Source organism: Podarcis bocagei (assembly GCF_964188305.1).
Source record: "Podarcis bocagei genome assembly, chromosome: 3".
Lineage (NCBI taxonomy): Eukaryota > Metazoa > Chordata > Lepidosauria > Squamata > Lacertidae > Podarcis > Podarcis bocagei.
The window spans coordinates 3,592,141-3,732,767 of NC_138127.1; the positions used below are offsets into that span (position 1 = coordinate 3,592,141).

A 140,627-nucleotide genomic window follows, 5' to 3' on the forward strand; every position below is an offset into this window, starting at 1 on the left:
TTTCAGGGCCGGCTTCAGGAGCAATTGAATTAGAATATAAATAATAATAATAATAATAATGAGGAGGAGGAGGAGGAGGAGTCCAAAGCGGTCTTCACCACCGACATACTGCTCTATCTGTGCCTTGCCAGGCCACGGTTCTTATTTAGTGCGCTACTCCCGTGCAACTCCGATCCTATGATGCATGCTGACTCCTAAGCTGGGTTCAGCCATAGCATTGCAGCCTTACCGTCCTATCAAGAGGTGTTCAAAATCAGGCCGGAGGTTTGCATCTTAAAGGCTGCCCATCCTAACTCCACTTACCTGGGAGTAAGCCCCGCTGAATTCAAAAGGAGTTACTTCTTTGCTAGGATCTCAATGCGCCAGTAAGATCCTTTATGAGTTAAGATAAGATAGACTGCAATAAGCAATGGAGTGTTACTCGCTGGAGGCAATAAGCTCGCTGACTTTCAAAGCAAACTGTCTCTTGAAACCAAGAGGTCTCCTCAAAGAAGGAAAGCGTAGCAGAAAGAGGGTTTCAAAGTGGCTGGGAGTTCAAGTGGAGGTAAGTTCCGCCGACATCCATGGAAAGCCTTTCCAAACTCACTCTATCCATATAGAATTGTAAAGCTGGAAGGGGTTGGGGAGTCATCTAGTCCAACCCCCTGCAGTGCAGGAATCTCAACACGCGGGGTCCTTCGCTCCAACTGTACTCGGCTCAACTGATTTACGCACTGAGATCAGTTCAGGCCTCGAAAAAGACTTCAGCCTTTGGGAACTGCCAATCCATATAAGCCTAAGGCACTATGTTTTGGAAATAGTAGTGGAAATCGCATTTTTCTAAGCTTCCTCTCTGGGGCGAGGAAGTCTCTCCCCAAGGGCGAAAACCTCGCGCTGCCATTCTTGTCTCAGGACTGCAGTGAAACTCTCCCCTTAATTTTATGGTCATCTTGTGGTTAGTTAGTTTTTTAAAGTTTAAGCCTGAATTATCCACGTGCCTGGCGTATCTATTTTTTTCCCCAGCGGCGGGGGGGGGGGCGGGGGGAGAGGATATTTGCAGATGAAATGCTCGACTCATAAATAACGTGTTGGGCTCTTTTCGCCCCCCCCCCCCCAATTAGTTCCACATGCAGAAATGGCCGAGGTAAATTAAGTTGCTGGCTGTTCGAATGATAAAATAAAAGCAGTCAAAACTCGCGCTCGCCTCTCCATTCGCAATGCCACAGGCGTCGCGAGCAAAGCCCACGGTCTGCTCAGCTATAGTATCTCAACGCGTTGGGAGTGGACAGAACTCCATGGAGGTGCTGCGTCTGGGTGCGCGCGGGGGGGGGGGGTTGATCTATTTATGCTCAGTCTTTTGTTTTGACCGTTTTACAAAAAGCAAAAAATAAAAAGCTCCTCCTGCTCCAGATCCTCTAGGCCCCTGAAGCCAAGCCAAAGCTTCGATCCTATAACCACTTGCAATTCATCTTTATATCTCTGGGTAGCTATGTCTAGGATAGCAATGCCTTAAATAACGATTGCAGCCTTATTAAAAACAAGCACAAACACTTGGGAGCACCCGCCATTCATCCAAAACACAAGACAATCTCTATTAAATAAGATTTTTGTTTTTCATTTTATAAAGGATTGGGGTCGTTTTATTACCTAACACGGTTGTTATGAGAAACCTTCGCATTTCCCCCTACCCGCTTGCGTTCGGTTTGTAAGATCCTCGGGGCAGGGGGTGCGTCGTGCGCCTTTCGATTATGTCACCTACGAAAAACGCTCACTGCGCTAATTTTTTTTTAAAAAAAAACACAAAGTCGTTTCAGACGAACACGTGAAGGAGATCCCACGGATTTCCTTCCCCAAGCCAGGGTGCCTGGAACAGCAACCCGGCCAGAACTAGAAAATAAACCGTCTCCCCTTAAATCCTTGAAGCTGGAGGGACACCGCTCGTTCGTTCGTTCTCTCCCCCGCCTCCCCTTCCATTGCTGTGAGCAGCGCAGGAGGAAATCGAGCGTGGCCTCTACCTGTGTTGAGGAAACAAAACAGGAAAGGGGAATTGGCGTGGCCGGCGGGCGGGCGACTCTCCTGGCTCCAGCCGCGCGGAGCATTCCGCTTTCTGCAAAGGGTGCGACGGGATCTCCTCAAACGGAGTTATGTACGGCTCTAATTGAGCGTGAACGAGTTAATTGCGTCCCTTAATGAGCGCTGGAAGGACTCCAGCGGCCTCTGCGCCTTTGCCTGGCGGAGCCGAGCTAAACAGGCTTCGTTAATTTCTTGCTTTCCTTTTTTGTAAAAAAATAATAATAATCACGTTTTATCGTGCAATCGGTGCTGACAAGCCCCGCGGACGCCCTCGCAGTTGTTTGCTCACACACCAGAAATCAACCCCTTCCCCTCTCCTTCCCCCCTCCTTGCACACCCCCCACACCTAAGCTTTGAATACTACAGATCGCCAGGATCAAGTGTTCACAACAGCCGTTTGAAATTGCTCCTACTGTCAAGCGGCGGCAGTTATGAGCTGCAAAACAATTCTGATACAGTGGTCTCTCTCTCTCTCTCTCTCTCTCTCTCTCTCTCTCTCTCTCACACACACACACACACACACACACACACACACACACACACACGCCCTCCTACACAGAGGAAATAATGGGGCGCTAAAATCTTAAAAGGTATCCTTGTGGTTAATGGAGAGAGAAAAGCAAAAGAGCCAACAAACTGCGTTTTATCTGATGTCCCCAAATTCTGGAAATCCAAACTAAATAAACATCTCGAGCCTAAGGCTTTGCAATCAAGGCGAAACTAGATTTATGGGACGTAGTTCTATACAGATGTCCTTAGAAATTGGAGGTGCCAGAGTCACTTGGTGAAAATGTCAGCCTGCGCGTTTAGGAGGCTTTCAAGATATTACTGACCGAAGCAGCATAACCAGACTGATGCCAAGGGACTTTTGAATCCACAAATTAAGCGGCGGTGTCCTTGGAGGCAAGAGGGGTCTTCTCACCTGACGCTAAAAAGTGCCTCTCTCCCTCTGTTTCGCCCGCTTGTGTGAATGGTGATGCAGGACAGAAAACGAGAGGCCATTTTTTGAGGGGACAGTTCTTGGTTTGGTGGCTTATTTTGCTTGGTTACTCTGTTCAGGGGATGGAGCTATATAGATAATAATTATGACCGTCACTTTTACTCTGCGGGATCATTATCTATTTGAGCCACCTCTGTCCCTCTCTTCGACATCCCATTATAGTGTTTGCGCGCAGTGCATAGCTTACAAGACAAATAAAAAAAGCGCGAGTCAGTCCTAAATTACTGTGCCAGTAACAATACCACACTGGGGAATCTGGTTTGGGGAATGAAAAGGAAGACCAGGGATTAGAGGCTGCCATCCTAAACACAGCTGGATTTACTTCTGAGTAAACGTGGTTGGGATCGGGCTGCTGATGTCATGCATGGGAATTCTCTCTCTCTCCCCCCCCCACCACCACCGCAACCCCTGACCTAAACCACATGACTTTGCAGCAACTTCCACTGGAGGAATATAACACACTGTGGATTGCTCATGTTTACTCAGAGAGAAGCCCCATCTATATTAAACGGGATTCACCCCGGAGTAAACGCTCATCGCAACCCCGATGGTCCGCTAAACTGTAATCCAAAATCCTACGAAATAAAAAGTATCCTGTTCTGGACGGCGCTTTTGCTAATTGCAATAAGGAACCGCATTCTAGGACAGCTAATGGAGACTAATAATAATAATAATAATAATAATAATAATAATAATAGCTGATTGAGGAAAGAAATAATGGCTGGGGGCAGGGAAGCAGAAGGAATGCCAAAGTATTTCAACAGTCTTCGCTTTCCTCGATCCAAAATATACATTGTTCCTGGATAATGCCTGAGGCTGAAGATGCTGACTTTCCCTCCCTCGATCACATTACTTGGAAGCTGAGCGCCACTGGAAGTGGATCCCGCTGACTCAAAATAATCATTTCAGGTCATCGAGATGGAAACTAATCTATAACAGTTTTCGGACATCTACTACTACTGCCTCTCTCCCCCAGCCCCAAACACATTATTTACACACTAATTCTGAAAAGAGACTGAATTATTCCCACAAAGGAAGCTACTTCCCCCTCCAAAACAAAACCAAAACCCCTGCACCTCTTTGAACATGCAGACAGACATAGACGGGCGCTTTCGGTGCCAACGTTGCGCAAAGAGAGATCTGTCTGTGGGTCGATTTAAATCAGCCCGTTCGCTCGAAGTACTTCTGTTTATTTAACCAGCGGATATTCACAACACAGAGTATTTCGGATTAGATCGGCTCTCCTAAATCTGGCAGTGAAAACGGATATAAAAAACACGTAAACCCGAAGAGCTGCTGAAAAACTCCTGCAGGCCTGGCGACCCCGGGTGAATAACACGGACAGCCAGCTCTTGCGTGGCAACGAGAGCAACACTCGAAGTTTCTATCCGTTTACGATTCGCTACTGGTTAAATAAACTGGAAAGGAAGAGAGCTGCATTCGAAATGAATGGAAGTCTCTTTCCCTTCAAGAGGGTTAGGATGAAAAGCCTTTAAAACGGAAAGGTTACGAAGTTTTCAAGGCAGGTAAGGTGTAAGAGACAGGCCCACAGAGCAATACTAATACAGAGATAGACCTGATCTGAGATGGATCAGAAGAGAACTCAGTGAAACCGAAACTTCTTGCCTCGCTATACCCCGAACATTTACACACGCATTAGTCCAGTCGATTGCGAGATCCGCCATTGCATTTAAAAGTTAGCCTTGCAAGCCCTTTCAAGGGAGCCTCGCTGGGAAGGAAACTCCGCTGAAATTGGCGGGGAGAGAGCGCGATTCTGAAATCGCAACTCCACGCGAACCTACTTTAAGGTGATCTCGTGGAGAATTTTCAAGTAAGGGTGCAACCCTGTGCACATTCTCCGAAAGACTCAACACTTCCCAGTTAAATATGCCCAGACTACATACCTGCTGCAGAGACATAGCCCTAAATTCCAGCAATGCCAACGAGTTGTGGCTGTGGTTTATATAGCAAGCAAAGCGAAGGATATATAAATTCTCCCTTTGTACTATCCTACGGCTCAGAAATATCTGTGTACTCTCACACATATACACCAGTCCTAAATTCCTTTTGGAAGCATGCCCCCTTGACTTCGGCTGAACTCGTTTCCAAATTGCTATCTGCTTAGGTCCCAACCGTTTCCCCCTCCACCTATGCGCAGGCAAGTAGGTACATTCCATATCACGCCCAAAGACGATGGTTTGTTGTTGTTGTTTTGCTATAGTCCTCAGTGGGCTATGAATAGCAGGCGCCAGCGAGTGAGCGCGCAAACACACACACAAAATCGCACCCACCCACGCACAATTACGCTTGGTAGCAAAAACATACCGGTCTCTGGTGCGCGTGGAACTGCCAGGGTTTAGTAAAATCAGCAGCCCGACCCTTAAGCGCATTGGCACTGCGATTCTAGAAACAGATCTGAAAGGACGAATTCCCGACCTGCCTTCTGAGGAAACACGTTAAGGATCGGGGTCTTAAAAAAAACAAAAAGTATGCCAGGCTCAGCAGACATAAGTTCCTCCTGGAACCAACGGGAGGAACTCCTGATAATATAGCGCGTTTAGGATGAGGACGAGGGCTCGGATCGCCTCGTGGCCCTTGTCTGAGCTCCTAACTCGGATAACAAGCCTAGGCGGGACTCGCTTGCCCTTAATCCACATGTTTAGGATCGCATCCTGGTGACATCCGTCTCCCCGTGGGACTTTTATTGCCCAGTTCGCCCTAGAAGCGTGGATAGTTCAGGAACAAACTCCTGTCTCTGAACGCAACGAGGCTAACTTCCCGCCAGGTTTAGGATTGCAGCCTTGTGGGGTTAGAGAGGACCAATTCTGCCAAGGGGAAGAAGGGGCATAGGAACTGCAGGGTGGGCTGCTAACTGCTGGGACGCCTGCCTTAGTCGGACCGCTTAACAGCTGGCGCCGAAGTAGGCAGACCGTGCTCTGCGTCTGCAAGAAGATCCGAGCATCTTGGTAGCTAAGAGTTTATCTGGGGGGCGGAACCAGACGGCCTAACTGAACTCCGCGAGCTTCACAACAGGACCTGAATCTCGTGAAGCGACCGGAGAATGAGGGCACGGGACACCCAGCCAGAGAAGAGGGGTTTTTTTTGGGGGGTGGAAGTGCCAGGCAAATCTAAATATTTACCTAATCCCGATCTCCGCTCCACCGCCGGCAGATGGTTCAAGATCCTCCGTGGGCGAAACTGCACAGCTTCAAAGTTGGGCAAAGTGCTGCTGCCCGCGCCGGGCCGGGCCCTCGGCTCGCCTGCTCTCCCGCTGGCCCGCGGCAGATCCGGTGGAAGGGGCGGAGAGGCGGGCGAGCGAGCGGAGGAGCGCACCAGGTAGCGGAGAGCCTCTCCGCGCCGCGCTCTTTCTTTTGGCTTGGAGGGTCTGCAGGCAAAAGCGCCTTGGAGCAAGGCGAGCGCCGACTGAGCGGATCCCTTCCCTCGGCCGCCTCCTTATTTCAACCCCCTCTCTCCCGCCCCCCCTCGCCTTCCCCACCCCTGGGCATGCGCACTGGAATGGGGGGAAAGTTTCTAACTGGGAAACTCTTACTTCGGCCGCTCGGCTCCCGGATACCGAGCAACCAACGCGCTCCGCCTTCGCTCCAGTGGCATCCCTCGCTGCCCCCACACCACGCTCGCACCTCGAACAAGCCTTGGCACAGAGTCAAGAGGAGCCCCGGGGCAGCCGAGTCTGGGAGACAGCTAGGGCGCTAAGCTCTTAAGTGATCTCCCGGGAATGGAGAAAGTGGTCGCTCCCATCTCCCATCTTAGGCTCAGAGCTTTGGCGGAGCTTTCTCCAACGGATCGCGGCTGCGCTCAAGCTTAGCAGGATCTACTGCTTGGTTGGTTGGTTGGATGTGTGTGTGTGTGGGAAAACACCAGAGATTCCGTGTTTCTGTATTCTCGATATGAACCGGGCTACTTTGGAGTAAACTGGATATGTGCGGTAGCTATCCAGTCTCCGCTTCAGAAATCGAATGATGCTTGTGGAGTAAGCTTTTTTTTTAAAAAAAACCCTCCCACTTACAGATCTCCCGTGGATCCACATCTCCTAGAGGGTCATCCATAGTAGCCCCGGATCCTAGCTGGCATTCAGGACCCACCCTTTCCTTTTCCCCGCAGATCCCATTCCAGGGGGCATTTTCACTTCCCATTCCACCCCATAATAATGACCCCCACCGTCATTCTGATCAGGAGTTGATCCTGGATCGCCGACCTGCATCTTCTGGTCTGCGTGGGCATGACAGATTCCTGCCTCTCTGGGTAGAATCAATAGATTTCAAGCCCGCTTCAGGAAACTGAGGATCCTGTGAATCAAACTACTCACCTCATATTCCTAAAACGGTGCTTTGGGCTTCAATCCACGCTCTCCAAGGCTTCAGGCGATCCAGGCGAAGCCCGGCAGCCGGACGTGGGGGGTGGGGAACGGTGAACCTCCTCCCAGCGCTCCCGGTTTTCGCCTCGATTTAGCTCGGCGTCTGCAGAGGGCAAAACGGCCTTTGCGAACAAGGTAGCGTCTCTCAACTAATAGGGAGGTGAAGACAGATTCGTCCCGATAAGACCAGCTGGGGTTTCAGCCCCGGCAGATCCTGCTTAGTGTCATCTAGTGCCTGCCACCGTTTGAGAACCGCTTCAAATTGCCCATTTTACAAGCGGGGGCGCTGGGCTGATTCCAAAGGCACCGACGGGGTCAGAGGAACAGAAGCGAGGCGCGAGGACTGGAAGAATTGCGCGGCTGCTCCTCCTTGCGCAGTGACAGGAGCGCACCTTAATCGGAGCGCTCAGAGAGCCAGCTGATGTCCCGGTCCACTTGCCCTGTTAACTTGGCAGTCAGTTCCGAAGGAGCAAATTGAGGCTTTCTTTTTTCCGAGCTGGGGCTCCCGGCTGCTCCTTCGAGGCAAGCGCCGCTTAATTCCGCGGCGCTTACCTCCAGAAAAAGAGGCACAGAATCGGGCTCATCGCTTCTGTTAAGCAAGAAGGCTAGCGGATCACTTTCGTAGGAAGTGGGTAAGAAAATCAAACAAGCGAACCTCGACGGGAACCAACAGCGACGGGAGGAGACACCAAAGAGAACAGCTAGTGATCGTCGGAACGCATCTGCGGTTCCCGTGACTTCGGCAAAACTAAAATCAAAGCAGCAGCACAAACGCTTCTTCTTCGCAACAAGCAACGCGGCCCGCTGTTAGTGGGTCTTTAAGAGTTCGACACGTTTGCGCAGATTTGGGTCACTATCCGGTTCGAAGCATCGCTATGATTTCGGCGAGGGAGCGCGAAAGCGCGCGCTTCAAAGTTCCCATATGCTGAATTGGATCGCGCGCTGCGCTCCCAGTGCAAAGCTTTTCCCCTCCCTATTTTCCCTCCCACTTAAAAATAAACATGGAATTTGAAAAACCTTTGAACTCTGCACCTGGTCAAAAAAAGTGAAATGGAATTGAACAATTATTTATTTAATTTTTTTAAAGGAAGCTTAACCACAAAGCAATGTGGTGTTCCTCTCACCTGCTGACCTCTGGGTGTCCCCCGCTTTCTTCCTTTGCTCTTCCAAACACACTAAATAATGAACGCGTTTTATTTCAACCAAATAAACCTGTACAACAAAAGACATCTTAGATCCATGGGTGCTGTCTAATTCCTTCCTGCGTTTGATTTATAGCGTGGTCCCACAATCTAGTGAAAATAAAAGAACGCTGACATTATGTGTCATTAAGCTAATTTCTGGAGTGATTTACTCCCCGGGAAGTCTGAAATCCCGAGCAGTCACCCTGACCTTCTAAACAGTTTTACTTGGAAAGAAGGTGTTATCTTCTTAGTAAGCGCGTTTAAAACTACTTGCAAGTCAATGCCACCGAAAGGTCTACTCAGAAGGAAGTCCTATTGCATTCAATGGGGTTTACCCCTAGATAAGCGGGGTTAGTATCCATGGAACCAATGGGATTTACTTCCGAGTCGAAAAGTATATACTTGCAGCGTGTACGGGGAGAGAGAGGGAGGGGACTTATCGAAGAGAAGGGGACTTATTTATGCGTAAACGTGCCTAGGTTAGCGCTGTTACCTGAATGCGTTTAGGGCTAGAGGTGTGTTTGAACTTAAGTTGATAGATAACGCATCCCGATCCTAATCGCACCTACCTGGAGCCAATGTGCATCTGAAGGTGATTTTACTTCCCAACTGAATGGAAGAAAAGAAGGGAGTTGTTCAGAGAAGCAACAAGAGGGAAACCGGTTTGAATCCAGAAAGCGGTTTTGGTTCCGTTTCAGATGGCCGACTTCCTTACCCCAGTTTATAACTGAAGTGGTGGAAGAGAATTAACCCGGCATGCTGTAAAACGGATTGCGGCGGGGAATTGAGTCTTTAAAAACTGAGCTGAGTTCCCCTCTGGCTCAAAGCTCCCTCGGAGCGCAGCGATGTTTGTTTAAAACAGAAATATTTGGAATAGTCTCGCGGCGGAGAGGCTTGAAAGCGAAGCGAAGCGGGGAGGTTTAGACACGCCGCCTGCTTACTATCTCCTGATTGAATAATCGCTCCAGAAACCTCCAATTCTCCCGCGTGTTCAGTTTTGGTTTTTATTACCTCCCTTGTTCTGTTCACGTCTATTAATAAATCCGCGCTCGCTCGAGGCAGAAAGGTGACAGCCTCTCTTTCCCTCTCTCCCTTGAACACCGCGAACAGATTTTTTTTTTTAATCCCACTAAAACATGGAGAGAGTATCCTTGCCTTTCCCCCAGCGAGGATCTGTACCCGATTAGGAAAGAAGAGTCGGATTTAAAGAGTCTCATAAAACTTTTAAAGAAAAGGCATCCGCTTCCTAAAATGTCAGGAAACGTGCAGAGCGATCTCTGTAAATCTACTCAGAAATAAGTGCCACGGAGTTAAGTGAGATTTATTCCCATGTAAGTGTGCATTAGATTGCATCCTTGGAGAGCGAGATGATGATGATGAAATCAATAATGCTATTAATTAAGAATTCCGGAGTAGAAAATTGCCCCCTTAAAAATCTAACTATTTCAAGCGACAGGCGGGGATAATCCGGGGCCACATTAACTCGAGCGCAGGAAGCGATCCAAATGAGCTTTCATCCTCTGCGGGCAAAATCAGAAACACGGAAGTCAACGGGATATATATATATATGTTTTGCCACGGTTTTCAATGGGGACGCGTGTGTATGGATGACATCCGCGCGCGCCCCTGTCCTGAAAACTGGGCACGCGCGATCCTAAGTGCGCAAAGCAATCCTAACCACGTTTTCTTATTCAGCTGTCAGGGCAAGGGCTAAGCACTGCCCCATCGACACCAGCGGGACTTCAAAGCGCGTCGTTTAGGTTTAATAGTGACCTCTGTGTGTTGCTGTTTAACCCCCTCCGGTCCGGGCTCCTCAGTTCCCAAATGTTCTAAATGATAGTAAGCGCTACAAATTTGGAAGTCAGTAAGAATCGCCCCAAAAGAGTATGTGCGAGTGGAAGTGTGAAGCCTCTCCTGTGGAAAAGCAGCGATATCTGTTTCTGTACACACGGGCAGGCGAGGGGAGCGCTTCTAAGGTCTAAAATGGTTCACACGTTCCTCGGGCTGACACGGGTTTCAGCCGATTTACGGATTGCTAGCACAACCTTACTCTAAAGTTAGTCCCCCTTGAGTTCGATGGTGCAGCTACCCGGTTGCGCAGGTAACCCCACTTACTTGGGAGTAAGCTCCATTGACTTCAATAGGACCTCCTTCTAAGTAGACATAGTTAGGATTGCGCTGCAAAATAGTAACCAACAGAGACGTATCAGGGCCCCAGCTAAGACTGTCCCGTTGTGTCCCATTTATCTAGTATTTATCTAACTAAACATGAGTCTCTGTTTTTAGGGGAAACACCCGATTCCTTTGTGTTTCAATTGACCCTATTTATTAGGAAGTTGCTTGACCTCAGTCCTGGATCAATTTATTTCGGCCATAAATCTGCTCAGATCACGGACTTAACAGAATTGTGGAGCAGAGGTCTGCATGTTGAAAACTGAATTATTTCTGTTTAAGCAGTCTGTGGGTTTGTTTGTGAGGTGCTCGTAGCCTGATCCTAAAATACTCTAGAACGAGACCTGTTTAGTGATGCCTACAACATCCTTGTGTGCGCAGGACAGCAGCCGATTCGCTTCAAATCCTAGCGCCACTTACGCAGGGCTATCCAAAGCATGTTTGCTGATATAGGAAATGGCACTGAACTACACAGCGTCCACAGATAGTCCCTTCCCCAAAAGATTTATGCAGTCGCAGCTTAACAATGTAGAATTTCCTCTCCCGGTAACCCATACATCCGGAGTCAAACGGAAAACCTGAGCTGTGTAACCCCTTTTTAGAACGGCGGGAGAAGATCAGGGTCAATACGGGATTAAGGCAGGTCTGAAAATCGTAGTTTACGGTGCCAGGAATCCGGAGGGAGTGAAGTAGAAAGATCGATTTACTCCCACTTCAGTAACTAACTGTGTAGTCCTCATATGAACCCCGTTATAACTTATCTATCTATCTAAGTGTTGGAAGCATCATCTGGGAATATGCAATTGTCGCATTTGGGGATCAAACCTGCAACCTTGGTGTTATCAGTACCATGCTGATTTATCTCTCTGCAATTAGCAATAATCATTGCCTCGGGTTAACCTCACCGGCTATACATATTGGCTATATTGTTGTTGGCACCCGTGTGTTTCAGGAGTCCATGGAGGAGTGCGCCTTTGTGGGTGAAGTCAAACGGTTGGAAGGTTACAGCGCCTGCTGTGGCTGTAGAAACCGATATAGAGGAGACATGTTTTGTTGCAGCTGGGGCAGATGAAGGCGTCAAGTTTCTTCTCTCTGCGCTGCTCCCAGTGGTCATTCCTCCTCTGGTCACTGCTATGAATACAAGACCTGACTTTCTTACACACACACCCTATAATAACTGTCACACTGATACACCTGGAGGACCAGCCCAGACCTGGGTCAATTTGCTTTCGCTACTTGCTCGTGGGAAAGGGAGACCCGGGCAAGGGCGTCAGACAAGAGCAAGAGATCGGGTTCATAAACTGACCAGGCATTAAACGTGGGCACTGAAAGCCAGATTTGAGCCTCCGCCGGCCGCATTCCGGGCGCTGCTGCAGGAAGCGCGCTTCGCTGTGCGTGCGAGTATTTTTAACGAGGTTCTCTGCCTCGCGATGAAAGCTCGCTTCCTGCCCTGTTTCGCTCTCCCTGGAGGGCTATTCTTCCTTGCTCATCCTGGATCCGAGCACACATTGCCTTCGGCGTTCAGAGAGCGCCACCGATTTTAGCTGCTGTGTCACCACTTATACCTGGGAGTAAGCCTCATTAAACGCAGCGGGGCTTGCTTCTGAGTAGACGTGCGTAAAGTGTTAAGCGACTCCCTGAATAAATCCCCAATTTTTTTGGGGGGGGGCAGGGAATCTGTTGCAATCCCCATCGGATATTGATAAGCAAACAAAGGGCAGGATCGGAGTGCAGTTTTATTTATTTTATTTAAAGGGGAATTAAAAGACCTCTGCAACCAGCTCCATAGATGTTGCTGGTTTGGCTTTCTTAAAAAGGGGAGCGGGGAGGGAGCCCACTGCAGGGCTGCCAACGATATTGAGGGGGGGGGGAGGGAGCAGGCAAGCTCCGTCCGGCATAATCGATCACATGATGTGGCACATGCACACTATTTGAATAGTGCCCATCAACTTGAGGAGAGGCTCAAATATTTTATTGGGGGGCCGAGGAGTCTCTAGGAGTTGGCCCCCTTGTCCCACAATGTTTAACACTCTGTCTTTATTAAGATCGCAGAGGCTCTACGTGAGGAGCAAGATGACGCAATGAGGACTAGTTACTCCTTTTTGCACATCAGTCCTTTAAAAATAATAAAAATAAATAAATCGCGCAATAAGCATAAGGTCCAGGAAGCGCTGGAAGGGAGAATCTTCCATTCTGCTTCCGTACAATAAGGAAATGATACGGCTTTTCGTCGTCCGCTTTATTGGAGGTCACCTAATGACCACTAGAAGTCCCGCTCCTCCGCCACTTCTCTAGAGGTCGACTATTTGCTCTGGTCCTGATCGGAGGTCATACGCAGTGGGAGAGAGCGGACGACGACAAATCGTATCATTTCCTTACTGTACGGAAGCAGAATGAAAGATTCACCCTTCCAGCGCTTCCTGCACCTTATGCTTAATGCACGATTAAAGAAATAAGATTGATGTGCAAAAAGGAGTAACTAGTCCTCAGTGCGTCATCTTGCTCCTTATGTAGAGCCTCTGCGCTCTTATTAAAGGCAGAGTGTTAAACATTGTGGAACACAGGAGCCTTTGAAGAAGGACCGTAGGTCATGGGTAGAGCATCTACTTTCCATGGTCCCAGGTTCAACACCGGAATCTCCAGGTCGGACTAGAAAGCATCCCTTCGCTGCGGAGAGATCGGAGCTGGAGGGAAGGTTGTTCTCAAAACACACACACACACACACACACACACACACACACACACACACACACACGAGTTTTGCAGGGCGTGTGTATCTGGCGAATGCTTCAATACCACTGGATGGGACTTCCATGAAAACCAAATACTAGTGAAGGTTCATACGATCGTATTGGTCACAGATCACTGCAGATGGTGACAGCAGCCACGAAATTAAAAGACGCCTGCTTCTTGGGAGAAAAGCAATGACAAACCTAGACAGCATCTTAAAAAGCAGAGACATCACCTTGCCGACAAAGGTCCGTATGGTTTTCCCAGGAGTGATGTATGGAAGTGAGAGCTGGACCATAAAGAAGGCTGATCGCCGAAGAATGGATGCTTTTGAATTATGGTGCTGGAGGAGACTCTTGAGAGTCCCATGGACTGCAAGAAGATCAAACCTCTCCATTCTGAAGGAAATCAGCCCTGAGTGCTCACTGGAAGGACTGATCTTGAAGCTGAGGCTCCAATACTTTGGCCACCTCATGAGAAGAGAAGACTCCCTACAAAAGACTCTGATGTTGGGAAAGATGGAGGGCACAAGGAGAAGGGGACGACAGAGGATGAGATGGTTGGACAGTGTTCTAGAAGCTACCAGCATGAGTTTGACCAAACTGCGGGAGGCAGTGGAAGACAGGAGTGCCTGCCATGCTCTGGTCCATGGGGTCACGAAGAGTCGGACACGACTAAACAACTAAACAACAACAACATTGGTCACAGAAGAGGACATTCCGTGTGGCCAAGGGCATATCTTGACCTCAAGTCCATTGGTTGCCTACATAATGGTCTTTAGATACGTTAATGGGGAGGGGGGCCCTCCAGATAACGTTGGGCTACTACGACCCCCATCTCCTTGACCCCTGGCTGGGGCTGATGGGAGTCCAACAGCATCAGTAATGCGCCAGATCCTCCATGCCCCTACTTAGGGGATAGCCTTCTAGCCTCTGCACCCGAGGTGAATATTGAATATTGGTGGGGGTTAAGCCCCACCCCACATAATTGATCACACGACACGGCACACATTTGAATGGCAATGCCCATCAACCGGGGGTGGGGACGGCGGGGCTGGATCCCTCAAATATTTTACTGGGGGAGGGCAAAGTGATCTCGACCCATAGGAGCTGGTTCTTATGCTCTGGGCACCAGAGCGCACTTTCCGCGCAAACTGCACTGGTCACGGCAGTTGGGGCTGGGGCACGGTGGGTCTGATAATGAGTTGTGGAGGGTTACGCCTGAGGAAGTGGGTACTAGGATTGGAGCCAGGGGGAAATGACTCCTCCCAGTAAGGAAACGAAGGAACGCGAGAGTCGCAAATGCGCGCGTTGTTCATCTCCCTCCGCGGGTTCAGTGAGCGCCGCCGGCGGTCGACACTTTTAAGGTGCCCAGAGGGTACCAGGCTTGCTGTAAACCCGTCCACCCCAGATCTCTGGATCTGGCCCGTTTCCATCTGGACAAGCGTTTCACCATCCTCCTCCCGGACGCCTCTCTTCCTTTCCCAGCTGGCAGTCCTCGCAGCGCGCTCAGAAAACGCTCCTGATCTATCTGAAATGATGCCTACCCAGTCTCGTCCTCACCGTCCCGGGTTTCAACTGACACTTTCCCGGGGAAAGCTGGTGGGGGGACGACGACAAACAACTCCCAACATATTTGCGAAAACGATACTTTTTCCTAAGGGGGGCGGGGCTTGTTTATTTCGCTCCAAAAGAACAACAACTAAACAAAAACGAAATGGCCAGACAGGAACTGATGTTCACAGCAGCAGCATCTTTAAAGTTAGGGTTCTTAGAGAAATGTTTCATCATTGAAACCTAGGGTACCATTTTTAAATTTTAATTTTCTTCCTCAAAACCCAGGGTACCATTTTTTATTTGAGAGAGAGAGAGAGAGAGAGAGAGAGAGAGAGAGAGAGAGAGAGAAGGACACAGAGTCTTGGGACACCTTAAAGACCAACACATTTATTGTGACATATAAGACATTAAAGCTTATGTCATACCAAATGTGTCTTTAAGATGCCACAGTACTTCTTTTCTGCTGCAACAGACTAACAATGCTGGTCAGAAATCACTGGTAGAAGGCAGTCTTCACTGGGTGCTTTTATACAGAAGTCAGCTGTGCAAAAGTATTGCTTTTCTCTCCCGATTTCTCTCTCTCTAGGTGAGGGTTAGTGGCTGCTGTTAGATCCCAGGACTCTTCCTTCCAGCTTTCTTTCCTTCTTTCATTTGAAAAAGGAAGCCATCTATCGAATTTTATTTTAGAAGAAGAGTGAAACAAAAGGAATTCAGTGCAGGGTTTGGAGAAAGGCTGCGGCTTTTATTTTACAGCACTCTGCTTTATAGATTCGTCCTGAGATATGAAAAAGAGGAGACACAGAGAAGAAAAAAAAATACTAATGGACAAAATCTGAACAGCCTGTTTGGAATCTAGAGCTCCCCTCCCTGAATCAACGTGAGTCTGCAAAAGATAACTTTTTAATGCTTCTATAAAAATCTGAAACCCATCACTTGCCAGTAACTCATCCATAATGTGAATAGGGTACCTCAGGGGTATTTGAGATCAAAATGACCAAGTTATCGGACTGCTGTGCATAAGCGTGAATATGCATGAGCTGTTTTATATGGCTGCAGCTGTTTCGCCTGCAGATTTGGGTCTCTTTCCTCCAGCCCCCTTTAGTGCATCCTGTACAGCAGTCAAATAATCTGAGGATTTAGATGTCCCTGAACAGTCATTCACATGATGGATTGTAACGACTCAGTGGCTCCTCTGGTCAAATACCAGCTTTTCCAAACAGAAAGGGCTGTAATCAAATGCACAATTAAACTTTTTTTAAAAAAATATTAAAAAATCCCATTGACTTCAATGCATGGATCGTTCAAGCACCATCTCTCTGATTTTCAGTGGGGTTTAAAAATGGGCCCAACAGAGCTCAGAAACACGTCCCACTGAGTTCAGTGGGCCTTACTCCCAGGTAAGCAGCTCTAGGATAGTAGCCTAAATATCTTAAACTAAATCCACATACCCTGATCCAGGAAAAGAGAGCCATGTGCAGAAGCCGATATCCACACGTACAGTTGTTGCAAGTATGAATACTATGAGTAATAGTAATGTTGTTGTTGTTGTTGTTTAGTCATTTAGTCGTGTCCGACTCTTCGTGACCCCATGGACCAGAGCATGCCAGGCACTCCTGTCTTCCACTGCCTCCCGCAGTTTGGTCAAACTCATGCTGGTAGCTTCGAAGACACTATCCAACCATCTCGTCCTCTGTCGTTCCCTTCTCCTTATGCCCTCCATCTTTCCCAACATCAGGGTCTTTTCCAGGGAGTCTTCTCTTCTCATGAGGTGGCCAAAGTATTGGAGCCTCAGCTTCACGATCTGCCCTCCCAGTGAGCACTCAGGGCTGGTTTCCTTAAAAATGGATAGGTTTGATCTTCTTGCAGTCCATGGGACTCTCAAGAGTCTCCTCCAGCACCATAATTCAAAAGCATCAATTCTTTGGCGATCAGCCTTCTTGATGGTCCAGCTTTGAATAAATCATTCATCTGTAGGAATCCTGTATTCAAGGCAATTTGGATGCACCAAATGGACTCTCCACTCTGTGTGTGTGCATGCGCGACTAGAGCCACACTTCCCTGTCCATGCCCACTAGTTGCGTATGACAAGAATTGTACTAGGACTTGGTGGTAGTTGGAACTCACTGAGATTGGTAGGGCGGAAGGCAGGGTGATCAACATTAAATGGAAGCATTCAGTGGTAGGCAGAACCAACGCAATGAAGTTTAGCCCCTACCTTCCACCCTGCTGAGTTCTACAAGAGGAACATTAAGACTGAGGAGGAAGCTGCCAGGCAGTGTCACCCTCTTGGGCAGGTTGTATGTAGCCAGACAGGCAGGTGGGGGCTGTCTGAAGGCAGATTGAGGTTGATGGAGCAGTGCCTCCTTTGCCCTGATGGACCATAATATGTCCAACAGTGGACTAGTCTCCCTCAGGAGGTTGTGGACTCTCCTTCATTAGAAGTTTTTAAGCAGAGGTTGGATGGCCATCTGTCATGGATGCTTCAGTTGAGATTCCTTTCATTGCAGGGTTCCCTTCCAATTCTGTGATTCTATGAGACATCAGCTATAGCAGTATCTACTGAAACTCTTAGGGTTTATTGCTGAGAAAAGAGGCTAAGTACTTAATTGTCGTGCATTCCTTTCTAATGCCAAGACTAGCTTTTTTTTGTAATGTGAGGAAGAGCCAGTGTGGTGTAGTGGTTAGATGCAGCACTAGGACCTGGGAGACCAGGGTTCGAATCCCCACTAGGCCATGAAGCTCCCTGGGTGAGCTTGGCTCAGCCACTCTATCTCAGCCTAAGCTACCTCACCGGTTTGTTGTGGGAATTAAATGAGGGGGAAGAAATCATGGAAGCCGCCTTGAGCTCCATGGAGAAAATGTGAGATATAAATGCAATGAAATAAATAGAATGTGTCTGGACAGCCTGTGCGTATGTGGTGGGGCTGCCCTTGATGACTGTCCACCTAGAAGCTTTCGGATAGCAACTACTGCTTCGTTTAGTAATATACATGAGAATGAAAAATACTCTGGAAGAGTGCTCATGTGATTATGTAGTTGGACATCAGAATTGGACATTTGCCGATTATACAAAGCTTTACAAGCTTGATCTCTGCTGGGCAAAGTCTGGCACTGTGACTTATTCCAGGACTTTCAGAGACTTCAGTTTGATACTTTTGATGTTTTGCATTATTCCATAAAGTTTTCTATTCTGTAATTGTTTCTGGCCATCCTGTTGCTTTCGATATTGCTGAGTCATATTTTGCAACACAGGGGTAAACAAACAAGCTTGATATACGCCTAGCTGGTGCAAAACATCTCCAACGGGGGGGCTAGATTACCGGGAGCATGTTTATACCAGTGTTCCAGTTTTTGCACTTGAGACATCCCCATAGTATGTTATGCATAATGCAAGCTGTTTAGTTAAAAAAAAAAGAAGCTATGCTACTGGTAATGACAAGACCCACCCCAAGGAACTGTTGGGGAACTTCTCCAATGGGAGAAATTCAGTGAAATGTTTTCCCCAATTTCCCAGAAGTATTGGCTATACTTGCCATAGGTTGTGGACTCTGATGGTATATACAGTGGTAACCTCGGGTTACATACGCTTCAGGTTATATGTTGCATTATATGCTGCATTATATGTTGAAAACTTTTAAGAAAATTAATGTGGGAAAAAATGTTCTGAACTGTGAATTACTATTAAGCCTGGCTACCTGCTCAAGTGAGGGTACAGGTGGTTTGCAAAATATTTGCAGAGAGAATTGGAGTCTTTGCACCCCCCCCAAAAAAAAATCTGATTAGTCTGGCATTTGACACCTGCATATTATGTTTTCAGGACCTGTTCCTGTGGTTGTAATTTGTTTTAATAATTCTTAATATTTAATATTAAATTGTTGCAACCTGCCCTGGGATCTGATGGTGAAGGGCATGTAATAAATTGAATGAAATTACGTTCAATTTAATTTAATTTATTATTATTAAATTAAGGATGGAGAAGTGGGGCTGACATGCCACGTTGCAAATGCACACCTCACCATGATTGAGGACTCATAGCAAAACTGTCCAGCATAACTATCTAGAGTTTGAAGCACTACTTTTTAGATCATCACAATATTCTCACCTTGAGATCTTGCCCTTCCTAGCAAAACAACAACAACAACAACAACAAATCAGCAGCCCAGGTTCAGGTGTTCACATACAACACTCATTGCCTTTGATTGCCCTCATTTGCCCAGGCAAATGATTTTTTGGAATTACCATTTGGGTTTTAAATTTTTGTCTTATTGCATTTTTAATGACTATTGTCGGTCTTGAACTGTATTTATATATTGTGTGAGTTAATTTTATTCATGCTTTTATACACTGTCCTGGGACCTTTTGATGAAAGGTAGTTAAGAACTAAATAAGGAAAATTTGATGTTGTAAGCAACGACAACAACAACAAATTGTTATTTGCTGCTCATCAAGCTGGGTTGCTCCAGGTACTCTGGATGGCTCACAGCAAAAATGGTAAAAGCACAATACGACATTATTATTATTAATATTAGTTTATACACTGCCCTACACCCGGAGGTCTCAGGGAGGTTCACAGAAAATATCACAATATATATAACTAGAATAAAAACAACTTAATAACATCCCCCCCAAAAAGAGTCACATTTTAAAAGGGTATAGGATGTCAAACAGATCAACTAAAGGCCTGGTTGAAAAGGAACGTTTTTGCCTGGCACCTAAAGGTTTGTAATGAAGGTGCCAGGCAAATTTCTCTGGGGAGAGCATCCCACGGACAGGGAGCCACTGTAGAGAAGGCCTGTTCTCGTGTTGCCACCCTCTGGACCTCTCGTGGAGGAGGCACACTAAAAACTTCCTTGAACAGGGCTGCCTTCAGATGTCTTTTAAAAATCACATAGCTGTTTATTTGTTTGACATCTGCTGGGAGGATGTTCCATGGGGTGGACCCAGCTACCAAAAAAGGCCCTTGTCTAGTTCCCTGTAAGAGGTGAGGCTCTCTCACAATGAGGGAACCACTAGAAGGCCCCCAGAGCTGGATCTTGGGCTGGACAATGGGGGTGGAGACGCTCCTTCAGGTATACAATATCATTATCATCAACAACAAAACATTTAAACCTGGGTTATGGTTGGCCCAGTTTGGGACTCCTTTGCCACTCAGAGTTGCCAGGCGGGAAGAAATCTGACCAGCACAATGTCTCTCATCACTGCTAAGCTGTGATGGAACAGACTGGCCTTACCAAATAGCTTTAAAAGGCATAGGAACCATTAGTGGATAAGACGTTCAAAACTGTAGCCTGGTTCTGTAATCCTCTGATCTAGTACCTGTCCCCCACTCCCAATTTAGTGTAGATGTGGTAAACCACTTGTTCACAGTTTCCCCGTATAAACACAAGCCAGTGAATCCTTAGCACCTTCATACTGTAGCTTAAGGGATTAGTAAGAGTTCAAAATCGTATTAGAAGTGTGATCTGGCATCAAAACCTGGAGTGCAATTCTACACAGCTGCTTAGGACTAAGTCTCACAGGGCTTACTTCTGTGTAGACATGTCCAGAATTGCACTACAACCCTACTGATTGTTGCAAGGATAAATTCAAGCTCTAAAAACACTCAGCCAGGTTAGTCTGATAGCTGTGAAAAACCTAAAAAAGGTAAAAAGGTAAAGGACCCCTGGACTGTTAAGTCCAGTCAAGGGCGACGATGGGGTGCTCATCTCGCCTTCAGACTGAGGGAGCTAGCGTTTGTCCACAGACAGCTTTCCAGGTCATGTGGCCAGCATGACTAAACCGCTTCTGGTGCAATGGGACACCGTGACAGAAGCCAGAGTGCAATGAAACACTGTTTACCTTCCTGCCGAAGCGGTACCTATTTTTCTACTTGCACTGGCGTGCTTTCAAATTGCTAGGTTGGCAGGAGCTGGGACAGAGCAACAGGAGCTCACTCCATCACGGGGATTTGAACTGCCAACCTTCCAATCGGCAAGCCCAAGACCACAGTGCCACCTGCATCCCTGCAGTGAAAAACATACTGCAGCTGGGATGGAGGTACCAGTGGCTCCCTGGGTGTTGCTGTAGTCCAGCCTCCACAGGTACCAGCCAACCTTACCAATGGTCAGGGATGCTGGCAGCTGTAGTCCAGCAACATCTGCAGGGTCAAAGGCTTCCCATCTCATCTTAGATGAGGGGTGGGATACACGCATCAACTATGTATTTTGGAAAGTGGTTTGCCTGTTTGTTTGTTCGCCCGGTGTCCAGAAACCTTGTGAGATATCATTGCCAAACTCATCAGAAAGGTTTCTGCCATGGGGCTGGCGATTTTTGTTGATGTTGGGCCACCAACTGCCTCTGTCAACCAAGATGGTGGACCAAAATATCACTTTGGTGTGACTTTTCCTATTTTGGGGCATAGGTTCAGCCACCTCTCAAAATACCGTTCCAAACTCAGCATGACGGTTCCTAAGATGGGAGTGGCAGCCTTCTTCAATGTTTGGACACCGGTCCCTATTATGAGTCAAAATGGTGGACCTAAATGTGACTTTGACCATTTTTTGGGGGGAATAATTTTGCCACCTCACATGATATTGCCAAACTCAGCACAAGGGTTCCAAAGGTTTTGTGGTGGTGGTCAACATCAATGTTTGGGTGCCGGGTGCCATTCTGAATCAAGATGGTGGACTCAAACATGACTTTGGTATGACTGTGCCCATTTTTTGGCACATGTTCAGCCATTTCTTGCGATATTGTCCCCAAACTCAGCATGAGGCTTCCAGAGGGGGAGATGGCAGTGTCTGCTGGTGTTTTGACACCAGACACCATTTTGATTCAAGATGGTGGAACAAAACATGACTTTGGCATGATTTTGCCCTTTTTTGGCATAAGTTTGGCCACCTTTTGATATATCGTTGCCAAACACTGCGCAAGGTTTCCTGGGGTGTGTGGGGCAGTCTTTGTTGATATTTGAATGCAAGGCACCTTTTTGGATCAAGATGGTGGACTAAAATGAGACTTTGGTCACATGATGTGTCCAAACACACAAATTATACTATCTATTTAAAAATAACAATATATATTTGATTTCTAAGCATTACAGGGCAGTGTCAAAAACTCCCTACTAGTAATAAATAAATGAACAATCTTTCTAAGCATTCTGCTTAGGCAATGACTGGCAGCTGGGCATGATGTATCCATATATCCTGTCCATACTTCATGGATATGAATAAAACAAGGTAATAATGTGGGAAAATATGAACAAAGTGTTCCTCCTAGAAGATTTTGTAAAAGCGAGCTAGGGTGGGACTTGCAATTGGGTTCTAGATAAGGGACATGAGCCCAGTCACTCATCTGGAAGTGACAATTGTGAACATATTTTTTCCAGTCTCAACAGAATGATTATTCACATTTTAACCTTCCGGTTCTTATACTTTGATCCTAAACTGGATGTTGTGACTCACCTTCCTTCTCTCACACACGTAGAAGTGTACCCAACTGTCATTTCCTCCTCAACGACTCTGGGGAAAGTTGAAATCAGAAAGAAAATGTAGCAATGATTGGATGATTCAGTAGAGGTGAGTGCCCTTGAGGAAATGGCTGGAACAACCCAGATCCCCAGATTGGTGCCATTATGTGGAAGTCAAATCCATTTGATTTGATTGTATGCATCTCTAGGTGGAAAGCTTCACTCATTTTTCTCTCATGTCCTGTTTATCAGCTAAAGAAGAGATGGAGAACCAGTAACCCCCCAGATGTTGCTGGATTCTAATTCCCATCAGCCCCAGTCAGCACAGCCAGTGGTTAGGGATGATGAGAGGACCACAGAAATATGTAGAGGACCACGGATTCCCCGTCTGAGTATTAAAGGCATAAGAGCAGTTTGCAGGCTGTCTTCCACTCAGGCCACTTACAAGGCAGCAGGAGAACAATGTCTTGTGCTTTAAATCAAAATTCCAAGGGTGACATCCAACTTTAGTCTTTGAAATCATATTTGGATATCACCCTATGTAGATGCATCTTGTCTGATGCAGCAGAATTGTCAGATATTTGTTATGGTGAATGATTGCACAGACCCAATACCCACTCACCCCCCCACTTGCTTCATTTAGCAAAGGCTATGTTGCAATACATATATGAAATCTTATGAAATCTTTACATAATGATACACATTATATTCGTAAATTCACATTTTCACATTTCATTATGTACCAACATTTATCCATTTCTTATTTCTTACCCCGTGTCTTCCCTCCACCCCTGCGTGACTTCCTTGTTATTATTTTGTAACTTTATTATTGAGATTGTATTTTTGTATCTTAATAATGAAACATTCAATCTTATATATCTGCTTAGCTTAGCTTAACTTTGTGAAATCAGTCTATACATATCAATAAATTCTTGTTGGAGCATCTTTTCGTCATGTATTCTTCTACACATTTCCATTCCTGTTTGAGATTTTGATTAGATTACATTCTAATTGTTGCCGTCATTTTTGCTAATTCAATCATTTCAAAAAATTTATGTTGCCAATCTTTCAATGTTGGTACTTCTTCTGATTTCCAATTTTTTGCAATCAATAACCTTGCGGTGGCTGTTGAATCTAAAAAGATTCTCTTCATGTCTTTGGGGATGTCATTTGTTATAATTCTTAAAAGGAATGTTTCCGGCTTCTGCAAAGGCTAGCATTTCAGTACAACCTGTGACTGCATATTTTGCAAAGTACTTGAACTCCAAAAGATATCTATAGCTTCTTTTCCTTCCCATTTGTCATATAAGCCTTGAGTCAATGTCCTAACCCTCAGACTGACAGGTCCCAAGGATGCCAGCAATGGAAGCCAGCCACAATGCAGTATGTCAGGTTAAGGAGGTTTCACTTCCGGGTCAAGAGCTCAAAGCGATACACGTCAAACGAACGACAATTATTGGGTTCACTTACTAAACACACCTTAGACTTCCTGTTTTTGTAAGACACTAAAGATAGACTGCTTTTGAAGTTGTAAAAATAAATGCACATTGACACAATCACAGATATAATGCTAAGACTCCAGCTGAAACCTGGAAAAGCATAGAGGAAGTCATCTCTTAATGTAGTCCCTTATACTTGGAGTAGTGCATATAAAGGTCATCCAACAGAGGTTGCCTCTGCCTCCTGACCTTCGGCGATCAGAAATACCAAATGTGATGCAATGCCCAAGTCTTATGGGGGAAGTTAAGCAACTGGCAGAACATTTAATCTCCAGGCAAGAATTACCCGCTCTTCGCAGTTCAAGGTCAGACTCTCGAGGTTACTTTAAGATACACGTCGTGTACAGACTTGTACTTGAATAAGAGTTTTCTTCTAGGATGGAGAATGTTAAAAAAAAAAAGTGCCACAACAGCAAGAATCTTGAAGAAAATGCGCCACCTGCTGGTTACAAAACCAGACTTGTTTCAATTACGCTACACTCGAAGTAGAGGAATTTCATTTTAATGACTCGAACCATTCAGTTAGCAGTTCAAACTGAGAACAGATATATATATATATCAGATCATTATCCCATTAATTCCAGCCCATGGAGGAAAGACTTGTCTTGCTAACTAGCTTTGCCCGGGTCTTCCCTTGCCTATTTGTTTTGCAACAAGGGAAGACACAGCGCAAAGCTAGTTAGGCTCAAGTAACATTCTTTGTGTCCAGTTATAATTGATATATATTTCAACCACAGCCTGTATTTTCCCCTTAGTTTTTAAGGGCGATCAAATCAAATCAAATAACATTTCTGGTTAATTTTTGCTTGTGCTGTAGGTTTATTTCTGAAAAAGTATGCAAAGCACATATACCCTTTCTAACTCTTGGGCCTGCCAATCAGGAGGTCGGCGGTTTGAATCTGTGTGACGGGGTGAGTTCCCATTGCTCTGTCGCAGCTTCTGCCAATCTGGAAGTTCGAAAACATGCCAGTGCAAGTAGATAAACAGGTACGACTGTGGCGGGAAGGTAAACGGTGTTTCTGTGCACTCTGGTTTCCATCATGGTGTTCCATTGTGCCAGATGTAGTTTAGTCATGCTGGCCCCATGACCTGGAAAACTGACTGTGGACAAACACTGGCTCCCTCATCCTGAAAGCGAGATGAGCACCACAACCCCATAGTCACCTTTGACTGGACTTAGCCATCTAGGGGTCCTTTACCTTTACCTTTTACCTTTGTAATTCAATTGAGATGCGTACATTAGTGAAAAACATATAATGCATTCTTATTGAGAGGAAATTGCTTATAAAAATGTGTACATCAGCCAAAGTGGCACATAAAATATGTATCTTAGGATAAATTGACATTAAAAAGTTGGCAAATTTTCATGAGGACTTAAACGAAAATTGCAAAGTGATGCAGAAAAGTGGAGAACTAAAGAGTGGAAAAGCAAGAAACCAAGAGAAATGGATATTGACAGATTTGTCCATCTCTAGTGCACAACTTGGATAGACATGATTTGATCTGACTCCAGACCTTATGTCGAAAGACTGAAATTTATAGACTGAAGCTTATGGTACACACTGGTGTCCCTATATCTTCCAACCAGTGTTGCAGTTTTGACTCTTTCTGAAGGCCAATTTCTAACAACTATTTTGCCAGGGCTGTATCGATCACACCACAATTCATGTAGGTTGCATCCAGAGACAACCTGTTCATTGACCATGCAACCTGATTTGTTAGCACAAAGTTTTCAGGGTGATTAGAGGACGTTGGTTGTTTATTGAACATTCATTCTTCTTTGTTGCATGCAGGCTATATACAACATCACACAAAGCAATTATCAATCACCTCACACTTTCCAGTTAATTTTCCAGCTGCTTTTCTTATTGTAATACTTTTTTTGGGGTGGGGTGGGGAAGCTGGTTTGTTTTTACCAAATCCACTTAAGTTGCACAAGCTGGGTTTGCTGGTCAGCAACTCAATCCCACCTGCAAAATAGTGGGATTCTGGAAGCAACCTTGCCACTGAATTATCAAATCTGCCAAAGACTGCAGCAGAAAATAATAATTATTAATAGAACTACAGGCTGCATTAATAATTGTCAAACTGTCCATGAATCACAATGGTCTCATAAAGCCATGGTATGTGTCTTGGAGCAATTCCATGTGACCAGATTATTTGGCCCTGCTCATCTAGTGACAACAGTATGCTCATGAGACAAAGGAAAGACTGACAGTTCAGAATGTTTCTGAACTTCCTGAATGTCATGTGTTTGCAAGAGATACCTATCAGGAGCTAGAAATAGTTATCTAGCTCACTGTGAATATGAACACACAGGCCATCATTTATTTTTAGATGTTTTGTAGGGTGCAATGTTTCTATGCTGAAAATTGTATTGCACTGAGAAGAAAGGTGTCAATTCATCTTTTTAACTTGGCACACACACACAAAGGCTCTGGTTGGATAATTTGAAATGTCACTGAAAATTTCCATTGGGCAAGTTCCTATCCCTGAGTCTAAACTGCCTTACAATGTTGTAGTGAGGATGAAACCCATGTCTGTTGTATTGGAGATACCTAGGCGAAAGACATCTTGAGGCAGGCATTGGATACGCATCACTTGGGAAGACAGGAGAACTAATATCAGTGTACTGGAAGAAGCAAAGATCACCAGTGTTGAAGCAATGATTCTTCAACATCAACTTCTTGGACTTGTCATGTTGTGCGGGTGCCTGATGATCGTCTACCAAAGCAACTACTCTATTCCGAACTTAAAAATGGAAAGCGTAATGCTGGTGGTCAACAAAAGAGGTTTAAAGACTCTCTCAATGTAAATCTAAAAAAAAGTAGTACAGTGGTACCTCGGGTTAAGAACTTAATTCGTTCTGGAGGTCCGTTCTTAACCTGAAACTGTTCTTAACCTGAAGCACCACTTTAGCTAATGGGGCCTCCTGCTGCTGCCGCGCCGCCGGAGCATGATTTCTGTTCTCATCCTGAAGCAAAGTTCTTAACCCGAGGTACTATTTCTGGGTTAGCAGAGTCTGTAACCTGAAACGTATGTAACCTGAAGCGTATGTAACCCGAGGTACCACTGTATAAGCACCGACAACTGAGAAACACTGGCCTGCGAACGCTCCAATTGGAGAACAGCCTTTACCAAAGGTGACATGGAGTTTGATGAAGCTCGAACTCAGGAACATGTGAAGAGGAAGACACGTTTGGCAAACCCTCATCATGATCAACTCCTGCCCCGAAACCTATGTCCCCAATGTGGAAGGACGTGTGGATCCAGAATTGGCCTCCACAGTCACTTACGGACACTGTTAAAACTGTGTTTATGGAAGACAATCTTACTCGGCTACGAGTGATCAGCAAAGAAGAAGAAAGAAAAAGGTGTATGTGAAGTAGTGGGAGCCTGCAACAAAATGCTGCAGTTATATACTTATATACTTAGCTTTACAAGGGCATCCTGCTACTTCACACACCCACACCTTCTTCTTTCTTCTTCTTTGGTGATCAGGTCTTACACTGGTGTAAGATTCTTTTGCTCTTGGTTCAGCCATCTGAGCCCTGACTAAGCTGGGGATGAGGTGCTAAACTGGCACATTTCATTTATGAATTTATTTATTAAACTTGTATAACACCCTATACCTGCAGATCTCAGGGCAGTTCACAACATAAAATCACAACATATATAGCTCCAGCTTTGCCTGGCTGTAGGGCATAGGTCAGCATAGCCCGGCTGTGCCTACCTCCCAGGGTTGTGGTGGGGATTAAATGATGATTGAGTCCCTATAAATGCCATAACAAATAAACGAGGAAATGAGCAACCTGAGTCAGAGATCCGCTGGCTCCTGACTTGCTCATCCCAGCAGTTATTGGGTTTGCAATGTTCCCTTTGATTGACTTTATTGAGCTGCCCACACTCAAAAATGCCTGTTATGTACTGAGTTGAATAGGATCCAAAAGGCAGCAGTCTGATTGGTCCTAGAACAATGGGATCCAAAATGCAGCAGTCTGATTGGTCCTAGAACAATAGGATTCAGAATGCAGCAGTCCGATTGGTCCTAGAACAATGCAGCAGTATGATTGGTCTGCAGGAGCCACCCAATCCATCTCCAGGTGTAAGTGAATCCACAACCTGATTGGCCTACAGGAGAATTCCGGAATTAGCCAATCACATGCAGCCCATTGTGTAAATAATGTATATAAAGCAGATACTTTGGGGGGGGGACTTTCATTCCTCCTCACCACTATGAGCTGAATAAAGAACATGAAATCCACTCTCGACTCCGAGTATATTTCAATGCCCTTGAGGGACAAAGGAGGAGCAGCTTCCTATCGCTGCCCCTAATTCACCTTCCCAGCCAGCAGAGATTCAGCTGGAAGGATGGCCCCGTATCACAAATTCCAGTCCAGCCGATGGGGAAAACTGGATTCAAACGCTGCTGGCAGCCTCAGCTTGGAGCTTTTCGGAAGTGCTGCGTCCAAAGGCTCGAGTTCTGAAAAGTTCCGAGCATTCCAGAACACGGCCTCTCTCTCTCCCCCCCTGCAACATTTGGAACTGCGACGACGGGTTCATTGCGGTTGGACGCCACTGGTGACGCGTGGAAGCGCATAGAATTCTGTTCATGAGCTGGCAACCGCAGAGTTCGCACACGGCCTCGCGCCTCTGGCACTCATTTAGTCATGCAGGTAAACAGGCAAAGGGGAGGAATTAAATTCCACCCGGGGAACACAATCCTTAGAACAGCACCGTGCGGCTCGCGAAACAATGCAGTCACTGGAGACCTCTCCAGCGTGCGCAGCTTTATTTATTCAAGCAATTTTTAGTACCGACCGAGCCTTCCCAAAACAGCTTGTCACTGCACATCACGGAGGGGGCCTGCTTGGTGGGATGCGAGCCCCAGCTGCTGCGAGTCCTTAATTCTACCCCCCCATCCACTCCACCTTGCCCTTGCGTTCCTTTGCCAGGCCGTGCCTGGCTTATGTTTGCCTTGGAAAGGCAATCAAACAGAGGGACCGGCGAAGACGGCGCTGATAATTCCTCAGCCTCGCTTTTGCTGAAATGGAGACGGAGACCACAAGAATCTCTTCGCCGGGGCTTCTGGACAGGTCACATTTCCATCTGGGATCGCGAAGCATCTTTCAGAGCTTTTCTAATGTCCGTGCCGGGTAGGAGAGCCAAAGCGCTAACCACAAAGCCACTTGCACCTGGGTCCTGCTGGGAAGCACAAGAAGGTCCAGCTATTTTGAACAGAGGCTTTATTTTGAATAGGTTTTCCTCCCCCGTTTCCAAAGGCCGGCGATTAGAAAATATTTGCTAGCTGTTCCATACGGCTGACTCCCTTTTCCATCTGAGGCCCAATCTTCATCCCGTGAGTGCGATCCCATCGATACAGAACATTTGAAAGTCCCAGGTCACATATTTTAAAGCACATGGCTTCTTCTAAAGCAGGCATCCCCAAACTCGGCCCTCCAGATGTGAGAGCCAGTGTGGTGTAGTGGTTAAGAGCGGTAGAGTCGTAATCTGGGGAACCGGGTTCGCGTCTCCGCTCCTCCACATGCAGCTGCTGGGTGACCTTGGGCTAGTCACACTTCTCTGAAGTCTCTCAGCCCCACTCACCTCACAGAGTGTTTGTTGTGGGGGAGGAAGGGAAAGGAGAATGTTAGCCGCTTTGAGACTCCTTCGGGTAGTGATAAAGTGGGGTATCAAATCCAAACTCTTCTTCATATCTTGGGACTACAACTCCCATCATCCCTAGCTAACAGGACCAGCAGTCAGGGATGATGGGAACTGTAGTCCCCAAACATCTGGAGGGCCAAGTTTGGGGGTGCCCGGTCTAAAGGATGCTGGGAGCTGTAGTTTGCCCATCCCAGAGCTGCAATTTCCTGCACTCTTAAGAAACTACACTTTCCAGGATTCTTTCCTTTGTGCCAAGGGGACCTACATATTTGAAATGTATTGGATCGTTGTGACCACTGTGATTTGGCAGCATTGTTGGTGGGGGAAATAGGGACATTCCAGGATCAAAAACTGGGATGGTTTTCGTAATTCTGGGACCGTCCATGAAAAATCGGGACACTTGGGGGGGGGTGGCCACTGGTTGGTCCCTGTGCTGGACTAGATGGGCCACGGGCCTGATCCAGTCAACACTTCTTATGTTCTTATTTCAATGGGAGCAGGTAAATCATATAGTTAACCACGTACTTTACATTGCAAGGCCACTCCTAACGAAGTGTGTATCGTAGGGGTGGGGAATATCTTTTGGCCTGTGGGTCCCATTGCTCCTGGCAAACCTTCTGGGTGGTGTGTGTGTCACATGCCAAAAGTAGGCAGTGCAGGAAATGTTTGATTTGATTTGATTGATTCTATTTCTATGCCAGCAATGACAAACCTAGACAGCATCTTAAAAAGCAGAGACATCACCTTGCCAACAAAGGTCCGTATAGTTAAAGCTATGGTTTCCCCAGTAGTGATGTATGGACGTGAGAGCTGGACCATAAAGAAGGCATATCGCCGAAGAATTGATGCTTTTGAATTATGGTGCTGGAGGAGACTCTTGAGAGTCCCATGGACTGCAAGAAGATCAAACCTCTCCATTCTGAAGGAAATCAGCCCTGAGTGCTCACTGGAAGGACAGATCGTGAAGCTGAGGCTCCAATACTTTGGCCACCTCATGAGAAGAGAAGACTCCCTGGAAAAGACCCTGATGTTGGGAAAGATGGAGGGCGCAAGGAGAAGGGGACGACATGGTTGGACAGTGTTCTCAAAGCTACCAGCATGAGTTTGACCAAAGTGCGGGAGGCAGTGGAAGAGTGCCTGGCGTGCTCTGGTCCATGGAGTCACGAAGAGTCGGACACGACTAAACGACTAAACAACAACAGCAGCAACATTTCTATGCCGCTTTTTATTCAAATAAATCCCAAAGCAACTATATATATATATATATATATATATATATATATATATATATATATATATATATATATATATATTAACGTAATGGAACACCACAAATACAGCATAAATCGTATAGAATACTTAACAAATCATCAGTAGAACAATCCCAAATCCCAAATAATACGATTACCATATATGTAACACTGTTAACAAAACAACTAAAAAATAAGATAAACATCACAGTTACACCAAAAATCAAAGGAGTCACAAAGTATGACAGCATTCATATCTATAAAACAATATTAGCGTTAACATGTTACTATTAGTGCGGTGCAGGAATCCCAATGAAAGCATCCAAGACAGATGACCATCCAACCTGTGCCCCAAAACCTCCAAGGAAGGGGAGTCCACCACCTTCTGAAGGAGTCCGTTCCACTGTCAGAAAGTTCTTCCTGATGCTTAGTTGGAATCTCTTTTCTTGTAACTTGAATCCATTAGCTTGGGTCCTATCTTCTGGAGTAGGAGAAAACAAGCCTGCTTCATCTTCCGTGTGACAGCCCTTGGGATATATTCTCTTAGTCTCCTCTTCACCAGCTTAAGCGTACCCAGCTCTCTCAACAGTTCCAGGCTTGGTTTCTGGACCCTTCAGTGGCGTAGCGTGGGGGGTGCAGGGGGGGCCGGCTGCACCGGGCGCAACATCTGGGGGTCAGGGTTAGGGGGCGCAAATCCATGGGTTAGGGGGCGCAAATTACTTGCCTTGCCCCGGGTGCTGACAACCCACGCTACGCCACTGGGACCCTTTATCACCTTGGTTGCCCTCCTCTGCACACGTTCCGGATTCCATACCTTCCCTACGTGTAAAACAGAATTGCACTTGCTTGCAGCCACCATTACAGATGCATGTATGTATGCCTTGGGCTTAGACCCCCTTAGGTCTGCTGCATATAATCATAGGAGGAGCATCACAAAGGAGGAGCTTCACAAAAGAGCCTCACAAAGTCTTAGTGATTTCAAAGGGAGTGAATGCATTGCTGTTAACAATGCAATGCTCATGCAACATATACTTGAGGTACCAGCATCACATTCAACAAACCTAATTTATTTAAGGGTAAAAATACTCAACTGTTCTGAATCACAGCCGAGCTCATTGTTCTTAAGCATACTGATATATTTTTCTTGCCATATATATATATGCATAATTTTGGGGGGGCCAGTTGCAGTCCTTACCCGGGAGTAAGTGCTGCCAATCACATTGAGAAACACCTCTGAGTAAATTGTTCTATCCCATTATTTATATTACTTTAGTACAGTGGTACCTCAGGTTACAGACGCTTCAGATTACAGACTCCACTAACCCAGAAATAGTACCTCAGGTTAACAACTTTGCTTCAGGATGAGAACAGAAATCATGTGGCGGCAGCGGGAGGCCCCATTACCTAAAGTGGTACCTCAGGTTAAGAACAGTTTCAGGTTAAGAATGGACCTCCAGAACGAATTACTGTATTTTTTGCTCTATTAGACGCACCGGATGATTAGATGCACCTAGTTTTTAGGGGAGGAAAACAAGAAATAAGAAAGGAACGCAAAGCACCCTGAGCTAAGAGGGAGTGCTCCTCCATCTTCGCTCAGGAGGCTTTGCGGGGCTACCCCTGAAGCCATGAGAGGAAGCGGGATTGGTGCGCACCGATCCCTCTTGCCCTCTGGCTTCAGCGAAAGCAAGCTTACTGGCTTTCCTCCCGCAAGAGCTGCACGCTCTTTAAAGGCAGCGCGGCTCTTGGGGGCAGCCCTTCTCCCTCCTCGGGGAAAAGCTCCCAAGACCCGCAAACATGTTCCATGCGACTCTTTAAAGGGAGCTCTGACAGAGCCTCCTGCCTGCATTCGCTCCATAAGACGCACACACATTTTCCCCTACTTTTTAGGAGGGGAAAAGTGTGTCTTATAGAGCGAAAAATACGGTAAGTTCTTAACCCGAGGTTCCACTGTATTGGCTTGTCAGTCCATTAAAATAGTTTTAATCTGGTCTCAGTCTAATTTAGTCTCTTCTTCCCCTTTCCTTCAGAAGTCTTTGCAGCTTGAAAATCCTCTCAACAGCTGTTCCTGATCAAAAATAGTGAGCAACCACTCTCGATAGATGGATACTAAGGCTTGAGGCTGCGAACGTTTGAAGCACACCTTGCAAATAATCCTGGGAACTGTAGTTTGTTAAGGCATCTGGGAATTTTTGCTCTGTAGACTATAATTTCCATGATTCTTGGGGGAGAAGTCATGAGCTTTGAATGCATGATGTGCCTAAGTCCCAGTCCCAGTCAGGGAATACAAACTCTTGCACGTCCAACGTGCCCTCACCCAGTTGAGGTCATCCCCAGTCAAATCCTCCCAGCCTTTTCCTACAGGCCTGGTGGAGAAACTGATCACCTTCTTCACCAGACTGTCTTGCGTTGTTTTCGAACAACGAATACATACTACCAGAAACTCACTCAGACAGGTCTGAGTTGGTCCAAAGCAAACAAATGAAGCAAAGGGCTATGTCATAGGAGGGATTTTGTTTTATTTTTGAAATCATTTCATCTGCTCGCCTTTCATGTTCGCTAGGAAGAGGGTAATTGCTGGCCACTTAGCATGGTTTCCTCATGAAGGAAAGCAAAAAGCGGTACAGTTGTCCGCCTTCTACTCTCAGTGCACCCTTAGTAGCCAATGTGGTGCTTTTCAGATGTTCTCGTTGGATCATAGAGTTGGAAGGAACCCTGAAGATCATCTATTCATGCAATGCAAGAATAGCAAGCTGTCCCTTATGGGGATCAAACCTGCAACCTTGGTGTTATCAGCACCACACTCTAACCTACTGAGCTACCCAGCAGTGTTGTGATACAACAAGGCCCATCAGCTCATGATCCATTGCCATGGATGGTGGGAGCTCCGGTCTACAACATCTGGATGGCTTCCATGTTGGATACCACTGCTTTATATTATTGGATTGTAAGAGGTGGCCTGACTTTATTAAAGTGTCATGTACAGTGGTACCTTGGGTTACAGATGCTTCAGGTTACAGACGCTTCAGGTTACATACGCTTCAGGTTACATAAGCTTCCGGTTACATACGCTTCATGTTACAGACTCCGCTAACCCAGAAATAATACATCGTGTTAAGAACTTTGCTTCAGGATGAGAACAGAAATCGTGCTTCGGCGGCGCGGCAGCAGCAGGAGGCCCCATTAGCTAAAGTGGTGCTTCAGGTTAAGAACAGTTTCAGGTTAAGAACGGACCTCTGGAACGAATTAAGTTCTTAACCTCAGGTACCACTGTACAAGGACTCTGTGCTGAATTATAAAAGAGCCGTGTTTTTACTCAGGGGTGCTGCCTTGAAGAAAATATTGAATGACCCATCCAGGGATGGTGACCTGGGAAGGAAGGGTGGGAGAAGGGGTGGCAGAAAAGAAACTTGAAAGTAAATAGTGACGGTCTGGACAATGTCCCTCCCCCTCCCCCCCTGGCTCTCACAGTGCGTGGTTGAAATTGTGAGTCTGGGAGGGATTTAATGGAAAGGATCCTGCAACTAGGACTGTCAATGGAAGTTTCCTTTGCTGTTGGAAATATGTGTGGCAGACAGACTGTGCAACACCCACCCACCCCACACACTTTGCAGAGGTAGCCAGCGAATGCAAATACAGTGAATGCAAATACAGTGGTACCTCGGGTTACATACGCTTCAGGTTACAGACTCCGCTAACCCAAAAATAGTGCTTCAGGTTAAGAACTTTGCTTCAGGGTGAGAACAGAAATCCTGCTCCAGCAGCATGGCGGCAGCAGGAGGCCCCATTAGCTAAAGTGGTGCTTCAGGTTAAGAACCGTTTCGGGTTAAGGACGGACCTCCGGAACGAATTAAGTTCTTAACCCGAGGTACCACTGTATCACTCTCCTCTTCTAGTTTGGAAGTCGAGGTGCCGGGATTTCCTCTGCTCCCTCCCTCCCACCCTGCCCACATACATACTCCTTGTAGCTCCAATCGCAAGGGGCATAAGAAATGATGGCAGAGTTTTTGCCCAATCCCACCTCCGTTGTCATCCAACAACCCTTTTACAACTTCATTTACAGGGCTTGTTGGGAAGCCAAGTCCAATCATGGAAAAGAAAGGCACTAATAGTACCTCAGGTTAAGAACTTTGCTTCAGGATGAGAACAGAAATCGCATGGTGGTGGCACAGCAGCAGCGGGAGGCCCCATTAGCTAAAGTGGTACCTCAGGTTAAGAACAGTTTCAGGTTAAGAACAGACCTCTAGAACGAATTAAGTTCTTAACCCGAGGTACCACTGTACTAGTATTTTCTTTTAGAGTTGTCAAGCATTATTCAATGTTGTAGAGAAAGATCAGGCACACGTGAACAAATGTCACAGTTACCTGGGCAGAAGGCGCTTCCAACTTCAAGTTCCTAGGCGGCATTCACTGTGAGGGAATCCTCTTCACAGTAGATCCCCAGCTCCTCTGAGGTCCATGAATTTGTGAGTGATGCCATGCCCTGGGTTCGCTATTGAGGAAGGATGGGCTACAATATTCACACCACATGCACAAGATTAATTGAAAGTTTAGAGCAGGAATGTAGTGGTGAATTCTCTCCAGTCTCTCTGTATTAGGTGTGTGGAACCTTCTACAGACGGTGCTGAACTCCAGTTCACATCAGCCCTAACCAGTTTGGCCAATGGTTGGTAATGATGGGCGCTCGAGTCCTCAACATCTGGAGGGCCAGAGGTTCTCTACCCCTGATCTATGTGGTCCCTGGGCATATACAAACTGCATGCTCACAGAATCATACAAGCAGCCGGGGATCATGCTTTCTATTCTGTTCCCATCAGCATGTACAGGCACACACTCTGCACATGCCTAGGGGCTATACAGATGGTCAAGCAAATGTGAGCAGGTCAAGGTGGGGTTTCTCACTCCCCTCTAACATGTGCGCATCACACAAGTAAAGCTTCTGTTAATTCCGTTAGCCACAATTCCACCACTAAACCTCCCCCTCTGAAAAAAAAAAAATCACCGATAAACATCCCAGCAGCCTTTAATGACTCATCACCAAAGTTTTTCTCTTGGCAGGAATGCATACAATCATTAATTCAGCATAAAAACAAGGCTAATCAGTGCAATGACAGTATTTATGTGCTGGATTCATTCTTTGAACAGAGGAAAAAAAGAATAACTTTATCCTGTTTCCCTCACCATTAGAGAGGAGTACCTAATCAAGTTGCTTTTCCTCATCAGATTGTTCCGTGAAGAAAAAATCCACCTTGCCAGTGCAAAATTAATCTTTCTGCCCCTGCGGGACCTCCTCTAGGGGAGAAAGGACCTCCTACCTCACTAACTCTATGATTCTGGAGTTGTAAGATGCCCAGAATACTCCTATATTAACTATCAACATTAGATTCGTACCCTTCACTTCCACCAACAAGCTTAGAACCACATTCTAGCTTACCTAGGTCTCCATAGCCTCATCATAATTTCCATTTTTATAGTACTCTTTTATCTTAGAACTATGGACATTGTCGTTCCCTGGTGCCTGGATCCCTTGAATTTATCTTTTGAGGTATGTCAGTGGATCTTGCATTTCTTGGTCCATTAAAACATAAATGGATTGACCCCAATCAAAAGATCCTCATGCACAATGCTAGGTGTATAAATGCTACTATATATGATGTTCAGCACCTTACTATGTACCCACTTTGTAAGGGCTTCACAGACCACCTGTTTGGAAAAGTGGCAGGAATCAGGGCTTGGGTCTTGTGCCTCCAACATGTGCCTCAACATAGGTAAATGGACTTAAATTCCTATAATCCCTTGTGGCCACTGACCATGATAGCTGGAGGTGATGGGAATTAAGAACCCCTTGGCCTGAAAGTGGAGATGAGCACCACACCCCATAGCTGAATTCGACTGGACTTAACTGTCCAGGGGTCCTTTACCTTTTACCTTAGGCATAGGCAAACTTGGCTCTCCAGATGTTTTGGGACTACAGCTCCCATCATCCCTAGCTAACAGGACCAGTGGTCAGGGATGATGGGAGCTGTAGTCCCAAAACATCTGGAGGGCCGAGTTTGGCCATGCCTGTTTTACCTTTTACACAATGATTGAGCTATACGAATCAACAAGTGTACACACAAACACTTGCAGATGTGTAGAGACATCATGTGCCTGTGCTCAGTGTAATGTGTAAAGAAGCTTATAGTTCATTCTACCACTGAAGGTCTCTGTCAGATCAGCACCTACCGCATTCTGAGACATATGTAAACCAGGACTTTGCTGTGAGACATTGAAGGTTAAGTAACAATGTACATGTATGTGAGAACTGTCCTCCTTGGATACCTCCTCACACACATGATCTTACAAAATGTTGCACTGGGCCTATTGTGGGAGAACCAACCCGCCCTGTGGATCAGTTTCAGCAGCATCTGCAATCCCTTCTTTTGTGTATACGATTGTGGGCTCTGGATACACTGGAGCGGCGAATACGATTCCCTCAATTACAGCCATTTGGACACATCTTAAATCTGACAGCACAAACCACTTTTGTGGCCCTGTCAGCTCATGGCAAAGTTTTCAACAGTGTCTTGAGCCTCAAGCAACAGGTGAGAGATGGCAGCATTGCTTTTGACAGGGAAGTTGCCGAGTTGCCATCCCACGAAACAGTTAAACCCAGGAAGAAGTCAAAAATGGGAGAAAAATGTACCGTAATCCCAGCTTGATGCAATTACTTTGACATGAATTTAAAATAAAATTAAAGTTAACAGTTTAAACTGATGTTTGAGGGTTTTAAAAAGATTTAGTTTCCCTTGGAAGCCCGGCGTTATTTGATCCAGTATAATCTCAGTGTGCGCTGCTCATAACTTCTCTTCCCCAGTGCCGTAAGCACTAGATTACGCCCATTGGGCTAAGTTACAAACGTCTAAAAAATCATAAAATTATTCAACCTAGATTAAAGCATTCAGAGAATATGGTGTTATTTTAGTCTCCTGCCATATCCTACATTCACTATAAAATGGCTCTGTTGGCATTTGGAGAAAATGTCATAAAGCAAGTATGTAAGGAGGTGTTTTTGGTTTGTTTCAGGGCAAAGCGAGCCAAGTTAACATGGCAACCAAAGTGTGTAACAGAAACACTTAAATGTTTTTTTCATAAACTGGAAGCCTTGTAAGTCCATGAGTACATGTTGGCTTCTGGGCAGAGAGTTAAGTGGAGATTATGTGTGCGTGCTCTGCTACTTCATCCCACGTTATATGTATAAAAAATTAACTCTCTGGAGTGGGAAGGAACGTATTTTGGAGGCTGCATTCAAGGAGGCTTACTCACGTTGCATAGCAACCCATTCCCTCTTGTGTCATGTGTTGATTTCGGCATTTGTCATGAACTACACTCAGGGAGAAGCCAACTAGATAAAGGAACTCCTCTGATCTCATTGGTGACACTGTAGAGCAGGGATGGCCAAACCTCAGGTTGGGAGGAGGGCTGATCTGACCCTTGCAATGAATTGAGCAGCCCAGCCCCATCTCATGGGCACTCAGTCATAGGTCGGTTCTATTCTGCTTTGTTCAATTTTTTAAAAAATGCACAGAGAAGCCCACTTTTAAATTGCACATACCCCTTTTGTGTGAAATGTACTTATTTATTTCCCTGTAAAATGTGCATTTTGTATGCACTTTAAAAATGAAATATGTGTTTTGGCACGCAATTTTTGGGCACTGAAAAGGCATTGCAAAATCCAGGTAAATGCAAAATCCGACTTTGGTTCCAATCTCGACACGTTCAGCAGAATTGGAATTGGTTGGTTTGCAAATGTATGTGATGTGCAAACAACGCTAGTGGGGTTTCAAGAAGCACTGTAAAAGTTTAAGATGTATTGTTAAAAAGAAATAGAAAAGGGAGGGAAGTTAAATGGCAATACAATGAAGGGAATGTGTATTGAAGAGTAATTACGGATGATTACCAGAGAAACTGAAGGAAGTCCAGAAAGAGTAATTTGTTAAGATTTGGATAAAATTGTACAATTGTGCTGGAAAATTAATAAAAATTTATATGAAAAAAAAAGGAATTGGTTGGTTTGCTGCAAAAGGGGAACTGAACAAATTTCTTCCACATCCCTATACAACCCCTTCCCCCAATTTTGTTCCCCACAAGACCCCCAGCCCTGTTTTAGTGGTAGTGACAAAACCAAACCTGAGGACTGGGGTGGATAAGGATGCAAACTGCCCCTTTCCTAGTAACCAGATTGACCAAATCAACTCAAATATTTAATAAACAAGAAATTGGAATAGTGAGGTAGGAGAGCTGGGGGAAAAAATCACCGCTGGTAACCATTGCACCCCTTTGGGTTCAGATAATACATGGCTAAAAGGTAAAGGTAAAGGACCCCTGACCATTAGCTCCAGTCGTGACTGACTCGGGTTGCAGCGCTCATCTCGCTTTATTGGCCAAGGGAGCCGGCGTACAGCTTCCGGCAATGGTGTAGCGTGGGTTGTCAGCACCCGGGGCAAGGCAAGTAATTTGCGCCCCCTAACCCGTGGATTTGCGCCCCCTAACCCTAACCCCCAGATGTTGCACCCGGTGCGGCCGGCCCCCCCTGCACCTCCCACGCTATGCCACTGGCTTCCGGATCATGTGACCAGCATTACTAAGCCACTTCTGGCGAACCAGAGCAGCGCACAGAAACACAGTTTACCTTCCCACCGGAGTGGTACCTATTTATCTACTTGCACTTGACATGCTTTCGAACTACTAGGTTGGCAGTAGGAACCGAGCAACGGAAGCTCACCCCATCACGGGGATTCGAACCGCCGACCTTCTGATCGGCAAGTCCTAGGCTCTGTGGTTTAACCCACAGTGCTACCCGCGTCCCTATAACACATGGCTAGACAAGTCTAAAAAGCCTGGGACACAAATTTTCATGGTCATCTAGGACTACGGTGGCTCATTTACCAGAAGTAATGTATTTAGTGTCAACCCTGGAAGTGTATACTTGATTCTGACCAAACTAAGCCTAGTTTGGTGAAATAGCAGCCTAACAAGCAATAAGGGGTCTCAGCTATCCTGCCTCATGTTGAAATCACCTATGCACACACAGACAGAATTCATCTGCACGATGTTTTCTCCATTCACTGCAATGAAAGGGCCACTTCTATATTTTCACTGCATTGAGCTCTTGAAGTGAAGGGGGATTGCCACTGGAAGAGAGGAATTACATGTTTGCATAGGAAGTCATGCACTAACAAGAGGAAGGGCCACAGCTTAGTGGTAGAGCACATGTTTTGCATGCAGAAGGTGTCAGAAAATTGAAACATAACTATGCATGAATGCTAGCGCATGAAGCAGTTAAGAATTGTTTTGCAAGACTCAAATCACACTCGCTGACTTCCTGGAGGAAGTGAAGCTTCTTCTCTTTTCTTTCCTCCATCCTTCTTTGCACTGTGTAATCAACAAGGAAGGCTGTGCATGTTTGAAACCATCTTTCTTTATTTTGTACCCAAGAGTATTCTACGTGTGTTCTTGCTGCTGCATGGAATAACACATGACTCAGACCTTTGGATTTTTGTAAGTAAAGCATTTTAAACTTACTCAACAGTGTGTGTGTTCTATTCATTGCCAGAGGTGTAGAGAGAGGGGCAAGCATCATAAGCGGCCTAAACAGGATATGAAAAAGGGTCTAACTGCCTACATTCCCATGCTATACTGCTGTTTAACTTTGTAACTGGGGTCTCTCTCCTGCTGAAGAGCCAAATGTTTGGATCCCAGGCATCCAGCTGGTTCTTTTACTAAGTACCCACACGTGGGTCACAGATCTTATTTTCCTTCCACAGAAGGTCCTAGGTTCAATCCCCAGCATTTCTAGATAGGGCTGGAAAAGACTGTTTCTAGGACAGCTGATGCTAGTCTGTATATTCAATACTATAGCTGGAACAATGATCTAATTCATTATAAGGCAGATTCCAGTGGATTATATCAAGTGGTGTCCTTCTTGTGGACTAAAGGCTCTTTGATGCAGGGGAGGCTTCTGTCAGTGGAGGAAGAATCAGCAGAAATTGCCTCCTTCCGTGTTCCACTGATGGAAACCATCATTGGATCAAAGAGCCTTCCACTAGAATAAGGGACACCATTAAGTAAAAAAAACTCTGTTTACACCATGGTGTAAAAATCTCTGTTTACACCATTCGTTTCTATATCCCACATTATTCAATGCTCAAAGTAAAATCTAAGTAGATTTTTAAAAATGGAATTATTAACTGACTAAAGGGATATTCTGTCCTTCTGTAAAAGAAATATTCATTCTCTGCTTGGCTTCGAGTAACTAAAAAGGGGGCAATAATGTATCATATCACACCTCGTGGGTTCCAATTTCCCAGAGGCATAGGCTGGCTCCCAACTGGTGGTTAATATAATTATCATTATTCTTTTCAAATATTAGTACGATGTGGTTTTAATTTTTTTTCTTCATTATTTCAGTTTACAACCATATTGCGTATGTTCTACATTAACATTCCAGAGCTACCCAGTAAAAACAGTTTGGATCGAAGCCCATTTGTTTTAAAAAAGTAAAAGCAAAAAAAAAAGAAGTTTACCATTTTTTTATTATTAAAAAAAATTCTAATTATAGTTAACTCTTTATAAATAGTTTCACAAAAGCTGGGGAAAGTGCTAAGTACTGCTTTCTGAGCCCTGCCTTCTTAATAAGTCACTGTAAGGCTGCACCTAACACATTTCAGCTGCCCAAATCCCTCCCAAATCCAATATATATTTGTAATTTCCCTTTTCTTTGTTCTGGAGGTCTTAGAGGCTCCCAACGCACTTTATAAGAGGAAACATCTCTCGTACTTCTTGATCCTGTTGGCAAATTTCCATAACCTCTATGCCCTCCAGCTGCTCCCTCAGCATCTTGTGTCTTCACCTTCACTAAAAGAACCACCGAGTTTTTCATGCATAGGGCAAAAAGTACCAGGACAATTAGAAGAACACATGCGCTTCCACAAGCAAGCAGTTGGAGAACAAGTGACAAGCCTACAGCGATGTGAATCTCACCTTATCACTCATGATTTCAATACTCAACTCTCATATCGTTGGGCTCTGCAAAAAGTATTCATGTTGGCTGCTGTTGCTGATGATGCAAGTTTTGTCTGGAATGCCTCACTCACCTCTGCAACTCATCACCGCACCCAGGGAGGAGAACAATATGTTGACCAATCGTAAAATTAAAGGCCAGGTTACAGAATGAAAAGCACATCCTCCACACAACGCAGCCAGCTCTATCCTCAGTTCCCCACTCATAACTGCAAGGGGAATCCTGCGCTGGCCTAAGTTCTTTTGCTTCCTGATGTACAAAACAAGGTGGCACTCCCACATCCCCCAGTTCCAAGTACTGAAGCCAATTGGACTGCACTGGTGAGGCAACAACATCTGCCATCGCTCCTGAGGGCAGCAGGCTAGCTAGGGGGTGCAGGAAAAGCCATCTAGCCATCTTGTTCTGTTCTCCAATGCCTCTCTCTCTCCACACACACACACACACACCCCCTTTGACTCTGAGCAGCTGGAGATGAGAGCCGGACTCAAACAACATATTGAGGGCCACAGGTTCCCTTTTATTGGAGTAAGTAGCAAGAGTCTCCGGACATCAGGGAGTAGGAAAAGGATTTGCAAAGTAGAATGGTTTCAAAGACAGGTGGTCCTTTGCCGTGAAAGTGGAGAGGAGAGGAGAAGCACTCATGGGGAGGCAGGCCCAACCCTTTCTTTAGCATGTTCCCAAACCCCTGTCCCACTTTGAAGTGGCCCTTCTTGTAGTTCCAGCCCAAGAGGTTTTGCTGTCCGAAGCAGAACCAATATGCTTCTCTACCCAACTTTAATAGGTTTTGCTGCAGCCTTCAGATGTCAATTTCTGGCTTAACCTGTTGGTCCTCCTGGGCTTCAGCAGGCTCCTTCACCCTGCTGCTCGGTAAGGCCATCCAGGGCTCTCCCCTGCCCCAGCCAGAACTCAGTTCTGGTACCTCTCAGGTGGGTACCATTGCTATTCTAAGAGAATGAGGGAGGTGTTCATGGTGAGTTCCAGCACCTCTTTTTCTTGGAAGAATAGCATAGAGGCTGGCCCTGTCTTCTCCTCATGTGGTTCCAAATGTGAGAGCCAGTGTGGTGTAGTGGTTAAGAGCGATAGACTCGTAATCTGGGGAACCGGGTTCACGTCTCCACTCCTCCACATGCAGCTGCTGGGTGACCTTGGGCCAGTCACACTTCTCTGAAGTCTCTCAGCTCACCTCACAGAGTGTTTGATGTGGGGGAGGAAGGGAAAGGAGAATGCTAGCCACTTTGAGACTCCTTTGGGTAGTGATAAAGCGGGATATCAAATCCAAACTCTTCTCTTCTTCTGGTCTCTGGAGCTGTTTCCCCAGTTTCAACAGAGCCACCAAGCTACAGTGACACACGCTTTCCCACATAACTTGTCAATGGTCTTCAGTTGCACTGGTGCTCTTTGCAGTCTGTCAGCCTGTATTGGGCTCCTTTGTCATTAGGCCCTTTTGTTTTGCTTTTAAAGAAACACCCACCTTTCTAGCTACAGCTCTCGCCGAACATGAAGCTTGCTCTCAGAGCCAGGTACTTCTGCAATTTCAAGACCTTAGTAAGTAACATCTTAACTAAATTCATATGGAATGTAGCAGCCCCGGCCAGATATATGACATCTTTTAACATGTTCCAGTTGCATGAAATACTAATTAAAGGCACTCATTGTGAACAGATATAAATAGACCCCACTTTGCCTGCTATAGGTGTGGGTTGTAAAACAAACAATTATGTGACAGATGATACATGTTAACACAGGGAGATTCTATAATGACATTTCTGTAATTCTGTAACCTCTTCAAGCCGCCATGTGTTCTGCGTTAAAAATTAGCTGGGGTGCTGATTGGAGAAGTGATGTACTCTTCCTGTTTGTGACTTCTCTGCTAAGAAAGAAAAGGGCCTTCAAGTGCCTCAAGCATGATTTACATCGTACGGTTGATTCAGGCCCTGAAATCATTAAATGCACACTTGAGTTTTAACGGTGACGTGGGCTTCCCGTTCCATCGGCGGGTGCCAAACAGCAGCAAAATGTTCAGCTGCCCCCACCGATTATGTCCCTATCCTGCCTCAAGAACTGGGCAATTTGAGGCAGAGAACCGACTGCTTTTATATTTTGCAAGCCCCTTGTCCCATCTGACTGCTTTCTGGTCTTCCCGCACCGAGATTAAAACATCACGGCAAAACAGGAAATAGACTGTGAAGTGTGTGCCTTTCGCAAAGCGTGTCCTCTCGATTGGAGCCTGATCACTGGATAGGAGTAATTCTCTGGCACTTGAAGAAAACACACAGCTTAATTCAATTATACAGACACCACGATCCAGTTCACGAGCTTAATGTTTGAAGCAGGTGTCTTCACTGAGAATACATATGTGCACCAGTGTTTATTGGCGCGCGCATCAGCCAGGCTTATATCCCTCTCCTTTCTCCATTCTTCTCGTTCAACACACGCAAGGAAAGCTTCCACCGCTGCTTCTTTCAATAGCCGATTTGAGAAGGAGGGCTGTGTTGTTGTTGTTGTTGTTGTTGTTGTTGTTGTTGTTGTTGTTGTTGTTGTTGTTTTCTTTTGGGGACTTACACTCTGGGACTCTGGGACTGTTTCTCTCCAGAAGGGTTTCTGTGTGTTGAACAACTGCTCAACTGAGACCCAAATCCAACAGGCAAATAGTCTCAATTACTACCATTCAGTGACATAGCGTAAGGGGCCCCCAGAGGGGCTGTGGCCCTTGGGCACAAAATTCTGAAGGCACGCAGGCACCAGCTTCCACAGGGATCCCTATCCTGCCCTGGTGAAGGCAGTGGAGCAGCCCGTGCCCACGCTGAGTGGGTGCAGAGGGGGGCAAAGGATGACCTCAGCATGACCTAGCCGGGCACTCCTCTCTGTGGGCATCGATGGAATTCATCTGCCAAGGGCCACACACCTGTCAGGGCTCCCCCCTGCACAGGCAGGCAGGTGGCACAGTGCAGCTCTGCTTCATTTCAGCGGGGGCAGGGGGCACGCAGGTGGCACCAGTGGCAGCGTGCCCTCCCCCGTCACTGGCAACTCACACGGTGCAGCTGCTCCCAATTTGTAGTGGTCAGTCCTGTCCCTGTTATAGACTGTAAAAGACTTCCCTTGTTTCTGGTGGCGATTCCCCCACTTCAGAACTGATGCCTCTTACGAGAGAGAGAGACGACTAAGAGATAGGCTCAAAACATGGCGCTGTCTCTATACACTCTTGGTTGGCGACTCATATTCTCATGGTCTGTTATATGAGAGCTGAAATGGGGATCAAAGCTGATGCAATGATGACAGAGGGAGCAATCCTATAGCAAGATCTGCCAGGATGAGCAGGTTAGGATCCAGCGGATCTCTGGTTGGACTGTGAGGTTCCCAGAACAGTCTGGCAATGCTAGCTTAACTCCCTTCTCCTCAGCTCAGCCAGAAATAACCAGCATTTGTCCTTCATCCTGGTTCAGCCAGGACCCAGGAAAATAGCTGAGCCCAGTGGGTCTTAAGACGGTCTAAGCCCTGAAAAAGGAGTGTTTGAGGGGTGGGACCAGAGACGGATGACTTAGAATGGAACCTAAGTCTGTCCTGATATATCATGTGACCTGGCAACTTGAGGTAAAAACTCATGCACTATTTTTTAAAAAATGTTCTCCCTCTTCCAGGTTTAGGCTGGCTCAGCCAACAGATGCTCTGCTGCCCAACAGAGTTAGGATCTGGTGTAACTCTAGAGTAGCGTCACTTACACTAGCTTGCTTTACACCAGCTTCCTGTGTATAGGATTCCTCCCGAAACAAAAAAAACATTTGTTCAGAATTCTGAGACCACTTCTAATTCAAACTTTAATTAATTAGTAGCTAAGTATCTAGTTGCCGTAGGAATGATTTGCTTGTAGGAGTCAAGGAGAAGAAACAAAGAAGTTGCTAAGTGTTAGGAGCTTCAGAATTTTGCAGTGGTTGAAGATCACATGCCCGGCATTTCAATAATATGAAAAAGGAATACAGTTCTCTGGGTGTCTGATGGTACATGCCCACAATTGTTCATTTCCTGCTCTATGTGGCCAGACAACATTTTGCACATCCCAGCTTGAATCCACTTTTTTAAAAAAATCTGTTTATGTTTTCGTAGTTCATTTGCGGGGCAAGGACTAGGAAAGAAGAAAGTTTTGCAAGGGAGGGATTTTTTCTTTTTATGGTGGTGTGAACCGAGTGGTATTCGGCTGCTAATTAGCCATTTGAGGTCAAAGGTTCGGGAGCCACCTGTGGAAAAAGTATCCTTTTCGAGATAAAATGGGCATTGGATGAGAGGTGTGTTGAAGTTAATGTTTGTGGGAAGGCTAAAAATAAAAGGGACCATTGCCTGTGAGACATTTGCTTCCTATGGCATGTCAGTAGCCAATCGGCAGCCAGGTGGCTTTTGGCCACAAGGAGGTGAAAGGGTATTGGTCAACTGTATGGGACTTGGCCTTCCCTATGGTTACTGGAGAATTTATTTATAGACTAGGTAACTGAAATTGAAAGGAATTCACCTCTCAGAGTTTTGTTTCCTCTTAAAGTGCAGAGGGCAGGCTAATAAAAAGTACCTGCCATTCAGAAGGGGAAAGGCAAAGGTAAACATTTATCCCTTTTCTGGATCCACATTCAACAGAGCTGGACACCGAGCCCCATCCATAAATCTCTCACTTCTGGTTTCGAACCTGACATATAAAAAACATGTTGACGACAGCAGAGCAAGTAGCCAACTTACAGGAAAGTGCTTTTACCCTGACCAAGAGTTGAAAGGGCTGTGGAGAATTGCACACTAACAAATAGCAATGTAGGAACTGGGGGCATAGCTGTCAACTTTTCCCTTTTCTTGCGAGGAATCCTATTAGGAATAAGGGAATTTCCCTTAAAAAAAGGGAAACATTGACAGCTGTGACTGGGGGTGTGCAGCAGAGTTGAATGAATCCCAAAACAAGTGGCTGCTTCGGACAGATTTAGGATTTGTCTCAGCTAGGAATGCGGAAGACATTCAATCCAGTTCACAATTAAAGATTAATCTATCAAATTCTCACTTTTTTGAAACAATATGAGAACCAAAACATAGCCATCCTTTCAAATTTGCACTTCTCCAAATGTTGCAAAGTGTACAAAAATGTATATACTGGGGTTAAAACGTGCATAAAATGCACGTATTGGTGAAATTAACGTTCAAATATACATTATATTAGGGGAGATTGCAAAAATGTGTATAAGTCAAAATTATATACAGTGGTACCTCAGGTTACATACGCTTCAGGTTACAGACTCCGCTAACCCAGAAATAGTGCTTCAGGTTAAGAACTTTGCTTCAGGATGAGAACAGAAATTGTGCAGTGGCGGTGCGGCGGCAGCAGGAGGCCCCATTAGCTAAAGTGGTGCTTCAGGTTAAGAACAGTTTCAGGTTAAGAACAGACCACCAGAACGAATTAAGTTCTTAACCTGAGGTACCACTGTATGTATATGAGAAAATTTGCACCAAAACGCTGCTGTATTTTCATGAGGATTTTTTTTTTTTTAAATTGTGAATTGTGCAAATGTGAAGCACTGAATTTAGACAGGAGAAACGAGAAACTTGGAGAACAAAAATGGACAAATGTGTCTCCTTGTCCTGTTTCCTGCTGTTAGACTACATTTCCCAGCAAGCAGTGCTTTGGGTTCTGCGGCTTATAGGACTACTGTATCCCAGAACAAAACAATCGGGCAGCAACCGTCATGCAATGATCCATCTTCCATTTCCTGCTAATCTCCTTGATGATCTGAACTTCCTGAGAACAAAGCTGGGCATTGCCAGGTGAACCATCCGTCTCATTTCTTCTTCTTCATTTTTACACTTAGAGAACACCTGAACTTTTGCTTCCTTGGCTTGGTGGCTCAGCCTGACAAAACCTGACAAACTCTGGGCTTTACCCACCGCTATTGTAAACCAATGTAGCAACCGTACCTACGTATTTATACTAGCTAAGAACCCGACTCTTCCCAGCCTGGCTGCTTTGTGACTGCACAGTGTTGCTGTAAGGGATCTTTTGACCCTTCCCCTTGATTTCTTTCCTCCAAAGCACAGTGGAAGAATAGGTAAATTACACCTCCGCTGCCCTGGCAGCACAAATAGCCCCAGGGCTTCTAATATTCTGCCGTTGCATGGTAGGCCCCTTCTGCAAGCCTCTGGGGTTGCTCTGACAATGATCCCAATATATTTTGTTTCAAATGAAAATAAACTTTATTGCAACTTTCTGAAGCAGCGGGACCCAGGAGCCTATATTAGAGAAGCCTAGTGGGCAGCTGTGTAATCATTAGCAATACCACCGAGACCAGGACCTAGGATCAGTTTGGAAGGCTCCTCAGCCCAGCTGGGAGTATTATTTACTATGCCACCATCACAAGACCAACAAGTTAGCATAAGAAAAGCATGTCAGGAGGAGTGATGGTAAAACTAAACCAGCCAAAGCTGCAGTAGAAACTTTTTTTGACGGGGGAGCTCTTAATTAAAAGTTCTGTTATCAAGCATTGCAGCTGCGGAGAACGTCCAACTCATTCATAGTCTTAAAGAGTCATTGGGAGAAATTGTGCTTATAGAGGAAGAAGGAGGGAATTCCTCACCCACACAAACCTTAGATTAACTTTTAGTTTATAGAGTGGCTCATATAGACTTGCAGTTGGAGGAATATTTTTTCCCAGGGACTGTCCAACAACCCCAAAACAAATTTCTTCCTAATCATAGCTCAGTGGTAGAGAATGTGCTTTGCTTGCAGATGGTCTCACGTTCAATCTCTGGAATCTACAATTTAGTCCTCCATATAATGTGGGGTCACATGCACTCTGACAGCCCAGAAAATAATAATAATAATAATAATAATAATAATAATAATAATAATAATAATAATAATAATAATAATAATATCATCTATTTTGGTCCTCTAGGACTTCATATTCCACTTGGGGCAGGAGGGGAGGTGGGGAGAGCATGGATGTGGAGGTCAGGCCTTGGTGGCTTTCTTCTACCATGAGGCTAGGCCAGTTCAGGCTGGAGAAACCTGCCCACTGAGCCATTCCTTGCCTACAGGCTGGCCACACATTCACCTCATTTGGCAGGCCGGCTGGAGGCAGAGGCAGAGGCAGGAGGCAGGCAAGAGGTGAGACTGAACCATCTTGCTAGTGCTTTGGAGATGCAGCTTCACCCGTCATACAGCCATGCAGGAACTTCTTGTGATATGTCTGCACCCAGCACTTGTCCTCATGCCTCTCCTCCTGGGCTGTGAAACCTCCACCGCTGGGCTCCATTGGAGCAGCACTGATTCTGCCAGGTGAGCGGTAGGCACGCATCCTTCTGTTTTCCCCACTGAACTGGTCCCAGGGCTAACTTGGTTAACCCTGTCTGGGAGGTGTCAGGGGGTCATGCTTCTCCTGCCTTGCCCCAGGTGCTGGCAACCCATGCTATGCCACTGTCAGGAAGGGACACTCAGATGAGGTTACAGCTAGATATGGAGCCACTGATGTATAGCACTCAAGAGTCACCAGCTCAATATACTCAGCTACTTTTCATTATTTGTAGTGGGCAGCAATCTTTAGGATTCTTTTTTTTTTTAAGAGAGAGAGAGATGCATGCTAAAAGAAAAATGAAGCGAGCACCACTGCCAAGAATAATAGAATAAAGGAGACTGTATTATCGTTCTCCCAGTCTGACCAGTCAGCTATGAGCTCTTTGTAAAACCTACACCTCTGTAATTGTTAGGCTGCCAGAGACACATATGGAAACACCTTTTGGGTTAATGAATATTAATTATTGTAGCAAAGTTGGAGGTAAATACTATACACTAACCTTGGCCCAGAAGATGAAGACTCTCCATCATAGTCAGGAGCCCTGCCAGAGACACTCAGAGTGAAGCCACTAGGGACCACAGAGCTCAGCAAATTTGATGGCAGTGGCTAAGGAAAATGGAGATAAAATCTTGATGGAGTCCCACAGTCTTGCCAATCCACTAGGCATGTTAAGCCACCACCCAAAACTTTGGTCGTGGAGGACAATTTCTTTTTTAAGAACTTGGAGGTAGCTGTGTGTAACTGCCTTGGCGATGACAAGTGGTTCAGGTGAAATAATACCGTTCTTGCCCTTGTTCAAAAATCCAGACAGTCCCTTTTCCCTGTTGCCAGTTGAGTCTTCCTTCAAAAGGGAAATGAGGAGTCACACATCAGAATTCCTTTGCTAGAGAGCATCTCCTTGCATACCAAGATTTACCAGTGATTGCTGTTTCTTGTATATTTCAGTTCTGAAAACCAAAGTGCTTAACATTTTAACATATGAGTAAGCACTTACTCATACTTAACTATCGACTGACTGGTCTTTAAATGTTTAGATACTACCCTTCATTGAAAGACCACAGGGCAGCTTACAACACAGAACCTAATGAACAATGGATGTCAATATATAACATAAGAATATATAAAATGCATTTTTCATGTTTTCTGTGGATTGGGTCCCTGAGAAGAGACTTCTGCCCAGGTAATAATTTTTCTTGCTGCAGAATCCGCATGGATTCATAAAGTTCCATCCGTTATATATGTGTGTTTGTGTGTATTTATACATATATAAGATGTGTTATATAATGCCATTTTTATTGCCATCTGCCTTGAATCAGTCCCCTGTGGGGGAATGACAGCTACCGCCACTAATTCAATTACTCGCAGCACCACCATGTTGGCTGAAACACGCCCTGTTGACTGAAATGTGTTTTTATTTTATTTCTTTTGCTCGGGATCTGTAAGGCTGTGGGCTTAAGTGAACAGAACTGTGATTGGGGCGAGCCTTCCCCGAATAATAATAAATAATAATAATGAAAGAATGCTCAGTGGGTATGTTTACATTATAAAGAAAATTTAAAATTAACACCTTGGAGAGAGCACCTCTGAACCCTGGACAAATGTTGCAATAGAGGTCCAAGGTAGAAAAAACAGGCAAAGGTTAATCCAAACACCAAACCAAATAAAGAAGAATTACAACTGCCTAATAGACTGTTTTCTTGTTTCAACATCTGGAAAGATGTGGGAGGCAAACTTCATTGTTTTTGTACACATTCCTGATGCCTAATTTCACCCACACCTGTATATTTTTAAACCTTTGTCTTGTTCCCATAAAGCCAACTCATTTGTGCTTAGGTACCAAGGTCCGGATGGCTACAGAATATTAAAAGCTGCAAATTTGCCCATTAACATGAAATGGCGCCCCATCCCATAAATCCCAAGGAACTCTCATTACTGTTGCATCTCTTCAAGTAACCAGGAAGTGAAGCATGATGCTTCTGCGTTTGTAAGAACTCGATAGTTTAGTGTGGCAGTGCCTAGACTTTGAAACTCCTTGCTTACTGAGATCAAGCAGGCGCCTTCAATGTACTAATTTTGGCACCTGCTAGGAACATTCCGAGCACAATTCAAAGTGTTGGTGCTGACATTTACGGCCCTAAACGGCCTCGGTCCAGTATACCTGAAGGAGCATCTCCAACCCCATCGTTCAGCCCGGACACTGAGATCCAGCGCCGAGGGCCTTCTGGCGGTTCCCTCATTGCGAGAAGCAAAGCTACAGGGAACCAGGCAGAGGGCCTTCTCGGTAGTGGCGCCCGCCCTGTGGAACGCCCTCCCAGCAGATGTCAAGGCATTAAACAACTACCCGTATTTTTCGCTCTATAACACGCACCAGACCATAACACGCACATAGTTTTTAGAGGAGGAAAACAAGAAAAAAAAATTCTAAACGAAATAGTGGGTATATGATTTTTGTGGTTCATGCTGTGGCCACAGACACGTGATCTGACAGTGAGTTTGGAGTAGCCCAATGCAAAAATCCTGAGGATCCATGTGGATCCATGCTTTGTAACCACGGAGGAGGGAAGGAAGGGGAACCATGGATCTTCTGCTCACGACTGCAGCAGATCCCCCCGCCAGCCGCAGGCATTCGCTCCATAACACGCACAGACCTTTCCCCTTACTTTCTAGGAGGAAAAAAGTGAGTGCTACGGTGCAAAAAATACAGTATTTTACTTTTAAAAGACAACTGAAGGCAGCCCTCTTTAGGGAAGTTTTTAATGTCTGATGCTGTATTGTTTTTAATATTCAGTTGGAAGCCACCCAGTGTGGGCGTGGTATAAATAATAAATTATTATTATTATTATTATTATTATTATTATTATTATTATTATTATTATTATTATTATTATTATTATTATTCCTGTTTAGACAAGGTACCCAGGTGCTTAGAAAGTTGAGGTACTTTTAATCTGTTTTAGTAGTTTAACTTTTATATGTTTTAAAGTAGGCTTGTAATTTTCTCTGGTTTTTACTGTTTTATGTAAACTGTTTTGAGATTTCTCACAATCAAGCTGTATATAAAATTCATTAAGTAAGTAAGTAAAGGACATAACCGGTGGAGTATGAATCATAGCCATGGCTTATTTTGCATATGTGTAGAAATTCTCTCTTGTAGAGAACTTTTCCAGTATGAAGCCTGGGAACTAGAGGTGGGAACTGCGGAATTTTCAGCAGAATTTGGGCCCTCTGACCTACTCGCAAAGAGGACACTGATTTGCATAAAATCTGCACATGATTTGTATCATATGCAAATTTGCATCCTCTTTTACAGGCAGAATGTAAACCATCCTGAGCGATGGGCTGCTTCTATAATGGCCTGCCATTGTCTCTAAAGCACTGAGACTCAGAGGGGAAGCCAAACTGAGGCCTCGAGAGATTGATGGACTCCCAACTCCCATCTTCCTCAGGCAGCAAAGCCAATGGTCATGGCTGAAGGGAGTTGTAGTCAAGCAACATCTAGAGTGTGTGTCATACTTTCCCTGCATACGTTCCTGAATTCGACGACTAAACAACAACAACATTTTTCCTGATTCCTAATCAGAAAAATCGTTTAAAACTGCCTTTATCATTTAAAACTGCCTTCTCTAGCTTCAGAAAACCAAAGTCTTATTTACCGATTCCTGTTGTGCTTGCTGAATGTTGCCTCCTCCTATCACAAGCGCATTGTGGCCTTCCTTTGTTTGTGAACCATCGAATACATCAGCCTCTTTCAAGTTGTCTCTCCACACCGAAAACCTTTTCTCTGCCAATCTCCTCAGAGTACGGTCTCCAGTTCTCACATTATTCAGCTGCCATTTTCTAATACATTAGATCACCCAGGCTATGCCAAAGCCCTCATTTCCGTGGTGATTGCTTCCTTTCGTATCGTAGAACGACTTTTCCCAGACTATGAAGTATGTTCTGAGTTTCAGGTCCAAATAAAGGCAAAATCCCACAGTGAGGCACACTGGAATAACGGCCAAGTTTTATCTGGTTTTATGTCAAAATCATGTGAAAATGTGGCACGTAAATCTGCCAGGTTTTACACAATGCTGGGCCCAGGTTCACTCAGAAAGGAGAAGATTCTAGTGAACCTTTAGATAAACCTGGTCTCAGCTTGTCAGACAAGGAGACAATCAGGTCTCGCATGATGTCGACATACATTAAATACAGGCCACATTGTCCCATTCATATTAACTATTCCTTGTTTGCTTGAAGCACAACTTCCAAGCTCCCATTTCCCCCCTATAGTGTTTGGCTACACTATGGGCAACCTCTTCCTGATTTATTCTGTGGAGCCAAGACCTGCTGGAATCTGTTCATCAAACAACTCTAAATCTTGCTAAAGCCAGTCTTGTTACATTTTCACTTTCTCATAGCCACCCCCCACCTCACTCTGGTTGCATAGAAAAATCTGACATTTGTTGAATCAAAAATTCTCAGAACGTGTCCTAAAAAATGATTCACAGAAAAATGATTCTCCTGAACAGTTCAGATTGAATGCTCTCCTGGGTATCTTTTATTTGTCTGAAAAACACTCAGCACACCAGTCTAGGCATGCGCTAGTAGCCCCATGTCAGAGAAATCCATCATCTCAATTGTAAACTCCTGGAGGCAGGGGCCTCTCTTATATCAAGTATGTTTCAGAGAGTTTGTGCTCAGTCCCTCCCCAGCCACTGGGTCCGAGTGGCTGGACCACACCCCTGGCACTCAGGAGTGATGTGGCAAATTCCACAGCGTGACTTCTCCATCAACTGGGTAAGTATCCATTTCCAGCTGGGTGAACTGGATGCAAGCTTCTTGGGTGAAAAGAGCCTGTGACATACAGCCCCCCCCCAACATTTCTCCAGTGAAAATAGGGATGTCCTACTATACCCTCCAACATTTCTCTGATAGAAATAGGGATGTCCTAAGGAAAAGTGGGATATTCCAGGATCAAATCAGAAATAGGAATGGCTTCTGTAAATCCAGGGCTGTCCCTGGAAAATGTGGGATGTAAAACTGCAGCCAAGTACAGTCATACCTCGGGTTACAGACGCTTCAGGTTGAGTTTTTTCAGGTTATGGACAGCCGAAACTTGGAAGTACTGGAACGGGTTACTTCTGGGTTTTGGAGGCCGTGCATGCACAGAAGGCTGAATTGCAACCTGCGAGTGCGCAGACGCACCACTGCGAGTTGTGAACGCTGCGGGTTGAGAATGTGCATCCCACACGGATCACATTTGCAACCTGAGTGTCCACTGTACAACATTCCTACAGTGGACATGTTAGGGGATGTTTTGTACCACTCAGGAGTAGACTTCCTGTTTCCTTCTGAGCTGGGACAGACTTCCACTACATGTGACTTGAAGAGGGTGTAGTCTGTAGTACTAGCATAGAGGAGCACACGGCCTCCATGTTCTTATCAGTGTGTGTTCTCCATTTTGCATGTTGCTGTGTGTTTGGAGAAGTGACTGCTTAGTTGCAGTCGGCCCTCCAGATGTTTTGGGACTACAACTCCCATCACCCCTAGCTAACAGGACCGGTGGTCAGGGATGATGGGAGTTGTAGTCCCAAAACATCTGGAGGGCCGAGTTGGCCAATGCCGGCAATAGACATACAGATCTGGTCATCTTTATAGGCTCCTGCTCTTAGCTCTCCCTCTGTGAAACGCTGAAGCAATGTGGGAAGTTTTCTGCACAGTAGGTAAACCCTCCGAGAGCCATATTAAGGAAGGCGGCTTGACAGCATCTCATTACATCCAAGTAGAATCAGGGCCCCAAAGAGTGGTTTTTACCTCTCAACGTTTCTTGTATAACTTGAGCCGCTTGCAATCAGAAAGGCCGAAGACTCTGAGAAAGTTCCGATTGATGACGGATTATTTAAACTATGCTGTGAAACACTTTCAGCTTTAAAATGTTCTATGCCCTGAAGGATTTCATGAAGAATGGCTGCATTCCACAGCAGGAACAGTGTTTGGAATGCTTTTCCTCGACTCAGTCTGCAGACAATGATGATAAATTGAATGCATTATACTCCGTATGTGCACATGCATGTGTGCAAAAAAAAATTCTCTTCTTTTTTTTTTGGACAGGTGTTTTTATTTGCTTTCTTTCGTACTGAAAAAAGAAAAGAAAAGAAACGCCTCACTTGTTTTCTACCAGGAACATGAAGATTGATTCCTTCCATATTACTGCCTCTAGGAAACCGAGAAGAGGATATAAAAACAGCACAAATCAACGCACATTGCACGCCAGCAGAAACACTCTCAAGCGTTCTGTGTTGGCTGCATTGGAGACGCCATGTTAAACTATAGTTCCGCATTATGCATGTGGGCATTTGGCATCCTGAGAACAAGGCTGTACTCTCAGTCTTTTTGTCTTCCCTCCAGTGGTGGCACCAGGAAAAAAATAAGTTCTGAGGGAGGGCACAAAAGGGGCAAAGTATGTGTCAAGGTGAGGGACGCGGGTGGCGCTGTGGGTTAAACCACAGAGCCTAGGACTTGCCGATCAGAAGGTCGGCGGTTCGAATCCCCACGACGGGGTGAGCTCCCATTGCTTGGTCCCTGCTCCTGCCAACCTAGCAGTTTGAAAGCACGTCAAAGTGCAAGTAGATAAGTAGGGAAGGTAAACGGCGTTTCCGTGCGCTGCTCTGGTTCGCCAGAAGTGGCTTAGTCATGCTGGCCACATGACCCGGAAGCTGTACGCTGGCTCCCTCGGCCAATAAAGCGAGAGGAGCGCTGCAACCCCAGAGTCGGTCATGACCGGACCTAATGGTCAGGGGTCCTTTTACCTTTACCTTTATGTGTCAAGGTGGGCGAGCTGTGTCATACACATTAAGATATACGAAAGAAAATAGCAGTATATGACAGCGATCCAGCAACGGGGGAATCTCCTTGTTTTGGAGATGCCTGCTTCCCTGCCCTCCTTCTTGCCCCTACCATGATTCCCTCTCCTCCACTGGCATGGTCATGATATTGACAGTTTCTGCTTATATTTTTGATTCACCACAGTGTAGCATCTGAACCTTCAAGTGTGGTTAATCAATAACGTTTTGCTTAAAAGCCAGCTTTCTAAACCATGGGTTCAAGTTATCTCATTTTAGCAAACCATAGTTAAGACTAGGGCTGTGTGTGATTCGGCTCAGGACTAGATTTGGTGATGTGCATTGGGGGGCAATTTAGTTTGGATTGATTCAGACCTGGCTTATACCCTGAACCAAAATCAAATATTTGGAAATCTGAATTCTCATTCCTTCCATTGACTTGCATAACTTTCATCCCCTTACATAGGTACGTGGACTATGAGGACATGGTAGCTAGCCCCTTAAGAGACAATTAACTTTGCTGAATTTCAGACAGGTAGATTCAGGGTTTTGTGTGCCATCTTAAAATTTGCTCTTAAAAAAGTAAAATGGCCATAATTTTCTTGTTCCATCACATGTACTTATGTGTATGCAAGTTTGGAGACTTGGTAGCTGTCTCCAGAAGGGATTTAGCCTAGTGAATTGCAGACAGGCAAGTCAAGGGCTTTTTGTGGTAGCCTCCTTTAAAGCCCCCCTGCCATATATATTTTTTTAAAAAAAGACCCTATAGACTGTTGAGCAGCACAATTTCTATCTAGATAGGGCTAAGCATTATCATTTCTACAGTTACTGTTCATTTACTATTTATGCATTGACTGTGTACAATATACTCACAAGACACAAACACCAACACAACAAAGACTCCACCTCCCTTTCCCTCATTGCTCCCTCCTTACACAGTGTTGTTTTGCACTTTGGAGACAGGCTGTCTGGTTTTCTTAGAGAGCGCTTTGAGCTCCAGTTCAGCCCCAAGTGCTCTGGATTGATTTGGAGTCGTCCAGTGCACTTCAGACCGACTCAGAGATGGGCTTTGGGCAGGACTACTTTGGACTGAATTGGCCCAGTTCACTTTGGAACTCAGGATTTGCTCAAAGCGGTTGCACAGGCCTACTTAAGACTAACTCTTTATTGGGTTTGGGTCTCTTAGACAGAGGACTCAGCTATACAGCTGCAAATATAACGTTTTAAGTGACACTAGATGGGGGTGGTGAGCTAATGGCAAATTCCATATATATTTCAAAACGTTTTTTTAAAAAGCATTTTCACAGTGGTTATTTTTAAAAATATGTGTGTGTAGATTCAGCCAGAGCATACTCAGTACCTCAATAAACTATGACTTCCAAGATTTTTTTTAAAGGAAGCAGTGGAAATTAAACTGGTTTAAGTTTGATAGAGGAGGGAGGGAACAGCATAAACAGTCAAACCGAGGCAATTGCAAGCAGCTCCACACAGCTTCAAGGAGGTCTTGGCTGCGCCTGCCCTCTTAAGTCCTTCTCCCCTCCTCTCAGGTTTCCCTTCAGCTTCTACCTCTGCCTCCTCAACCAGCTGTCCCTCCTCCTTTGCTTCTTCCTCAGCCTCCTCTCCTTCTTCAGTTCCCTTATCCTAAATGTCATCACACTGTAGTTCACAGAGCTAGCACCATCTGCCAGCAGCCACATGAATTACACTGTGATGACAATCATGCGCAAATATATATTAGAAGGAAATAGGTTGTGCTGGGAAAAAAAGAGGAACAGGAAGGTGTAACAGGAAAGTATAGTTTGGCTTCAGTTTCAAAAGTGAGAGGTGCTTTCTTGTCTCTAAAATAATCCGTAGAGGAGCCAAGTTTGGAAAAACCCATTGATCAGCTTCCCTAAGTAAACTTCCTTGCGTATCGGCAGCTATTATGAGTCCAAAATGACTGGAAACCTCTTAACCCATTAGATGTGCATTCATTCCTTTCCTTCAAATCACATCAAGAATATTTAGTTCAACTTTGAGTCACTTATGTCTCCCCTTTGGCCAGAAATTCCAGATGCCATAACGATCTGAAATGCAATTTGGGAATGATAGCAGCAGGACAGAACCAAATAAGAGATCGCAAGTACTGCACAAACCCCTGAACCCCAGCCAAGCCAATAAATTCAGGGATTGTGCAGGTTGTATTGACATTGCATATTCCAACTGGAATCTCCAAGCTGATTGGTTGGTGGTCACTAAAATGACCATAAATAACACAGTCCTGCACAGCACGAGTAGCCAAGGAATGACGTTAAAATGTTAATCTTTCTCCTGCCCCCCTCCCTATTTTCTCCAAGGCCAGCATCATTTACATGCCAAACACCATAAAAAGGATATACTACTGGAAACCAGAACAGCTAGAAAGTGATCACCAGAGATTTGTGCTCCCGCAATCAAATTTTAGTAAACTTGCTTGAAAAAGTTAACAAGCTGCAGCTGAGCAAGGCCCAAACTGAAGCCTAGAGAGGTCCTCCTTACAAAACTATAATTTTAGGTGGGTTTTTAACAAGATGTTCCTGTCAGTCTGGTTTGACTGCTAGGCTTACTCCCCTTGCAAAGGGGTCCCTCAGATCTGAGACCAAAATTTAACATATGTATGCAGTCCACAACCCATGAATTGTACCACTTAAGAATACCGTGTGGAAGATTCACACCTTTGAATAGTCCTTCACATTAAAATCCAGTCAATCAATGTACCCAGAAAATCAGCACAAGTAAAAGCTAGGTTTTGGTTCCTGAAACACTAGCTTTCTGTGAGGTTTTGATGTTGTTACTATAAAGTTTACATGTTATCAACAACAATAACAGTTTTATTATTTATATGCCACCCACCGGACTGGATTGCCCCAGCTACTCTGGGCGGCTCCCAACAAAATATTAAAAACACAATAGAACACCAACCATTAAAAAGGCTGCCTTCAGATGTCTTCTAAAAGTCAAATAATTGTTTATCTGTTTGACAACTGATGGGAGGGTGTTCCACAGGGTGGGCGCCACTACCAAGAAGGCCCTCTGCCTGGTTCCCTGTAGCTTCATGTCTCGCAGTGAGGGAACCACCAAAAGGCCCTCGGAGCTGGACCTCAGTGCCTGGGCTGGACGATGGAGTGGAGACGCTCCTTCAGGTATACAGAACCGAGGCTGTTTAGGGCTTTAAAGGTCAACACCATGTTCTGTTTAAGGCCTTGGTCTTAACCTATAATGTCCCGTTTGGCCTAGGTCATATGAGCTCCCCCAGTAACTGAGATTTAGATATGGAAACATGCTTAGACTTCCTTCATCACAGGAGGACAGATTTACATGGTCTTTTTGGAAGTGGCGCCCACCTTGTAGAACACCCTCCCATCAGATGTCAAGGAAATAAACAACTACAGTGGGCGCTTGGGTGGCGAACGTGATCTGTATGGGATGCACATTTGCAACCAGCAGCGCTCACAACCTGCAGTGGTGTGTCTGCGCATGCTTGGGTTGCGATTTGGCGCTTCTGCGCATGTGCGACCCCCGAAACCCAGAAGTAATCCGTTCGGGTACTTCCAGGTTTCGGCGGGTCCATAACCCGAAAAAACACAACCTGAAGCATTTGTAACCTGAGGTATGACTGTATCTGACTTTTAGAAGACATCTGAAGGCAGCCCTGTTTAAGGAAGTTTTTAATGTTTGATCGCTGCATCATCATCATCATCATCATCATCATCATTATGTTGGGAGCTGCCCAGATGGGTGGGGTATGAAGAAGAAGATGGAGGAGGAGGAGGAGGAGGAGGAGGAGAAGGAGAAGAAGAAGAAGAAGAAGAAGAAGAAGAAGAAGAAGAAGAAGAAGGAGGAGGAGGAGGAGGAGGAGGAGGAGAAGGAGAAGAAGGAGAAGGAGAAGGAGAAGGAGGAGGAGGAGGAGAAGGAGGAGGAGGAGGAGGAGGAGAAGGAGGAGGAGAAGAAGGAGAAGGAGAAGGAGAAGGAGAAGGAGGAGAAGAAGAAGAAGAAGAAGAAGAAGAAGAAGAAGAAGAAGAAGAAGAAGAAGAAGAAGAAGAAGGAGAAGGAGGAGAAGGAGAAGAAGGAGAAGGAGAAGAAGAAGAAGAAGAAGGAGAAGAAGGAGAAGAAGAAGGAGAAGAAGGAGAAGAAGAAGGAGAAGAAGAATAATAAGGAGAAGGAGAAGAAGGAGAAGAAGAAGGAGAAGAAGAATAAGGAGAAGGAGAAGAATAAGGAAAAGTGTCCCTTGTGCTTTGGAGTTCAAAGCAGGCCTAAACCAAAACCCACCTCTTCATATTCTTTTAGGAAGAAATGAAAAAAACAGATAACCAGATAACCAATTAGGGACCATGGCTACTTCCACACCCTGCACCTTTATCTCTGTATTCCAAGAACTGGAAACAAACAATCAGGGACACCTGCCATGGCTCATCTTGTTTGTAAAGTTCCTTGGGCTATCTGACTGATGGTTGCTGGAAACAGAATATGGATTAGGTGGATCTTGGTCTGCAAGACAAACTTCTTAGGTTTTTTGTATCATTATTTAGACAAGCTTTTAAATGCACATGTCTGGTTTTGTTCTTTTAGAATATTTTGTTCTATTGTTTCGCTTTATTGCCTGTTCTGCACTTTGCTTTTATGATCACCTCCTAGAGTGCTTTGGCAAATTGGTGGGCTAGACACTGTGAAAATAAACAAATGAATTATTCCTTTCTTCAGAACAATTGCTGTTGGGGAAGTGGGCGGGGAAAGCTTTAGTAGGTCAGCTAATGAGTTAATGAATGTATTATTATTAATAATGATCTGAATAGGTGACAGGGCAAGGAACTGCTCTCTTGAATTTGCAGCACTGAATGACTTCATAATGTTGGGCAGTGATTAGGGCCATCTACCAACAACAGCCCTGGTGGGGTGGATTCCAGTAGAACGAAGGAGCCAAGGAACTTCTCCAGGTGGCTTCTACCCTCTGACTTGCTCCACAGGGCTTTCTTCCATCGTGGGAAGGGATCTGATGAATGGTTATATTTTTATAGAATTGTAGAAGTTTAGAGTTGGAAGGGACCACAAGAACCATCTACTCCAAACCCCTGCAAATGTAGGAATCTTGCCTAATATGGGGTTTGAATCCACAACCCTGAGATTAAATGTATCCTGTTCTATCAGTTGAACTATCCCAATATAACACAACAACAACAACAACAACAACAACAACAACAACAACAACAACAACAACACTTTTATTATTTGTACCCCACCCAACTGACTGGGCTGCCCCAGACACTATGGGCAGCTTCCAACATATACAGGACATAATAAAATATCAAACATTAAAAACGTCCCTATGCAGGGCTTCTAAGGTAAAGGTAAAGGACCCCTGGATGTTTAGGTATTGTCTAAGGTGAAATCTTGCTTTCAGGCTAAGGGACAGACAGCTTTCTGGGTCATGCGGCCAGCATGACTAAACAGCTTCTGGTGCAACGGAACACCGTGATGGAAACCAGAGCGCACGGAAATGCTGTTTACCTTCCCACCACAGTGGTACCTATTTATCTCCTTGCACTGATATGCTTTCAAACTGCTCGGTTGGCAGGAGCTGGGACAGAGCAACAGGAGCTCACCCCGTTGTGTGAATTCGAACTGCCAACAGGGCTTCTAAATGATGTCTTATAAAGACTGTATAGTTACTTATTTCCCTGACATCTGATGGCAGGGTGTTCCACAGGGTGGGTGCCACTACCGAGAAGGCCCTCTGCCTGGTTCCCTGTAGCTTTACTTATTGCAGTGTGGGAACTGCCAGAAGGCCCTCAAAGCTAGATCTCAGTGCCTGGGCTGAATGATGGGGGTGGAGACGCTCCTTCAAGTACAGTGGTACCTTGCGTTACAGATGCTTCAGGTTACAGACTCTGCTAACCCAGAAATAGTATCTCGGGTTAAGAAATTTGCTTCAGGATGAGAACAGAAATCGTGCTCTGGCGGCATGGCGGCAGCAGGAGGCCCCATTAGCTAAAGTGGTACCTCAGGTTAAGAAGAGTTGCAGGTTAAGAACGGACCTCCAGAACGAATTAAGTTCTTAACCCGAGGTACCACTAATTGCAATGACTAAACAAATAGCAACAGATCAAACTCTTTTGCTCACCTTTGTCTCTTTCAAAGCCAGTCAGTGTACCTTCGCCTTTCTTTGCACATTTGATCCCAGGCATTAGAGTCAGGGGAAGTGGATACCTTCCGCAATTTAAATCACTCACTGCTCACTGAAGCAGTGATACTTGTTCCAATGTAAACTGACATATTTAGCAGCCCCAATAGGAGTTAACAACCAGATAGGAGTTAACAACCAGTCTCACAGGTGAGATCACCTTGATGACTAAAACATAAACTGAGGAGGCTAGTGTGGTCTCCACCCCCCCCACCCCCCGCTGAACCATTTCACAGCATAAAGTTCCCATTACACAGAGTTGCCATACCTCTGGAATTTTCCCGGACATGTCCGGGATTTCAATGGCGAAATTAGCGTCTGGTGGGAATTTTGAAAAATTGTCAAAATGTCCGGGTTTTTGCCAACAAAAGAAGGAAGTATGCGTTTGACTCCTTGCCTATTTTGGTGAATTCCCCCAAATAGCTCAACAACTATGATGTTGATTTCCCCGAAGTAAGTTCAACCACTATGATGTTGATGCTTACTTTTTGAAATACGGCAACCCTACATTAGATCACTGTGTAATAGGATTAACAGGGGATAGCCCAGTTTACAAGGTATGGTGTGAGTTCAACACCAAGAGGGAGAAATTTCACAAGTAGGGTAACGGTGTCATCATCAGCAAATTGCTTGAGTTTTCTTAAACTAAGGCCCAATTCCATTTTTCTCCAGCGCATACTGTATCGCTAGAAGCTTCTGTTATTTGAAGGGATCATAGTTCCATGGTAGGGCAATTGCATTGTTTTAGAAAGAAACAATCCAGATTTTGTACTAGGAAAGGCCTCTGACTCAGACCTAAGAGGGCTGCTACAAGTTGTCATTTAATTTTGTGTTTGAGTCCTGCCTGAAGGTTTCCCACAGCTTTCTGGTTGGCGACTGTGAGAACAGGATGCTGGATGAGATAGTCCATTGGCCTGATCCAGCAAGCTCTTCTTACTTTCTTATGTACTTTAATGGCAAAGATTGACTTCTGCTCTGAGCTGGAAAATGCATCATGTTTTGAGGCAGCGAAGCTTGTGGGTAGCTAGGAAGACAATGGGTCCAATTAGGGAAGATACCTAGAACCGGGATCAGTTAGAGTTCCCTCTTTTTGATGCACACAGACAGAGATGGGGAGTTGATCTGGGTCTGGAGTTTGGGACAAGCAAGAGGGTCAGAAAAATGCTTGCCAGACCATGGATAGATCAGTAGGTGAAAGGAAAGTACTCTGAGAGCTTCAGCTCTAACTGATGCCTCAGGGGTTGCCAAAGTGGCAGCCTCCAAATATTGTGGACTACAACTCCCATCTTCCCTGTCCGGGCTGTGTAGCAGCTTTGAAAATGGCAAATTCCACGTTTGAGATTGAAAGCAAAAACTGCCAATATCATGATGCTGTTATACAAATCTATGGGGCAACCATCCTTGAAATACTGTGTGTGATTCTGGTTGCCTTGCCTTAATAATAATAATAATAATAATAATAATAATAATAATAATAATAATAATAATAATATATTTATATCCCACCCTTCCCGGCCAAAGCCGGGCTCAGAGTGGCTAACAATAAGTAAAAATAGCACAGTGTACATAAGATCACACAGTCAATTAATTAAAATACATTCTAAAATCAATTCAGAATCAAATTAATAGCAGCCATTGGGCTAGAGTTCTATGAGGATTACAGAAGGAGGGGGGCAGACTGTGCTCTGGCCAAAGGCTTGGTGGAACAGCTCTGTCTTGCAGGCCCTGCAGAAAGATGTCAAGTCCCGCAGGGCCCTAGTCTCTTGTGACAGAGCGTTCCACCAGATCAGAGCTACGGCCGAAAAAGCCTTGGCTCTGGTCGAGGCCAGCCTAACCTCCCTGTGGCCTGGGATCTCCAAGATGTTTTTATTTGAAGACAGTAAGGTCCTTTGTGGAACATACCAGGAGAGGCAGTCCTGTAGGTACGAAGGTCCTAGGCCATATAGGGCTTTAAAGGTTAAAACCAGCACCTTAAACCTGATCCTGTACTCCACCGGGCGCCAGTGCAGCTGGTATAGCACCGGGTGAATGTGATCCCCCGGCAAGGACCCCGTAAGAAGTCTCGCCGTGGCATTCTGTACCCGCTGGAGTTTCTAGGTCAGTCTCAAGGGCAGCCCCACATAGAGCGAGTTACAATAATCAAGCCTGGAGGTGACTGTCACGTGGATCACAGTGGCTAGGTCAGGGCGAGAGAGGTAAGGAGCCAACTGCTTAGCTTGGCATGCATAGGACTGCACTGTTGATGGATTTAATGGACAAACATCACTCTCTGCATTTTAGAGAAAACTGCCAGCTTTACCTTAACTCGTCTAATTTTATTTTGCCCCTCTAGTATATACCTTTCAGTGTGGGGTAATGATGGACTTTCCCCTCCCTCTTGGATTTTAGATATTCTATACCAAGTCTTGGGCTAAAATGAGTTTTCACAGCTGGGTTATAAACCAAATCAATGGAAATGTTGACACAGCATTAGGTATATCAGTCTAAGCAGGTGTCCCTTTAACTGCCCTCATAAAAGAAACACCTCCTGACAGAACTCAAACTGCTTTTCAAGGATTGCGCTGTAAGGAGGAAGCAGATTGAAGCACTTCATTAGCAATTTGCTATGATCCTGTCAAACTGAAGACAAGTTCTTCCATGTCCTGTCAATTACGGCTCGATCAGGAGCCACCGTGCTTAGCCATGCATAGAAACTGCGGCAGTGTGTTCTCTGGTTTAATAAAGAAAATATTGCTAAAACCAAGAATAGCCCAACTAAACACAGTATTATGGAAGTAGCAATCACAGGGGGAGGACGCTTGCAGGATTGCCACTCACCTTTCCTTTGGTCAGATACCATTTGGTAGGGATCATGCTCCAGATCATGACGTTATTGTCAATGTACAACCTGTGTAGAGGGATGTGGGTGGTGCTGTGGTCTAAACTACTGAGACTCTTGGGCTTGCCGATCAGAAGGTCGGTGGTTCGAATCCCCGCAACGGGGTGAGCTCCCGTTGCTCGGTCCCTGCTCCTGCCAACCTAGCAGTTCGAAAGCACATCAAAAGTGCAAGTAGATAAATAGGTACCGCTCCAGTGGGAAGGTAAACAGCATTTCCATGCGCTGCTATGGTTCGCCAGAAGCGGCTTAGTCATGCTGGCCACATGACCCGGAAGCTGTACGCTGGCTCCCTCGGCCAATAAAGCGAGATGAGCGCCGCAACCCCAGAGTTGTCCACGACTGGACCTAACGGTCAGGGGTCCCTTTACCTTTACAACCTGTGTACAATGAAATTAAATGAGCCTCCCTCCCCCCAAAAAGCACTCAATCTCATTGCACACTGTGTGTTTATTGCACAACACACCACCTCGCAAGTCAGTTGCACTATGTTATTTTCCGTTCAGCAGCCTAATAGCCCACAGATAGAAGCTATATTTTACCCTGTTGGTACGGCTGATTATACTTCTATATCTCCTGCCCAACCGTAGAAGATTAAAAAGGTGATGGCTGGGGTGTGAGTCATCCCTGAGAATTTTTCTCGCTCTCCTAAGGCAACAATCCCTTATCCTTGCAATGCCATCTAGCGGATTCAAGGGACAGCCCATGATATCATATGCTGTATTCACCACCCTCTGTAGATCTGCACTAGATGACTTGCTGACATTTCTGTGGGAACTGAAAAGCATTGTGTTTAAGAGGATGCAGAGTGATCTATGACGGTACTATCTTTGATTGTGTATTCATACCTGCAAGTCACAATTTGCTGCTGTGATACCAATTGATGAGAAAAAATTTGTGAATTAGCACTTATAGCTATATCCAGCACTCCCACCCCGGGTACGCACAGTGCTTTTTTTCTGGGGGGACGGGGTACGCAGGGGTACACATACGCCTAAACAGTTTGTGAACCTAGGTTTGCCCTCATTGAGGGGCAGTATTTCAATATGAGCAGGAAAATGAGAGTACCTCTAAACATTTTTTTAGAAATACAGTGGTACCTTGGGTTAAGTACTTAATTTGTTCTGGAGGTCTGTTCTTAACCTGAAACTGTTCTTAACCTGAAGCGCCACTTTAGCTAATGGGGCCTCCTGCTGCCGCCATGCCACTGGAGCACGATTTCTGTTCTCATCCTGAAGCAAAGTTCTTAACCTGAAGCATTATTTCTGGGTTAGCGGAGTCTGTAACCTGAAGCGTATGTAACCTGAAGCGTATGTAACCCGAGGTACCACTGTAAAGCACTGGGTATACGCAGTACCGTCACCTTTTGTTGTTGTTGTTAAAAAGTGTGGCCCTTACTGTAACAACTTAATGGTGAGTACCGGCTGCTATTTTTCTAGAAAAAAACCACTGGCTATATCGCAGAAGATAAGTTCTACCAGATAGCTACTTGTGACCAACTGTAGACATATTCTTAAGGGACAAACTGCTTATGAACATCAGAACAGTCTTATTGGCCACGAAGTCCCAAACTTGTGTGGTTCCAAGAGTACTTTTGGATTATACAAAATAAACGTCTACAACAGTATATTGGAGTAGTTTAAAGTCTGCTTAGAGCAGGGGTTGTCAACCTGGTTCCTACCGCCCACTAGTGGGCGTTTCAGGATTCTAGATGGCCAGTAGGGGGTTCTACGGTACAAGCTGAATCCTCCTTCCATCGAGCACTGGTGGGCGGTAAGGAAATTCTACCATCAAGAAAGATGCATTAGTGGGCGGTAGGTATAAAAAGGTTGACTCCCCCTGGCTTAGAGAATCTATGGCAGCGATAAGCAACATGGCGTCCTTCTGATGTTGTGGACAACAAACCCATCAGCCTCAGCAAGCATGGCCAATGGTCTTGGATGATATGACTTGTACTTCACAGCACCACATTGGCCTTTCCTTGATTTATAGCAATTCATGGGCAAGGATCTGGCAACTTAATGAGACTGCAAGACATCTGCCAACCCAATTTGTCCACACATATTCTCATACAAAGGGGTGGGGGAGAGGTAACTTTTTAAGGAAATACACATTTAAGGTTGCTTTTGTTCTCTTCTGTCTATGGTGCTACTTAGTTTTCCCTCCGGGGATTTTAGCAGATTGGCATATATTTGTATGCGGGGTCTCCCCTCCCCTGCCCCAGTAAGATCCCACACACATTCCAGAAAAGATGTTGGCATCGTTTCATAGCTAAAAATATTATTTATATTATCTTACTGCAAATATAAATATATTAAACACCACTTGACATTCACATTTGTTATTGTCTTGACATCACAAAACCCAAAGGGAAGCCAGTTATATTTCCCTTGTAGTGTTGCCAGGCATTGATCTGTCTTTGATTTCCCGTCTGCATTCAATATGTCCAAACATTTAAGCCTTCTAGGGGCTGACTAGATAGCGGAGTGTGCATCACCTGCTCTAACTGTTCTGGAATGGCAGAAGCCGAAAGAACCAAAAGACCAACAAACAAACAAATAAAATGCTTGTAACCAGTCTTAGCATGGCCTCTGCAGAGGCTGAAACTCAGGTTTGATCCTTTTTAACATACCATTTGAAATACAGCCAAGTATCACATATGTGCAGGGCTCTCAAGATACTGTGTGTGTGTGTGTGCACTCAGCAAAATGCACACAATTGCCTGATTTTTGGCTAGTAAAAAGCAGTCTCAGCCCTTTGGCCACATCAACACGGATCTGTACATCTGTACTGTCAGTAATGCTTCACCATGCACCTCACTCGCTTCTTACAAACACATGATGTTCACTTGCACAAGAAAACCAGTAGCGAGTGGCCTGGAGCTCACAATGTGTTAGTCTAATGTATTTGGATTTAAAAGCCGCTGCTGGGGTAAGCTTTACAACCAAAATGGCACCTTAGTGGTGTGGGTTGAGTGAATCCAATGGGCTGGATCAGACACTTTGTTCCAAGTCTAGGTCAAAGCCTTCTAGGCCACAGCTGGCTCCCAAGGGAGGTTTTGGTAGTCCTCAAGACCCTCCCAAAATTGTCTTAAAAACCATGGGTTTTTTGCTTTGTTTTGTTTTAACCAAACAACATTCTTCTTATGGTTCTCCAGCTGTGATACTATGATGCCAAAGGTTTTTTTGCACCTCCACTAAAACCACCCAAAAATTTCTATCAAATAAAAATGTTTTAAAATTAAATTTACTATTTAATGTTTTGTTTTACCGACTGCTTCTATAGGTATTCCACTGAAATGCCAAAAGTATGTTTTCATGGCCCCAAGATGCCCAAAATTTATCTTTTTATTATTACTAAAAATTACTGACCACTCTTATAGGCCCCCTGCTGTGATGTCAAAAGTTTTCTGATCCTCCAAGACAATGTGCCCTTTTGAAAAGGTTATTGGCCACACTCATTTTTACATTTCGCTAGAGATCAGCAAGCTCTTCTGAAATCTATTCAGGTCAGTTGGGAGATGATCTGAAATCTTCTGGGGAAAACACAGAATATTTTTCTGAGCAAATCTGAGGGCTTGAAAAAATGCCCCCCTGCCTTTCTTTGTCAGCTCTTGCGATGTAAGAAAACTACAATGGTTGGGAAATTAGGCACGAAAAATTTCTACTGACTTGGTCGACAGGAAATATTGCAAGTGTACAAACTTGAAGAGGTGCATGTTTATAATGCTACGGTTTCTGCTCCTCAAAACCCATCAGCATGGGCAGAGGGAGAAAAGGGAGCAGGGTGGTGGGGAGGAGGTGTCAGAAACTGAAGAGGCAACTGGGTTCAGTGAGCAGGAAGAGTCTGTGACAGAGAGCAGTCCAGACTCAGAGGCAGGAGAGGAGGGGGACCAGGAGACAGAAATGAGACAGGCTGTGGAAGAATCCAGGGAGTCTGCCCCTCCTGCTGCAACCAACTCACCTCCCATAAAACATGAATGAAGAGGGTGGAGCAACGAGAGGCAGGATAATGGAGTCTTGGGCTGCAAGGGAAGGATCCTTAGAGAGCATGGGAAGGCAGGGACTTTCAGTCCTCACAACTGCTTCATTGGGGCGAGGCCTTCTGGGAAGAGTTGCTGTGATCAGTAGGCCTGTGCTGTTTTGGTTTCTTTGACTAAAGAGTTAACTGCACTGACACAGGTGTTTTTTTAATTGCTGACCTACTCCTACACTGGCAGAAAAACCTCCTGTTTTGCAGTTGGACCTAGCTAGGTGTATCTGTTGCTGGTTCGAAAGCCCTTTGCAGGCTAGCAATGCAAGGGTCAGGGGGAGACAATTCTTAAGCCAGAGCGCTACATTCATTCATGGATAATCTTCTTGGGAAATGAAAATGGATGTGTCAGTGGTGGGGAGGACCAGAGGCAAAAGTGAACAGAGCAATGGAGATGACTCTTGCAGTAGGCTACATGCAAAAACAAGAGGTTTCTTCACACATCCATCTACACACACAGCCTCTACTCAACCATGTGAAAGGCATTTTCAAGGGACAGTGAGAGAGGTCCAAAGGGCAACAAGTCTTAGGACTGGAATGTGCAAAGCTGCTTGTATTTGAGTTCTTTGACTGCCCTATTTTGTGGAGCAGGCAGTTCATCATCCCAAACCCAAAGGATGGGGAGACGTCTAACGTTGATAAGGAGGATAATTACACTAGGCCTGCTACTCCCCACTCTCACCCCCCCCCAGCCTATTGGCAGCCTCCATCAGTGTTGATTCATTACAAGGGCTGGGATCTGCAAGCCATTTGCTAACACTGCAAGCTGCTACTACAACAAGCAGCTGCAGTTGCAGTTTGCACGTCGCTGGGGGGTTTGAAGTCAACCCACCCACACTACTCTGGGGGAATCATCCGGGACAAGCTGCAGGTGCTATGGATATTTTCATTTAATATCCTTTCTTGCAATTCAGCACATTCGGCGATCCACGTGGTAAGCTGTTACTTACATTTCTCCCAGTAGGATTGTGACCAGATGCCGAAAGGAAGGCTGACCACGGAAAGATAGTGCTTCTTCTTCGCTCTGGAGCTTGGGGCCTTTGGAGAGCTGCAAAACAAATCTGTTTTCTCAGAGTGAAAATATGCGGAGCTCAAAAGAAAAAGAAAAGGCATTTTGTTGACACAAAGTAATGATAAATATTTCCAGAAATTGCATGTTCCGCATCTATTATGGAGTGCTTTCTTTCAGTGGATGGGAATCCTCTGAGACATCCAGGGAAAACTCGTGATTGTGCCAAGAAATTAGTATCACAGCTTTGCTTAATGGGGAGGTCAAGAAAGTCCAGGATAGCAGCTCGAGTTTTGCAAGATTCTGGCTTGTGCGTACTCAGTAGTCTAATATATGTTGAAACTCTGGTGACAGGTGGATGGGTAGGCAGCTTAAAGCAGGAATGCCCACATAGAGAGACCTAGGGTTGGGGTGAGACTAGTATGCCTTAGGTGACCATTGGCCAGATTGGATGGACTGGTAGAAAATTTCTGAAGGGCACCAGGCTACTGTAGGGACACTATTGGACTATGACTCAAACACACACACACACACACACACACACACACACACACACACACAAGCACATAGAGAATATACAGTGGTACCTTGGTTCTCGAATGGCTTAGTTGTCGAACAAATCGGCTCCTGAACACCACAAACCCAGAAGTGACTGTTCCGGTTTGCGAACATTTTTTGGAAGCTGAACATCCGGCGCGGTTTCCGCTTGAGTGCAGGAAGCTCCTGCAGCCAATCGGAAGCCACACCTTGGTTTTCGAACCGTTTCGGGAGTCGAATGGACTCCCAGAACGGATTAAGTTCGAGAACCAAGGTACCACTGTATTGTGCTGTGCTCTCCCATGAGTATTATTGCATCCCAAACCAACTTACTGTGAATTCCATTATTAAAAGGTAGCTGTCTACAGGCTTCAGTCCTCAATCTGGAGGGAGGTTTAACTCACCCCCTCTCTAATGGCATTCCGTAATATGGTCAAAAGTTCTGCTTTATAAATGCTTTGGGGCAGTTAGAGGCTTTAATTGCAATGGTTAAACTGTTTGTGACACTAGTTTGAATTTCCCCACTGCCACACTCTTTTAAGTGCTTGTGGCTACTTATTGTTGCAACCCAAGTGTTTTCAAAATTGTCACTGTTTTAACTTACATTGCTATAAAGCAAGCAAGCAAGCGAATAGACTTCATCTATGTGTTCTATTTAACTCTTTGGCAAGAGACTTATGTATGGTGGTGACTCTTGTCCCTGAACCTGTAAAGTTAAGAGATTAGCTGAACACATGGAAAAGGAGGGAGGGGAGTAAGAACTGGAGAGCCTTGACCACTGGATTTCCCAAGGGTGCCGCTACTCCTGGAACACCTGAGCTAAATAACTTTGTGTTAAGTCAATACGGTCTGCCATATCCCAACATTTCTCATTTCCTACTTGTGGTGAGCTGTTGCTGCAAAAAGCAGGGAGAGGGGAAAGGAACACGTGACTACCATGGTTCAAGGCCATTTAAGGGTTGCCTTTTTTGAGGATATGCTTTATGTAAAAAAAAAAAAAATGTTAGAAAACCAGATGCAGTTAATATGTGTAACAGAAGTGATAGACGAGACATGGAATATAGACCCTCTGGACAAATGCTAATTTAAGCCTGGGCAAGGAAGAGGGCAGTGATGGGGAATCTCAGGCTGTCCTCCAAGCTTACTCCAACCCCAACAACAGAAGCTGTTTAGATTCCACCTTTTGCTCTGCCTGCAGCCGCCATGATGAAGGGAATGGCAAGGACATGGAACTGATGGTTTTTTCACCCACCCAACGCCTCTCATCTGCACCTTTGCACATTGCCATGGGCTGAGCATGCAGATGAGAAGCGGGTGGCGCTGTGGTCTAAACCACTGAACCTCTTGGGCTTGTCGATCAGAAGGTTGGCGGTTCAAATCCCCACAACAGGGTGAGCTCCCATTGCTCTGTCCCAGTTCCTGCTAATCTAGCAGTTCAAAAGCACACCAGTGCAAATAGATAAATAGGTATCGCTGCAGCAGGAAGGTAAACAGCATTTCCGTGAGCTCTTGTTTTCTTCACAATGTTCCATTGTGACAGAAGCTGTTTAGTCATGCTGGCCACATGACCTAGAAAGCTGTCTGTGGACAAACGCTGGCTCCCTTGGCCTGAAAGCGAGATGAGCACCACAGCCCCATAGTCACCTTTGACTGGACTTAACCGTCCAGGGGTCCTTTACCTTTTACCTAATGCAGTTGAGAGAGAAACTTGATTCTGTTCATATTTAAGGGTGAAGCTATCCAAACCAGGCCCCAGGAAGAGGCCTGCCCCAAAGCCTGCTGGCCTAGCCTATCACCGGCAGGCAGTTAGCCAAACCCTAACCCCTTCACTGGATCACTGCAGAGCCTGTGGACTGGCTGCAAAACCCACCATTTAAGGTAAGTGGACTTCTTGAAACAATACACAAATGAAAAAAGCCACCCTTCAAAACCAGCATGTATCCAAATTTTGTCATGAGGATTTAAACATCTATCACAAAATGATGTGGAGAACTGAAGAGTGGGAAAAGAGACGTCAAGAGAAATCAGCATTGACAGATTCACCCATCCTTACCTGAGTACAAGCTTGGCTTAGGGCTTATCCTGAGTTTTTGGCCTGTGAAGAAACTACCTTCTTGACCTCTGGCCCTGATTACTAGAGTTCTTTTTCTGCTCATGTTGCATTTCGGTTTCCTGTGTTCAGTGCACACTCCTCCTCCTCCTCCTCTTCTTCTTCTTCTTCTTCTTCTTCTTCTTCTTCTTCTTCTTCTTCTTCTTCTTCTTCTTTAAGTAAAATTTATTGAAATTTTACAAACAATAAAAAAGTTTCAAAGTTTAAACATAAAAAATAAGAACAAAAAATAACCCTAATAGAAGAAAAAAGAACTACAAAGATACAAAAACAAAACACATGAAAAATGCAAAATAGAAAGCAGTTAGCAAAAAGAAAAAAAAGAAAAAAACAATATTTTCATATCTTATACTTCATTTACTAGTTTCCTGACCTCCTCACACCTCCCTTTTTGTATTCCAGTTCTGATATTTAATTCAGCAAGCCCTTACCCTCTATCATTTATCCTTGCTCAGCATCTTAGCCTATTATAAATATATATTTTCCACCATTATCAATCCATATTTACATATTCTTGTTAATCTTTTTACCAATACCGCTTATTTTCAATCCAACATCCCTTTAACATTCATTAATTTTACAGTATTTCTGCAAGTAGTCTTTAAATTTCTTCCAGTCTTCTTCCACCACCTCTTCTCCCTGATCTCGGATTCTGCCAGTCATTTCTGCCAGTTCCATGTAGTCCATCACCTTCATCTGCCATTCTTCCAGTGTGGGTACAGTGCACACTCTTCTTCATCACTGCACTCGAACAGCTTCCTAACATTGACATCTAAGGGTGTACAACAGCTTCTAAGGATGTCCTTGTCAGTCCTCTCAAAGCCTACCCTTTCCCCTCAGAGGACTTTTGAAAACACACCTGCTTCATCAATCACCCCAACCACAAGAACCACATGAAACCCTCTGCTTACTGTGTTGTGTTAATTGTTGCCACTGGACTGATTTTCCAGGGTATGGATTATGTAGTTAAAGAATTTGCTGTCTTTTGTTGTGAGCCACGTTACAAATCTCACACTGTCCTAGTGAGTTGCACCAAACGCATCACTTTGATATCCGAAGCCCTCAGATCATGATGTAAATCCGACAGGCAGTCTAAACACAGCCTCCAGTTCTTTCAGGTTTGCTCCGCCCTCCCTTATTCAGGGACAACAGTACAAGGCAAAGAGTAAATATTCTCCTCAGAGTCTAGGCCTCCTGAAGTTGTCATTATATAATTTAGCGAGCCCACTGCCCAATTCATATGCTACCTTGGTGACTTGGCTGCTGCTACAAATGTGCTCTCATTTTGTGTTTTTATGTTTTGAATTGTCCTGCGATCTTCGGATAAAGGAAGGTATACAAATGTAAATGTTGCAAATAATAGTAATAATACCTCAATACTTCAGTTTAGGGTGGGGAAAAACCTTTTCATTTTTGCTAGTCAGAAATACATGTGGATCCACTGCAACTCAACCAGAGATCAACTAGTAGATCCCAATGTCCTTTCTGTCCACTTCTTCTACAGCAGCCTTTCTCAACCTGTGGGTCCCCAGATATTGTTGAACTACAACTCCCATCACCCCTAGCTAGCAAGGCCAGAGCTCAGGGATGATGGGAGTTGTAGTCCAACGACATCTGGGGACCCACAGGTTGAGAACTGCTGTTCTACAGTGTCCCATGTTTCTTCGTGGTAGGTAGCAATGGGATATAAACTAGTCTTCTGCTAGCAGATTTTGTTGGACTCCAACTCCCATCAGCCCCAGCTATCATGACCAACAATCAGGGAAGCTGAGAGTTGTAGTCCAACAACTTCCGGGGGTGCCATTTATTTCTGACCATCTGTGTTTACATTTCCTTTCACATTGGCACAGCCACTGATTATACATGAGCTAATAATATAAGCAGGTCCTCAGCCTAGAACCACCAAAGCTTTGTTGACTCATTATTTGAGATACGTTATCCCATTAAGCAAGCATTCCACGGCGGTCCAATCTGGGGTCACTTTTGTAATATATGACAAAAACAAATACAGTGCTGAATCAAAATTTGGTAACAATGAGCCCCTTCCACAAGGGTGAAGACAGACGAAATAAAAAACAAACAACCAGGCCACCATATGTTCTCAGAGTCCCAAGCCCGTCTGCAGAACAGAACTCTCCTTCCTTAGAGGTTTTTAAGCAGAGGTTGGATGGCCATCTGTTATGGATGCTTTAGCTGAAATTCCTGCATGGCAGGGGGTTAGGCGATATGACCTCAGGGTCCCTTCCAACTGTAAAGGTAAAGGGACCCCTGACCATTAGGTCCAGTCGTGAATGACTCTGGGGTAGCGGCGCTCATCTCGTTTTATTGGTCGAGGGAGCCGGCATACAGCTTCCGGGTCATGTGGCCAGCATGACTAAGCCACTTCTGGCGAACCAGAGCAGCACACAGAAACACTGTTTAGCTTCCCGCCGGACTTCCTACTTGCACTTTGATGTGCTTTCGAACTGCTAGGTTGGCAGGAGCAGGGACCAAGCAATGGGAGCTCACCCCGTCACAGGGATTCGAACCGCCGACCTTCTGATCGGCAAGTTCTAGGCTGTGTGGTTTAACCCACAGCGCCACCCACGTCCCTCTTCCAACTGTACAAGTCCATTATTCTATGACTTGCATAACAGCCCATCAACCTTGACCCTGCCCACTTATTCTCTGCCTAGAGATTCCTGCCCACTCCTCTTCTGGCTGCGGGAAGATGCCTACCAATGGGTGCCTAGAATGCTAGTTCCAATCTAGCCACCTGACTGTGGGGCACTTGGGTAAATTTATTGAACTGGTGGAGCAGGAAGAGATAACAGTGGGAGCAAATTAGAGAGCAGGCAATGGTTGGGAGGATAGGAGGGCAAGATTATTTAAGTCAGGGGTCGGCAAGGTTTACCTTTTCTGGGCCGGTTCACCCCAGCGGAGATCCTTCCGTGGGCCAGATCACGTGTGTGTGCCCACGATTTCTGGCGTCTACGTCTGCACAGATTCAATTTCTGGCACCGCAAAAGCAAGTCCCTGTGCCACGCTGCGCCGGTTTAGCGCAGCACGCGAGGACTCGCTGAGAGGGCGGCTCGGTTCAGGGGCGGCTTGGGGGCCGGTTAAATGACCCCTGTGGGACGCTTGTGGCCCAAGGGACTTAGGATGCCAACCCCTGATTTAAGTCATTGTTTGATTGGCTGGTAAGCTTATTTATCAACCCAGCTGTAGAATGAGTCCTTTGTTTGCTCACCTCCAATGAGTTAATGGCAGTATACATGGTCCCCCCCACTTTGCATCTGATCCTCACAACAACCCTATGATTAGGTTAAGTGGAGAGATACTGACTGGCCCAGGTTGCCTGGTAAGCATCATGGGCTGAGTGCCGATTTAAATCTGGGTCTCCCTGGTCCTAGTCACTCTAACCACTATCCTATGCTGACAGACACACTCTCTCTTTGTTATGTTTACACAGAGCAGAGAGCAGAGATAAGCATTGGAAAGAGTCCAAAATAATGGAAGGAGCATTATCTTCTCTGGTCGTTTCAATTTGTGTTGCCTCAGGGACTCCCATCATGCCTGGCTTATATATCAAGCTGGTGCATTTATGGTCCTTAGGACAAAACCAACAGTAGAGAAGCCATGTGAGGATTCTTAACCCTTTCCTTGCTTGCTCCTTCAAAAATTCCCACATCAGATGCATTTCCCTTCCTGTAGGGTTCTAGATTCATGCTTGTGATATTTGTGAGACCTGGAACCCCAGGAAATGGTTCTATTTTTCAGGGCAAACAGCAGAAAATGGGGAAGATACATGTTGCTTCAAGGATCAAGTTGATGTAACATTGATGAAGTGCAAGATAATGTGATGTTGTGGAATTTATTAAAGGGTACGAAATGAAAATGGCAAGTTTAAAAATGTGCCCAGGGAGGCATAATTCCTGAGGATTAGAAAGTGGCAAATACAACTCCATTAGTTTTAAAAAGGTCAAGAGATTAAAGACCAGGAAACTGGAGATCATTGCATTTCACATCTGTTGGAGGGAAAGCTTTGGAAATTGTAACGCATATGAAGGCACAGAACACCTGGAAAAGCATTTGAGTTAAGTTTAAGCAGCACAGAATCAAGCAGTTTATATTTAAGAATCTATAAATGCCTGACCTGCTGCATTTCCTTGAAGATTTCACAGTCATCACCCTAGGAGAGAAAACGAATACTTGGAAAAGAGAACAAAGACTTTTGCAAAGCAAAACAGGACATTTCCACCAAAAGAGGATTCCACTTGAAAGTGCTCCTTCAAACCATGGAGTGTTTTTAAGCCAATTGGCATACTTTGGTTTTAAGAAAGACGTTGTTGATTCTCATCAAAGAAGGGACTATCTGACACATTGTACAGCAAGGGTCACCAAATTTACACTCAAACAGGAACTACAGACAAGACTTCCTCAGAAGTCGAGGCCACTTCCAGGTTTGAGGCCCCCAAAATAAATTGTTTAAGTGACACAAAAACAAAATAAGGACCAAAAAAAGAGTGAGTTTATATAATCACCTAGTTTGAGAGAACGTGTTCATCATGGTCTAATCTTCGGCCATCAGCACCAATGTATTCTTACTAAGATTTGTAACTTTTTAATATGTCAAATTACCATATTTTTTGCACCATAACACTCACTTTTTCCCTCCTAAAAAGTAAGGGGAAATGTCTGTGCGTGTTATGGAGGGAATGCCTATGGGTGGCATGCCTATGGATTTTCCTCCTCTAAAAACTATGTATGTGTTATGGTCGGGTGCATGTTATAGAGTGAAAAATACGGTAGTTTGCCTGTCTTCTCAAGTGATATGTAAAAATTTTCAGAGACACCATTGATGGAATCTTTCGAGGAGTTGGTGTTTAAAAGTGGTCCATGTTTCACTAGCATACAGTAAAGTTGGTAGTACACTAGCTTTGTAAACAATAGCTTTGTAAAAAGATACGGTACATCTGAGCAGGCAGATCGAGTTGTTATGTCTGGTGTGGTTGATGGAAGAATATTCTACTTAACTGAATGTAAAGCTCTCCCCATATGTAAGGCTCTGGGCAGGATTGTATCCAACGTTCCCTCTGCTTAGTTCCACTGCTGCAATGGGACTTCTGTTTCCCCTCCTCCCTCAACGCATCCCCCACATCTGTTCCAGGGGGTCTCCTAACCTTCTGGAGCTGATTTTGAAGGTGTGCAGGGGTCTGGAAGGGACAGAAGAGGAAGAGGAAGTTCCACTGCATGCACAAAAGTCTGTTGCACCAGTGGAGTTGCAGCACTGGATACCACACAATTTGTCATAAACCTAAAAACAGCCAACTACTACAATATAATAACTGCCTTTAGGGAACACTGAAGGTTCTCTCCTGAGTTGATGTGATCTTTTCCACATTGCTGGTGCCTAGCAGTGTCTGGACAAATTCCTGCTCTTTTCCTGTTACTGAGTTTGCACTGTCAGTTTGCTAAAATGAGGCTTGGCTTCTTCACTTTCAAAAAAGTGCACTTGCTGCTGTCCTTGGACAAGAGCCAGGAGAATCTAGAAGGTTCCCTGCTGTAGGACACTGGAGCAAACATAATATTCCCTCTCTCACATACTCACATGCACACACTTCCCCTCATTCTGCTCCTCCATGAAATATGACACCTAGTTTATCTCTGTTGAGCCCTACTCAACAAACAAATACATAGAACTGTTTGGTGAGGTTGAGATGACCTTCAAGCACTGTATGTTCTTGATTCTGAGACCAATGGGAATGAACTAAAGATGAATCACTACACGGGGTGAGTCCCCATATCTTTTTGCCAGATCGCCTCCATCTGTCAAAGGAAGGGAGTAATTTCTTGCAACCCCACAGTTGCTATAAAAAAATAAGAAGCACACAATTTATGTTACAGAAAACAGTAAAAAAAAAAAAAAGAAATTAGCTAGGCAGTCCTAAAAGGTAAAGGTAAAGGGACTCCTGACCATTAGGTCCAGTCGTGGCTGACTCTGGGGTTGCGGCGCTCATCTCGCTTTATTGGCTGAGGGAGCCGGCATACAGCTTCCGGGTCATGTGGCCAGCATGACTAAGCCGCTTCTGGCGAACCAGAGAAGCACACAGAAACACAGTTTACCTTCCCACCAGAGTGGTACCTATTTATCTACTTGCACTTTGATGTGCTTTCGAACTGCTAGGTTGGCAGGAGCTGGGACTGAGCAACAGGAGCTCACCCCGTCGCGGGGATTTGAACCGCCGACCTTCTGATCGGCAAGCCCAAGAGGCTCAGTGGTTTAGACCACAGCGCCACCCGTGTCCTAGTGGTACACTATTGCTAAGAGGCAGTCCTAGTGGTACACTATTGCTAAGAGGCAGTCCTAGTGGTACACTATTGCTAAGGAGCAACTACAGGGGAAAAAAAGATCAGAGGTTTGAAGACTTGGACTATTATATTTCCTAAAGCCATTCTGCAAAATTCCAGGTGAATATAAGCAGGAGCGCATAAACATAACTTTCCTGATCGACATGTTGAATAAACAATTAATGAACATTTGATAATACCGATATTACAACTTTTATTTAAGGTACATTAGAGATGCTAAAAATATGAGGAAACTGGGCAATGAAACAGTAGACAAAAGGTGGAATCAGCCAAAGCCTCACTCATTTTTCCAAGGCTGGCATTAAAAATAATACATGTGTAATTCAAACACTTGCAGCCGCAGAAGGATGCAACCCAAATGAGTGTTTGCTAATTCTGGCAAGTAAAAAGAAAAGAAGTTCCATGGATAAATAATATCCAGACGTTTCACTGGTTGTCTTCAAATTTGTAAGAACCATAATCTTTGGGTTTTCTTTAAAAGAGTGCTATTAAAAATAAAACACTAGTCAAAAGAAGAAATCTAAGAAAGTGACAAATAGAACTGTACCCTTAACTTAAATGCCCCACTGGGGGATATGGGTAAGTGCTGTTTGGGGTTTCTTTTTTTAACTTGATGGTGCTTAAAATTGACTGATTGGGATTCAGGAAGCTAGTTGCCATCTTTAGAAGCTGGAAGTCATTAGGTACCTGAATTGTTCTCTAAAAAAACCCCCAGACTGTATATCTTCCCTAATATTTCCATATGATGGTAGGAAACCAGGAGCTGATTTGCAAAAATTGTTTGCAAATAACACCACTGTCCTGACCAGTGTACAAATATAAAAAAGAGGGCGAATCAAATTCATTGTAATGGTCAAAGTCAAGTAAGAACCAGGGAAGATCAATCATATTTTTTGTTAACATTCAGGCTTTGATGCGAGAGAAAATTTCATGAGGGCCAAACAGGGACAGCCATAGTTGAAAGTGAATGCATTTGGTCCGTGATCGGTTGTCTTCCAAAGGTTGAACCCAGATTCTCAGAATATGAGCGCCTACTATTAACCTGTCCACGTGCAGCTCTTATCACCAATAGAGCCACAAATCTTGGTGAAACTGAAGTTAGGAGACACTGTCAGGAATCCTCAGTATGGAGAACATGATTCATTCTTTTTGACAGTTCTTTAAGTCCCTGCAGTAAATTTTACACTGATTTTTATTTGATCCTCTCCTTGTCCAATAATAAATCTATGCCCATTCACACACTTAAAACTGAGGATTATTTACTTCCTTCCAGATCAAGAGACATAAAATTCCACATCTATTACATATTTATCACAGATGTTTCCCCCCAAAAAAGGACAAACCAGGTGCTAAACATATTTTATTCCAATGGGTAATTTTTGAAATTATTGCAATCAATGAACTAACAATAATGGTGGCCAATGATTAAGCCAACTTATTATTACCTATTACGTTTAATCATTGACAGCAAGTCAATTTGACCTAATTAGAGAAATCATCCTTAAGTAGCATAGAGCAGATGGCAGACATTCATTCGCTCCTCCGCTTGTAATGTTGTATAACAAAGTCAGAGATGAAATTTGGGTGAGGCAGACAAGAAACGTGGCTAAGCAAAACACTCTTGACTGCACAGTATAACTTACATACGATCCCTTAAATCTCAAGGTATAGAAGTATTTACAAGGCAACAGAGGCAAGCTAAGATTCTTCCCAGTTGCTTTCAACTCAGTTTCTGTTTAATGGTTGAAACAAATAAGAGGGTATAGATGCACTAAATACTAGCTTTAAGTGTTAGCTATCTCAGGACTAGGGACACGGGTGGCACTGTGGGTTAAACCACAGAGCCTAGGACTTGCCGATCAGAAGGTCAGCGGTTCGAATCCCCGCGACAGGGTGAGCTCCCATTGCTCGGTCCCAGCTCCTGCCAACCTAGCAGTTTGAAAGCACGTCAAAGTGCAAGTAGATAAATAGGTACCGCTCCAGTGGGAAGGTAAATGGCATTTCCATGCATTGCTCTGGTTCGCCAGAAGCGGCTTAGTCATGCTGGCCACATGACCCGGAAGCCGTACGCTGGCTTCCTCAGCCAATAAAGCGCCTAATGGACCTAATGGTCAGGGGTCCCTTTACCTTATATCTCAGGACTGGCTAACACGATTAGTAACTCTGATATAACCATCCCTTAAGTCAGTTCTTCAGGTGCATCTATCTACACTTAAATGCATATGCACAAATATACATACACATTTGATTAAGAAATCACATTTCCACATCAGTTTGTGATTTATTTTATATAAAAACCCTAGCAAAAATTGATCGGCATTTTAGTATGCAGTTTCAAAATGGACATTATTGTATCCATTTTTGGGGGGTTTTGCCAAGCAATTTCTCCAAATGTAAGCCATTTTTTGTATATGATTTCACTGATACATGCATTTTATGCAAAAAAATTTTATCTAGCTTGGAAAAATCTGGAGATACTGGAAGACTATCATGAGAATGTGGCATGGAATACATTTTTACTTGGTAAGGGATTTCAGAGGAGAAAAGATAGATCTACTGACTTCCGGTCGGTGCCAGCGCTTAATGGCGGTCCTACCTCCGAGCTCCGGAGAAGGACTGCTTCGCAAGTTCGGGTCTTACCCGCTACGGCGAGCGGGGGACCCCTAAAATCCCAGGCGCTGAAGCCTGAGAACAAGGAGACTCGGTGGGCACCTTCGCGCCCCCCGGTACCGTGAAAGAGCCTTTTTAAAGGCTACGGATCGACATCGGGAGAGAGCGCGGTGCTGAGAGTCGCTACCCAGCCTGCGAAGTGAAGCCGCGTCGCCATAAGCGGAGAGCGCCGATTCCTTCCTGAAAAGAAAATTTGGACTGAATTCCCGTGAGTAAGAGCTGGAAAATAATCGGGACCCTTTAAATTTTAGAAATTGGGCTAAAAACGGGGAGATTTAAACAAAGGAAGTCTGCCTCCCCCCGACTGCATGAAAGTGAAAGCAACGGAACTCTAAACTTGCATCCGTTTAGACCTGCTCTTTGATCACATAAACCGGACATTTAGACTCTTGATCTCCCCTCTAGCAAGCAGGGCAGAGGGGAGGTGAATTTGACCAACAACTGCATGATTTATTTGGAGGAAAAAACCTCTGCTATCTCACCCATTTGAAAGCTTGAAACGGTCTGCCTTTTTAGTACACTGAACTGACTTTTCCCTGTGAAGTGATACTTTGATACAAAGTTTCCACAGTGCCTGACTATTGTATATTATAAGAAGAAACAGTATAAACTGGGCAACTGTGGCAATTTGAAGTTATAAGTCTTTAGCAACATTGACTCTGACTGTGTTAATCTCCTTTTTTTTTTTACATCTTGGACTGTCTCCTTTGTTCTTGTATTTGGAAACTTCCTTCTATGGCCATTTTGATTTGCTCCCTCTAGAGGATAAAGTAAAGTCCGGCACGGCCTAAGACAGTGGAATTTTCCAAGGGAGAATAAATCCCGTGGGAATTGACCTTGACATGAGTGGCCCACAAGAAGAGATAGTTACAAGAGCCAAGATTAAGCAACAACAACAACAACAACAGTTGCAGCTGCAACAGGCAAAGAAAAGAGGCTCAATCTCAGGCGCTTCAGGCGCAACAGCCGGATTAGCAGGAACAACAGGACAAGACAAAGGAGCAGCCATTTCTATGGAAGCTGTGACAGAAGCCCTGCTTAAGATAAACCAGACTCTGGAGTCTTTGACAAAACAGACTTCAGAGAACACACAAAAATTAACAGAAATATCAACAAGATTAAACCAGAATACAGAATCTATAAACAAATTGGTCGAGGAAAACGCCACCACGCGCCAAATTGCCGAAGAGGCCAAAGCCACTGCTGGAGAGACGCAGGAGAAATTAGAGCCACTTGCCAAGAAGGTCTATGAGCATGATGCAACTTTGGCCTTGTGGGAGTTACAGAGGAAAGAGAGAAACTTAAAATTAAGACTGATTCCGGAGAATGAAAGAGACAATCTTGTGGAATATTTGACACGGGAGTTTGCGGATTGCTGGGACCTTGAGGAAGACGAATTCAAAATTACAACTGCCTTTAGACTGGGTAAAAAGCAAGATAGAAAGACACCGAGAGATTGTCTGATTACACTCAGATCCAAGGAGGAAAGAGATAAAATATTAGGACTACACTTTGAAAAGGCCTTGCAAATTGGAAATTCAGCTGTACAGATTTTTAAAGACATACCAAAATACATTTTGGATTTAAGAAACTTCTACAAGGACTTGGTTCTTTTGTTAAAGAAAAATTCTATCCGCTTTAGGTGGGAGTTCCCACAAGGACTGTCATTTGACTACAAGGCAAAGAAAGTGAAAATAAAGACAATTCAAGACAAAGACAAATTTTTGGCAAGATACCAGGAGGACCTACAGAAGGGGACTGTGGACGTACTTGCAGAACAGAGGAGAGCACTGGATATCCTGAATCTCTCGATTGGACAAAAACCACCACCATCAGAAGAAGAGCAACAACTTGGAGCTGTTGGAGGAGCCTTAGGAAAATAGCAAGATGGCTCTGCAATTCCTTAGCTGGAATTGTAATGGGCTCAATGGGCCTTTGAAGAGAAGACAAGTATTTCATATATTGAATAGAGAACAACTGGACTTGATATGTTTACAAGAAACTCACATAACCAGAGCCCACAGGAGATTACTTACAAATAAAAGGCTAGGACAAGAATTTATTTCATCAGACAAAGTTAAGAAGAGAGGAGTGGTAATATATGTGAAGGAGAAATGGGCTCCAAAAATGATATTCAAAGATGAACAAGGGAGATACTTGGCTGTGGAGATACAAGTACAAGGAGAAAAATTCCTAGTTGTGGGAATTTATGCACCAAATGAAGGCAAATCTGACTTCTTTAAGAGACTTCATGAAATTTTGATGGACTATCTGGATTACAATATGATAATCATGGGAGACATGAATGGCGTGGTCTCCACTAATATGGACAAGGCACAAAGACTAACAGTCACCAAAGAAGGGAGACTCCCTAAGACTTTTTTCGAAATGACTGAAAACATGGATTTGATAGACATTTGGAGAACAAGGAACCCTCTGGAGAGAGAGGGAACCTTTTTCTCCCAAGCAATGATGACCTGGACCAGAATTGATCAAATCTGGGTTACTAGTGGAATGGCTCCAAAGATTAAGAAAGTGGAAATCTGCCCAAAAACTTGCTCCGACCATAACGCCGTGAAGATGGAGATGAAACTCACAATAACTGGTCAATTTAGATGGAGAATGAATGACACCCTCTTTCGAGATAAGGAGGTTCTCACGAAGGCCCAAAAGACCCTAAAAGACTATTTTGAAATAAATTTGAGGACCGACGTGGAGAAAAGAGTGATCTGGGACGCAAGTAAAGCGGTTATGAGAGGATTTTTGATTCAACAAAATTCAATAAAGAGGAAAAAACAAAATGAGAAAAAAGAGAAGATTTTGGAAATGATAAAGGAAGGAGAGAGGAAATTAAGAACAAAACCAAAGTCTCAGGACATTTTAAGAGAGATCAAGTTATATCAAACACAATATATGGAATTGATGAACCAAGAGATTGAATGGAAGATAAAGCAAATGAAGCAAAAGACTTTTGAATCAGCAAATAAATGTGGCAAACTTTTGGCATGGCAACTGAAGAAAAGGCAGAAACTAAATACAGTTACAAGCCTAGAGGTGGATGGAAAGAACATATCTAAACCCAATGAAATTAGAAATTGCTTTTTAAGTTATTTCAAAAAACTCTACACTCAAGGCCCGCAAAATGAAGAAGATATAGACAAATTCCTTGGAAGATATGGACTACAAAATATCTCTCATCAAATCAAGATGGACCTGAACCAGAGAATCTCAGAACAAGAGATAGAGGCTGCCATTCAGAATATGCAACTGGGCAAATCTCCGGGACCAGATGGGCTGACTTCCAGATACTACAAATCGCTGAAGGAATGGCTGATTCAACCACTAAGAGAAGTCTGTAATGAGATTCTTGAGGGAAAGAGGGCACCTGAATCGTGGAAAGAGGCATATATTTCACTCATACCAAAGTCAGAGACTGAAAAGACCCAACTCAAGAACTACCGCCCAATATCATTGCTTAATGTGGATTATAAAATTTTTGCAGACATTTTGGCAAAAAGATTTAAAAGAGTCTTGATGGAGAAGATTCATAAAGACCAAGCAGGCTTTCTCCCTAAAAGACACCTAGCAGATAATGTAAGGAATGTAATAGACATCTTGGAAAAGCTGGAGGTGAATATAAACACTAAAGCAGTATTGATCTTTGTGGATGCGGAGAAAGCCTTTGATAACATCTCTTGGAGTTTTATGAGGAAGAATCTTCATGGGATGGGGGTAGGCCAGGGTTTCGAGAATGGTATGGCTGCAATATATTCCGAACAAAAAGCCAAACTGATTGTAAATAATGTTGTGACTGAGGAACTTAAGATAGAAAAAGGAACAAGACAGGGGTGCCCAATTTCCCCATTACTTTTCATTTCAGTTCTGGAGGTGTTGCTGAATATGATAAGAAATGACCAGCAGGTCAAAGGTGTGCAGGTCGGAGCTAAACATTATAAGTTAAGAGCGTATGCAGATGACCTAGTATTGACTTTGCAAGAGCCAAACACTAGTACGAAAAAGGTCCTAGAAATAATACAACAATTTGGCCAGGTAGCTGGATTTAAGCTGAATAAGCAAAAAACTAAAGTTTTAGGGAAAAACCTAACAGATATGGAAAAGGAGAAATTTCAAGAGGAAACAGGTTTGACTGTGGTCAAGAAGGTGAAATACCTAGGGGTTTACTTAACATCTAAGAATGTGAATTTGTATAAGGACAACTATGAAAAATGTTGGTCAGAAATTAAAAAAGATTTAGAAATATGGTCAAATCTGAAACTGTCAATGTTAGGCCGAATTGCAGTAATTAAAATGAATGTATTGCCTAGAATGTTATTTTTGTTTCAGACCTTGCAGATTCTCGACAAGATGGAATGTTTTAAGAGGTGGCACAAAGACATTTCGAAATTTGTCTGGCAGGGCAAAAAGCCCCGAATTAAATTTAAAATACTGACTGACGCTAAAGAGAGAGGGGGTTTTGCCCTGCCGGACCTAAAATTGTACTATGAGGCAGCAGCTTTTTGCTGGCTGAAAGAATGGATGCTCCTCGAGAACACGGACATCTTGGATCTGGAAGGTTTCAATAATGCTTTCGGTTGGCATGCATATCTTTGGTATGACAAAGTTAACAGTACTTTCAAAAATCACATTGTTAGAAAAGCATTATTTAATGTTTGGATAAGATATAAAGACCTATTGGAAAATAAAACCCCTAGATGGGTGTCACCAGTGGAGGCTAAAGCAGTGAAGAAACTCAATATGGAGGTCGGATGGCCGAAGTATTGGGAAATCTTAGAACAGGATGGAGACAAGTTCAAACTACAAAGTCAGGAGAAATTGAAGCACAAAGTAGAAAATTGGTTTCAATACCGCCAAATAATGGAATTTTTTAAACAGGATAGGAAAATCGGTTTCCAGGTGGAAAAATCAAAACTAGAGACCGAATTGTTAGAACCCAATACTAAGAATCTATCTAGAATGTATAACTTGTTGTTGAAATGGAACACACAGGATGAAACAGTTAAATCGGCTATGATTAAGTGGGCTCAGGATGTTGGACATAACATTATGTCAGCTGACTGGGAATGGTTATGGAACACCGGTATTAAATTTACGGCATGTAATGCCTTAAAGGAAAACATTATGAAAATGGTTTATAGGTGGTACATGACCCCAGTCAAACTGGCAAAAATCTATCATTTGCCCGATAATAAATGTTGGAAGTGTAAAGAGACTGAAGGTACTTTCTATCACCTTTGGTGGACATGCCCGAAGATAAAGGCCTTCTGGGAAATGATCTATAATGAAATGAAAAAGGTACTTAAATGTACCTTTCCTAAAAAACCAGAGGCCTTTCTCTTGGGCATTGTCGGTCAATTGGTGACAAAGAAAGATAGAAATTTCTTTATGTATGCCACAACAGCAGCAAGAATACTCATCGCAAAGTATTGGAAGACACAAGATTTACCCACTCTGGAAGAATGGCAGATGAAAGTGATGGACTATATGACATTGGCTGAGATGACAGGCAGAATCCGTGATCAACGAAAAGAGACGGTGGAAGAAGAATGGAGAAAATTTAAAAGCTATCTTAAGGACTACTATAAACTTAATGAAGGTTAAAATGTTGTGGTTGCCAGAAGCAAAAGGGTACAGGGATACAAGGTTAGACTATAAAAGAGGACTAAGATGATAGAGATTAGAAAGTAACAATTGGGAGTTGCTAGTTGAAATATGGACATTGGGATGCAGAGAGGGGGGGTATGGGGAAGTCCAAGAAAAGAGGTTTATGAAAATATGTTTGAAACTATTCGTGTATGTTTGTCACTTTTTATGTTTGTTTGTTTTTTCTTAAAAATGTTGTAAAACCAATAAAAATTTTATTAAAAAAAAAAGAAAAGATAGATCTACTGCATCAGTTAAGAGAGAAGTCCTTGTAGACAAATCATGGCTTTCCATTCAACATACCTGAGAGTAGTGGTCTGATACCATTTATATTATTATTATGTTTATCTATCTCATTTATTTTAAATATATATCTTTATACCACCTTTCTGAAAAATGTCAAGGCATTTTATAACAAGTAAAAAATAAGAGCAGCAATATCATGTAGGTAAAAACTAAAGGTAAAGGTCAGTACAAAACAGCATTTTCCTTGTTGGGTACCAATCAATTGGTGCCACTATTTGGGGATGCTGCATTAAGGTAAAGGTAAAGGACCCCTGGACGGTCAAGTCCAGTCAAAGGTGACTGTGGGTTTGGGCACTCATCTTGCTTTCAGTCCAAGGAAGCCGGCATTTGTCCACAGACAGTTTTCTGGGTCATGTGGCTAGCATGACTAAACTGCTTCTGGTGCAACAGAACACCGTGACAGAAACCAGAGGGCACAGAAACACCGTTTACCTTCCTGCCACAGCAGTACCTATTTATCTACTTGCACTGGCATGCTTTCGAATTGCTAGGTTGGCAGGAGCTGGGACCGAGCAACAGGAGCTCACCCCATCACAGGGATTTGAACAACTGACCTTCTGATTAGCAAGCCCAAGAGGCTCAGTGGTTTAGACCACAGTGCCACCCGCGTCCCTCTAGCAATATCATATAATATCAATGCTGCTAGAAAATCTGAAAGGCCATTTAAAAAGGTGTCTAGAAACTTTTCCCCAAATCAGTAAGATTGGAAACTGATTGTGGCTCCAAAGGGAAGGCATTCTGCAATCTGAGAGTAACACCAAAAAAGACCTTGTCATGCATGCCCAATAAGTGGGCCGGCTCCAGATTTATGTCCTTCTTACAGCAGTCCCATTCAGACCAGTGGGACATGCTAGTTTTTATTAATGCAAGTATAGCTGATTTCAGGGGTTCTACTCTAAGCATAGGGACGCTGGTGGTGCTGTGGGTTAAACCACAGAGCCTAGGACTTGCCGATCAGAAGGTTGCCTGTTCAAATCCCCATGACGGGGTGAGCTCCCGTTGCTCGGTCCCTGCTCCTGCCAACCTAGCAGTTCGAAAGCAAGTCAAAGTGCAAGTAGATAAACTGGTACCACTCCAGCGGGAAGGTAAACGGCATTTCCATGCGCTGCTCTGGTTCACCAGAAGCGGCTTAGTCATGCTGGCCACATGACCCGGAAGCTGTACGCCGGCTCCCTCAGCCAATAAAGCGAGATGAGCACCGCAACCCCAGAATCGGCCACGACTGGACCTAATGGTCAGGGGTCCCTTTACCTTTACCTTCACCTTTACTCTAAGCATGACTAAGTCTGAATTCAACTTCTTCTTCAGATGCATATTAATATATCCTAGCCTGCTGTTTAGGATATATACCTTCCCAAAACAAGTTATAAGATAGGTTGTTACTTGCCTAAGTGCACTTTGTAACTGACAATTTGTCCCCAAGGACAAAATACAGCAATCCCAAGTCTGCCATGATATCCAGCTGTGCAGTGCATTAACTTTGATGTATGTGTACAATGCACTATGTCAGTTATCTTTCCATGTTAAAACTACAATAATAAACAGTAGAGGTATAGCTCATCCTGATCTGCTCCAGAAGCAAAATCTCCTCTCAGCAACTCTAAGGGAAGTCTGGCAATGGAATAAGCTGCAAAAGAAGAACTTGGCACCTCTTCTTAGTGAAGTTTCAAGTGTATTCATAGAACAGCTCCTTACCACCACCACCTCGCCATGTATGAGCCTTATATGTCACTAGCAGCATGACCTTCCTTTTGACTACATTTCCCACAGTCCACTAGTGTTCCCTGCCTGCCCGCAGCTCAGCTTCCACTTGCCTTCTCTTGCTGCTCTGCCTACATTGCTATTTCCCAAGTATTCCCTCAACTCCTTTATATCGGTAGCTATTTTTACAAGACTTCCATTACTCTTAATCATCTGAGCTTCCCTGCTTCCCTCTTAGGATAGAGATTGGAAAAGGTAATGAGGAAAGGAAGGAAGGAAGGAAGGAAGGAAGGAAGGAAGGAAGGAAGGGGGGAAACCTGTACATACGTACAGTTTGCTATTTGTGCGTCGAGGTCCCCAAGACACCCCAAATAAAACACAATGACACTTTAATTTTGTTTAAGGTTTTTGGCATAATTTTGGCCACAACTTTTTTCCCCCAAGTGAATTTTTATTGTTTTCCTTACATATTCTTTTCCAACAAATTGTAATAGCACCATACATTCCCTTTGACTCTGCCGAGTCGCGACCCCCCTCCTTCCCCACAACTGGTATATTTATCCTCTTTCCATCACGCACATCCTCATATTGGTACTATTATACATTGGAGGTATTATGTCAATCCTGCTAGTGTCTTGACCTCTTTACAATTCTTCTTTAAATATTCAATAAATTTACTCCAGTTATTTTGGTATCTTTGATCTCCCTCGTCACGGATCCTCCCAGACAGTTTGGCAAGTTCTGCATATTCTGTCAACTTCGCCTGCCACTCCTGAATAGTTGGTATGTCTTGTACTTTCCATCGTTGGGCCAGAAGGGTCCTCGCGGCAGCTGTAGCATACATGAACAGATTTTGATCTTCTATTTTAATTTCTGTTCCTATTAAGCCTAATAGACACGCTTCTGGTCTTTTGGGGAAAGTATATCTAAATATTTTTTTGACTTCATTATAAATTGATTCCCAATTTTTTTTTTACCTTATCACAGGTCCACCACATATGGAAATAGTCCCCATCTGCCTTTTTACCTTTCCAACATTTTCTTTCTTTTCCCCCTATACATTTTAGCTAATTTTACTGGCGTTAAATGCCATCTATACATCATTTTTAGCAAGTTTTCCTTTAAAGTCATGCATCCTATAAATCTCAAACCCTCCTTCCATAATCTTTTCCACGCATCCAATTCAATGTTATGCCCAATATCAATTGCCCATTTTATCATTGATTCCTTTACTTCTTCGTCTTTTGTATACCATTCTAGCAATAAGCTATACATTCTTGATAAAATTTTATCTTTACAGTCTATTAACTCGATTTGGAATTTTGATTTTTTATCTTCGAACCCATTTCTCTTTTTATCTTCCTTTAATAAGTCACTGATCTGGTGGTATTGCAGCCACCCTGTTAACATCTTTTCAATTTGGTCATATGGTTTGAGCTTTATCCCTTGGTCTGTTTTCCTAGTAATATCCTCATATGTTACTCTTCCCCCTTCCATGTTTACTTTTTTTGTTGTCAACACCTCAATTGGTGATATCCACCACGGTGTCTTTCTTTCCAGGAGGTTTTTATTCTGATCCCATACTTCATATAAAGATTTCCTAATCACATAGTTTAGAAAACATTTATGTACCTTTACTTTGTTGTACCATAGGTACGAATGCCAACCGTATCTATTGTCGTGGCCCTCCAGATCTAATAGGTCAGTGTTTTCTAAAGTCAGCCAATCTTTTAACCATACCAAGCACGAAGCTTCATAATATAAAGTCAGGTCTGGTAACTTTTTAATTAAAATTACAGCAATGTGAGTGGTTGTTTAGGCATTGGTTGCGACTATCTGACCCCGCACGGAGACAGTCTGACATTCGCACCCCCCGTGAAGTCAGAAAGGGTAAGTCACCCAGGGAGAGAGATGGGACTGGGAACCATGCCTCACCTCTCCCCAAATGCTCCCAGGGCCTCACCTTGAGTCCTGTTTCTGGGGAAAAGGTGGGATATAAACAGTGCTTTTGTCCCGGGGGGGGGGGGTATGCATAGCCCTAAACATTTTGTGAATCTAAAGTTTGGCCTCATTGAGGGGCAGTATTTCAATATGTGTAGGAAAATAAGAGTACCCCTAAACATTTTTTTTTAGAAAAAGCACTGCATATAAATAATAATAATAACCAGTGCTCCCTTCCCCTTTTTAAGGGTGCCAGAACTCACCATGAAGTTACAGTCATACCTTGGATCCCGAACGCCCTGGAACTCAGACGCTTTGGCTCCCAAACTCCGCAAACCCAGAAGTGATTTTTCTAGTTTGTGAACGTTATTTTGGAACCCGAATGTCTGAGGGGGCTTCCATGGAATCTGATTGGCTGCAGAAGCTTCCTGCAGCCAATCAGAAGCCGCAATTTGGTTTCCAAACATTTTGGAAGTCGAATGGACTTCTGGAACAGATTCCGTTCGACTTCCAAGGTATGACTATATTACAGTAAGTGCCACACTTTTAACGGGGTGTGTGTGCCTTGAGTACCCCCCCAAAAAAGCACTGATGATGATGATGATGACGATGATGATGATAATAATAATAATAATAATAATAATAATAATAATAATAATAATAATAATACAATGAGCCTAAATAAGACAAGGGCACTGAGGCCACAGTCTGGAGCAAAAGTTATATCCCATGTAAGTTCGGCAACAGCAGTGGGATTTTTTTTTCCCCTTCTGGGAAAGAGAGTGCCTTGCTGTTGCCAAAGGGAAATCTCTGGGATTAAATGCCATCCTAACGGTGGGATGGATATAACTGACTAAGCAGTACAGGCTGGTAGACATAAGTTGTCCTAAAACCACCTGTGGTGTCTAGGAAGTAGACTTCTTAGTCACCTACGCAGTCTGGAAGGCAACCATCTAGTGTGGGCAGGAAGCAGTTTTCTCTTTGAACAACTGCAACTCGTTGCTGATTTCAATGTGAATGGAAAATCTTTTTGGAACACAAGTGCACATCCTCACTTAGGGAACCCTGTGATCTTTTATGCAACCATAGCAATGCTTAATACATGGCCCTTTTCATTTGCTTTCCTGTTGATTTTCCCTCCCTCCCTGTTCAAAAAGCATTTAAATTATACCTACTGTGTGAGTGTACTTAGGTTTTCTTCCAAACTCCTTCATAAACTTCAGTTTAGGAGTCCCTTAGAAGAATTCCAGAGGTGCTTTGAGCCCCAAACATTGCTTTCAACAGGAGAGTTAAGCATATGTTTTAAATTATTATTTTTATTTATTTATTTATTAAATTTATATACCACCCTTTATCAAAAGATCGCAGGGCAGTGCACAACATTACAGAACATCAGTAAAACACATTACAGAACAACAGTAATCAAAAGCATAATAAAAAACATACTGACGGACAGACAAACAGTTAATAATATTCAATCAGTTATTAGTGATCAGTGGGAGGCCAAATTATTTTAACATAGATCACATCCATTGTAGCTATCAATAGCGGTAGGCAATCTCAAAAGACATAGAGTTTAAGTGAAAAGGCAGGACAAATCTGGGAATGGCTAGATTTCAGAAATATAATGAGATGGGTTCAAGGTAAATTAGTTGCACTTCATTTCCACTTAAATCAATGTGAAAGGTTAGCCATAACTAAATGAAGTCCCATTAAACTGAAAGGGGATTAAGTTCAGCTAACAGGATGCAATGCCTCACACCCATATTGGGAAGGAAGTCCCACTGAGCTCAATGGGGAACACTTACTTCTATATGACTTCACTATTAGTCTGGACCCAGTCCAGATGTGCCCAGGGCACTTCTGAGACAGTTAAAAATTTGGAAGAGGGAATAAAGTTGCACTTAAGCAAAATACCAGTAGTAGGGCTGTCACACAGTAGTGATATATGGAAGTGAGAGCTGGACCATAAAGAAGGCTGATCGCCAAAGAATTGATGCTTTTGAATTATGGTGCTGGAGGAGACTCTTGAGAGTCCCATGGACTGCAAGAAGATCAAACCTATCCATTCTTAAGGAAATCAGCCCTGAGTGCTCACTGGAAGGACAGATCGTGAAGCTGAGGCTCCAACACTTTGGCCACCTCATGAGAAGAGAAGACTCCCTGGAAAAGACCCTGATGTTGGGAAAGATTGAAGGCACAAGGAGAAGGGGACGACAGAGGAGGAGATGGTTGGACAGTGTTCTCGAAGCTACCAGCATGAGTTTGACCAAACTGCGGGAGGCCGTGGAAGACAGGAGTTCATGGCGTGCTCTGGTCCATGGGGTAACGAAGAGTCAGACACGACTCGACTAAACAACAACAACAACAGGGCTGTCACACAGTAAAGTATGTTTCAGGTGTTCTTTAATCAGTCTGTTAATTGATTAATCAGATTTAAATGCATTTCCATATCACTAATTCCTTAATAGGGAAAATATAACTTACAATTATATTCAATAAACAAAAGTTATGTTAATCATTTCTGAAGTAAAAGGCCACCTTTAATGTTGAGGGTTTCATTTCTTGTAATAGAAAACCACTAGAATCAAATCAGACTAAAAAATAAACACATTTGCCTTTGGCTCATAGACTTCCAGATGTTCTTGGATCCCAACTCCCTTAAATTTTGACTACTGGTCATGTTGACTGTGTCTGGTGGCTGCATTTATCTTGTTGATGGACCTATCTATACATTGGCAGACCTACCTTCTAGTCATCACTATATTTCCTCCTATTTATACTACGTTAGTTCTTCATTCACTAGCTTTTATAAATGTACCTGATCTGTGCAAAATGTCATGTCACCACCCATTCATAAAATTGTCCATTTCTGCTTCTGGTACTGACTTATTTGAATAGCTTTTCTATCAGTAGGCTACCCCACATCTTCCATGTTTGTTCTGCCCACTTCTTTGAAAGTTACTGGGTCTTTCCATTTTTTGTTCAACAAAAAATATTGCTGCTGCCAGAAAAATATCCACCGTTTCCTACTTTAAGTTGCATATGAATGGAGCTGAGCCAGAGCTTACTGGAGTCAATAGCGAGGTGGTTTTTTTTCTACTGACTTCAATGGACATTGGATTGGGCTCGTAAAAGCTAACCGGCCATAACATTCTGCGGTGATTGCTGCAGATGTTGTTCTTATTCTCTTTTAATCCCCAAATATTCTCATGAGGAGGCTTCTGTTTAACGTTGAAGAAGCCATCGCATAATCCCTCTTCCCACCAGAGGAACATCACCATTGCCAACATATGGCATGCAGGTGGTACTCAAGGCTTCTCCATGTCTTCCCTCCAACTGCAAAATCCTTTGAAGGCCTGCACTGGCAAGACCAATTCATCACTGGGCACAACTGAAAATGGAAACTTGAATCAGAATTCTTAACCACCGGCCAGGCATCAAACCACAGTCTTTTTGGCAGAAAGGAACTAAGTGGGTGAACAAAATATTTTCTCTCCACTGAACCATCCCAAATCATCACACTGAGGGACAGAGGCTAAGCCTAGCTTGTTTTATTGACTCACCAGTTTGTTACATAGTTAAATCAGACCATTTGTGATATTTTAGCCAAGGAGTGAGGAAGCTCAGGCCTGGAGGCCAGGCCTTTCCATCTGGCCTTAGGTCCCCTTATGGACCACCAGTCATACCCTGAGGCCTTTCTTCATGTGCCTCCTCCACGAGAGGTCCAGAGGGTGGCAACATGAGAACAGGCCTTCTCTGCAGTGGCTCCCCATCTGTGGAATGCTCTCCCCAGGGAAGTTCGCCTGGTGCCTTCATTATACACCTTTAGGCACCAAGCAAAAACGTTCCCTTTTAACCAGGCCTTTGGTCGATCTGATTGATATCCTATGCCCTTTTAAAACATGTTTTTTGGGAGAGGGCTATTGGGTTGTTGTTTTTATTTTTATTATATATTTTGTATTATTATATTGTGATCTTATCCTGTGAACTGCCCTGGAATCTGTGGGTATAGGGAGGTATACAAATTTAATTAACAACAACAACAACAACAACAATAATTCTAGATAGTTGTAACTTGCCCTGGGACCTGCTAGTGAAGGAGGGTAATAAAATGAATAAACACGCAAGGGGTGATTTCTGGTTTTCCAGTGTTCAGCAATTTAGGGCCCTTTCCATAGCCTTTTGGTGTGTGTGGCAGTTGCACCAGAAAGGCAGAGAGGTAGATTAGATAGCTAATGCTCAGTAGGTGCAGGAACAAAGGAAGCTTGAATATAAAGGGATAAATTTCATTTTACATATTTGTAAAAAGCTGAATGTGGATTAAAACTTAGCAGCTTGGTAGTGTCAGTTGAGAGTAGTGTCAGTTGAGTGCTGGTGGTTGCTAGGTTGCGGAGGTCCTTGTGACACGCCCTTCATTGTGACACCTCCCTTGACACCTCCCTCTGCTGGCTCCTTGGTCACTAGGGCTCTAGAGGCATAGCCATCTCCTTTGGTTTGATCACTCAGGGAGTGAGAGAGAAAGTGGATGGAGATGTAAGTAGACTTTCTCATCAGCATCTGCATTCTGTGCTGATAACTCTGCATGAGAGTCTTAGGGAACATTTAAAAGATTAAGATTGGGAATAATTTAAAGGCTTCAGCCAGCCCTTCTGGGCATCTTTATGACTCTACCCATTGTTTTGTATCAGGGAAGGGAAGTGACTGTGGATTCTGCTTACACTTTACGAAAAGGAAAACTAATAAGTTGTCACGCCTTGGAAAAGGGCGTTCTTTTTAGTCTAGTGACACAAGAGTCACTTGATAACTCGCCATGGGAGCATTAAGCATGTCCTCTGGAGAGGGTAATATATCTTCCTCCCCTTCCTGCCTCCCAGGGCCCATCTTTCAAAGGACAGCCAAGGTACAAAACCCTTCAGCATGCTGATGTTTCTTCTATAGTAATATTAGTATATTGTATTTGATATTTCCCTTTTAAACATTCCTTCTCCACACTAAGCAAACCCACCTCTTTCAATGAGATGATGAGAATTGTCTTATAATATCCAGAGGGTGCTATTCTGGCTACAGTATTCAAGCACTCTCTTCACAGGGTACCCATTATGATATGCCTAGGAAAGTGAATTCATCTTGAGCTTTGAGTCGTGAATGCCCAAACCAGTTTAGGGATGTAGATCAGGAGAGTACTGTGAGTCCCATTTCTCACATTTGAACAGGCCTTCTCTGCAGTGGCTCCCTGTCTGTGGAATGCTCTCCCCAGGGAAGTTCACTTGGCACCTTCATTATACAGCTTTAGGCGCCAGGCAAAAACATTCCTTTTTAACCAGGCCTTTGGTTGTTTAGATTGACATCCTATGCGCTTTTAAATGTGGTTCTTTTTGGTGTGGGGGCTGTTATTGGGTTGTTCTTTTTATTTTGATTATATATCTTGTGGTTTTATATTATGATTTTGTTCTGTGAATGTCCCTGAGACCTCCAGGTATATGGTGGTATATAAATTTAATAATAATAATAATAATACCCTCTGTCCACAAACCACATCCTTACCCTGCAGTCTCATCCAGTCAACAGGTAAGGCAGGTTTCTGAAGCAACTCAAAACACTTCCAAAAGCTTCACCAGAGGCCAAATTGGAATGATGAGCAATTCCTCCATCAAGCATCACCCAATCTATATGACCACCACCCCATGTACACACACGAGCATCTGTCTCCAGCCTAAACTGAAGTCAAGGCTACTGAGAGGATCTTTAAACCCCGATGAATGCTCCTCTATCCCCCAAATGTTGAAAATGTGCATCCTCTCATTGCTTTTGTTGCCTGACCTGAACACACACACAGCCAGACCCAGGGCCGGCCCTCACATGAGGCAAGGTGAGACAACTGCCTTGGGTGGCAGGATCCATGGGTGCAGCAGAGCCTGATGTATATCTTTATTTCCCCCTTGTTTCTGATGCAGATCTTCACTCACCCTTTCTTCTCTGGTGGGGTGGGAAGTACCATTTTGTGGTTCACCTCAGGTGCTAAAAATGTCCTGGGCTGGCCCTGACCAGATCCTTAAGTGAGTGTTTCTCTGGCTGGCAGCTCTAATTAAAACTGCATGCAGTTGTACCTCAGGTTAAGTACTTAATTCATTCCGGAGGTCTGTTCTTAACCTGAAACTGTTCTTAACCCGAAGCACTACTTTAGCTAATGGGGCCTCCTACTGCTGCCGCACCGCTGGAGCCCGGTTTCTGTTCTCATCCTGAAGCAAAGATCATAACCTGAAGCACTATTTCTGGGTTAGCGGGGTCTGTAACCTGAAGCGTATGTAACCTGAGGTACCACTGTATCTGATAATCTTTCACAATCAAGAATGGGAGCTGGCTTCTAGGAAATCATCTAAAACCCACCTCAGGTTGAAATGAACCTGTGGCAAGGCAGTAATGCAAGCAAGCCCATTGGAGAAGCTGTCAGGGCTACACTATGCAAAGGGAGATTGCTCTCCTGAAGGCAGCTTCTGTGGATCATGAAGTGGGAAAAGGTCACCTGGCCTCCCAAGCTTTAAACTCTCCCTCCCTGCATGTTCAGAGCAAGCACACAGAAACTGAAAGCATATGGAAGGATGTGTGCGCCGGTGTGTCTGTGTATGCACTTGCTGTTCCATTTTGCAAGATTGAAAATGCTGATAGGTTGCTTGCGAAGGAACAGAATGTTTTCACACCTGTGCCAACTGAGCACCAGTCCAAGCTGTTTCATAATGGTGCTTATTTATGGAATCAGAAACAGGTGCCAAGTCAGGTGGGAAAATAAGGAGAAGGAGGCTGAGGTCATAGCAAGCACTACCAGAGGAGGGGTGTAAAAGATGCTCTTGTCAAGTTTCACGGTAAGAGGAGGTTAGGCGGAAATTATAAAAGGAGATTAGAGACCGTAAAGAGTAACGGGAGTCAGCACAAGGAGAGAGCTTCAGATTTTCCCTTCGAAAAGCCAGGGGTAAAGGAAACAAACTATACACCAGAAAAACACAGACTGGCTGCTCAGCCTTGCCTTCTCGAAGCAGCTATAGAAATAACGGAAAGTGGCGGGGGGAGAGAGAGAGAGAGAGAAAGGAGCCCAGCCAGCCTTGACCTCCCCAAACATGGATCAGTGCCACGTGAACCGATGCAAAAGCAAAGACCCACCTGGATGTCAGTAGAATGATGGAGATGCCGTCTCTGCTATCTGGATAGGATACAGGGTAAGGGAAAAGGTGAGTGAGACAAATCATTCACACAGAGATGGCTTATTCCTCAGTTGGGGGGGGGGCTGATCATGCCCCACAAACAAATTCTTCTACCCACTAATCTTGTTGGTAGCAAGAGCAAAAAAATAAACGAGTAACCAAATTACGCTCAGTGCTATGGGTGGATGGAGCTCAGCACCTAGTAAGGATGCAAATTGCCCCCTCCCTGGTTCTGTGAGCAGAGAGAGAGAGCAATAAACCCCCTCCTCAGTTGATCTGCATGGATCAACCGAGGAAGGGAGATGTCTGTATGGTTGCTTCTGCTTCTGAGAGAGTGAGAGTGTGAAATGGCCACAACCACCAATGGTATGTGGCCCCTGGCAGGGTGACCAAATGTAAACGTGTCCTTTGGGACAAACAAGATTAGTGGACTAATCCTTAGTGAACTATTAAAAGGAGACCTATATGATACTTCATGGTGTTTTTATATTCTGTTGGGAGCTACCCAGAATGGCAGGGGCAACTCAGTCAGACGGACGGGGTATAAATATTACATCATCATCATCATCATCATCATCATCATCATCATCATCATTATTATTATTACATGGACTGTCCTTTCAAACAGTAACTGGAGTTGTGTGAGGGGAGAGAAAAAGAACACAAATGGTGAGTCATAGGCTGAAATCAGAAGGAGTTTTAAAAATAAAAAATTAACATAATCTATGCCCTCCTCCATGAGGCGCCTCCATTTTGTCTCTCCAAGGCCTCAGCATTCACTCTTTGTTTGACAGCACCACCAGCCTATCTTCTGTAACAGCTCCCCTAATCCCCAGTCCCTTTCCTGTCAGCCTTGCTAAAGGCAAGTGCTATCTATCAGTTCTCCCTCTTCAGCATCACCTCAAAATATGTAGCTTGGGGATGCCAGCTTTGAAAGGACACATAGATGACCTACTAGGACAGCAGGCAATAATTTTCTGTTGAGTGTTCCTTAGTGGACTATCGTATTAAAGAGACACCTATACGATATGTCATTTACCACAGGTATTTTGAGTAAAACTGGGCACTTCATACACACATGTTCTCCTGTCCATTTATAGTAATGTATGGAAGCCTCAGTGGTCTGAATCTCTTCATTCTCCAGATGCACTCTGCATCCTATGTGGTCCCATGCCTCAAATGGCTCTTCCATCTGAGCTTCTGACAGTCCAAATGTGTTGCACGTCCCCCAAGGACAAGCAATAACGTGGTGGTGGCATATCTATGAAGTACTCAAAATAAGAAGGAATGCAAGAATATTAAAAACAACAACACAACAGAGATGTTTCTCTAGTGAAATATATGAGATGGGAAAGGAGACTTTTGGGCTGAGTCTTGTAAGCTTTTTGAGACAAATAATAATAATAATAATAATAATAATAATAATAATAATAATAATAATATACTGCTTAATGACAAAATGGGCTTCTAAGTATAAAAACAAAGATATACAAACCACCAAACGAGAAATACCCATAATTAAAATGCAGACTATAACAGTACCATTAAAACAATGTAGGGATAAAATACAAGAGATTCAGACTGAGGGATTGAGGAAATGCCTGTCTTTAAAAGCTAATGAGATGCCAATACAGATCAGGTCTCTCATCAGTGAGAACATTCCCTCACACTGGTGCTACTAGTGAAAAAGGACTCCTCTGTGTTACTATAAACCAAAACACAGGCCAAGATGGTAAGTGTGAATCAGTGCAGGCTGACCTGTTTCACAAGTATAGCACAAGTCACTTACAGAACACTTTTTGATGTGTAGAGATAATAAAGAAGGGAGGGAGGGAGGGAGGGAGGGAGGGAGGGAGGAAGGAAGGAAGGAAGGAAGGAAGGAAGGAAGGAAGGAAGGAAGGAAGGAAGGAAGGAAGGGGTACATTGAACAGGACAAGTGTCACTAATTAATATATTGGGCATGACTCACACCACGCTTTCCAAAATGCTTGTCCAACACTGGCATGGGTAAACAGAGGCACCCATGTCTTTTATGACAATCTTACAAGGTGTGTATCTGAAAGAATGTCGCACACAGACCAGAGTGTGAGTCAGAGCGGCAGGCACCTGTTTTCCCACCCACATGCTGTAAATATATGAGCAAATGGTGGGAGGGGAGATATCACCTTCAGAGGAATCCTTCTTCAGGACATTTGTCCATGGAAGGTCTTCATCAGTGGCGGTAGCTCAAGGGAACATCCATGTTTAATGGTCTTTGGGTACCATCATCCCAGATGATAGACAGGGAAACAGTAATCTTATTGGCCAGAGGCACTGTTGGAAAAAGAATGCTGGACTAGATGCACAGCAAAAGAGGTGAACATCCTGTTCAGGATGACATCATCAGGAGGGGACAACCTTGTTTGAGAGTGAGTTGCAACAAACCACATGGGACAGTCAGACTGGTGTGACGCATCAAATGTTTTCTTTTGCAATTCTCTGCAAAACTAGGATCTCATATTTTGGTCACCTCAAGAAGGTTGTTGGATTCAATACCCTTTTTTAACCCCCCCCCCCAGCTCACCTATCAGACTGGTTTACATGCGTTACTTCAGTGACCCTACTTGGGAATGAAGACGTGGACCCCAACCTTATGCAAGGAGAGAGAGAGAGAGGAGAAAAATACTTGAAATGTTACCGTGTTTGTTTAACATTCCTTAATGAATACATGTTGTGTGGACAAAGACTATGTTTTACAAGTTTTCACATTGCATTCTGAAAGAAGTGTTTTCTTTATAATCTGTGTGTCTTTACATAGGCTGAAGGCCAGGTTAAGCAATGTGGTGTAAAGCCCAGGCAGAGGGCCCTCGCTCACAAAGGCGCACTTATTTCATGGCTATCTGCTGACTCTTATAGGCAACAAATAATGTAATGTGCCACCAGTGCAGCTGCACAATATCTTAACTGCAGTAACCAGCACACTGCGGAGGGGAAGGCATATTTCTCATGGTGGACAGCATGAGGTAGCATTTGAGATGAGGGCATGGGGAACTGCTTCAACTTTTTAACATTCTCCACCTAGAAGCCGGTAACACTATATATTAATGGAGGGATTTGAGAAGCCCTCCGAATATTTGTGTGCGTGTGTGATTTGCAATTAGCCTCCTTCCTGTCCTCTTTCTCCCCCCTCCCCGATCTCAGATACAGCGGAGATGGGGTTAGCTTTGCACCTTTCCCTCCCTTCTACAGCCTGCCTATGGACTCTGGAGAGCAACAAAGGCTTCCTTTTGGGCCCAGCCCTAGTCACCTTTACATCCTTGCCAGCAAACAGTCCTCTGACTCAACACCCCGGTTGCCCTGGCAATGGAACCATGGTTTCCGGAAGAGGCACCTCTTACCCACATAACACCGGTCTTGAAAGACCAACACTGGCTCCCAGCACATTTCCAAGCACAATTCAAAGTGCTGGTGCTGACCTTAAAGCCCTAAATGGCCTTGGTCCAGTATACCTGAAGGAGCATCTCCACCCCCATCGTTCTGCCCGGACACTGATGTCCAGCTCCGAGGGCCTTCTGGCGGTTCCCTCCCTGCGAGAAGTGAGGTTACAGGGAACCAGGCAGAGGGCGTTCTTGGTAGTGGCACCCACCCTGTGGAACACCCTCCCATCAGATGTCAAACAGAAAAACAACTACCAGACTTTTAGAAGACATCTGAAGGCAGCCCTGTTTAGGGAAGCTTTTAATGTTTAATAGATTATTGTATTTTAATATTCTGTTGGAAGCCGCCCAGAGTGGCTGGGGAAACCCAGCCAGATGGGCGGGGTATAAATAATAATAAATTATTATTATTATTATTATTATTATTATTATTATTATTATTATTATTATTATTATTATTATTATTATTATTACCCAGCACTTGACATTGAAGGCATTTTGTTTTATAGGACTCAGCCACCCCCTTTGTTCAGTCTATGCTATTCTGCTCTTTTTTGAGGGGACTGTTTTATTTGTTTTTACAATAGTACTAGCGGGGAGTGCCCAGTGCTGTCCAGTAATCCAAAATAAATAAAAAATAAAATAAAATAAAATTCTGATTTTTTTTTTTAACAGATACTGTAATCTCTGGGTACTTTGGCTGTGCACACATGCAAACTCAGAGTTCTGACCTGACCTGGGACCACCTGGGGGCAGGAGTAATGATATATTAGGATTAATTTGATCTGCCCTCTTGAGTCAAAATGGTGCATTGAGGAGTCTGCTATACTTGGTCAGACTCTCCATGTACAATCAGGGATATGAATTGCGCAAGGAGAAATTCACGCTAAAATACTGAAGAATTTTATTAGGATTTTAAAGAAAGACACGTCGTGTTAATTCCGAAACTGAATTTAAGATAGGAAAAAGGAGAAACCAAGAGAATGAGTGGCATCCTCAATGGGGTCACCCTCAATTTCTTCCTCATGTGATTCTTGTTTTGTGTGTGTGAGCTATTTAAGTGGGCTCATATGACTACTCAGAAGTAAGCCACAGTGAGTTTCTCTCTAGTAAATGTATATAGCATTGTAGCCTAAGCCACATGTATTAGCTGCATGGTGTTCTTACCTCATTCCATACAGATTGGTATCCTCTTGGGCATTTTCCTCCATTCTTTTAAAGGTCCTAGGAGCACAGTATAATTGCCACATAAAAGTGAGCAAACCTTTTATACATTTTCTACACTTAGAATGAAATTTTATTTCTATTGATGCAGAGGGAATTCCATGTTTTACAAAGACCAGTGTTTTAGTCATTAGGAAGCTACCCTTTTGCTATAAATCTTAGACATTCTTACTTATGGCACGATATGTCAGATATGCAACTAGTCACTTGCTATGCACTTTCATCCGAAGGGATGTTTTGAATAGAACACGGCAGCCTTTATGGTGCTGCTATACTTTCAAATATATTCTTAATAATGGTTCTGACAGAAATCAACATAAGCACCTTAACAATATGTTCTTTGTGATTTTGGAATATGCGCATATTCAATCTCTCTCCAATAAGACTTCCTCATATTATTATTATTTTTTAATCCCAAACTGTTTTTATTGAAAGCTTTGTTTTTCCTCGATCCAGTAAAAAACAATCTAATGCATAACACAGATTCCTGAAATAGGAAGGAAGGATGGAAAGAAGGAAAGACCAGTATTATACAGGTCACCTGGGAACACACAATAAACTCACTGAAGTAATCCGTACATGGTTATCTCATCGAGGGACAATAAAGAATGTGACTGCTAAGCAGAAAATGAGTGTGTGCATATATTTTTGGAGTGTTAACTTTTTAATAGCGGAGTATTTGTACTTCACAAATAGTTCCTACCAGGTCATTAAGGCAAGGTGAGACCCTTGTCCATCCTCTTTCCCACAAGAAAATGATTTCCCATTGATCTAGGTGGACTGAATATGTTCAGGGAAGAATAAAATTGAGGTGGCAAGTCCTTCCATACCCCTGCCCCAAAGGCATTCAGCTGGTCACTTGAACCAAACATAAACTCTCTATGTGCAGTTGCGGACTAAGACGCAGTGCTCCCACCAGGGGCAGAGGAAGGGGGTGTGGTGGGGGCATTCCAGCCCCGGTGTCACCACTGAGGGGGGTGACAAAATATTGGGCGGCACTCACCGCGGGGCCTGCAGTACGCCCAAGCCACGCATCTCTCCTGACCAGTGTTTTTTTCTAAAAAAATATTTAGGGAGTTCTCTCATTTTGACTCAAGAAAATCACATAATAATAATAATAATAATAATAATAATAATAATAATAATAACAACAACAACAACAACAACAACAACAACAACAACAACAACAACAACAATATATTATTTCTACCCCGCCCATCTGACTGGGCCTCCCCAGCCACTCTGGGCGGCTTCCAACAAAATATTAAAATATAGCTCAAATCAGGAAAAATAAATACAGTAAATGGTCAAAAGTACAAAGATTCACACAATGTTTAGGGGTATGCGTACCCCTGTGTCCTCCCAGAATAAAACCACTGGGCATAACAGGGTCGTTCCTGGGGAAGATGGGTTCATGGTCTACGTAGATGCCCCCTTCCCAAAGCGCTGAGGGAATCTCTATGGCCCTCCAGCCATGTGCTTTGACCTTTTGGACAGAGGCATCACCCAAGACCCCTCTAACGGGGTACCCTGATATTGCCGCTGCAAGAAGGGTGGTGAGTCACCCCTTCACCCCCTCACCAGATGTTAGATTATTTGTTCCACCTAAGGCCTAAACCACCAAAGTTGTGACTAATGCTATGGGGAAAGAGAAGGAAGCTGTCAGGACATCTGCCATCTGCCATGACAGATGGTGAGCTCCATGGGAGGATAAATGGTGGCCTGTCCACAAACAGTGGTGAATTTCAAGAGGCTCTTTGCAATTCACTCTAGCCAAGACAGGAGGAAAAGTTGTAGCCGAGTGGCAGAGCATGCAGAAGGACTGAAAAAGATTCCTGGATGCAACCCTAGAGAATGGCCACTATCTAGTACAGTGGTACCTCAGGTTAAGTACTTAATTCGTTCCGGAGGTCCGTACTTAACCTGAAACTGTTCTTAACCTGAAGCACCACTTTAGCTAATGGGGCCTCCTGCTGCTGCCGTGCCACCGGAGCACGATTTCTGTTCTCATCCTGAAGCAAAGTTCTTAACCTGAAGCACTATTTCTGGGTTAGCGGAGTCTGTAACCTGAAGTGTATGTAACCTGAAACGTATGTAACCTGAGGTACCACTGTACAGTCAATAGTAAGCTAAATGCACTGAGAGTCTGACTCAGTAGGAATAGTAGGAAGCTCCCTTCTAGGAGCCCAGGTACATCACTTTGGAAAGAACCAATGAAAAATGCTTGGCTTATAACCTTTATGTGTCCCAATGCCTTGCTCCTTTCCATCCCTTTAAGAGTTAACCACATATACACAGGAGTTCTGCTAAATGTCACAGTAGTTAGTATTTTCTAATCCTGATCCCTAAACTACTGTAGCTGCTGTAAAATATATAGTAATAATTTCCTGAGTCAGGGTAATGTATAAGGAATGTCAAACCAGACTCTGGGAATATTTGCCTTAACTTTGTTTTATTAAAGTGAAACTTTTATTAAGGCATGTGGTGAATTGAGCAATCCATATGATTCATGCAGTTATAAACCCATTGCTACACTCACTATAAATCAATGAGCCATTGTCTAAGTTTATTCCCTCAAAGATTTAAAAATTGGTGGTAGTTGGGGAGGGGGAATTCAACCTGGAAACATTATTTCGGCAGTATGAAAACATGAACACCTCTTGCTGGTGGTTTTGTTGTTGTTGTTTAGTCGTTTAGTCGTGTCCGACTCTTCGTGACCCCATGGACCAAAGCACACCAGGCACTCCTGTCTTCTACTGCCTCCCGCAGTTTGGTCAAACTCATGCTGGTAGCTTCGAGAACACTATCCAACCATCTCGTCCTCTATCGTCCCCTTCTCCTTGTGCCCTCCATCTTTCCCAACATCAGGGTCTTTTCCAGCGAGTCTTCTCTTCTTATGAGGTGGCCAAAGTATTGGAGCCGCAGCTTCACGATCTGTTCTTCCAGTGAGCACTCAGGGCTGATTTCCTTAAGAATGGATAGGTTTGATCTTATTGCAGTTCATGGGACTCTCAAGGGTCTCCTGCAGCACCATAATTCAAAAGCATCAATTCTTCAGCGATCAGCCTTCTTTATGGTCCAGCTTTCACTTCCATACATCACTACTGGGAAAACCATAGCTTTTACTATACAGACCTTTATTATGCTATACTATACGGACTTTTACTATGCTGGTGGTTACTAAAGCCCTATTTGGCGATTCTCTGCACCCAACATCCAGATTGTGGGGAAGCTTTGGAGCACACAAGTATAATACACACAACCTCTACAGGTGTTCAAGCAGGATGAAGAAATGTCAGGAGGGAATGCACACCACTGTGGCTGGAGCTATTTGTTGCTTGTAGTTCATTGCAGGAACGAGGAATACTGAAATAGTGCAGACAAATCTTTTGGGGACAACTTCTTTTTTATCACATTGAGAACTTGCCCTATACTTACACCCAGGGCGCTTTTTTTCAGTACCTCTCAGGTAGCTGCCATTGCCATGAGAACAAAGGAGGCATTCTGATTGACTATATGGAACTGGCAGAAATGACTGGCAGAATCCGAGACCAGGGAGAAGAGTCAGTGGAAGAAGATTGGAAGAAATGTAAAGACTATTTACAGAAATATTGTAAAATTAATGAATGTTAGAACGATGTTGCATAGAAACTAAGGGGTTTTTAGCTGCAATACTATAAGGGAGTATGAAAAATGGATTACTAATAGGTAAAGATTTAATGTTATAATATTTTAAGATTAAAGATTAGGACAAACAAAGAGGGGAAGGATTTGCTGAACCAACAAACTAAATTGGAATACAAAAAAGGGAGGTGTGAGGAGGTCCGGGAAACAAGCTAATGAAAAATAAGTAATGGAAAGATTGAGTTGTTTTTAATTATTTTTATTTTGTATTTTTCTTTTTTCTATTTTTCTTTTGTAATATTTTGAAAATCTTAATAAATATCTTACAAAAAAAAAAAGAGAGAACAAAGGAGGCATTCATGGTGAGTACCGGTACCTCTTTCTCTAGCACTGTTTACATCCAACCATGTAAATAAATTGATGAACTAATAGACCGTATTTTTCACTCCATAAGACACACCTTTTCCCTCCTAAAAAGTAAGGGGAAATGTCTGTGCGTCTAATGGAGTGAATGTGTGGTCGATCGCTGGCTCCCTTTCTGGCCCTGCCCCCTTGCCCAGGCCTCCATTGGGTGTTTGTTTCCCCAGCGACATGTGACTGACTGATTAGATTATCTGTCTGGAAACTGTAGAAATGGCGCCCTTTCCTTTCCTAAAGAAGCTGCAGAACTGTGAATTGAAGCCCATGAAAACAGGATTTTTCCCCTTTGCAAAGTAAGCTCAACAACTTTGAGCTGATCTTCAAAAAAAGGGGCTTTTCCCCTTTGCAAAAGAAGCTGCACAACTGTGAACTGATTCCCCCTCCCCCCATAAGGGGACTTTCTCCCTTTCCTCCTCTAAAAACTATGTGTGTCTTATGGAGTGAAAAATACGGTAAGTCATTTAGTAAAACAAGGGAAGTTGGGCAGTGGTGTGCATTTACCCTCCTACAGATAAACTGCAGCCATATTAGCACATCTCTGGGTAAAGGCTATAGCTAGGTCCCAGATTCAGTCCCTGGGATCTCCAGGTTGGGTTGAGAATGTCTCCTGCTTGAAACCCAAAAAAACCACTGCCAGTGTAGACAGTACTGAACTAGATGGACCAATAGTCTGACTCAGTAGAAGGCAGCTTCCTATGTTCTTATGAGCTCGAAGTACACGTTGGGGCAGAGCAAGATCACAGCCCTTGACTCTTTGCCTCACCTGCCTGCCCTGTTGTGTGCCTGCCCTGATCCCCAATTAGTATGTAGCATTTGGAGAAGCTGTGGCCTTTGTAGGTTGTTGCACTCCAGCACCCATCAACCCCAGCCAGCACAGCCAATGGGAATGGATGATCGATGTTGTAATTCAAGATGATCTGGAGGACCACAAGTTCCCCACCACTGATTTAAACAGAATCCAAACATGTGGGCTCTATTTGTCCATCCTTGCTCCTTAAAAGTTTGGTGTGTGTTCCATCAAGGAGGTGGGATAGAGGAGATGGCAAATTGGGTGTGAGAAGATGCATGTTCTGACTCTGCCATGGGATATTGACGTTACATCTAACATATGAACACAATGTGGGAAAATGGGTATGTTTCTATGTCCCCGTTGAACATAGGTTCTGGAGTATCTCTCTGGATCAAATGGGTCCCCCCTTTCTCTCTCTTTTCCAGATTGAAATTTACACGAGGTTGAAGGAAGCAAGGGGATACATTTCATTATGTTAAGAATTTATTTTCTCTAACAAATTTATTCCTGAAAATACTAACAAATGGTTATGGCAAACATGATCTTGATTGCAAGCAGGCCTGTTTTTCTTCAGAAAGAAGGATGATCAGCAGCATATGTTCAAGGAACAAGAAGCAAACTACACACTGATCATGCTTAACCATGATTCTCCAGAATCATGGCATTATCCACAGTGCAGTTTGACATCTGTTCTTGAGAGTAATCTCCCAAACGGGAACAAACTTGAAAAGAGGAGAAACAGATTCCCATCCACTGTCCTAATTATTCATATCCTACCATCCTAAGTGGTTGCGCTTGGTGCATGTTTTCTTAGTGTAAGATTTTCCACACTCATAGCCTCTCTGGTGTACGGTCAACAGGGAACGGCTTTGCTGCCTGTGAGTGACCTTGTGCATCTTTCAGCAAGCTCCAAAATCCAAATGCAAAAGCCAGCAGTTGGAGACTCCGTGTGGGCTTGTGACTCTCTTTGGAAGCACAGCACTGGCTCAATAAATCAGGGAACAGATTACTTTCAACACGGCGTAGAGAGATTTGTGTCTGCGTACCTGCTAGAATATGGACAATAGCCTTCATTTTTGCAGCAACCCCATAGACTGTTGGAGGCAGGAAAAGGAAGGAAGGAGAGGAAGGAGAAGAAGAAGAGGAGGAGGAGGAGTTTGGATTTGATATCCCACTTTATCACTACCCGAAGGAGTCTCAAAGTGGCTAACAATCTCCTTTCCCTCCCCTCCCCCACAACAACCCTCTGAGAGGTGAGTGGGGCTGAGAGACTTCAGAGAAGTGTGACTAGCCCAAGGCCACCCAGCAGCTGCAGGTGGAGGAGTGGGGAAGCGAACCCAGTTCACCAGATTACAAGTCGACCACTCTTAACCACTACACCACACTGGCTCCCAGGGTGAGTCAGGATGCAATGAGTCAGGATGCTCACTACGAAAGGACCACATCTAGAGAATCATTTGGGTCTAAAGTCCAAACTGAATACAAGAGGAGTTATATATTGTTGTTGTTGACACCTGTCTGTCCCAGAAGACAATGGAGTTCACCTCGGGGGGGGGGGGGAGTCAAACTGCAACATTAGCAGCACTGAAGTAACCTTCCCGGGGTGCAAGCCTGGGCAGTGTGTACGGAGGTCCTGGGCTGTCCAGATGGCAAGACCCTCCACTCTTGGCCTCACTGATGTGGTCCAAAGGAAAGCAGAGCAATACGTTTGGCACCAGCTTGGCTGCAGGAGTTGATGGAAGGAGGCATATAAGGCGCCATCCAACCATCTTAGGGACTCCACTCTGGATTTGTGTAGAGTTTACTCACACAGAAAGAAGAAGTGTGAAAAATAAAGTGATATGATAGCCATGTTCAAATATATAAAAGGATGTCACATAGAGGAGGGAGAAAGGTTGTTTTCTGCTGCTCCAGAGAAGCGGACACGGAGCAATGGATCCAAACTACAAGAAAGAAGATTCCACCTAAACATTAGGAAGAACTTCCTGACAGTAAGAGCTGTTCGACAGTGGAATTTGCTGCCGAGGAGTGTGGTGGAGTCTCCTTCTTTGGAGGTCTTTAAGCAGAGGGTTGACAACCATATGTCAGGAGTGCTCTGATGGTGTTTCCTGCTTGGCCAGGGGTTGGACTCGATGGCCCTTGTGGTCTATTCCAACTCTATGATTCTATGATTCTATGAAAGTGGTAGCCGATTTCTCTTCTGCTCACAGCCCTTAAATCTGAGGCTGCACCGTTGTCAGTTTTTATTCTGCAACTCACTCTGCAGTGTCCAGTTTGATTTACCTGAAGGGATGTACTGACTGCCACTGGTATTGTCTCTGATATGTACACTGGTGCTGTGTACGTATTCTTTACACGGCATTTGCGGCACTACTACCATTAGTTTTGGAAGCCATGTACATAGGATACCAGCCACAATCCACATCTATCCTGAAGTTAATTGTCCCACAACCAGATATTATTCCCCTTGGCAGAAAGGTACACTCCATCTGGTCTGAAATCACCACTCCTCACCTCAAATGGGGGGCGCTCTTTGCGTGGTCACACGCAGCTCCTTGATCCTACGCGATCCCCGGCAATTCAGCCTGGCTTTGCCTCCCCAAGCTGGATACCTGGAGATTCCCACCCAACCTCAGACAACTAGCCAATCCCAGTTGGGGAGGTGTCACCAGGGGAGTTGACCAGGTGGGTTTAGGACCACCCTGCACACACAATAGAGGGCGGAACTTATCTGGGAGTCCTCAGTCAGCTCCAGAGCTGAAAAGAATTCTGAAAAAGATTCTGAAAATGTTACATTTTATTTTATTTTACAATACAAATACCTTTATTGGCATTAGGAGTTAAAACATTTCAAAACACTAGGATGTTAAAAAGGGACAGGAGTGAGGCTGTCGGGGGTCACAAGGCACTCGATTGTTCTGCTTCACCCTGTCTATTCCCTAGAGGGACAATTAATTAATAACCCCTTTGGGTAAGATGGAGATTAAAAAGGAAGCCACTGAGGCAGTAATGTCCTTGTCCCTATCCTCTAGGAGGAACCTCATTTGGCTTTCTCTCAGAGCTGTGGGTCATAGGTCCAATATCTTGCTGAGCATCTGTTTGCGGAGTCTGCTGTGCAAAGGGCAGTCCAAAAAAATATGGCCCAGTGAATCTGGTACTCCCTGATTACAGGTATACAGGCGGGCTTGAGAAAGAATTTGGCTAATGTTATACTGGATATTGGGACGCAGGTAGCGCTGTGGGTTAAACAACAGAGCCTAGGGCTTGCCGATCAGAAGGTCAGCGGTTCAATTCCCCACAACGGGATGAGCTCCCGTTGCTCGGTCCCTGCTCCTGCCAACCTAGCAGTTCGAAAGCACGTCAAAGTGCAAGTAGATAAAAAGGTACCACTCTGGCGGGAAGGTAAACGGTGTTTCTGTGTGCTGCTCTGGTTCGCCAGAAGCGGCTTAGTCATGCTGGCCACATGACCCGGAAGCTGTACGCCAGCTCCCTTGGCCAATAAAGTGAGATGAGCGCCGCACAGTGGCGTAGCGTGGGGGGTGCAGGGGGGGCCGGTCGCACCGGGCGCAACATCTGGGGGTTAGGGTTAGGGGGCGCAAATCCACGGGTTAGGGGGTGCAAATCCACGGGTTAGGGGGCGCAAATCCACAGGCTAGGGGGCACAAATTACTTGCCTTGCCCCGGGTGCTGACAACCCACGCTACGCCACTGGCGCCGCAACCCCAGAGTCAGCCATGACTGGACCTAATGGTCAGGGGTCCCTTTACCTTTTACCTTTACCTATACTGGATATTAATATAAAACATATAGGAGTACTGGCTGGGTCAACAGCAGCTACAGTTCCCCTTTCCCTTCTGACTGCATGGGTAATTATGAATCCGGATGTGCTTTCTTAACTTTTATGTTTATTTTTAAAACACATCTCTCGCCCCCCCTCCAGCCAACGAATTCTGTTTCAAGTAAGCACTTCACCAGCCTCACTGCCAAAAATAGGTAATTCCTCTTATTTAAGTATTAGAAACAGACCAGCTGAGCCCATTGCTAGGTGTTGGCAAAGTGACTCGGGAATGTCTGTTTGGAGCATACAGGCATTGCATTGCATAACTTAAATAATTTTTCAGCTTTACCCCATTAAACAGGAGTTCTAGCAATATTTTTACAGCAGCCGATGTGAAAAGGCATGTGAAATCAAAAGAAAACACACCTTGTGTTTAAGCAGAATGGGAAAAGCGCGAAGGTGAACACATTTTCCCAAGAGCTGCAGCTTCTTGCATGTTTTGTGTTGGAAGGAGGGTTACTCACAAAGGCTTAGAAGGGCTGGGTCTTTCCAAAATGTTACCTGCACGTGTTGCTACAAACCATTCTGGTTCCGTATGAAATAAAAGTGATGCTATGACTTGATTACAATCCAAAATCCTTCTTGCTGGCATGATGACATCAGGCCTAGATAACGACGTAGTTTTAATAAATCCATTGCATTCAACACTTTTCTGCTTTCCCCAGGGTCACTGAAGTATGCATGCAAGCGTGTGTGTATGTTATTGGGCTGCTTTTGTATGAATTATATATTTTGTGATTTTATCTTGTGACCCACCCTGAGACCTGTGGGTATAGGGCAGTATACATATTTAATAATAAACTAATTAATTAAAATTTCTAATTGCATTTCGATCCCAGCTTCCCTCCAAGGAGCCCAAGGTAGCACACATGGTTCTCTTCCTCCCCATTTTATCCTCACAACAGCCCTGTGAGGTAAGTTTAGGCTGAGAGACAGTGATTGGACCAAGGTCACCCAGTGAGTTTCATGGCTGAGCAGGGATTTGAACCCTGGTCTCCCAGGTCCCAATTGAACACTAACTACCATACCACACTGGCATCCTGGTGCATTTCAGCTCCTTTGGACTCCAACTCCCATCAGCCCCAGCCAGCATGGCTAATAGCAGTGGCGTAGCGTGGGTTGTCAGCACCCGGGGCAAGGCAAGTAATTTGTGCCCCCTAACCCGTGGATTTGCGCCCCTAACCCGTGGATTTGCACCCCCTAACCCTAACCCCCAGATGTTGCGCCCGGTGCGCCCGGCCCCCCCTGCACCCCCCACGCTACGCCACTGGCTAATAGTCAGGGACAGTGGAATTTGTAGTCCTCTGGGGGCACCATATTGGAGAAGGCTGGTGTGCTGGTCCCGGGGGCTAACTGAGTGGCAAGGTCTGAGTCCAGTCTGAGGTCGAAGGTGCAGTATGGAGGCAGTCCGTAAAAGTTAAAGCTGGATGCAGGGCAGGTAGTCGGGTGAGGACAGGAGCTCCGGCAGGACAGGGTTCAGGCAGGAACTGACAACCAATGAAGTTGCTCCCGCAGCTTGGGACTGGGGCTGGCCGGCTTTTATCTGCCCCAAGGCACAGGGCGGCCCCGATCCTCAGGTGACTCGCCCCTCCTGGCCTGGAGGCGAGCACTCCTCCTGCGGGAACTTAGTTCCCTCCGCCTCTCTGCCTTGAGCCTCTGTAGCTCCGGAGTGGCTGGAGGGTTACCGGACCCGGAGGCAACCTCAGCTTCCTCTGATGGGGCTGAGAGTGGAGCACCTGCAGGCAATGGGTCCTCCACCCCCTCAGGAGCCAGAGCAGACTCAGCTGGTGCCTGCACCTGAGGATCCAGCACAGGTGAGGACCCTTCAGGCTCATGCCCCAGTGCCAGTTCAGCTGGTTCTGGAGGCGGGGAATCCCGTGCAGGCTGGGATTCCTCATTCTCAGCCTCTGAGTCTGAATCCCAGACCATCACAGGGAGGAGGATACAGAGAAGCTGTTGCTTTCCTGGTTTGCGCAGCCACACAAAGCCCAGCCGTTGCACGCGTGACAGCACCGTGTCCAGGTGTCATGTATGATGGTGACATCACGTGCAATTCTCAGATGAACATTGAGGAGGCACAGCCCCCCGTAACAGATAATGGGAGGGGATCAAATGGGTTCAGCCCCTAGGAGTCAGCGCCCCTATTCCCAGCCCTGCTTCTTGTGATAGGGTCTGGCTAGAGCTGATGGCAGTTGCGGTCCAAAAGAGCTAGAGGGCACCCGGTTGGCAAAAGCAGACTCTTTCAGTAGGACAATGACAGCTGCCCCCATTCTTGTACAAGGCCCTGTTGCTGCAACTTGGCTTGTTGCTACAAGCTCCATGTTCTTGGCAGACAAAACGGCTAGAAACCTGAGGAATGCGTAACTTCTAACTTCAACACAGTGACCTTGTTCCTAAGCATTAGCAGAGGTTAACTTTATCCGCTGTCCAAACTTAATATTATCCTTTGTTTAATATGCTGATAGGAGAGGGAGGTGGGAGGTGGGAAATGGACTCTTGCCGGTATGACTGTATTGCTTTCTTTGGTCGAGGCCAAGTTCAGTGCTGATATAAGCAGGTACAACACAACTGAAATGAATGGAATAACAAACCACCCATTGTAACAGCAGCCTACCAAGGTAATGGCTGAAAAGGACTAAATTTGGGGGAAAGTTTCAACAATTTTGGTGGTTTCCTAGAAGTTTTCTAACACACACATGCACACAGTGTATTTTGATTTGTCTGATGGTTCATAGCTGTTCGACTTTTAGCATACTGATAAAATTCATGATACCTTTCTAGAAATTCCAGAAGTATTACTCATGGTGCTGGCTATTTATACAACAGCAACTGCACACAGCATAAACACAACATTAAAATTTTGAGCAGGAAAAGAATATACCGTATTTTTCGCTCTATAAGACACAACAGACCACAAGACGCATCTAGTTTTTGGAGGAGGAAAACAAGAAAAAAAATATTCTGAATCTCAGAAGCCAGAACAGCAAGAGGGATCGCTGCGCAGTGAAAGCAGCAATCCCTCTTGCTGTTCTGACTTCTGGGATAGCTGCGCAGCCTGCATTTGCTCCATAAGACGCACACACATTTCCCCTTACTTTTTAGGAAGGGAAAAAGTGAGTCTTATAGAGCAAAAAATACGGTAGTAAGGAGAGAGATGGGAGCAAGGTAGCAAAGGAAGAATGAAACTCCACATTTTCCTTGTTCAAAAGGAGATGAACAAGCAGTATAAGGAAAGGTTATCAAAGTTATTTTAAAGGGTCCCCAAAACAGCCACTCCAAATCCCGATGGACTAAATAGAAATGCTATTTAGCTAAGACTGTATCAGGGTACAGGAACATACAAAGTAACACAAGGTGTTATGGGATTTTATGGCACCAGAAACAAAGTTTCTGGCAGCTATAGGTCACACATGGAGAGTAGAATTTTCTTGAGCGTTCTACCTACTGAGGAAAGTTGTCAGTGGCAGAAGCAACGACAGTCCAATTTTGGGGGGTGAAGGTCGACTTTGGAGAGAGAGAAAACAGTTTTTAAAAGAACAATTCTAATGACTATGCAGATGCTGACCTCCCAAGGAGGCACAGAGCCCAAGAGGATGAAAGGGATTTGGTTTGCAAAGCACTGGACTGCAAAACAGGAAGCTGGAGGAAGTGTACATGGAGGAAGTGACGAAACCTGAGGAAAAGGACAGAGGAGATGGGGAGAAAGGGGGCTGCAGAACAATGGATATTGAAAATATGCGCTCACCATGTAGTCATCACTTGTTGATCTACTGGAAAAATTCTAAGGGTTTGGTTATACCCTTAGAATACCAAATAGCAAATCAATGAGGATAACCTTGGGCATTGCGTCTGAAATAGGCATACTGATTAAAACCTCACAAAACGTAGTATTAAATGTAGTTAAGTCAGACCTGTCCTGAAACCACAATTTAAGATCAGAATAACCAAGTTAAGAAGATTAGGAAAAGCAGAAACAGGAAGAGGAGAGCTGAAGGGACATCTACAAAGCAAAGCAAAATAATAAATAATAAATGGGGAAGCGGTGATGAAGGAGTTTATAATTTAGTCTTTTACAAGCTTTATTATGGTACTGGGTCTCCAAAAGACATCTGTGTAACATTTTCATCAGCCTGGCAATGAGAGAGCCAACAACAGCATTTGTCCATGGGAACCAAGCTAAATATTTAAAGGTGAACTCAAATACTAAAATGAGCATTGAGCTAATCCCTAAAATATGTATGGAATGGGCACAAGCTAACCTGGGATTGTAGGAGGCCATTCATCACAAAACTGCCTCATTCTTGGGATGTATGTACAATCTGATACATGCCTACCTGCTCAGATGAAAGCCTCATTGACTTTAACAAGACTTACTCCCAGGTAAGTATGGATGTGGCTGCAGCCTCAAATGGATTAAACAGTATAGGGACATAACATTTAGGAAGAATCCTAAGGGAAGGGAAGGAAAAAGGGGGATATTATATTTAGCTGGTAAAGTCTTTGGAGCATGGAGCCTTTTAAAAATTCTTTTCTGAAGGAGGAGGAGGAGGAGGAGGAGGAGGAGGAGAAGAAGAAAAAGAAGAAGAAGGGGAGGGGAGGGGAGGAGGAGGAGGAGGAGGAGAATTGTGGTGGATAGATGGCCAGTCTTCTTGCAGGAGATTGTAATTGCCACGTTCAGCTTCCTGTTTCTTGAGTACACTTCATTTTTCCATTGTGATAAAACATGATGTGAGGGATGATAGAAAAAATAGGTCAATATCCAGAGCTGAGTCAAGGCAGGGCGATTAAAGCTTGGCAACAATCAAACCTTGATGATAATTCCCAAACTTCCTCTTATCAGAGTAAATACTAGGCACATCCACAAAGTGAGGAACACTGAAATACCTCATGGTGTTCTTTGATCCCTTGGTATTAGAAAGTGACAATCAGTTTAAACGTTTGGGATTTCTGCCAGGCTGCTATGGTAAACGAGCCTATTACCCTTGGTTTAAAAAAGTGGGGAGATTATACTGAACAAATGTTTATCTGTGCATTTCCATGTCAATAGACAAATAATCATATTGTAAAGAAAGGGCTGCAATGCTATTAGAGGCAACAAAAATGGCTTGAAAATGTGAATTTATGTATTCAGTTAAAGTAGGTTTCTGGAAATAGATTCTAGGATTTATGGGCACTTTTGTAAATTTAGAATATTCTTGTGCTCATAAAGTTCTATATAATCCTACCCCCCCCCCTTTAAAAAATTGTATGCCAACAGCAGCTTCTAGATCAATTGCCACATAGCAATCACACAATCCAGTTTACAGTATTACACATACTTCCTCTCTGCTGAAGAATGGAAATATGCATCCCCGTTCCTACAATTCTAAGAGGAGCTCACAATGCAATTTGTGTTTGGCAGACAGCGAGATCCACTTTAGATCAAAATTCTACTCACCACTACCCAAAAAGCTGCTCCATATATGTTTGTTTGTGTGTGTGTTTTGTCGACACCAGCAAAGATCTGGAAGTTAGGTTTATATTACATAAGCACCAGAAAACACAAATAGCTGTTGAGGCGTACCCTCTAGCAAGGAGTGCCATTGCAACCATAGCCCAAGTGAGTTGCAGTTTAGCAGCATCACAATGTAGACTGGTGTGCTTACAGAGGGTCTCATTGTGGCAGCTGATATCTGCACGGGGACATGAGTAAAGTAGCATTGCTCTGTCCATTTAAATGGTTCTCAGTTTTAATCACAATATAGCCTTTCCTCCCTCTGACATTAGAGTTGGGAAAAGGAAGGTAAAGTTGCAAATGAAACTGTACAAGCAAAAAATGTGCTTATTTTGCACATTTGAGAGTTGTTGTTTTTTTACAGTCAAGTGGTGTATAACTTTTATTAAAGAAATAAATAAACTAGGAGATGTTTCCTGCCCAGTGGTGGGTGGGTGGGTGGGAGGGAATGCTGGGCTCTTTTGAAATTCCTATTTTTCAAGCACCTTTTTGAACCATTGGAGAATTCCAGACCTCTCCTGAAAAACATATGGCAAAATGGCCTCTCCAAGTTTGGTATCTGTGGATTTTTTGGATTCAACTGTGGATCCATTTCTAAGGTTTTCTAAAGATTATTATAATACTATTGAAGGAAAGCCATGTTTTTGATCCCAGCTACTTCCAGTCCTCCTCTCTTAAGCTCACTGCTTCCTTCATCCACCATTATGAACAAACAACAGAGTTTCTTTCAACACTGAGCTGAATTTTCCCAGAAAAGAGCTTTTTTTTTTGTTAGAAACCAAGAAAACGTCACCTCAACACCCCAAATATTTGGCAAAATTCTGCCATTACTTGTGGCAAGTGCTCATGTCCTACTTTTTCTTAATGCTGTAATATCTGAAGCTAGCATTACAGAACGGTACGATCTCATCAAACCAAGATTTTGAAGAGCATGTCCAGTCCATCAGGCAAGAGTGACATCATGAGGCACAATGTACAGCCTCAGTTCATCATCAGTGCCATTTCATCTCTTGCACAAGTATTCAGATTTGCCAAATGAATGAGAATATGTGAGCATACATAACATGTAAATTAAATAATAATAAAAAGAACGAATCTAATTTTTTTTAAAAAAAGCATTGTTGTCCTCATCTCAAACAATTGAACGGAAGTAATGTTTGTGTGTGGAAGCCATTGTAAAGAGGAACAACTTTATAAGATGCTAGACAAGGTAGAAACACCAGTTTTCAACTTTGGGGCGTCCCTCAATAAGGCTTGTAAAAGTGAGGGAAGTTTGCTGCGGCTGGAATGATTCAACCAGAGTCTGGTAAAGTATATTGTTTCTGCCACAGAAAGTTAAGAATAGAGCTGCCAGCCATGGAGGAATATATACACTGGCATAATCAAGAGTGCTGACCCGACAGTCGAAAGGGCGCCAAATATCATACCCTAAGACCACAGCTTTGCCAATCTAGTTAAAAGTCTTCAGCTTTCTGGCACAAGTCTCATTCAGAAGCAATTGGTGATGTGTGCCTACTGTTCTCAGACACTACTTCAGCAAGGAAATGAAACTTTGGCTGGAAAACTGTTGGCTGGAAGGAGAGGATGAAGAAAGACCATCTGGAGAAATGTCAATCGGATGCTAAAAACCTCACAATGAACAACAACAACCTGATGCCATGAAGATGTATTCTTCAGCAGAAACCTTCTTAATAGTCTTCAGAGGGGATATCCTATTAGTTATAGAATGATCTTCAAAGGGTAACTATTTTCACACGAGGCCATTAACAAAAGGATATGTTTTCTCTCCCTGGTATGCTTTCAGATTTCTCAATTACTGCCTATACAAATAAGATTAGATCGAGATGTATTGTGGTGGTGTTTGCTTGACATAAGGATTTCAAGAATTTCATACCAAATCATTCTCACGGATTCTCATCTTATTTGAGGCCCTACACCTACGGTAAGGGGTTAACCATTTTTTAGCCCAAATGCCATATTAACAATATCCAAACTTCTAGAAACTGTGTGCCACTGGTGAGAGTGTCTCTTCCCCCCAAACGCACATAGTGAAACATACAGAGCTGCCCCATCCCCAGCTAATCTGTGCAGTTCAGATGAGGTAGATATTTATCGTCTCCTCACTCTTCCTCAAATGACTTGGAAAGCTGTTGAGATCACATATTTATAGCAACTAAACTATAAGGAAATCAGCCCTGAGTGCTCACTGGAAGGACAGATCGTGAAGCTGAGGCTCCAGTACTTTGGCCACCTCATGAGAAGAGAAGACTCCCTGGAAAAGACCCTGATGTTGAGAAAGATGGAGGGCACAAGGAGAAGGGGACGACAGAGGACGAGATGGTTGGATAGTGTTCTCGAAGCAACCAGCATGAGTTTGACCAAACTGCGGAAGGCAGTGGAAGACAGAAGTGCCTGGCGTGCTCTGGTCCATGGGGTCACGAAGAGTCGGACATGACTAAATGACTAAACAACAACAAACTATAAGTATAGCATACCAATTTAACTCTATGTCAAGGCATTCTCTTCAGTGCAGGCTTCACAATGCTCATCCTATTCAACACAAGCTTCTCCGCCTAGGAGGTAACAAGATTTGGATTCTCACGAAGCCAAAATGACCCTGGGCACACAGTCAGTACAAACCAGGTGGGCCAACTCCTAGGGGCAGAGTTGTGTTTTTGGACCCCTCAATTGCTGTCAGGGAGCTGAACCCCCTCAACGTTGAGGGGATGGAGGAAGCCAAGCAATGAGCTTCTCTTGAGCGTGAAAGAGGAAGCCACACTGTGCTGGGTTCTGTGATCAGCCCCTTCCCGATGATGCGATAATGCATGTGTCACATGTGTCACATGCATGGCATCACACATGAGCATGACATCACATGTGCGACACACAATGGGCCTCCCCAATCTTGGGCACAAGACAACACCTCTGGTATAAACCATGATAATGTTAGTGCCAGGCATCAGAGGATCTAACCCTCGTGGTAGGTTGCCAGGAATGGATAAGACAAGGACCAACTGCATTTTATTCAATATTCACAGAGAGAGCAAGGCTTGGAAATGCAGCCTTATGGAATAATGGCATTACTCCTAGATTTACTAGATCTTCAACCCCCTTCTCTCTCACTTCCTCATTTGTCAACAGCACCACCACCCTTATGGTTGCCACTTAGGGCCATCTGTCTCTGAGCTCTTTGCTCTCCTACTTTTAAGGCTTGCCAGGTTCTGGGAGATGGTGGCTCTGGAATGTTTTCTAGTGACAACGTGTCAGCCAGATGCTGCTCCAGCTCTGCTTGCTCCTCCTCTCCCATTATTACCCAATCCCCCCCCCCAATCTTCCTCTGAGCTATGACCTCCAGCAAACCCCTGTTGCAATTCAGAACTGTCTTCTGAATGGTCTCCACCATTCCTCATCTGCCCAGTCCCTGACAGAGTGCATGGCAAATCAAACAAACCTGGTTGCTTTTATGATCTAAACAATACTTAGTGCATGATCAAAATTTTCATTGTTGTCAACACACTGGACACAGGGCACGGCAGAACAGTCAGATGAAAAAGTTCCATCCATACAGCCTCATTAATGTGCTATACCTAGGGCCAATCTGGGATCCATGTGCACCAGCTTTTAATGAAGTGAAATGAGTCAGAGAGATATGTAGAGTGAATATGCCTGTTACACACACACACACACACACACACACACACACACACATATAAAGGTAAAGGGACTCCTGACAGTTAAGTCCAGTTGCGAACGACTCTGGGGTTGCAGTGCTCATCTTGCTTTACTGGCCGAGGGAGCCAGCGTTTGTACTCTTTGCAGACAGTTTTTTCTGGGTCATGTGGCCAGCATGACTAAGCCACTTCTGGCGAAACCAGAGCAGTGCACAGAAATGCTGTTTACCTTCCCACTGGAGCAGTACCTATTTATCTACTTGCACTTTTACCTGCTTTCAAACTGCTAGGTTGGCAGGAGCAGGGACCGAACAACGGGAGCTCACCCTGTTGCAGGGATTCGAACCACCGACCTTTTGATTGGCAAGCCCAAGGCTCAGTGGTTTAGACCACAGTGCCACCTGCGTCCCATATATATATATATATATATATATATATATATATATATATATACACGCAAAAAAGTAAACGGCCTCGGTCCAGTATATCTGAAGGAGCGTCTCCACCCCCATCGTTCTGCCCGGACACTGAGGTCCAGCTCCGAGGGCCTTCTGGTGGTTCCCTCACTGCGAGAGGCCAAGTTACAGGGAACCAGGCAGAGGGCCTTCTCGGTAGTGGCGCCCGCCCTGTGGAACGCCCTCCCATCAGATGTCAAAGCGATAAACAACTACCTGACATTCAGAAGACATCTGAAGGCAGCCCTGTTCAGGGAAGTTTTTAATATGTGACATTTTAGTGTATTTTTCATCTTTGTTGGAAGCCGCCCAGAGTGGCTGGGGAAACCCAGCCAGATGGGCGGGGTACAAATAATAAATTATTATTATTATTATTATTATTATTATTATTATTATTATTATTAAAGTCTTCTTGGGAACACATTGAAGTACAAATATTTTCTTGTCAAGCTACCCCTATCTTACTCTCTTGCCACTAAACTATAACTGTAGTCTACATTACTTAAATGCTGCTCATAATGTTACAGTTACAATTGGAAGCAGCTTATCCCGAGCTTCGATGATTATTGTGCAATCATTTATTGCATGTTCCTTTAGATGTCTATTTTCTTTTGAGCCATCTTTAGTGCCTAAGGTAACAGGAAAGAGAGAAGATATACCACCCCTTCCCAGGCTAGGTTCCTGGGGTTCTAAGCAGGGGGTGAGCTTAAGAGAAATTGTCTTGTATTTCTGGATTCCTGAAATACGAGTCTAATTGAGCATTGGAAGAAATCCATTAAAGCTGTCTGTAAAAATAATTTTCCCCTGAATGATTATCCATATAGTATTATTGCTTATACAGTTGTAAAAAACATTTAGCACTTTATAATCCAATCTTTGCTCCTATGCAGGCCTGGGAACGCGCTCTACTTACACAATTTTGAAATGCCTAGAAGGGTAACAACTTTTACAAAGTGTTCCTTGTGGAAATCACTTGGAAGCTTTCCAGGATGGCATTCCAGATGTTATAGTTTTAGCAGCCACAAGCATCCACTGCATTGTATTTCCAGATCCAATATACAAAATCTGTTGATTATTTATGTGGAGGTAGGCCTTTCACCTTAAACTGAGAACAACGTTAGTGAATCATTCCATAACTCTGCTTTAAACATGTAGGCTGGGAATATCAACCAGAGCAGCAAGAGACCCTGAACATGGGTCTCTGTTTCAGCTGATACAGATGTTGTTTCTCAAGTGGGTGATGGAAGGACACTAGAAATTGAGAAAGATCAAGATACCCAAGAGGTATTTCAGGAGTCATCTGAACAATCTGCACAAATTCAAATCTATGGGATGTGAAAAGGGCCATATATAGATTTGGGCCTGGAAAATTTTGACCTGTTATATTGTTCAATAAGGTGTGCAACAGTATCCCAAACAATAGCTTGGAGATTCAGGTAGGTAGCCATGTTGGTCTGATGCAGTCGAAATATATATATATATTAAAAAAAAATGGCCTGTAGCACCTTAGAGACCAACTAAGTTTGTTCTTGGTATAAGCTTTCATGTGCATGCACACTTCTTCAGATACACTGAAACAGAAGTCATTCCTGTCTCATTACATATGCTAACCCTCTGCATACTATCCCTTGCTTTTTCCTGTAGGACTAATTGAAGTCGTTAACAGTCGTCAACAGGTTTACCATAACCATTGAGTCAATCACCCAACTCCAACTACTCTCCTGAGAAAAACCCCACCCCACCCTCCCACTATATATAAGGGTCCAGTGACTTCTGTTTCAGTGTATCTGAAGAAGTGTGCATGCACACGGAACCTTATACCCAGAAAAAACTTAGTTGATCTCTAAGGTGCTACTAGACATTTTTTTAAATTATATATATATATTTCAATAGCTTGGAGGGTAGGGCATTAGAAGACATTTAAAATAGATACATGTGTAGGTACCTTTTCTGGTCCTGATGACCCATGTCAGGTGATTTCCCCCCTCTGTGGTATGAGACCATTGTGGGTGACATGAAATACAGCCTTATTTCCTAGACTGGGGAAGCAAAAGTACTACTCTTCTCTTGTTTTGACCTTGGCTTCAGCTACATAGGAAAGGCTTTATTTTCAGTCCATGTTAATTTCCCACAAGTCTATCAATATGCACTTGGGGGCAAAATCTCCATGAAGATTTGTATATTCTTGCATGTTTGATCACAAAATTGCAAAAAAATATCCATGCATGCACTTCTAAGCATATTTTATCCTAAGCATTTTTTGAGCTGAGAACTGCCTTGCAAATTTTAGAGAAACGTGAAATCCGAAGTGTAAGTATTTCTGATCAGCATGTTAAATTTGGTAAGTGCGTATCATGTCAGTTTACAATGGAATTCACACAAATTTAATTCCCCACACATTCCTGGCTTCAACAACATACCCTTTTTGACTGAATAATATATCGCTTATTCCTTGTGCTTTTATACCAAATGGATTTCCTGGGTTCAATTCTGAGTACCATTGTTGAAGGTGCACATTGACATGAATTCGAAATAGTTCAATGCAAAAAAAGAAAACAGTAAAATGAACCTTAAAGGCAAATACTGTCAAGCCAGCCTGAAGTAACTCAGTACACCTAACTAACAAAAACAGTATTAAAACATTGTGATCCTTCATAATGTGTACCTAAGGGTAGATGCTACTGAACTCAGTGGAACTGAGCAAAGATACATATGATGAAGTTAGATAGGGGGGGGGGTAAAGCAAGAAACTCAGACAAGGGGGAAGACTGATAATAGTATGACTGGAGAGCTAAATATATGTTGGGCCTTGTTTATTCTGCATTAGATCTCTTTACATAGATTCCCAAAATGCCCCCACAGTAGGAAAATTGGGTATCTGAACTTTTCTCTCTCACACAAAAAGTCCTGGGTCAATTTATTTGCCCGTTATCATGTTTAAGTCTTGCAGAGGTATTTAGGAAGGGATCGGAGGAAGGGCTCGTGCTACTAACACAAACGAAAGAGTTTAACAAAAACTATTTCAAAACACAACCGCACTGTGCTACGACAGCGCTGAAAGTTCAGGGAGAGAGGGAAAACCGTGTTTCGGCTTTGCCACTGGCAAACATTCTGTCAAGCTATCCCTTCCTCTCTGCCCAACCAAAACCATACTTAAAAAACGAAAAGGAAACATGTTTCCAAGCTACACTGGCCGGGTTTACACTGGCTGTTGTAGCTTCACTGGGTCACAAGGAGGGGGGAAGAGAAGCTCGCTCACATTTAATTTGCCCATCCTGAAGTATTTTCTCCGAGTGATGCCAAATACCATAAAGCTCTCTGTCAGTGATTTGAAATTATTGTATGAGCTGCATATCGGGTACACTATTGTTAATGAAATGCACACAAGATGATAAACAACTTCCTTTTCCTGCTGAAGCCCAGCTGCAAGCAGGCCCTCTATCCTTGATGCAGTAAATCAAGCCTTTGTACTCCAGGAGGATTCAATCAGCTGCAGGTGTGGGCCCGCCAAAGCCCGCCTGGGATTAGGTAGCAGCATTTGATATGAGATCCCAAACAGCACCAGCAATCTACACGCCACATGCGGCCAGTCTTTGGAGAAAGCAAAGGAAAAACGCTGATGAAATGTGGCACAGGACCATGGAATGCAATTTCAAACTTCCACATCTGCAGGAAAGGGAGAAAAAGGAAAGATCCTAATTTTACAGCGATGATGTCACGGGGAGCACATGACAGTGGAAGCGATGGCCCGAAGCATGAAAATTAACCACTTAGTTTATGTATGCCACAACTGCAGCAAGGATTTAATATGCGCAGAAGTGGAAGGAAACAGAATGGACCAGAAGAATGGACCAACAGAGCTAATGGACTATTCCGAAATGGCAAAACTAGACTAAGTGCCTCTAACGACAAGGTGTTTGTAATAGAACGGAAACCCCTTTCCGGATTACTTAAGTAAATACTTTAATTCTTTTTCAACACGAGATGGGTTTATATCTTGAGCAACCGGAGGACAAGAGTATGTTATTTTCAGGTTTTACACTACGTGCAATGTTAGAAATCAGTGGGCAGTTCAGAGAGTGGAGACAGAACGTCTTATTGAGTGATATGGGAAGTCACAGAAAAAATAAGAACAGTAACGTGCGATGTTGTTGAAGATGCATTATGTGAAAACCTAAGAATTATTTAAAAGAGAAAGAAATTAAACCACTTAGGATGCTGTTCCATAACACAAGCATTGGAGGGAACACCATATTGACCCCAATGCATTCCAGGGTGGAAAGGATCCCATACATTATCTAAAGAAATCCATTCAAATCTGATTTCACAGTCTATACTTCTTTTCTTATTTTCGCTTACAGAGAAAGAATTTGGGATTCTTCCTCCCAACACTTGTAGAAGGAGGGACAAAATCACTCATCTTAGTGTATAGTTTAATGAGCCATTCGTAATCTGTTTTTGTTTTTGTTTAAAAAATAACTTTCTCCACCATAGCTGTGGATATGAAGGAGCACTTTATACAGTTCTAGTTTTGTTGTTACAATAAACACAAAATATATACAAAAAAAGCAGATGCTTGATTTTTTTAAAAAAAGAATCTGTTTTCCATTAGGTTATCTTGATAGCTGAAGTTAAGCATTACTTTGGACCATATATGATTTAGCTATTATGTCATTAATTCATGTACGATTCATGTACAATCCATCTGAATAATGATTGTGGTTTTCTGCTTTACAAATTCACCTACTTCACCAGAAACCAAGAGAGTCAAATTCCACACAGCATCTGGTTTCCATTTTATGTAATTGCTATTTTCAGGAGTTATAATCATGTGTTATTGTAAGGACCACGGTGTCAATCACGCCACTAATGGGGAAAATTCAATGCCTAAATAATACCTAGGAGAACAAGAAACTGACTTAAACAGGTGCATTTAGACACTTCGTTTTAAGTGTAATGCTAGTCTACCAATTTAAATAAATCACTTTAAGAGGAACCTATATTCTTTCCATACCATTTTAAAAAGAAGAAATTTAATAAAAGGGATACTGAATTATGGGACGGGCTGTGTGCCTTCGCAAAATCAAAATGGAGGTTTGTAAAAGAAAATGGGATCTATGGGATCATCTAGCCCATCTCCAGGAAAAGAACCCTTAAAACTGCCACGCGAAACACCATGAATTCCAGTGTGACACCAGAAGTGTACCTGATCCTTGGTTCTGGTGTTGCTGATCACCCACTTGGCAAGGGAGAACTTTGAAGAATAGCAAGCTGATATGCTTGACGAATTTTGACAAATCGTGTCCTTCCTTAAAGAGGGCACGTATTGTGGTGAGACCTGGAAACCGACACCCTGTGTTGTCGGTGGGTACGACTGGTCAGCCACAAGACCCGATTGGTAGGTCCCTCGAAGCTGGGTGCAATCTGGCCAATGGGACACAGTCTGAACGGTTTGAGGGACCTATTTATGCCCATGCACGTGACCCAGAGCTTCCTCTTTCGGCGCGTGCATTCAGAACACCTCTCCCTACTTTAGGGCTTTGCACTTGACCTTGCTATGCCGCCGTGTGTCATCTGTTGTTGGGACAGGGGCACGGCAAGAATTTTCCCCACTTGGCTGATTGGCTGTTGCCATCTGGGTTTCGTCTGCCGCGTAGCAAATCGTCACAACTTGTAAGGTTGCGGATGATAGGCTCTGGTTCAGGTGATAGGGATGGGAGAACGCTCTCGCCATCCCTATGGAAGGGTATTCCATTAAAGGAATCCAGGGACTTGATGGTTTGGTCAACCCCTGAGAGGGGGTTGTGCCCATGCCTGAGTCCAGGGGGACATTTGGGTGGCGGAGATAGCCTGTGCCTGGCTTTCCGCTTATCCAGGTGTTCACCCTAGGCTGACATATGCTGGAACCCTGAGCCAGCGCTACTTGCATGGCAGGGAGCTAGTTGAACCAGAGCCTAAGCAACCAGTCACTTTCTGTAATCAATAAAGTTGTGGCCTAAATTCTGCCAAAAACCAAAACCAAAATTTGAGTCAATTGTGAATTTATTTAGGGGAGAGGTTTCTGGAGAAGATACAGCTTATACCTACTTTGTACTTTCTGAAACAATATGCAGACGGAAACAAAGCTGTACTTCAAAAGCCACACTTTTCTTACATTTGTAATGCAGATCTCCAACCAACGGGTGCAAAAATGCACTGCGGTCAAAGAAAGTATGCATGAAAATTCACACATTCATGAAAATATATTAAATGCACCATATTAGGGGAAATTGCATGCAAAAAAAATTGTGTATCAGGCAAAATTACCTGGAAAAATGTGTATTAGAAGAAATTTGCTGGTGAAAGTTCTTGGGGTGGTTTGTTTTTTTTTTCAAAAAATGAATAAATTGCAAATTGCTGCAGAAATGTGCAGAATTGAAGTTAAGTTTGGAAAAATGAGAAATTGACCTGAAAGAAACTGAGATGGGCAGATTTCTCCATCCCTGACTGCTATCCTTAAAGGAGCTGTCTCTTGCAGGTACAACTCCACCCCTCTTCTTCCTCCTTCTTTGTGTACCTGTTTCTAGCTGTGCTGAGTTCATGCCATGTGGAGAACTGGCCTTGTTTTCTGTTCCAGTGATGGGCCAGAGGGCTGCTTTCTCTGGCCAGACAAAGTTAATGCTGTTAGTGGTTTCTTTTCTTTTCTTTTTTACAACTGTAGAAACTTCGTCAGATTCCTAATGTGTGCTTGATATAACATATCAGGTCAAGTCAATAGTTAGAAATTGGATGTTTTGTTCTAAAAACAGAAAGACGGTGCATACAGCAGCAGCAAGAGGGAGAGAATGTGGTTTTATACAGCAGAAGCAGGTTGTGAATTTTTTCTTGGACCAGGCTTCAAGGTGAAGGCTAATAGTTATGGTGTGTGTTGTTATTTGTTTTGAAAAACAATTACTCCCTGAGGATAGAAAAAGAACATGTTTGGGGAAAATGTGGGGCAAAGGAGGAGATGGTGAACCAGAAGATCAGTTCAGGGATATTTTTTAAAAAATAAGTTTATAAATTGTGTGTCCTTGTTTCTCAATTTGATCCTTTTACATGGTTTTGTATGTTTTGTAGCCAAGATTCTTTCCCATCCCCAGTAGCAGTTATCCCATGGCTGTGGTAGAAGTGGACTTGCACCCTTTCTAAGTGAGCGGCAGTTGCAGCCCGTCGTCCTCCGACACCATCCCAGCAGCCAGCTATCACACTTTTGCAGGCTGCTTGGGAATTTTCCCAGCTGACGGGATCTTAGGATGGGACTTCCCACCTGAACCTAGCTTCAAATGGGCCAATCAGAGGGTGGGCAGTGCCTTGCTGGCTGGCTGGGCATTGGCTGCTGCCACTCAAGGCAGCAACATTTTAAAAGAGCCAGCTGTGCTTGTCTTCTGCAGTGCTGTCAGCTGAAGAGCAATAAATGATGTTATATCCAAAGTGGCTCTCCCACCAATCAGGGTTTACAGGCAGTTAAAAGACTGGAATCTCAACCTGAGACTTTTCATGAAGTAATGGCTAGAGGTGGCCGAGGTATCGATGGCAATAAACTGCTCTCCCTACTTAAGTATGTTAAAGGGTGGCTCAACAATTAAGTTGGCATCGAAGGAAACTTAACATCTTACACACATCAGATTGGAAAAAGCAAGATTTATTTATTTATTTAAAGGAAATTGCATTTTGGATGGACGCAAAGTGAGGTTGCTGGAAAGAAAGTGGTGGCAGGTCAAAGATTGGCAGAAGGGTTTTGAACCTGGAGACCAGTCTGCTGTCTCTTTGCGATTTGAAATGTAAGATCAAAATCAGAATATTATACTTCGCAAATAACGCAAACATAAGTCCATCTTCATCACACTAATTCACTGTATATTTGAACCTGATCCGCCGCTCTTCCAAAATAGCATTTCAAAACAATCGAAACCCTGTGTCAAAAATGAGACACAACATTTTAAAAGAGGCAGTGGGAACTGCCAACATGAAGTAGTCATTTGGATGTAGAAAAGAGCAGAGTTGAACAGAAATAAGTTTTTGTATCCTATGGCATCCCCTCAGACGGTACTAAGGTAGTTCTGACATTGTACTTAAGAGTCATACAGCAATAAGATATCAAGCAATGTACATTTCTGCCTGCCTGTCTGAATCATCCATAAGTATCTACCAAGACATGATGCATCAGACTATCAGAAGAGTCCTTCTGGATAAGGGTCCATCTCATCCAACAACCAGTGTCCTACAGAAAACAAACTGATGCCTCTAGGTAGACCACAAGCAAAGCAAGAAAGCTACTACTCATCCTCATTATTTGTCCCACAGTATTCATGGGTCTCCAGGAATTTGACTATGGGGGGTTCCATTTAGCTGTCATTGGGTGGCAGTCACTGACACAGCTATCCTCCACGCATTTGTCTTTGTCCGTTCTCCATGTCTATCCTCCATGCATTCCCTTTCCGAGTCTCAGAATGGTGATCATCATCAGAGCCTGTCACAGCTAATCCCATAAATACCAATGCAGACCTGCACATCCTGTGACTCGCCTAAGGTAAAGGTAAAGGACCCCTGGATGGTTAAGTCCAGTCAAAGGCGACTATAGGGTTGTGGCGCTCATCTCACTTTCAGGCTGAGGGAGCCAGTGTTTGGCCACAGACGGCTTTCTGGGTCATGTGGCTAGCATGACTGAACCACTATTGGTGCACCGGAACACCGTGACAGAAACCAGAGCACTCAGAAATGCTGTTTACCTTCCTATTGCAGTGGTACCTATTTATTTACTTGCACTGGTGTGCTTTTGAACTGCTAGGTTGGTAGGAGCTGGGACAGAGCAACGGGAGCTCACCCTGTTGTGGGGATCTGAACTGCTGACCTTCTGATCGGCAAGCTCAAGAGTCTCAGACATGTATGACACCCACCAAAGGCTCAATAAACCTTCCTGGGACTGTCAAAAGGGGGTAGGGGGAGGGTTGTCACAATACATGTTTCCGGAGCTGCCTTTGGCTAGGTGGGTCACAAATTTTGTAAGTCTAGAGTCATACAATGAGCAAAAAGTCATCTTGGTTGTTTGCCTCTTCCTGGAGCTATGACTCCGTAGTATCCTTTTTCAAAATCCTGGGTGTTTTATTTTGTTTTATTTACATTGTTTTATTTTTGTTTTAAAGATAGTTAAACAAAATTGGGCCAATGTAGTTAGCAAATATAGAGTAAGAATAAATTTTGGGGGAAATGAGGCTGGGAAGCAAAGGGAATAAGAACTTCCTGATGGTGCTGGCGGAACAGCCTCTTAAGGGAAGCTGTAGGGGTTGCCTAGAATAGGCCACTTAAAACAAGATGAAACAAACCACTTAGGAACAAATACCCTGCAGGAAATAATCCTAGATGAGCAGGGAATTGACATAAAGACCTTTTAGCTCTTTTCCATATAGGCTTTCTATGGAGGCTGCAATATCAAAAAACTAATGTACCGACTCAGTGCTGAAATTAGCTAGCTTAAGAGGATTTGGAAAGTAAACATGTGGATCGCTGCTGGAAATATTCATGTTTTCCTCTCAAAGCGAGCCAACGTAAATATTATTTCATATGTTATCAAGTCATTCTAAAACGAAAAAGAACTCAGTTTAGGAATGCCCACGATCAAAATCTTACTTCTTTTCCAAATAATTTGTACCAAAAGTCTAACCTAAGTCCTAGGATGGGGATAACTCCAGTTATTATCCCTTATTGACAACGTGTCTTCAACAGTTTTGTTTCCGTATGGAGTTTAAAGAAAAGCTCTCTCTCTCTCTGTGTGTGTGTGTTGTCCTAACTCTGATGAACTCATAATGGCTGAAGGACAGAGAAAACAGAGAAACAAGGAGAGAGAGAGAGGAGAGGAAAAGATGGGGTCCTCATGGAAGATATTGATATAGCGTGTTCTCCCTAACAGAGAGCACGTGTTGCGGTTGGGGAACAGGCCGCCCAGCCATGACTAGGCAAATTAATCTGCAACCCTGGCCTTTAGGGTTAATCGGGTTGCTGGGGAAATATGATTGTTACCAATTTGGAGGAGGAGTCAGAAGTTATAAATAGAAGGGCCAGACGTAGGGACGTCCTCTTGGCCGTTTTGCATCGGATCACATGGAGCACTTGGACAATCTTCTCATTGTCTGGTTACATTTCTTTATTTTTTATTTCCCCTTTCTTTTAATCCTCTCTAGTCCCTTAAATAATTTAATTCCCCCCTTTATTTCCCCTTTCTTTTTAATCCTCTCTAGTCCCTTAAATAATTTAATTCCCCCCTTTTCCTGTTCGATTTCCCACCCCACCCCTTACCCTGCCCTGTGGGAAGATTCTCCCTGTATCTGTGGCTTGCCTTTCCCAATAGTGAGAGAGCCCCCCGTTAGGGGCTTTCTTTCGCAAAAAGGTTTCCCCCATTTCTCTTGTTGAAATTGTGGGGCTAGTCAGGGCTGTTCCCAGCTTAGCTGGTATCACTTTCGTTTATAGTATCCCCGAAGGTTGGCTTTATGGCTCTCTGTGCCTCCAAGGACTATGAGCACTCTGTATATGCTCTTGAACTATGCTGTTTCTGAACAAGTTTATTTTCCTTAAGCGGCCCATTTGTGATAAAAGAACTTTGGGTTTCTTGAAGGGGTGCTTCCCTCAAAAAGGGCAAGCAGGGGTACCTGGACAAGCTGGGGGCTACCTCAACTCTGCTATTTCACTGGAAACATTTATGCCTGGCCTAGCAGGTGATCCTAGGGCTTTGCCCTAGAATTCGATGGCCTGGAAGTGTTTCCGGCCTGAATAGTGTCCCCATGTGGTCCATGAAGCATTGGTTTCACTGGGTCAGCGGATAGTGCCGGTAATGCCTAGGTTGCAGGATTGGTCCCTGTATGGGACAGCTGCATGCTCCCCCATTGCTCTACCTGGACACTTAGGTCCTTTTGGTGGTTACCTCACTGCAAGGGATGTAACGGGCGCCACGTTTGCAATATGCAACTGGGAGAAAGCACCTTGCGTGCCCGCATTGCAGTTTGCGTTGCAGAGCACGGGCTGCAATTGCATTGCATTGCTAGGAGATTTGCAGTTGCATTGCACCGAGCGTGTGCATTGCATGGAGGGTGTGTGTGCATTGCACGGAGTGTGTAGTTGCATTGCATGGAGTGTGTTGTTGCATTGCACAGAGTGTGTTTTTTGCATTGCACGGAGTGTGTGTGCATTGCACGGAGTATGTAGTTGCATTGAACGGAGGGTGTGTGCAGTGCACGGAGTGTGTAATTACATTGCATGGAGTGTAGTTGCATTGCATAAAGGGTGTGTGCATTGCAGGGAGTGTGTTTTGCATTGCACGGAGTGTGTAGTTGCATTGAACGGAGTGTGTAGTTGCATTGCACGGAGGGTTTGTGTGTGCATTGCACGGAGTGTGTAGTTGCACTGCACAGAGCGTGTTTTTTGCATTGCACGGAGTGTGTAGTTGCATTGCATGGAGAGTGTGTGCACTGCACGGAGTGTGTTTTTTGCATTGCACAGAGTGTGTGTCTGAAAAGGAAGCTGGCTCGGCGGCAGCTTGGTTGGGACTTCCTTAGGGGTTCTGGCCAGCGTCGGCCCTGTAAATTTACATATCATGATGGCAGCACAAGATGCCCCCTGCCCAAGCGGGGGCTGGAAGCTGGCAAGCAATAGCTCAATACCTTTTGCCCATATTCCCATTTTATTTAGGGATCCAGTTGGATATCGTTGCTAAAACATACCACTTGCCTATGGAGAAGCTGTCTGCCTTGAAGGAAGTTATTTTGTAATACTTCCTCTGTAGCAAGTGATGCTTTACCAGATCCGATCTTGCTGGGTCACTTAACTAATCTTCCCACTAGGCCAGGCTGCCTAGATTTCACCCCTCCCATATCCAAGAATCTCCTGAGGAGTCTGCTGATTTTCCAGAGAGGAGGAGGCGTGTTCTGGTCTCTACTTATTCTGCTCCAGCACCAAAATCAGTCAGTCAGTCAGTCAGTGTCAGAGAGAGAGAGAGACTGAGTGCTAGAGATCATGTGTAGAGATAAGGTTGCTGCTAAGGGCAGCTGCAGACACTCAGTGCAGTGCAGCATTTATTTATGCTTAGACCTATTAAGCTCTGTATATAGTTTGTATAGTTGTAGATAGAATAAAGAAGATATTCTACAGAGCTGCTCTCCGAGTTGTTTATATGTTCTGCTGTACTCTGCTGTGCGACGACTGTCTTGTTGGAGTGAATCCGGTGCTCACAACTCTAAGCTGTGAGTCCATAGCACTTTGACCTGTTCCTGTGCAGAAGGTGGTCTCTGGAAGTGCTACCCAGCTCGCCTAGCCCAGTTGGGGCTGAAGTGGATGAGTCCAGTTGGTGGCACTGGCTCAAGGGCGATGCTGACAGAGGTCCCCTTACCTTTGTGTATGCCTACCAAGCATGGTGAAGGCAGATATCAGGCGATGGTAGCAATTCCTGAATGTACGCAATAGTAGTTCGCCATGGCAGGATACCTTGAACCCGCTCAGGGATTTTCAGGTTCATGCTGGTGCTGCTGGATCTTTGCCCTTTGGTTTTTATTTCAAGGGCTGCTGGTGTGCAAAGCTATGGCCTCAAGCCTGGTGTGGTGAGGCAATCATGTGACATAACTTTTCTTGAGTTTTCCCCATTGTAGTAGCAGTTCACATGTGGTCCGAGGAGTTCAGTGACCATCGGATCTGCTTTTGGTCTGATAACCAGGTAGTGGTGAGGTCTTGGCTAAACAGTCCTCACACTCTAGCACAGTCTCCGCCCCTCCGCTCATGCTTTCAAGCTGCGCCACTTAAGGTTTAATATTGTGCTTTCTACGCTCCAAATTACACTGAAACACTATCCGATTTTCAGATGAAGCGCTTCAGATCCTGGGCTCCAGACTCAGCTATTGCCAGACTTTTCCAGACCACCTGTGGCATTTTGACAACAATTAGTAATTACAGAGAGCGGCAGTTTCCATTTCCCCTTTTGCTTTTACCTCTTATGGGAAGGCCTGGATGGATTTCTTAGCCTTAAGCTGGCAGTTCTCGGCCATTCAGAAGAATTGGCCCCCATCCTCTGAGCAGATCCTGCAGTATTTGGTCCACCTGCTGCAGATTGGGCATGCAGTTATAACTATCCGAATTCAGTCCGCTGCAATGTCTGTTAAATTGAAGCTTTATTTTTCAGAGACCCTTGTATAAAATTTGCAGTGCGCAGGGCCTTGGAAGGTTGGAACCTCCAACCTCATAGGACAGTGGGCGGGAAGTCGGTCAATTTTTACCTATGCAGTATCTGCAACAAGTTAAAACTTGTCTGCTGGTTAAAGATCAAGGTGAGACTCCTTTCAGCAGTCCATTGCATTTTCGCACTGAGGGTTGGGAAAATGGTTGTTGGAGCCAGCACGGGGCCGAGATTCTGGAGGCTTATTGCTTCAGGACTTTTCCTTATCCTTTGGAGCTTGTCATTAGAGCTGGTAACTCTAAAACAGACTTAGTGGACAGGAGTGCCACAATCAGGCTTCCCGCCACAGGTGAGGAGGGCCCTTGCCCGGATAACAGAATATTTGGCTTTTTATTCCCTGGGGGCTTGCCCGCTCCTAGTGCATGAAAATGGGTTCCCGTTAGCCAGGCATCAATGTGCTTACGTCGTGCACCAGTTATTACAGCCTGCGGCTTGCTTACCGCTGAACACTCCTCATTCCTTACGATTAGGTGCTGCTGCAAAGGCTGCACACTGGGGGCCTGCCAGTAGACAGGATTGTGAATACGGGTCATTGGAAGTCTGACGCTGACAAGGGTTATATCAGGAAGTGTCACAATGATGTCTGTGCTGATGCTTGTCTGTTATTTCCTTTTTTCATAGGAGCAGCTGTGCACATTTGGGCCACAGCATTGTACACTAGGCTGGCAAGCATGTTGACGAGTTTGGACTGGGGCGCCATCTCAGTCTTCCTGCCCATGTGAACATATACAGGATGTCTAGATAGGGAATGCTTTGGGAGGAGATCCTTCCTTTGGTGCGGTCGAGTGTGACCTGTGCAGGTCCTCCCGCAGTGCTGGTGGTACAGCTGGGCGAGAATGTTTACTGTCTTCCTCCAGCATAAGTTTGCATTCCTGCATGCAAGAGGGCTTGGATTGAGTTGATGGCAGCTCTCCCTGGACTCAAAATAATTTAAGGCATTGGTTCAAGGTGGTCTGGAGGGGGGGTTGGAGCACCTGTCCCCTCCAATGCGCAAAGATGTTCCATTAAGGGAATCCAAGGATTCACCATGCTTTTGTCGACCCCTTTTGAGGGGTAGGGCCATGCAAGAGTCCCTGGGAGCATTTGGGGTGAGCTTGAGTCTGATCCTGGTTCATTGCTCCCCCATGCTGTTTACTGGAACTGACGATATGGTGGGGCCCAGTCGTCAGTGCTGCCCTGCTGAGGTCAGGTGCAGCTAGTTGGGACCCAATGCCTAGACAAACTACCACCGAGCAGGCCAGAAAGCATGTTAATAAGGCGGTGGATAATAGAATAAAATAAAGAAAATAAATAAAGTTAATAAAATAACAAATAAAATAAAATAGGTCCTTGCTTTAGGTGGTTCTGTAATATTGCACCCTCCTAATTTTCTTCAAGGCTGTTGCCCTCTTTAGGGCAGATGGGGTGCATCTGTCCCCTATGGGGAATGACACCTGGCGGGATGCGATTGCCTTAGGATTCATTGCTCCCCCACAATGTTTGCTGGTACTGACGATATGGTGGGGCCCAGTCGTCAGTGCTGCCCTGCTGAGGTCAGGTGCAGCTAGTCGGGAACCAATGCCTAGACAAACTACCACCAAGAAGGCCGGAAAGCATGTTAATAAGGCAGTGGAAATAAAATACAGGTCGTTGGAAATCGAATGCATTCAAAGGTTATGTTCGTTAACATTATTGGTGTCTTACAATTTTTGCTTGTTTTATCTTAGGTTTAGCAGCTGTCCGCACCTGGATGGTGGGGCACAGCATCATGCATTGGGCTGGCATCAGTGCACGGCAGTCCGGATTGGGACCGTGTCTCGGCCTTCCTCCATGTGCAGTTGCCTTGGCTGTCCAGATGGGGAATGCACCGGCCAGAATTCCTGCCGCTGATTCGGAGGCAGGTGCTGCTGGAAGGGCCGCCCACTGCTGTTGGGGTGCAGCTGGGTGAGAATGACCTGTGTGGCCATGGACTGTTTTTCGCTATGTGCTGCGATTTTGGGTGACCTGGAGACGCTGCGGGCAATGGTGCCAACAGCAAAAAATTTTCTGGTCAAAGCTTTTGCAACGACGCATTTGGAGGGGCAGTCGTTGCCCAGCTGCCACTGAAAGGGCCAGAAAACTCATCAATTCTGCTGTTTCAAAAAAGATTTTTGAGCTGGGTGGAGATGTGATTTCCCACCCCGAGATTCTTTTTGAGAGGCCATCCTTTTTCCGAGATGATGGCGTGCACCTTTCTGCTTCAGGGAATGAGGCTTGGATTGGTGTGGTGGTGGCCAAGCTGAGGTCTTGGTTTAAAACAGCTGGGAGAGAACGACCTGGTGGCTATGGGCCGTTCTTCACTGCGTGCTGCAATTTGGACGGACTTGGGGACATTGCGGGCAATGGTGCCTACAGCAATGATATTTTGGTTTCAGCTTTTGCAACGATGTGTCTGGAGGGGCAGTCGTTGCCCAGTCGCCACAGAAAGGGCCAGAAAGCGCATCAATTCTGCTGTGACACACCGGATTGCTGAACTGGGTGGAGATGTGATTTCTCACCCTGCGATTCTTTTTAAGATGCCATCCTTTTTCCGAGATGATGGCGTGCACCTTTCTGCTTCAGGGAATGAGGCTTGGTTAGGTGCGGTGGCTGCCAAGCTGAGGTCTTGGTTGGGGCTGTGAGTGGTTTGGCGGTGAGCTGGAGGCTCCATGGCGGTTAGGCATTGGTTAATTGGTGCTTGGAGGGGTAAGTGCCTACCCCTCCAAATGATGCGGAAAGGGAATTCCGTTAAAGGAATCCAGGGGCTTGCCATTCTTTCGTCCTGTCCGTGGAGCCGGGCTTGGGCCGTGCAAGCCCCACCGGAACATGAGGGTGAGAAGTGTTGGATTGATTCCCAGCCTCATTTCTCACCCAATACTTGTTTCCCACGCTGGCTTCCGGTGGAGTCCAGAAGTGCCAGCTCTGTCCTGTGGGGGCAAGGACAGATAGTCACCAATGCCTAAGCAACCACTCACATTTTTTGTATTTGAATAAAGTTGTGGCCAAAATTATGCCAAAAACCTTAAACAAAATTGATGTGTGAAGTGTGTAATTATTTGGGGGGTGGCACTGTGGAACTCAACACGCAAAGCGTGTTCTCCCTAACAGAGAGCACGTGTTGCGGTTGGGGAACAGGCCGCCCAGCCATGACTAGGCAAATTAATCTGCAACCCTGGCCTTTAGGGTTAATCGGGTTGCTGGGGAAATATGATTGTTACCAATTTGGAGGAGGAGTCAGAAGTTATAAATAGAAGGGCCAGACGTAGGGACGTCCTCTTGGCCGTTTTGCATCGGATCACCCGCCCTCCCTCCCTTTAATAGGGGGTTTTTTTTATTTAAGCTGATCGCTTGACCTTGCTATGCCTGTCATGGTGTCGTTCGCCTTGGTGCGGGGGCACGGTAGGAATTTTGCCATCTGGCTGATTGGCTGGTGCCATTTGGTTTTTGCCTACTGCGTAGCAAATCGTCACAACTTGTAAGGTTGGCGGTTAGGCATTGGTTAATTGGTGCTTGGAGGGGTAAGTGCCTACCCCTCCAAATGATGCGGAAAGGGAATTCCGTTAAAGGAATCCAGGGGCTTGCCATTCTTTCGTCCTGTCCGTGGAGCCGGGCTTGGGCCGTGCAAGCCCCACCGGAACATGAGGGTGAGAAGTGTTGGATTGATTCCCAGCCTCATTTCTCACCCAATACTTGTTTCCCACGCTGGCTTCCGGTGGAGTCCAGAAGTGCCAGCTCTGTCCTGTGGGGGCAAGGACAGATAGTCACCAATGCCTAAGCAACCACTCACATTTTTTGTATTTGAATAAAGTTGTGGCCAAAATTATGCCAAAAACCTTAAACAAAATTGATGTGTGAAGTGTGTAATTATTTGGGGGGTGGCACTGTGGAACTCAACACGCAATTAATAGCAGATATTTCATATTTGTGTGCAGATGTGCTTCTCATCACATTCTCATTACACATTGTGTAAGCTGTTCCTTCAGTCAGTTTCTTTGGATGTTCATGAGTTCTAATGTTATGAGAGAGAGAGAAAAACTCTCTACGTTCTCCATGCCATGAAATTTTCAAAAACTTTTATCTTTTCACCTCTTTCTCCTATTTTCTCCAAACCAAATGCTGTCGGCTTTCCTCGTTGATCATTTCGGTAGCCCTTTTCTGAAATTTTCCCAACACGGCAAAATCCTTTTTTTGGATGAAGCAGCCAGAAAAGGATTCCAAATGTGGTTGCACCATAGATTTGTATGATGCCATTAAGATATTGGCATTTTCATTTTCAATTCCTTTCCTAATGATCCCTAGCATGGAATCTGCCTTTTTCACAACTGTCGCACACTCGGTTGACTTCTTCATTGAACTATTCATTATGATCCCAAAGTCTCGCTCCTGGTTTGTCACCACCAATTTAGACCCCATATATATAAAATTCAGATTTATTTATTTTTGCTCCGATATGCATCACTTTACACTTATTTTCACTGGATTTGCATTTGCTATTTTACTGCCCGTTCTCTCCATCTGAAGAGGTTCCTTCAGAGCTCTCTGCAATGCCATTTTGTTCTAATGACCCCGAACAGCTTAATATCATCAGCAAACATGGCCACCTCACTGAGCACACCTACCTCTAGCCTGTACTGCTGCTGTTTTAACTTTCCGTGCCTTCAGATGGAAATGACTCCATGGACCTGGGAAATATTGATGGCTCATTGGCCAGTGTTTCCTCAGATGGTTTTGGCTGCTTCCTTGGCACGGCATCAGTATGGAGTTTGGGGAGGAGAAGGGTGCTGTATTTCCTGTACACAAAGCTTGCACCAAAACAACTTCATGGTTAATTGTAGACATCAACATTTTGAAGTCCTAACTGGTTTGATCCCATGCAACCAAAGATACAGGGCTGGCCCTGCTATGAGACACGCTGAAACATCCTGCTTCAGATGAAAATATGGAGTGGGTAATCAACAGAGGAACTGGTATCAATTGCAGCAAAGCTTTCTAATTTTAAAAAGTAGGTCATGGAGGACGGAGACATCTGAACCTGTTTCAGGCAGTAGAATGTGTTGTGCCAATACTATACAAAAGACTTGGAACACATTCACACAATACATTTAGTGCACTATGATACAACTTTAAACAGTTGCGGCCTCCCCCAAAGAATTCTGGGAGCTGTAGTTTGTTAAGGGTCCTGAGAATGGTTAGGAGACACCTCTTTCCCTCGCAAAGCGACCAATTCCCAGAGTTCCATGGGGAGAGGCATAGATTCTTAAACCACTCTGGGAATTGTAGCTCTATGGGGGGACAGGAGTCCCCAAACAACTGTCAGCTCCCAGAATCCTTTGGGAGAAGCCAGGACCGTTTAAAGTAGTATCGTAGTGGTTTAAACGTATGGTTTTAACGTGGCCTTGATTGTTTCCAGGAGTGATGGGAACTGAGAGTCAAAAGCTACAAAGAGAGGATTTCTCAGACCAACAAGAAGAAGGGGAGCACCAAGGATGCTGGAGTGTTGTTTGACTTTACAGACAGAGAAACTAAAGGGGAGCCAACAGCAAGTAAGACGTGCCGACTGGCTTTAATTTAGAGGCCACCTGCTTAGCAGATCAAGAGAACGAGCCTCCAAAGACTGTTGAACATGCTGAGTTTTGCACTTCTTTCCCCCTCAGTAGAGGTTTATCCTTTGCGGTCTTTAATGTATGCACCTGCACAATTCAAATCTATCCCTGCATAAGTGATATTATTCATGCCAGGGAGAGGCCGAAA

At 44.4% G+C, this 140,627-nt stretch overlaps 1 protein-coding gene, 2 long non-coding RNA genes and 1 pseudogene across 5 annotated transcripts in view; 1 reads left to right on the plus strand and 3 right to left on the minus strand.

Moving 5' to 3' along the window:
- OSR1 (odd-skipped related transcription factor 1) overlaps positions 1-6,475 on the minus strand; it is a 22,471-nt gene extending 15,996 nt beyond the window's left edge. The window contains exon 1 of one of the 2 annotated variants that reach the window (XM_081189217.1): positions 6,193-6,475. Coding sequence is in view for 1 of the 2 variants with exons in the window: in XM_081189216.1 (XP_081045342.1) it covers positions 5,378-5,442 (65 nt within the window). In the remaining variant the exon portion in view is untranslated. Of the gene's footprint in view, positions 1-5,377; positions 5,492-6,192 lie in introns of those variants that run through there. The other variant, XM_081189216.1, reaches the window with a different exon arrangement.
- Positions 6,476-15,455: 8,980 nt separating this feature from the next.
- Positions 15,456-68,620, minus strand: LOC308584539. The gene is made up of 3 exons (XR_014006901.1): positions 68,568-68,620; positions 49,804-50,145; positions 15,456-15,844 (listed from the first exon to the last, which is right to left on the minus strand). It is a non-coding gene; the product is annotated as an uncharacterized lncRNA (long non-coding RNA).
- Positions 54,042-60,295, plus strand: LOC308583090 (annotated as a pseudogene). The gene is made up of 2 exons: positions 54,042-54,080; positions 59,870-60,295. The product of its transcript is annotated as an uncharacterized misc_RNA (transcript).
- Positions 68,621-105,001: 36,381 nt separating the features above from the next.
- On the minus strand, positions 105,002-109,189 carry LOC308584524. Its single transcript, XR_014006885.1, has 3 exons — positions 108,965-109,189; positions 106,520-106,719; positions 105,002-106,012 (listed from the first exon to the last, which is right to left on the minus strand). It is a non-coding gene; the product is annotated as an uncharacterized lncRNA (long non-coding RNA).
- Between the last annotated feature and the right edge of the window lie 31,438 nt (positions 109,190-140,627).